Source organism: Perca flavescens, chromosome 20 (assembly GCF_004354835.1).
Source record: "Perca flavescens isolate YP-PL-M2 chromosome 20, PFLA_1.0, whole genome shotgun sequence".
Lineage (NCBI taxonomy): Eukaryota > Metazoa > Chordata > Actinopteri > Perciformes > Percidae > Perca > Perca flavescens.
In genome coordinates this window covers 12,125,992-12,270,170 of record NC_041350.1, presented here as the reverse complement: position 1 = coordinate 12,270,170, position 144,179 = coordinate 12,125,992, and the positions used below count along the sequence as shown (strand labels likewise).

Sequence of the window (144,179 nt, the reverse complement as noted above, 5' to 3'; positions counted from 1 at the left end):
GCAGGTGACTAAGGTTTTATGCAAAATGAATACATCTGGTACAAAAGATGTATTAAATAATAACAAAAACACAGCTCAATTGACACTTACAGTAAGTAAAGTTGGCGTGTGTATGTTTATGAGTTACTATTTTTTTTATTATTTCCCCCTTTGGCAGTCTTGGCTACTATAGGGGTCTCCAAATAGTGAGGTAATGGAGCCAGGGGACCAGGGTCTGCTGTGGAACTAAAGTAACCCTCCCCTGGATAATAAAGCCATTCCCATGTTAGTGCTTTCATCATCAGCTTTAAACACAGTAGTGTTTCTTTGACTAACAGACAATGTTTGGCTGACTACAGAGGGCCCATTAACCAGCCAAAAGCTACACACCGGCCTTTGGGTAAGTTAAACAGTAATTATCTGCATCTGATAATCTACCACCAATGGCATTTGTCATTTCAACCAGCGCTGGCTAAACATGAGCAGCTTGCTGTGTGAATATTTTGTACATTTCTGTTTGCTAATAAAAGGGCAAGGGTGGATAACGTTGTAATAAGAGATTCAATTACATCAAGGTTTGACAAATATTGGTATTTTATGAACGTGGTTTCAAAAACGGAAATGGATGTTGGAATCCAACCCTGTATCAGAATGTAACGATCTTACTGATCAAGAGTAACTTAATACCAGGTTGAAAAACAATGCTTCATTGCCCTCTCTGGTTGAAAGTTTGAATGAAAATCTGTGCTTTTTTGCATCTCTAACCACACTCGACAGTGATGTCACAGTGTAGGGACAGTGCACTTCTACATCACTGCAGCAGCTTGGGAAGTAAAATCACTGGAGGTCAGCAAAAACAAGATTTTCAGGGGATTCAAGTTACAAGACTACTCTTTAAAGTTGGTTTCAAATAAGTTTATCTCTCAAAAGTACCTTTTTCATCACTCAAAATTGCTTACTTATGTGTTTTCTACTACAGTATGCATGTAATATATAAGTATGTACTGTAAATGGATGTGAAACTACATATACAGTACATACAGTACATACATATATGGACATTTAATATGCATGCACATATGTATGCACATGTAATGCATGCGTGCCTTTTAGTGTCTGCAGGTATGTTGCTGTGTACTGTAGTACAGTGCGTGGGTGGACACCACAGAAATAAAATGGGTCTTTTATTTTTATGGTGGACACACCGTGTTCCCACTTTGGGTGTTTGTACATGTGAAGCAACATATCATTTAGCAGTCTGTTTCCCACGTGGGTCCCTGAGCCCCACTCATAACAGCCTGACTGTGACGATAAGAGGCAAAAACCAGACATGGCAGATGGGAGGGATGGATTTGGGTGGACGAAGGTAAAAGAAGAAGAGGAGGAGGTAAAACACCCCATCGTTTTTTTTCCATCAACTCCAAGGGGCCCATGGGTCAGATTAATAGGTGGGTTCTCTTATCTCTTGGAAGGAGAGGGAAGTCAAGAGGAAGAAGGAGATAAATATTTAAGGAGGACTGGATGAATGTATAATTCTGAGACCGTATTTAAGTGATTTGCAGCTTCTTAACTGTGCTGAAGTGTGGATGATAGAAGGAGAAGAGAGGTGGATGTGTGAGAAAAGGAAGGACAAGTGAGGTTGTGCAGATTGAAAAGGATGGAGGGCCAAAAAGAAAGAGAGAGCTGTATAGACAGAAGTAGACTAGAGAGACTTGTGCAGAGAGGATATTGATGGCCTCCTTCACACCCCAGCAGCCCTCTGTCTTACTGGTGCATCTATCAGGAGCGCTCATCCCCGTAGATGGCCGTATTGACACCTGCTGACACACCCCTCACTTCTCCTTCCCCTACATCTGCACATGCTTTTTACTCACTCCATCCTCCCATCTCTCTTTCACTCATCATCATTCCCTCTTAACTCTTTCCCAGTTTAGATGTGACAATCCTTTGCTGCTTCTATGTGTTTACTTTGCAAAGAACGTGGAATAAACAGCAACATGATGCGAGTCAGTTATTTATAGCCGTCCACAGTGCATCCAAGGTCAGCTGATGGCAGATTGTGATGGATGTGTCACAAGTAGGCTTGAGGTCATGTAATTGAAGTAACTTGCAGGATCAAAACAGGTTTAAAGCCTTTCACTTATAATCAGAGAGTTCTTAAATGTGTAAGTCATACTAAACTGAGTGTGACAGTATTGTCATCATTGGGCTGCTGTCAATTCACATTCAATTTAACCCAATAAAAAAACTGCAGTCAGTGTAGTATTGTACCATAAATCTCAGAGAGAGTGTCAGGCATCTACACCCACCTTTCAGTGCATATAACATTGACACTACTGAAGGTAAAACCTTTACACTTTATGACAGAAAATATGGAGATGCCGGCAGTGATAAAGTTTTCTGAGTTTTACAATAACAGACGGTAGAAGAAGGGGGGGAAAAACACTTTTATTGTTTTTAAAGTACTTTAAAGTACTTTTTATAGCTTTATTATATGTTTGAGAGGGTGTGGAATCACTCAAAATTGCAACTGCTAGTGGAATTACTCATATGTTTTCTAATACAGTATGCACGTATGTACTGTAAATGGATGTGAAACTGCATCTACAGTACATATATGGACATTTAATATGCATGCACATTTAATGCATGTGTGCCTTTCAATGTCTGCAGGTATGTTGCTGTGTACTGTAGTACAGTGCGTGGGTGGACACCATAGAAATAAAATGGGTGTTTTATTTTTACGGTTTGTACATGTGAAGCAACATATCGTTTAGCAGTCTGTTTCCCACATGGGTCCCGGAGCCCCACACATAACTGCAGTCCGTGTAGTATTTTACCATAAATCTCAGAGAGAGTGTCAGGCATCTACACCAACCTTTCAGTGCATATAACATTGACACTACTGAAGGTAAAACCTTTACACTTTATGACAGAAAATATGGAGATGCCGGCAGTGCTGAAGTTTTCTGAGTGTTACAATAACAGATGGTAGAAGAAGGGGGGGAAAAAAAGAAAAACACATTTATTGTCTTTCCTAAAGCTAAAAACAAACATTATACAACATATATTGGAATTGGAATTATTAAAACATAAAGTACCATAATTAATTTCACAGTTAAATATTGTTGTAACTACACACCTGTAACTGCAATGCAGTGGGTCAGCATGTACGGTGTTCTCGAATTGGTACAACTATTTTCTACAAAACGGCATCAGAATATAAATATCCAAGAAAGTCAACTTCCTGAATTGGCTCAATTGAAACCAAGCCTACACAGCATCACTGTTTGTTTTTATGTTTCAGTGACTCATTATTTTAAATGCCTCCATTCATGAAGGGCACTCTAGTCTACAAATCCCAGTTCCACAGACAAAAATCATTAAGGCTTGCTTTTACAAATGTAATAAATGGTACAAGGAAATCAGGGGTTGCTGTCTCATACTTGTTATTGCTATGAATCAATAAATGTAATCATTGTCAAGCTCTATTGCAGCTCATTGTTTGCGACATGTGTACATGTGCTCAATAACGGGACGAAAAGGAAGCAATGTACAGAGAGTCTGTCAAGCATAAAAGTTATCAGCAAGGTCAGTGACAGTGGTACTGAGGCTACTGTCTATTATTCTTATTCAATCAGACATTTTTGTTTCCTATACAAAGCAAACAAGGCACACGGAAAGGACAAAGTGGGAGAAGAGGGAAAAACACAGAGGCAGGGATGTGTGATGTGTGTGTGTGTGTTTCTCTGCAGGCATGTCTTTTTTGCCTCTTAAAATGACTGAAAAATATGACTCTATTTATGTCCAATGGAGTTGTCCTTGTTTCAGTAATTTTCAATTAAGGAACCTGGCAAAGTGATGCACATCACACCATTTTCATCAGGAAAATGAGACTTGATTGAAGTAAGTAATGTGGTTTGAATTGGAAACTCATCTCATGGCACAGGCAGAATTTGTCAACTGTTTATAAAAAAAAACATCTGATTTTCAGGCGCAACACTAACGTTGACTCATAAAGATGAACATGAATGAGTCGTCAGCATGCAACATGCTTACTTTAACTATGCTAACATACTGAGTTGAAGCGTTTACCAATTTCACTGTTTAAGTTTAGCATGTTAACATTTGTTAATTAGCATTACATGTCATTTAGCTGACACTTTTATCCAAAGCGAATTGCTATTGCTATATATGTCAGGGATTGTACGCCTTTTGAGGTGGGGTTAAGCATCTTGCTTGACACATTGGTTGATGTATCACGGAATCGAACCCAGGTCTCCCACACCAAAGGCATGTGTCACATCCATTGCGCCATCACCACCCTTAGCATTAACACAAGGTGCAGCTCATTAGTTTAGATATTAAGTCATTAACCAAAGACAATCATTGGACAATTTGAAAATTTGACCTGATGGTGGCAGAAATGTCACAGGTTCACCAAAGTCATTGTAATTCATCCTGAGGGGATTGAGACTGTGTTGGAGGGGGACATGAATCTCTGTAAAAATTTTCACGCCGATCCATCCCATAGTTCTTGAGACATTTCACTAAAAAACATAAATGTCAACATGCTGATTCCACATGGCATTCGGGGACGGGAGGAAAACGTGCTCAGGTTTAATGGCATTTCTTTAAACCAATCAGAATCGTCATGGGCGGTGCTAAACTTCGCACAGAGCCGCTGCAAAATAGTTGTGCGAGAAAGAACTCAGATTGGACAGATAGTCTAGCTAGCTGTCTCAATTTACCCTGCAGAGGTCTGAGGAGCAGTCAACAATAGTCCTCATAAATCCACCGAATTTAAAATTCCAATACAAAGAAAGCAAAAGGAAAATACATGCATCCGGCGGAATTTCCTGCAGCACCGGAACAATTCTGGAAGTGGAACGCAAAGGATATAGACTACCGTGTCACTAGCATCAAGTTAGGCTGGAATTAGACGTCAAGTCAGATTTGTAATGGTGTTAACATATTCTTTGATTAGATAGTTGCTGATTTAAATTAATATTAGTATATATTAATATAAGTTTTTAATTATTCTATTCAGGCAAAGTTCTTCTATAGTTTATTGTGTTTAGACAACATTTAACATTTTGGACATTTGGCTTTATCAGTTAAATAAAAAATAAAAATAGAGATTTGTAGACAAACATGTTTATAGTTCTCCACATAAGGTATTAAAAATACATTGACTTTACGATGGCAGCCACTGTGTCCACAAGTAACAATTGAGGGATAATGGTAAATGTTAAAATTCAGTGTAACAGTAGCAGAATAAATACAAACTGTAAAGTCAGTAAACTGGCTGTTATACAGCAATATTTGCTTAGATTAGCCATCATAAACTACTGGTCTTACCAGACCAAGTAGGGCAGAAAAAAAAACCTTGGTGTGAACTTATAAAAGGATTGCACGGCATTTGCGGCCGCTTAACCTGCACAAAAAATAAACAATGTAGTCCTCAAGGCACCCACAAAGGATGACATGCACCCCTAACTGTTCTGCAAAGCAAATAGCATCTCGGTGCTCCTGTGCTATTAGCACATCTTTAAATTAGGTAATATGCATCGATGTGGCACGTAATTGTCCCCTTTCTATGCAAATGATCCACATTGCAAAAGCCTTCTAATTCACAAAGATCAGCGCTAATAGCCACACGTAGTTTCAGTTAAATTATAGTTATAATATAGAGAGTTGGTGGTAACTGAAGTGTATTTATAAGGTTCAACAACACTGACAGTTTGGGATGTTAAATAACAAACACGGTTTCTCTCTGTCACGTTTAAATTCCTTGTCTGAGGTTTTGAGGAAGGCCTCTGCACCTCGACGGTCAGGACCTGTAACTCGCGGTCTGAAGAATTACATTTTTCTTTTTCTTTCTGCCACTGTTCTACCTACTGTGTTCTTGGCGCAAATGCAACATTTATACTTTACCACATGGAAAATTGCAATCAAACTTAAAAAAGGGCAAATTGCACTCAGCTGCAAAACTTTATGGGTGTGTTTGCGCTGTAATATTGTTTGTGAATGGGACCTTGAGACGGGGAAGATAGCGGTTGCAAGTGATGTGCAATTCATGGTGCTGTCAGCGGCCCCAATCCATTCTGTGTGAATTTGCCCCTGAGTGTATTCAATGGAACAAAGTTGTGTTTAATTGCTTATAAATTCTACTTTTTTATGTGATGGTGTTGCTGGTATGACTCAGGTGATATGAGACATTATACATTAGAGAAAGGAAATCATTATTCACTGTTTACTTCACTTAGCTAGACAGTCTAAGACCATATTACTCTTAGCACATCATAAATATACATTCCTTAAAAGCCAAACCCACCTGTCCTCAACACCACACACACTCATGTGCCAGGACTTGAGAAAGGGGCTGAAGTGTGTGTATATGTATGTATGAATGTGTGTCTGACTCAGACGCAATGGCACAGTGTTACCACACTCATCAATCTACTTGCCCTCCCTAAGGATGATGTCATTGGCACCGAGCATGGCTGGTGGCCCACTGGACTGAGGGGACCAACTCTCATTATCTCCTGTCCAGATTTATAGGGCTGGTGTGCTCATATTTTACACTGAGGGACATGGACGGGACAGAGGCAAGCAGGGAGGCAAGAGAGAGAGAGAGAGAAAGAGAGAGAGAGAGAGAGAGAGAGAGAGAGAGAGAGAGAGAGAGAGAGAGAGAGAGAGATGGAGAGACAGAGAGAGTGGGACTGAGAGCGACTAAGAGTATTAACTGATAAATAACCCCGTCCGGACTATTCACTCTTTAAAGAAAACTCTTCTGGCTATCAGCACTCTCAGCAGCATCAGATATCAAAATATGTGTGTGTGTGTGTGTGTGTGTGTGTGTGTGTGTGTGTGTGTGTGTGTGTGTGTGTGTGTGTGTGGCATTCCTCTTTAGACACCATATGCTGTCACTACAGACAGAAACACAATTCGCTTTGTAAAACTCAGAGACATAGGAGGCAAAGACATGCCATTCGATTTCTGTTTATTTCTCTTTTTCGCACACAACTTACAGAGGGTTGACATCTGTGCAGATGAGCTGCAAATCATCCTTTCATCCTCACTCACTCACTCACTCACTCGCTGTCTAGCCAATTCTATCCTATCATAAGAAACTTTAAGCAGCCAAACTCTCCATGTGTTGGATGCAGATGTAACAGACAATTTGGCACAGCTAGGAAACACCCTCCTTACCCTCTCTCTCCTCTACACTCCCTCTGCCTCTCTCTCCATGTCATCATCATGTCACAACATTGTTCCACGCGATTGGATGTCTGTGTAACGATGAAAGATTGGCACCCGGCATCTCCACACAACAGATTTTAGAAGCTACACACCTGCTGCTTTTGGCGCAGACCACTACGCCTGGGAATGGTACACGGTACAGATGTAGTAGTGCATGTTTGTGTGTTTAGGTGTGTGTGTGCTTTATGAGTACTGTCCAGGGTATTGCATTATGCTCTATCTCCTGGAATGGGCCTAATGGGCTGTGAGGAGAAAGAAGACAAAACAGGCCCAGAGGCAGCGTACGATGTGTCTAACACCTGGTCAGCCATGTCACTGGGCAGCCATATTGGACCTGTGCTGGGTTCGTCTGTCTCTTTGGTAACTAGTAAATGAATCCTAGGGAATAGCCAGCGTGGCTTTGCTTACAGCAAAATCTTAATCCAAACCAAGTGCCTGCAGACAAGCAAACTGTTATGCATGACAAAGTGTATTTAAAAAGTCAGGTTGATAAGTATTACAAAATTAAAAGTATAATTCCAGAGTACCAGAGTGGTAATGGGGTTCAATTTCCAACATTTAACTTTGGTCTTATTTGTTGAGTACTTATTTGTTGCTTGTGTTTCTTTTCTATTTTTTTTCAGCTTTATTTGTCTCTTTTTTGTGTCCTCCTTTGTATCCATTGAGATTGTTTTGAGATATAGGGTTAGAGACAATATCAATATCTGGTAACTTGAGTCACCACAAAATGTGGGGAAATACTTCAAAGTAATGGCCAGTAGCCAAACACATGACTGAACCAAGACACTGTGGTCAAAGCAACATTTGAGAGCGGTGCAGCCCAGCACAACCCAACTGTTTATGCGGAAAAAAAGGGCCCAAAATGGAAAATGTATGCAAAATACTGAAGCATGACATTACGATCTTCAGTTTTTACAGCACCAAATGGACCACAAACAATATATGAAGGCTACACAATTTTGCCAATGACCTTGGGTAGGTAGGGAAGAAGGAAGAAGGAAGCAACTCTGGTAGGCTGGAATCAGGAAGCCTGACACCCACACATAAATAATGCTTGATGGTCCAGATAGAGGTGTTTGCTTTAACCATATTGAATGGTTAAAGATGTGTTTCCACGCACTGATGATGGTGAGTGAATGTAAACACAATCACACTGTTCTCTGGGCTTTCCCTGCAGCATGATGCTAGCTCCAACTGACCTGCTATTCTCACACTGCTTGTAACCACTTACTGTCAGTGGAGCTGGAAACTGTGTCACAGTAGCTTAATGGAAAGACAATATAGCTACTTCCACAGGTTCTACCCATTCGATACTGCAGGTGTGGCTTATAAGGGTAAATGCTTACAGTGCAACAGCCAAAGAGCTACAAGAAAGCTGACACTGGCTTGGCCCCCGTTCATCTGCATCTGCTTCAAAATCAGAGGCAGGTGGGGAATATCGGCTACAGCAGTACAGCATGTCGCTAAAAGGCCATACAATGTGATAATTCATAACGGAGGAATTCTTCAGAGATGTTCCTTGTGCCTCTGTAGCCTAGCAACTACAATACAGCTTCTTCTTTTTTTTTGCTCTGCAGTGTCATTCATTACAGGGAAGGCAATGCTACCACAGCCATGGAAGGAGAAGACAGGAAAAAAAACTGCAGCACGCCTGAGAAATGGGATAAGATGATGACGCAAGAGATAGCGCATACTGTATGTGTCAGGGAAAGCGACGCAAAAGAAGTGAGAGACTGAAAGAGAGAACAAGAAGGAATTAGGGGACTCACAACTGCTGAAGAAATTAAACTGCAGGCAATCCCCAGCCTCATAACACAAATCTTTGGAGACTCTTTGTCACACATCGTAGCTCTTACATATTTGCAGACATCCTGTTGCCATGACAATGGGTAAAGAGGAGGAGGAGGAGGAGGCAAACGAGGTGTTGGATAAGTCTCCTTCCTGTGTGCAAAGTGTTTCCCCTAGCACTCTTTTACTTAGAGCCAAGAGAAAACTAATCCGCCTTCTCCACCAAGACTGATTTAAGGTGGCCCAATTCCATTCTAGATGGAAAACTACACCTGTGGAGGGAGAATGCTAACCCTTTTTGCTCGCTATTCAACCCAAGGCCCTCTCTAGGATCTCTTGATTATGGTCGAAGTCAGGGGTAGAAGCACGGGGAAGGGTTTCTCACTAACAGAAAGATGAATATTACATGATGCGAGGTCATCCTCAATATGCTCATGAGTCATGAAGTCGTAGCTGAACTGCATTTGGAAATGCGATAAATATTACATTGATGGCCTCTTTTATGTCCTCTTTACGACATCATAGCCCTAGCCATCTATCACTTTCTGTTTTTATTCATACTCTGATGGTGCAAGGACTGCGAACTGAGATCAAATCACTGACTCATATATGCAGCCATTTATTTGGTTTAATCTCCTTGACATGAACAAACTGTGGGTTCATCTACAAGAGTGTGGTAGGTGAGTGATAAATGTGGGAATAGCATGCCGATGCATAGTCTGCTAGTCTCTCTAGGAATTCCCACTGTTCCCTCAGATGCTCTTTAAGCATTGATCAGTAGGCCCTGTGGATAGATGAGTAGTGGTGCGCAACCAGGCGTGGATTCTCAGCTGAGCCCTACCCATACAATAACATCAGCACTAACACACTCTGGATACACACATATACTAGTATATATTAGAATGTGTCCACCCACATAGAGTAGATGTACAGTATATGATTGCTACTACACTGGGTACATGTGGATGACACGCCCTCTGCACAAATGTATTCAATGCATACATTTGAATACTGACAGTCAGCTGTGCTGCTCCTTAATAGACTGGGGGTGCTCTAAAATAATGTCAGGAGTATATTAACCCTGACATTGTGTTCAGATTGCCCGGGTTAGCAAGCTCTAACTAGCAGGCTGACAGCAGTCCATCAGAGCTGTCTTTAAGTAGCCATGATAAGTGGTAGCTGGCTCTGGGATGGGGCCAGCTCAGGTTTTAGGGGACTCTGCACTCTCTCTACAGAGGCTGAGAACTGCTGACAACCTGTAGAGAGTAAAGCCCTATATACGTACATGAGTTGGACTCAGAAAGAGGCTGACTGTATTTTGAAATGGAATGTGATGCTCATGTACTGATAAAGTATCATAACACAAAGTGTTGCTCAAGAAAAGTGTTCCTGCCATGCAACAAACAAGTTAAGCTATCTTGCTGCACTTGTCTGTGTGTGCACCAACTGGCTGCTCCAGCTTTTATAGGTGGACAAGCTGGAACCTGCGACCACTTGAGGGTGTGTTCACACCATTCTGCTTTATTTTAAAATGCCACTGCCATGTTTTCACTTTCAAGTCAATAGCAAGCGTCTGCAGGGTGATTGGAGAGAAGCTGGTTTAAAAAAAAGAAATGTGGCTTGTTTCTTTTGTAAGATCATTTTTCGGGGCTTTTCCCCTTTGTTAGACAGTGGATAGATATAAAAGGGGGAGAGAGATGAGGAATGACATGCAGCAAAGAGCAGCAGGTCAGATTCAAACCCACGCCACTGCAGGACTCAGCCAACATGGGGCAAACGCTCTTACTGGGGGAGCTAGAGGCCACCCTGTGCCTTGTTTTTAAAGTAGGGGAGCAGTTCCTGAATTTGAGCAAACTTTTTAGACATTACATATGTAACGGAGTAGAATATACTTGGTTTAATTATGGCAAAAGCGGGGCAACATTGCCATCTATTGGCACGGCGGTAGCTATGACATTGTGGGTTGGTGTTTACGGGACTACAGAGTGATACGGGAAGCGCAGTAGTAGGTCACGTTCTCCCGCATGGTCCAGGATAATTAATAATTTTGTGAGATTCCAAATGTTCATACTTTGTATTTTACCGTGTAATGTATATATATTGACTTTAGCTAACTGTCTTGAGCCCAGACTATAAGCTATCTAGTCTTTAAAATGCTCATAGTTCAGTGAAGCAGCCTGTTGATTAGGTGTGTATGATGTATACCTGTGCTGTGTTTATGCTCATGCTAAATGGTGAATGTGGTTTTTCTATCTTTTCTTATATTATAAAATGGATTACTGGGGGGTGTTTTCACCAGTATAATGTCAGTGCATATGGATATATATTTGATTGTGCAAATGTGAATACAGTGTAGCCTAAGGCATTGTAATGTATTAGAATATATTAGGTAATATCCACTATACAATCACATCAAGTTATGATAATTTCTGTTGTGTTATTATTATTATTTTTGTTATGAAATCACACAGTGATATGGAAGCGCAGTGACTGTTATCCTGAGACCAATGCTGATTAACATACCGCTGCTGTACCGTGTTACAGAGTGATAAGGAAAATACGGTGCAATAAAGAACCCTGTAATCCACCTGGCCGCCTGTGATGTGTAGAAGCGACAGTAGTGTGGAGCTGCATCTCATCACATACAGTTGTGACCCGTCACACATATACAGGAGATAGTTAAATCAATAGTCTTTATTGTCCACTGGGGACATTTGTTTTCACAGTCTGTACAGGGCCTCACCAGTATACGTACATACACATATAGTGCTTTGCGTTTGGTGGCTTTGCTGTTGAGTTCTGATTAGTCTCGCATTGCCAGACCTTCCTCCACAGCGCTGCGGAGGAGGGTTTGGCTAGTCCACACAGCATTCCGGGATGGGAGAAAAACATGCTCTGGTTAATTGGCATTTCTTTAAACCAATCACAATCGTCATGGGCGGCGCTAAGTGTCAGACGAAGCAACGGTGCCTCTGCAAAATAGCCTCGGGAAGGAACTTGTTTTGGTGGAACATGTGTACGTTCACAAGTTGTTTTAGTTGTGCAACAGAAAACTCAGATTCAACAGATAGATTGGATTTAACCTGCAGAGATCAGAGGAGCACTTAACCATAATTCTCATCGACCGGAGCTTAAAATGCCAACACAAAGAAAGCGGAAGGTGACGGACATCAGGCCGAAATGGGGGATATCCGGCGGGATTTCCAGCGGCACCTGAACAATCCCAGAAATGAAACGTAGTTGATATAGACTAAGGTCTGATAGGTTGGGGTTGGAAAGGCCAATTATTTTTGATGCAATCAGAGTGAGTTTGCTTCTGTTGGTAGTAGTTAACATGTTAAAAAAGCAGGGGGAACAGTAGAGGAGAATGGATTGGAGTATACTTCTTATACAGTAGTAGTGTGTGACAGGGGGCAACGAAAAGTGCTTTGAGTTTGCGGATGGCAGAGAGTCTCTGTTGGCAGCGTTTATGGATGTCAGTGGTGTGTTGATCAAAACTCAGTTTATTGTCTAGGATGAGTCCAAGGTATTTGAAGCACTCCACCATTTCAACAGGATTGTTATGTATGCAAATTGGGTTGTGAGAGATGTCCTGTGCTGTTCTATGTGCTCTGGGGGCAGTTGGGGGTTCGGTGCCTTGCTCAAGAGCACCTTGGCAGGGACCAGGAGGTGAACTGGCACCTCTCCAGCTACCAGTCCACCACCATACTATACACAGCTACTGCCAACCCCAAATATATATATTATAGGCTGCATTGTGCACTTGACACTGAAACAGGAACCTGTTCCTAATATAAATCTGCACACATTTTGATGCTAAGCTTCCAGTTTCTTTGACCAAAAAATGGTGATTTTCTTTTCTTTTTTTTAACTGTTGCTCAGAATCTCTTTCTGCCCTTTTAATTGTCGGTCTTGTTGAACCTTTGTACAGCATTTTGTTCTCCATGTTCTCCAAAACATTACTTTCTTTGCAAACTTTCCATACAAAATAACATGTATTTGTAAAAAGGTAAGTGCTATTAAGTCTACAACTTAATAGCATGAAAGACCATTCAAAAATACAGAATGGTCCTCTCAGGCATTTGTGGCAGGTGATTCCAACCTTTTGAATGGCAATGTATGCTTGCCATGGCTGGTAAAAATGTCAGCCAAACAGTTTATTACACTAATTGAAAATGAATCAAAATTGTGAAGGGCAATTTTCCCATTTTTTGTCCATTTATAGATTAAACAACTAATGGGTTAAACAAAAACAACTGACTGATTGATAATGGCAATAATCACTGGCTTAAGCCCCACATCTAAGCCAATGGTACATGCAATATACATACATTCATGTATACAGTATAATTGTGCATTAATGTAAGATTACCAAAAAATTTAAATACTATTTGCAATTTTATCAATTCAAAATGCATAGTGTATCTTCAAATGTTTAATAGTATTAACACATCCTAACCTCATAGCTGCCTCGCTTGATATAAAAGGATAATCCTTACCCAACCTGGTATCAGTGTTTTTTAAACATGAAAGGATATTGATATTAGGGCTGCAACAACGAATCGATAAAATTCGATTACTAAAAAAGTTGGCAAAGAATTTCTCATTTACTCATTATCCAGCTGACTAGCATGACAAGCTAGCTTTAGCTTGTTAATAACAGTAATAAAGCAGGGGTGGTATAGTTTGCAAGACTAAAGACACGGTTTTATTCACTCGCCTTTTTTGGCCCATTAATTTTTCAATCTGTTGTCATGTATATATTATGTGCTTGTCCCATATCAGTTATTGTTGACAAATATATTAGTGTTTGGTGTATAAATGAACTTAACTTGCACTTACTACAATGATGGTAATAATTTAATTAATAAGTGTGTGTGTGTGTGTGTGTGTGTGTGTGTGTGTGTGTGTGTGTGTGTGTGTGTGTGTGTGTGTGTGTGTGTGTGTGTGTGTATGTCTGCGTGTCAGTCTGTGTGTATCTGTATCTGCTATTTGGGTTACTTACCTTTACACAACTATTAACTAAAACAACAAGTATGTATGTATTGAGTTGATGTAAATTAATGCTTTTTTTTTTTTTTTTCGACAGATTAATCGATTATTAAAATAATCGTTAGTTGCAGCCCTAATTGATATGACACTGCAGTAGGTAACCAGAAAAAAACATGTCTGCGATTTATAGTGTTACTTTATTTTTTAAATGAAGATCGTATAAAAGAGAACTGAGGCCAGGTTTTGAGTGATGGTTACTGAGGAGGGCTACATCCGAGTGATGGTGTAAATGATGAGAGGATAAAAAATGAGCACATGAAAGGATAGACACAGATGAAAATGTCAGAAACATTTTCCTCTTCGTGCTTGAAACAAGAGAGAGACAGAAGGGAAAAACAGAGCACCGGTATACAGTAGACTCACATACTTAGTTTCTCTAAAATGATTTAGGACCCTATAACAGATAAAAAATGGATTTGCATCAGCGTTTCACAGATGGTTTTCGCTTTTGGGTTCACGTTTAGTGGCTCAGACATCAATTTCACTGGGAGAAAGAGATAAAAAATGTTGAGTCTCATCTCCATTAGTCAGTTGTCCCTTTGGAGACAGCAGAAAGAGAGATTGATGGCCTGGCGAGAATAAACAGCTGGAACTTATGGGAGCGGTCTGTCTGCGTCAGGATCAGCCTTGAATTCACAAGGATAAAAGTTGAGTCACGACTTGGCTGGTTAAGGCAAAAAACATGCAAAGATACATGAGTCTATCATCTCATTTACAAAGCAACCATGGGATGGAATATTTACTGGCTAGGGCAATGGCAAATAACTAGCTTTGATTTGTAATGGAGTTTAATTACATGACAATAACAGTGGTGTATGAATCCATACATTGATGTGTGAATCTGCATAGGATTAAACCAAAGAGCTGGTCTGAGTTATAACATACAGACATGTGAAGATTGTTCTGTGACTGCAGCACAGAGACATAGAGTCTAAATCACTGTGACAGAGCTTTATGAAATAACTCCATCCAATCAAAGAACACTCAGGGGACAAGTGCACTTCGCTTAGGCAGCATTTGAATTTTTCCCACAATGCTGGTGATTTATGCTGCTTAAATAAAAGCCATCATCCACTGGCGGTCTCTGGCCCAGGGTGGTTTAATTAATGGCAAGCATATCAACTTCCATATGTGGAACATGCCTGGGAGTTTGCTTGTCAATCAGCATCTGCCGCTCCTGCAACAAAATATGATTCTAATCAATGCTGTAATGGCTTAGAGGCCCCGGACCAAATCAGCCTGGCAGGAGCCACAACAGCAAGGCAGGAATGATGGAACAGTGTGTGTGTGTGTGTGTGTAGTTATGGGTATAAACAAATCATGTCTCGGCCAATGTGTTGGACGGGACGGCTCACACGTGAATAATGAAAGTGCCTTTGTTGAGGCGGAGATGATGGTGTGTGTGTTTGCATTTTGGTCTGCTTTTAAATTATTCCCAGGTCACTTATGTTAATGCACGAGACAGTGCAGGACAGGCACACGTATAAAAAATGTAATATATGATGGCCAAGATGGCCCTGAAATAATGCAATGCTTTCTTCAATACTGTCTGGTAATAGCCAGCTACTTAGGCCTAAAGAACAGATCAACATTGTAAAAGGACATCCTGGTGATGGGATCACAACCTCACAGAAGCCCAAATTATTCAGACTGGCACAGCGTAATGAAATTCAATCTTGTCTGGCTTCTATTTATTAAGAAAACCAAGACTGATGCCCAGTGAGAGAGCTACCTATGTAGACACTTGAACTCTCAAAGTCTTCATGGTAATTCTCCAGTCTGTAGTGGTGAACATTATCATCTGAAATTGTTCAATAGGTTCCAAAACAATGCTTGAGTATTATAGATAAGATGTAAAAGGTCATAAATGCCCTAGTTGCCAGCCTGAATGATATCATAAATGAAAGCTTTCTAAAAGCCCGCTGGACACATTGAGAGCTCGCTTCATATGCCTGCTAATGAAAAAAAATACCAATGCCCATCTGTACAGTGCATCTGTTCCCAGAAATCACTCACAGACCGTTCAGAAAGCTGACACGGCGATCACCATTGTTATTCACAGAGCTGGTTTACGCTTGCATTTGGCAGGCAAATCGAGAGTTGTCTTTGTCTCACAACTCTTAGATGACACTAATTCTCTCCCCAGTGGATGCAGATCTAGCTATCTGAGTTCATGTCTGTTCATTGTCTAGTCATCACTGTTTACCTGCCAACTTTAAAACCTGAGTGTCATTAAACGACCCTCTGGGTTTTTCAAAGATCACTGGGTATATATTCAGGAAAATGGATGCTTAGCTCTGGGACTTGCATGCAATTTCAATACATGAGAGCCACAAATTAGGGCTTGTCGAGTGTTTTTCCCCATCACTCACCTAGGTTCACTTTCAAACAGCTAGAAACAGTATTTTCACACCTACAGTAAGAGCTGTGCAGTGCAGGACTCAACTGCAGTATTTTGCTCAATGACAGCAACGAATAGCGTGATTCAAACCAACAATCAGTCACAAGCATGCCTCCCTAACCCTTTAGCTCTTACCAGCCATTTCCATATCTCACTGTAGGGATGCTGCGAACAGTCCTGATTTTATGTTCCTAGAACAATGATTAACGATCAGAGTACACAAATCTATAGTCCTGTCTGTAGGCGTTAATGCCAGACATGTGGTGCTCAGTGGGTATCACAGCGGCACCACCTGGCCTAATGACCCTGCCTCTTACTAGTCAGCAGGTCTTTGGCTGGACCTGCTACAGATCAGCTGTGACACGGATCTGGAAATGAAGGTGTTAGATCACCACCACATCATCGCAAAGGTGTCACATTTCTACACACATGGAGAAGGTGTAAATGTGAAATGAGTGTACACTTGTTGAGGCAGCTATGCTTTTTTCAAGCAAAGTTCTTAAAAGTAGCATAATTGTGTTTCGTGTTTTTCATGTCTGTGGCTGTGGAGGATGGGACCATACTCATGCCACAGTCATTTGATTAACATTTGGCAGTGTGTCATGGTCATGTCACATTGTGGCTATTAAAACGAGCTGTGGGGGAGTGGGTGTAATTGCATTCTCGTGATGACTGACGCGTGAGCAATTTAAATAGATGGCAGCGAAGTGACTCATGTATTCTTTGCTACTGTAGCTCATGGCAGTACATGTGGTGACTTTATATACATAACACAACAACACTCATTCACACTCTCTTGGTTATCTGATCTCAAAAACTTCCTCTGAAGGTCTTTGACGTCTACGAAGAGTGGAGGGGGTCAGTCTGGGAAGTCAGAAGTTATAGTTGAGTCTTCTGGTCGTAATGAGGGTCAACTTCAACAGAGTATCTCCTCAGAAGGTACACACTAGTTAAGCCCAGTGACATAAACTCTGTCTATTTTAAGCCCCGCTCCCATTGCTTTTTCTAACAAAGCTGCCTGCACCTGCTGTACTTTCTGCTGCACCTGCTTCTACCTGCAATCCACTGAAAATGATGCCCCCTTAGCCTGCACCTCTAATCTGTTCCAGTTACCATCACATTTCACCAAATAATTGTAAAAGTCCTGAATGAAAAGCTCCATAAAAGAGAGATAAAGTCTGTTTTGAGTGTGGCAAAGGCATCAGCTATGATTTACCAACTGTAACCAAATAGCAATTTGGTGCGTGTGGTAAGCAACAGAGCACAAACAGGAGTCTATCCAGCCTGCACAGTGACTGTGCATTACAAAGTGACTGCCAGTGCCTTGAGGGAAAAGAAACAGTGCAACAGCCAGGTTTTTGGGACCTACAGTTTGACAAGCTCTGTGCAGACATTTGAGGCAAACGTACCCATTACCAGTGTTGGGCAAGTCACTTAAATATTGCAATCAACTACTCTTTACTCATTACTCAATGAAAACATTCAATGCAGCTCCATCAGAGGTGCGTTTCAACAACTCCAAATCCTCTACAACCATAGGTCTCATCTTCTGGATTTAGCTAAGGTGTAAAAAAATAAAAGGCATTGTGGGTTAATAAGCAGCTAGCCTACAGTTTGGATGTATTTATTCACCATCTACAGACAGCTTAGGCCCGGTGATTTTCCAGAAGTCCCAAACTCACAGTAAAGCTACACACACACACACACACACACACACACACACACACACACACACACACACACACACACACACACACACACACACACACACACACACACACACACACACACACACACACACTATTGAAACAGAGACCATCAACCCTTCACCAAACTTCACTAAACAATGAACAATCCCTCAGTCTTTCTTGTTATCAGCAGTGATGGCACTCCATTATTTGTTTTTGTACTTATGTGACACAATTTTAATGCATGTGTCCCTATCAATACATATACGAGTGTGCATAAGCAACAAGCTTTTTGTTTTTACTTTCATAGCTATAAAAGACTTGTGGGCTCCAGCAAAATGTTGGCAATTAATATTGGCCTTGAACAACACCACAGTATAGGGCAGATCACGTCAACACACTCCCTATTTTTGGAATAGGCTAGTGCATCACATCCCGACTCAGCTGAGTGTTGTGACCGTAGCACCCGTTGTTCTCATTAGCAAGTAATAGGGTAGTCCAAAACAGGGTGCTTCAAACAGTCCTCCGATAGTCTCTAATGCACTGGCTGTGTTTTTAAAGTAGAGTTTGTGAAGGCATGGGTAAAGACTCAGAGACACCAGCAAGACTTGTGAGAGAATACATTAATACCATAGAGGGGATCTGGATGGTTTGTTTGTGTGATTCAGGGATGTCAAAATGGCACACTTTCAGTACATGGACTGCTGAAATCAGACGAGTGAGACGGAGGTGTTCAGAGAGAATTTACAGCAGTATATTCACACTGGATACTTTCAAGATTGTCCAAGGCAAACTTTGTTTGTGCTTAAACTGCAGAAAAAACAACGATTAAACAAGGGAAAAAAGACTGATTCAGGACTGTGGAATGTCTGCATTCCATTGTGGGCATTGGTGGATTAGAGAGAGACAGACAGCACAGAGTGAAGAGAAGAAATAGAAAAGGTCCTCCTGGCCGCCTCATGGTACTGTCCGTATACAGAAGGTCACTGTGCTCATGACAGTATGTGTTAGACAGTTTTTTGGATACCGGCTGTTCCGAAGTTTTAGTCATATTTGGCATATGTGGCTTAAAAATCATGACCTGAATACTCTTGTATCCATGAACCAAACAAGAAATATAGACTTGATATCTGTATCTTTGATTACTTAGCAATTAAAGACAGTTATAACTATCTTAAGAGATGCTGGATATGAACCAGCTGCTTGATTTGGGTTTATCAAAAATTATTCTCTCCATCTGTGTAATTCTCAAAACCTAGCAATGATGACTCCATTTTTCCCATGACTACACAGTCTCATCTACCTCCCCTGAAGGAGCACACTGTGACCACAGCACATTGGAGGTCATGACGATCTGTCACAGATGTCAGCATCTCTGTTCGCCATGACCCTCTGAGTAAGCAATGCATACCTTGCAAAGCAGGAACATGCTCCATAATAAGTCATTTGTCCAAGATATGTTGAAGACTGCTACATTTTTGAAAACCAAGGTCCCAGGGTGATTAATTGAAAATCTCATCCAGGTATTTTGAATAACCCCTGGTCTAACAAAAACCCTCAGACAGGAGTTTGGATGAGGCAAAGGCTAACCCAAATGGTGAACGTCAATGCTACAATTAACTGACAACATAAGTTATAAAAGTTTCAGTTCTCAAGGACACACACACACACGGATGCGACAGTAGAGTCTCTTTTTCCTTTCTCTCAACTTTTCTGCTGTGTGTCGCGCGTACCCGCTCGCGGTGTGAAGCACGTGTCCGCGCTATTCTCGCAACATGTCAGCTGTTTAGAAATTTTTCAGCGTGTGTGCAGAAGATAACAAGTTTGCAATATGCAACACCTGCAAGGAAAAAGTAGGGCGTGGAGGGATGACACCAAAAACCCAAATCACATTTTTTTGGTTGGATATTGGATGTGAAAAGAAGGAAATGGTTCTAACATTGCACTTTAAATGTGTTAATTTCCCACACCAGGAGTAATTTATATAGTTCTATTTTATAGTGATCCATTATCTGTTCAAAAATGTTCTATGTTCTGTTCTATTAAAGAAAAGATAGAAAATAAATATTTGTGTGTGCTGTAAAGTGGTTAGAAAAAATGAAATCGGAATCAGCTAAAATCGGTATCGGCTGGCCTAACTCAATGAAAATTGGAATTGGAATCGGAATCGGCCTAGAAAGTTGTAATCTCTAGTTGAAAGAGTTATGATTCTGAAGCGCTAGACAGAGGCAGGATTACAACACCTAAATATTAGAACATTGAGCAGAAGTCTAGTTATGCTAGTAATGTTTTCAGCACATTTTTGTGGATATCAGTATAGAACATCAATACACCATAAGCAAGAAGACCTATTTTCTATTAGCATGCTGTTGACGAGTGACACAACTACACATCATCTCAAATTAAATAACGCTCCTGTATGTCCTTTTAAAATGTCCATCACTAAACCAGATAAGACAAAGGGACATGTGACTGTTGTGAATATAGAAGTAGGTGGTGAAGACTGATACGACCTGCAGAGAGAAGTGCTCAAATGATAATGGCTGAACATGACTGAAAGGCATGATTTAGTCGGTCGTAACTACATGTTTTTGAGCTTGTGAAACGCAAATCTTCATCATCATCATCACTTACTTGAAATGTTACTCAGTCTATTTAGAGCTATTCTTTCTCAACACATAACCAAAGTGCCCCACCTTGATGCAAACCCCCCAAAAACCTAAAGATCCAATAAGCCATTTTTAATGCATTTACAGTAATTTCATTACAATTAAACATGAAGCGGTGTCCAATTGTGACACCTGCTGACCAAGAGCAACAATACAACCAATGAGAATCACATAGCATTTCACTGTGTTCGCTGAGGTTAAAGCTGTAATATCATTGTACCCTATTTCTAACTACATGCAAACATGTTTATGTATGCTAAATGATGCAAGAAATCCAAATATTAATTAGTAAATTGATTTTATTTCAGTAACGAAAATGAGCAAATATCCAGGGTAGGTTTAAAGGGTAACTACCATTTTTTTCAACCTGGAACCCTATTTTCCTATGATTTTGTGTCTAAGTGACTGATGGGAACAACAATCTTTAACAATAGTCCAGTATTAAGCGAGATCGTTGCAGTCGGCAGCGGCGAAACAAGCTACAATGTAAGTTAATAGGGCAACTGTAAAGGTTGTATTTACCTTCACAAAAGTGCTTGTTTTGCCGCTGACAGGCAGGCTTAGATTAATATTCTAAGTGTCTGACAACATTATGGAAAGGATTTCTAAGGAGGTCGACCTTTCTGTTAAAGAGTAAGATCCTTTTTTTAAACATAAAAACATCTGCGAAATTGCGTTCCCTAAGCCCACCAGACTCCGACTACACAGTAATTTTAATGTAAAATACACTAAATTCGAAGTCGACAGAAACAAAATAAAACTATGAAAAAGCCATTTTGGGTCGTCTTTCCACTTTTCCAACCATCACAACTCTAGTTTTGGTTGAAATAAACACATAGTGTATCGACTTACATGTGAAAATATGTTGGCTTTATACACGCTAAAAGTATTGCTTTTTTTTAAATGGAGTCTGGTGGGTTTAACGCTAGCGACCTCAGAGCTGTTTCTAGTTAAACATAAAGGTCTATCTCTGTAGGGATCCTTTCCATAATATTGTCAGACACTTAGAATAATAATCTGAAAAAACTGGCAAAAACAGCCCTTTCAGTGGCCCAAACTGATGCTGCCCTATAGTGTTACATTGCAGTCCGGTCTGTGGCTGCAGGTTCCAACGTTCACGTTTAATACTGGACCAATTTCAAAGATTGTTGTTCTTATCAGTCACTTACACACAAAAACATAGGAAAATAGGGCCCAGGTTGAAAAAAAAAAACTTAGTTACCCTTTAAGGAAAGAGTATTGTATAACCTGGGGTCAGTAAGTGAATTTTCAATTGATGATTAACTAAATTAGCCCATGTAAATTATATTGCATTGTATTATACTTCAATATGTTTATTCCTCTCAGAAAACCATACACATTACAGGGGATCTAAAAAACATTATCATTATCAAACTCAGTGATAATAATGAGGGTACATCTGGATTTGGCATCATGCTGTGTGAATTGGCTTGAGGTAATGCAGTGAGAAGCCCCAGAGAGACGTTTGCAGGGATCAATCTGAAGGCAAAATAAGCTGCACTGTTGCGGCATCCCTCCACCCACACACTCTCACCCTGCTAACTCACACGTACGTAATCTAGTCATCTCTGCTGGAGGATGTGTGTGTACTGTATACGAGTGTGTGGTCAGCGTGCATCTCTGTGCATATTTGTCGTTGTCTCCATCATTCATTCCTCTCCTTGTCATTCCCCCCCCTCCTGTTTTCATTCATTCTCTCAATCCATCCCACCTTGTTTTGATCTCTTTCTTTTTTTCTCTCCCACTCGCTCTCATGAACATGCACCCATCTATCCACCCACACTTGGAGTTGGCACAGGAGAGTTCCCGATAAGCAGCGCAGTTTGCCGTGGGGTTATGCAAAAAAAAATATATATACAAAAATTGGTGCAGCACCACTGCCTAATGGTGTCTCCATGGCAACTAAGGGAGCAAGGCCCTGCAATGTGGTGTCAAACAAACACAGAATTTTAAACCTGAGCAAATGAATTAGTTTTGTGTAGTGGTGGTATCAATTAAAAAGCAGAAGTAAGCTCTGTGCACATTTTTACTAAATTCAACATGCTTTTGGATATCACATGCATAACACTATAAAGAATGCAGCTTGTGCTACATACAATACCATTTTTAGCAACCCATTTCCCCCTTATGTTTCCCCTTAAGTAGCTTTAATGTAGCTATAAGCATATATATATATATATATATATATATATATATATATATATACAGTATATATTCCGTATCCTCACTTTCCAACTCTTTCTTAAAGCCATATGATGTTCACATGAGATATTTAAACCCAAGAATCATGTGGCTGCACAATTACATCAAATTGAAATATTCTGTATGTTTTGTGCATCATACAAACATCATACAGAACTCCACACAAATACCATACAAACCCCCTAAAAAAATCAACCTGACATATTTTTACGTCTCAGCAATATTTGGGATCTCCTATAGAGAGAATAAATTAAAGTTTGAACAAAAATTTAAAGTATTTTTGTAATGACCAACCCAAAGGTGGTTCAAAGGGCTAAAACAGAACTGACCCTCTGAAATCAAGACCGTTCTCGACAAGAGCAATCGAATTCCCTACAATGACATATGTTTACGTTCAAGGGACAAAGCCTTCTCGCGTTGCAGTAATTAAGACTTGTGTCTGTCAGGAGCTACAGTAAAGAGGAAGCAGAGATGGGAAGTAACGAAGTACAAATACTTTGTTACTGTACTCAAGTAGATTTTTCCGATATTTTTAATTTACTATTTATTTTAGTGGCGACTTTTTACTTTTACTCCTTACATTTTAACAAGAATATCGGTACTTTCTACTCCTTACATTTTAGAAAATTGGCTCGTTACTTTAGTTTTGTACAAAAGGTCGTCTATCAGGAGTGATTGTGAGTGCATGTCGGAAAATAGCACGGACACGCGCCTCACACCGCGAGCGCCACACAGAGAAAAAAGTGAGAGAAAAGAGGATAATCAGTTGAGATCGTGTGTGTGTGCATCCTTGAGAACTGTAAGTCGTATAACTTATGTTGTCAGTTAATTTAAGCCTGTTGTTGTATTGGTCTATATTTCTTGCAAACTTAAAGTAAGTTAGCTAGTGATTTTGTTGTTTGTGTTCTTCACCTGTTAGCTAGGTTGCACGGTGCTTGATCTTATTAAAGCACCAAAAGAGAGAAGTTGTCTCCGTCCGTGTTTTAACAGACACACCTGGGCCGAAGTTGGAGACCAGAATCAGCTTTTAATACAGTCCTAATCTAGTCCTCACTAACAAGTTTCAAATAATTTCACTGGAGTTACCGTTATTATTTTTCGCGTCATCAATACCGAATTCAGTCTAATTGGATCTAATTGGATGGGATTAAACTGTACGTTGCACTTGATGCAACGACTCAACAGATTCGGCGGCATTCATTTGCGGCAAAACATTGTGGCTTGATGGTGGTAACGTTAGCACTAGTAGTATGGATGTTTGTTTGTTGTCTGTTTAGTAATTCATAATGAATCATTTATTTTCATTCCACAAGCCATATTTGAGCACACACATACATGTAGATTCCTTTAAATGTTAAGGGGAAGATTAAAAAAGAGAAACTGGATCTGTGAATTCTATCTTACTACTCAGTCAGAATCTTAATAACCTGGAGTCCCAGTCTCTGTCACAATAATCATATATGTCATGTTTTAGGCCTATTGGCAGACATCCATTTAAAATGTAGGCAATGGCATAAAAAGAGTCCACTGAAATTGCTCAGCTACCACTCTAGTTAGATTTGTGTGGTCCAGGCAGCTTTTCATAAAAAATGTTATTCATTCGCAAGGCTACTTTTACTTTTATACTTTAAGTAAATTTCCAAGCCTGTACTTTGTTACTTTTACTTGAGTAAAGAAGTTAAATCAGTACTTCTACTTTTACCAGAGTATTTTTTAACACAAATATCTGTACTTCTACTTGAGTACGGGAAGTGAGTACTTTTGCCATCTCTGAGAGGAAGTAGGGTGGCGGTGTTGTGAAGCCACAGAGTCTGCATAAGACAGAGGAGGTTGGGGTGGATGGACAGGTCAACAAAACGTCAGTCACTGTTGGTTATTTTACACAACGAGGGTCCCATAACTTTAATGGAATATATATTATAATAAGCAAACCAAAATGTTTTTCTAAACTTAACCAAGCAGTTGCTTCAATCCAAAACACAATCTTTCCCTACACCTGACAAGTTGGTTTTGACCAGCGTAGGATCAGAAGGATTACATTTAAAAAGAAAAAGAAAAGTCACCCTTTGTTGCTTTCTATTTTAGCTCTTTTGTTAAAATGATTAACAATACATGTATTATAATTGGAATTCGCAAACAGTATCTGCTGCCCCGCTCATTTTGTTGTGTGTTGTAAGATCCCCTATATATTCAGAAATTGTGTCTCTACTCTGGGAATTCCTATAAAAACGTACTACGGTGCAGGATAGTTTGTGATTGCCTTGTCATCGTAGCTCTTTTGAAAACAATGCATCTCAAGAGGTTTTGCCTGTAAACAATATTTAACAGGATTAATTATATTAATGCCTTCTAATACCTTTCAAATACAAAAATCTCCACATACTATATATAGACAACCCTATACTGCAGACACACACACACACACACACACACACACACAACAGCACAAGTTGGCGAAGGCGGTGTGCCAGAGCACACAACAGTTTATCATCCTGTGACTTGGTGTATCAGAGGCGTGAAGGTGTGTCAGCAAACTACTGGAAGAGGTAAAGAGAAAATGCAACGCTGCTGGAGCAGCTTATTCAGGTGTAACTTTTAAGAAGCAGGCCGGAGCAGTGCTTTGAAGTACCGAAGAGGTTATTCTGTTTCAGTGCATGAGTCATTTGGCTTTAATGCTTTACCTGTGGCTCAGAGGCTGAGCTCTGGCCCTGGCTCAGGCTGCAGCGCAACCTATTGACAGCCAGTGAGAGAGAGAAAAGAAAAAAAAAAGTGATGAAGCAGAGAGAGAGAGAGAGAGGGAGAGAGAAAATGGCAAGAGAGAGTGTGTTCATGAGAGAGTGGGAGAGGGATGGTTAGGCAAAAGAAAGGGGAGCTTTCTTCTCTTGTATTTCTTTTGGGTTAAGTTCAAGATTACCTACCGGGAGAGAAGCCTGCTCTGAAGAGCCGACTGAGGCATCCCACATGTTTGCGTGTGTGTGTGTGTGTGTGTGTGTGTGTGTGTGTGTGTGTGTGTGTGTGTGTGTGTGTGTGTGTGTGTGTGTGTGTGTGTGTGTATGTGTTTTCCAAAACGAGAGGGGTTGATGGAGTCAGTTGGACACTGATTGGAGTCAAAACCATTATCCCAGCAGACTGATTGTGGACTATTTGTTCACGCCTCACATTCACATGCAAACAAACACACACACACACACATACACATCTGACACCAGGCTGATCATCTCCAGCGAGTGGGTCGCCTCATCCCCCTTTGGAACACCTTACTGACCGATGACAAGCTGCAGGCCACCATCTTTTTGTCCCACAAGAGTTTTGCATTCACCCAGAGCTGTGAAACATTATCCCAGTCAACTATCCAAAATAAATACCCTACCCTGCCACAGCTTCCATCCATGTCAGCTGCTGAAATGATGATCCATGACAAATTAAATGTGCACAAAAGCTGTCAGGTATTTTAAAAACTCATTCTCCAATTTATTCAACATTCCCATGCTGGTAATTGTTCTTGAGGCTGCATCCCAACAGATGTGTATCTCTTTATGTATGTAACCATTTTTTCAGAGACACGTGACTGCTGTTCCAGTAGCTGGTCCCTGTTGGACTGTGACAAAATGCTTCCTTAAGCTGTGCAAAGTAACACGAGTGGCCTGCAAACCATGAAATCGCACTACAAACGTGATTTGTCACCGTAACGATGCGAACAGAACTGAATCAACGCCATCCGCTTCAAAAACCACTTAAATATCTGCAAACGTTCACAGCCCAATAACCTTTTTAAGAACACTGGCCTTCCTTTACTCACTTTAAAATGTGTAACTCCGGGCCTCTTGCACAAATAAAATTATTGTCATACGTATTATGGATTTTTCTATTATACTTGTAATTCATGTGAAATGATGTTAACTAGCATTGCAATAGGCTGATGGCAATATTCCATACATGGTCTCACAGCTACTGTACAGCTACAGCACATTCAAGATGCAGAGGGATGACGGCTGTTTTCATTGTTTGAGATCTTTAGTGTTTGAGCGTCCATGACTGTTACTGTGAAAAGCTGCGAGTCCATTGTCCCAGATATCCATTGTGTGCTGCCAAAAACGCTCAGAATGGTTCTTCTTCATCTGTGCATTATTTAAAGCGCTGACGCCTGTGTGTGTGTGTGTGTGTGTGTGTGTGTGTGTGTGTGTGTGTGTGCATTAATACCAATTTCTTCATTTGTCAGTCATTTGCTTCTTCTGGGAATCGCCTGATTATTTCAAAAGCACATTGGCAGCGTGCATTAGACAGAAATGGAACAAACATGTTGCATGCGATCACAGTTCAGCTTGTACCAAGGCCTCAAACTAAACATGACACACACGGGCCATGTTAATCAACCTGAGGAAAACAGATTATGCAAGCAAGCCTTTTGTGCAATCAAATTCAGCCGCCACTCAAAAGTCATTCATCTTGCTTGAAGGTAAATGTGACAGCATCATTTTCAACGGAACAACAGCTGTATCTGTCTTACTGCTGCTTCATCCTGATTCCCTGTCAGGCTGCTTAGAGAAGGACAAACCCAACACAGCAGGTGTCTGACAAGACAATCTATACTCTATCATCGTCAGCCAGGTTAATATATACTGTATATCTACAGTGCTCAAGGTTGGTGCTTGATTTCAAGTGGTCAGTGCTATGTGAAGTACCACAGCTTAATAGAGGATTGGGGATAACTGGTCATTTTAAGGTTTGCGTGCATACAGTTTGTGCTGGGCTTGAAATTAACATACACCAACCTGCAAAATGTGGCTGGTGCTGGATCTAATTCTGATACTACTGCAAAGACACAATTGCAATTATCAGAGCAAAGTGCTCAGTCATGTGTGCAAAGGAAATGAAAGTGTTGGTAGTTGAATTGGAATTAATAAGGATTTATGCTTTATGAGTGTGGAACATGGGTTGAAATTCACCACTTACCCAGAGCTGTGACACTTAGGGTGGTCCTATGCCTTTAGCCACTTCATTATTTTTCACTAATGGAAAAGCCATGCTTTTCCTATGCATCTGAACATGAAAGCAGCAAAACAAGCACTTGCATTAAGTGGGAAGACGCAGAGCTATGTGATATAGTACCCTTTGAGGTGGTGTTCTGGCTCAATGACACTTCAGCAAGACAGATGATATCTTTCACTGTGACTTGGACCCATCCTTCCCTTTGGCTGCCTTATACATATACAGTACATAGAATCTAGAGTCGTAGGCTAGATGCATGTAGGGGGAGGCCCCATTGAAATTAGGGCCTGTAATTCTAATTAATGTGCATCAATCGGGAAGGACGGACGAGCCACAGGAACCAATGGGGGTTAATTATTGCAAATGCATATGTCCAAAAGTTGTCTGTTGCTGAAAACTGGAGATCCCTCGTTCAATTAGAGCTCTGATTGTTCAGCTTAGTGGCATTAGTGACACAGTTGTTTAAGCACGACAATAATAATGCCAGCCACTGGCTATAACTCCCATCAGATAGGTCTATCTGTACCTGCAAAAACACAGACTGCTGGAAGTTACTTTGGATTACGAGCATCTGTTCAAATACCACAGGCTAATAGATGAAGAGCCTCTCTAACCAAGCCTACGCTGTCTGTTAGCAGCTTTGGTGGGAGAGAGTCTGTCTGCAGTGCAGCAGTGGACATGAACATCCAAAGCATCACCTCTAACTGGCTGCAGTGGCTCCGTGCTTCACCATGCAGGCTGATTTACACCAGGGGGGGAAAGAACCTGGGAACCAAGGTTGTAAATCGTCACCAGGTCACCACCCACAGTCGAACGCCACCCAATACCTGATGAAGAGACGGTACTGTGCTGTTGACGAGTGTTTCACAAAAGTGAGCGTGTGATGCTGATGCCACAACCACAGACGAGGAAGACAAAGACGGTTGATAGTGTTGAAAGGGAAACACACACACACACACATGACAGTGGAAACATGTGTGCACACGCATGTACTTTCTCCTTGAAATTAAAAGCACTTCATTCACAAAACGTACACAGTGCCCACTCAGGTCTCAACCCTACATGAGAGTTTCGACGCATACAGCCGCCCACACACCCGCACGTACATGCTGACACACATACGCAAACACAGTGTAGTATAGTATGCTTCCTCAACAATGCTGTCATAGAATCTCCTTGTTATCATCTCTGCTGCACTGTACTCCACGCACAGTACGTATACAGGGTTTCCCTCAAGAAATAAAAATAATACTGCACTTTTTTATACCCCCAAAAAAAATAATTTGAATTTACACGTTAATAGAAGCTACCACTTCTCCTTCTCATAAATCGGATTATGGATGACAGTGTGTGAAACATGCCAATCATGTACAGTAAAAAAGGGTAAACAAGGCTAATCCTGACTCAATATTTAAAAAGAGAGAAAAAATGATTTCAAGTTGCTGCAGTAGATCAGAATTCATTGCAGAGCTCTTTGGCAAATATGATGGAAGCTGTGAGAGCCCAAGTGTTATAATATAAAACAGAGATTTTTCACACAGACTCACACACACACTATGCCATATGTTGACCATACCCAACTGTACGTTGGACCTGTTTACACACAACTTCTGCCAAAATGTCATCTCCTCCTTAGAACATGTCAAACCCCCCCGTCATAGAGAAACGGGTGAAAGACGCACCTCTGTCACCCACTACACCAAACACAGAACAAAACCATCAAGCCAGAGAAAGAACTTACCTGGCACAGAGTCTAGAAGCAGGTGGTATCTGAGGGCACAAGCTTCTCTGTCACCGGGAGACAGCAGAACATAACACAGTCATATGTGCAGGAGATGTTGGATTAAACACTTCCTGAGCTTTTCCCTTCTCTCTCGTCTATCCTATGACTTTTCCCTCACATTTGTCCAGACCCTCTGACAATAGGTACAGGGTGGGGGCGGAGGGGGGCAAAAGAATGAGGGCTTGAACAAAAAGAAGGGTGGGAAAACGACAGTCAGAGACTCAGATCTCCTCCACTGAGACGAGTTGCGAGCACAGCGTGAGGACCATCCACTGCAGCAGAGCAGAGTAGCGCGCAGCGAGAGAGGGAGAGGAGAGAGGAGAGAGGAGAGGCAGGCAAAACAGGCATTTGCTGCTGCTGGTTCCAACAGCATGGTTGGAGCAAAAATACGGGACTGGAGTCTGGATCCTGGACTTCTCTTTTACTGAGCGTTTACCCAAACAGATGGAGAGTTATGGAGAGAATGGGTGAGCGACAGAGGAGAGCAACAGAGCAAAAGATAGTAAGAGGCTTATTTTTTTTTAGTTGGCACCAAGCAGACTCTTCCACTATCTCAGTGCCATTCCTCTCTAGCATGACAGCTAATACTTTTCCTCGCTTTACTACTGCATGTTCACCCCCGTTCTCCGGCTTCTTCTGTGTCCTTATCTACAGTGTCGCTGTGGATAAACTACAGTATACAGACATCACATAAAGAGCCCTTTCCAAATATGTTGTTTTTTTCCTTCAGAATGACGCCATCATTATCGCTGTCAATGATTGTATGTGCTGTCTCAGTCAACAATAATGTGTGACACCGTGCGTAAAAGAGTCTAAAGTCTAAAGAAGTCTAAAGAATTTTAGGTAAAAGACGTACAAATGAGCTCATGAACGAAGGACTGCACAGTAAATGATGTTACATTGAAGTTACATAACTGGCCAAGTTTTCCACACAGAGTATGATTACCAAACACACCATGTGAAATTTCCAAGAATGCCAAATTTCAAAGGGAATACACTCCAACAATGTGGCACATTTAGATAACTATCAATCTCTCTTATGGGGCAATTGAGCCATTTGGCTGAAGTGACTCTTGCTTACTTGCTGCAACAGGGGAGCAGGCTTTTAGTTGGAGTCCTTCTGCCCCAGCAGGGCTCAAGGTCGCTTGGCAGAGCTTCTTGCCGGCAGTCCAAATCCTTCAATGATTAACAGTGGCAGACAGGACAGAGCAGCTGTCAATCCAGATCTATATTCTCGGCCAAGAGAGCCGGGCCAGCCAACCATCGTGCATTCTAACGGTGCTCAACCAGGTAGTGCGGAGATTTATGAGCCCATTGAAAAAATTCATTCCCCCTTTACCGGAAAGGAGGGTACATGCATAACACTGATATTGTTCCCTGCCACGTTCAAAAAATGAAAGAGAACAGGATGAGACAGAGGAGGGGATGGGCTGTCTGGGTTTGTAATGAGTCTGTGCTTTTGTCAGATGGGTTGATAGGATGATACCTGTTGGATTAATATTTGCACAGCACTATTTTTAATCTTTGCTGTAAATCACTTGTCTATATATATTTTAATTGTGATGTTCAGTTTTTTCACGAATGTAACTCACTGTCTATATTTTTTATTTTCTCTATATAATCTCTTTACACAGAGTATTTCTTAATAAGCACCACAGGAATCAACACATTTTCACTATCAATATTACAATTGGTTGAAATTAAAGCTGATGCAACATACAAGCACACCATATTGAGGCCACAGTTAGTCTTTGAGTCACAAATCCCCAAAATCTCTGAAAGCCTTTCAAGCCATTCATGTGTGCAGGCAGCCAGCAGGAAGTCAGTTTGTTTGTCCAGAGGAAGACTCTAATAATGCCCCTGCGTGCCCAGAAACTGAGAGAAGAAATTGATGATAATCCATCTTAGAAAAACTTCATCACCAAGCAAGACAGGTGTTCTCTGTATTTTTTAAACTGTAAAAAGAAAAGTTATAGGTAAAATGATATCCAATTCTACTTTGAACTATTACTGAGTATATGAATTATCAGGGGTGTAAAGATAAGACACACCTTTATTGATTCCCAGCGGGGAAATTTGATTGTTCCAGCAGTACAATAGAAACAGTGGAAATAAATACAGATACGTTTAGAAAGTAACAGAAATAAATAATAAAAGGTTCAAAAACTAACACAAGAGTCAGAGATTCTGCTACAAAAATTGATACGGCTGCTGCCAAAAGTGATGTGTGTGTGCGGGACCTTTTCTGCCGGCTTGCTACGTTCCCCAATCACACACCTGCTTCAAGCCATGACCTTTCCTACAGTTAAAGAAATGTTTGACTACAGTGTAAAGAACTTTCATTGCATGTCTACAAAATGTGCAGTTGTATTATAAAATATGCAGATCATACCACACACCTCCATAACAGTTTAAAGCTATAGTGCGTAGTTTCTGTCGCCCCCATGAGGAATTCTAATCCACATGATACAAATATTTAATATTATGGCTAAATGCTCAATCAGATCAAAAGGCAAATCTTATGTAAGCCTAATCTGTCAGCTATCCTGCTGTTTGTCACAACAATCTACCTTTTAATCCTGCCTTTCTTCTTCATCTTTCCTCTCTCCCTCCTCCTTCCTTTTTCTCAGGTATTATCAGTCTCTGAGCTCTCCATGTCCTGAACATACAATACCTCTACTCTCCTGTGTCGGGTCTTGCTCGGTCGGCTGGAAAAGCAGGCCTTCCTCTTTGTTATAACAAATCTCATCTCACAAAAATATTCATTTCACGGGTCGCTGTCCAATACAAGCCAATATCAACGCAGGGAAAGGCATTAAGCATTATTCCCTTCTCTATTCAAATTGGAAACAGCGGAGTGGGGGCTGTGCCAAAGATATTAGCCTCCTGCTGTACGCGGTTTGTCCTTGTAATGAGGTTGCAGCCACTGCTAACTATTCATTCTAGTCATTCACCAGACGGCCTTATCAATGCACTCGAATGACTTTGGCTTAACAACGTGCAAAGGAGAGGCGTCTCACTTCTCTTGTTGTGTTGGACTGATGTGCTCTTAACAGTTCATTGTTTAATAATACGCATACCACACCCCATGAGGTCCGCTGACTGCTGAGTGGGTTATGATCGGAGGGACAGAGCTAAATTTGAAAACAGCGAATCTTGTTTCCTCGTTTTTAAAACACTTCAGCATCACAGGAAATACAGTATGTACACCGAGCATCGAAATACTGAAGACATCGTCTCCGTGAGTGATATAGAGTGACCTTCTTGATGTTTGTTAATTAAAATATTGTTTTTTAATTCCTCACCTGTCCTGGTTGACAATGCCAATAAACTGCCAAAAAAATATATTTGTGTTTCATTAACCTAATGACATTTCACAAACTAATGTAATACACAAAAACTATTAAGTCTGAAACAAAAAAAGAGCATAAAACTTCAAAGTTATAATCCGTAAGATTTTTTATGAAATCAAACCTTGTTTGTGATACTATTCATTTCCATTCTGTAATTACCTCTCTAAACACTGTAATAGTTTTCATTGGTAGTGGCGCTCACAGCGTGAAATCAGATCGCTGCTGTTGACGGCATGATAGAAACAGGGCCAATTACTGACTTTTATTGACTGATTATTGTTGATTCTTTATCAAAGCAAAGTAGTTTGGTTTTCGCTGCACTGTAAACAGAATACATCTGTTGCTCGTCTGTTGTATATCTGACAAAGTAGCTTCTCAAGGTACACAGTTATAAAAGCGTACTTCAGGAATTTAGTATCTCCCTTCCATAATGTCAGGGGACTTGGAAGTGACAAATCCAAAAAAAAAATATTGGTCAAAATTAATTCAGCGCATGCCCAGATTTCCCAAAATGGTCTTACACTTCACTTTATGCAACTAAAAAGCATATTTCATTAGAACCTCCTTGCCTGGTAAATGCATGCCCCCCTAATATGCTGTTAAAAAAATTGGGGTCTCCAAGCATAAGCTAAGATACTTGGGTGATGTCACTTGTATTATTTATTCAAACTTGACAAAACTATGCCAGACCCAAAGGCTGTAGTACTCCCAGGGGCTAGTATATTGACACTGACATGTAAAATCATCGGAGGGTTTTGCGTGAATTCACCTAATGTGTATTTTTTCACAAAGACAGTCCCTAATGTTTCTTCCATTGAGTGTCTTGTCTTTACATCTTAACTTTGACCTGTTTACCTGCCAGACGGCACAAACGCCCACACACATGCATTACTTTGACACACTGTACTGTATTAGTGGTGGTAGTGTGCTTTGCCTGCACAATGTCAAAACTGCTAAACTACTGTGACATTAAATGTATCCAAGAGGAAATATCTAAGTCTATCAGACAAATCAAATCCAGAGTTAATGTAATACTGTGTCTGTATTCCTGGCATATCTGGCTCTGCTTGCAGCTGGGATAATGGCTCCCCTAGTTTATCTGCTTTCTCTGATCTCATTTGCTGTTAGGTTTTGTTTGTGGTTTGTGTAAACGGTGCATGTTTGTGCGTTATGTAACCAGCATATCCATTGCTAAACACTACTGTAGTTGTTCAAGGTGATATCGCCCACAGTATTCAAGGATTTCTCACACCCTCACAACCCGCTAATACATCTACATTACAGTGCGGTGCATCGATCCATATTTCAGCCACAGTCGTACCACACTGGGGAATAAAGCAGCTACAGAGCGTTTGAATCATTTATAGCCATCTTAAAAGATACAGGAGCCTGTCAGGGGACTGACTGTGTCTGCGGGGTCAAGAGTGAACCGCAAAAGGTAGTGCATAACCCACATGTATTTTTCAAGTTGTTCCCTCATTCATATCTCCAGCCGGCTGTGCATTGACTGGGTCAACACATGGCTTGATGAATGCCGATTGGTTAGGCCCTAAGAAAAACAATGTGCTGAGTATGCTACGGCGTTCTGTTTGCAGTTTAGGAAAGAACAAGAAATGACTCTGAGCGGGTGATTACTTGGCTGAATTAAGCAGTGTGATGGATTTTCCCGAAGGTAATAACACACCCAACAAAGACAAATGTGTGAGCGCAAGCTCTCCGACTGCAAGTGCATAATAAAGAGGTAAAGTACACATGCAAACACACACACAGACGTACAGGTCTAATGTTACAAGGAAACCTTGTGGTGGGAACTCATGGCTGAGTGATTTGATAAAGCCGTTTTCATATTTCTTTCATGTTGCTTATGCCTCTCAGTCGCTCCTCTCTCCATAACAAGTTTACTGATTGTTACAATTGTAGCGTTTGCTTCAGTCTTTTCAGATTGTGTCAACTTGGTGCTATTTTTTCCACTTCTGACAACTGACAGTTGAGATTGTGTTTGGTCTTGTACTGTAAAAACAGAAATGCTTGACATTTCCAATTACATTTCTCCACCTGTGGGCTCTTAGCTCCTAAAAGCTACTACTTGATTTGACATAAACTGAACAGAAGCAGAAATAAGACCACATTGTGTTCCTCTATTTGACCGTAACAATGATAAGCACCTCCAATTTAATTATTCAAAATTTAAACTTTCCACTGTGGGCTGTTGCAGAACATTTTATTTTAACAAAATGTAGGGAATCCTTATGAATAGAGTCTATCCCAAAACTAGCAGCATACGGTCCACCTCACTCCGGACTGCTTAATCAGAGCCGAGCATTCGTCCTTTGAGGACTGCGTCTTGTGCAGTTTGTGATGAGCTTCGTAAATGATGTGTTTGTCTATTCCGAGTCCTGACTCAGCAGGCTGCTTTGTGGCAGTGGCCCAGTAGAAAGGAGACCTTCAGCACTTTGTCTCTGATTCATCTAAATCATTAGTTCTTTAAAACACTGTGGTGGAGGGTGGAGGGTGAATGTTTACGGCCAGGAGACATTAAAGGTGTAAATCAGGGGTTGGTGCCGGCCCCTCCCCTGTGGCATCATCAAAAATATGATAAGCGGTCAGCACATTCGGCAGCCATTTTACCGCTGAGGTCACACCAGTTAATCTTCTGTGTATAAAAGATGACAGGAAATGAAACAATAACTGCAAGCATGCAAGGACGTATTCCACTGTTGATGTGTAGTTACAGCTGCATTAGCTGTGTTTCCGTCTTTTTCAACTTTATGGTTCAATGAATAAAAATGCTCCCTTCAACTCAGATATGCACAGCCTGAAGAATGACCACCTGGGATGCCCTATTGCCCTCCAGGCTGCAGCTTGAGACACTAATGGCAATTCCCCATAGGCTGAAATACACGTCATTCTGGGTTCTGAAACAAAAATTTCAAGAGGTAGTAGGGTAAGGCTGCTGTTTAAATTGAATTACTTATATATGAGCCATATACATGCTATGTTATACAGTCCTATGGCTCTAACCTTCTAATAGAAGCTAATGTTTACATGCAAATGAAAGTAATGAAGTAAAAAATAAATACATTTTCCAGACGGTGAAAACATCTGAGCCATGATACTGAGAAACGGCATACTGCACACATACAGCCATGACAAGGGCATTTGCAGCTTCTTTAAACTCTCAGAAGGCCACTTTGTCATCTGCAAGTCTGGAAGCCCAAAGTGTGCATTTCTCAATGATGCTGTGTCACCAATTACTTCTCCCTAATCTGACACAAACCTTGGGAAAGGACATTGCTAATGGTGACAAAAATTCTGTCAGGAGGTGTCATTCCATTCCCGCAAAGGGCGACAGAGACAAATAATTTCACATGGCACAAAGTGGAAAAAGAAAAAAAGGGAAATGAGATGCATTCTAGAATGAGCAATGGCAATTATTGCACTGCCCGAGATCTGGTAGTGTTCATTTAACCAAACCTGGACTTAATGAAAAGAGGGCACCGAATGAAGAAGTACAGTGCTTACACTGAAATTCAATATTGTTTTATGTTCACAAACTGGGCTTCTGAAGCACTGCATATATTGTAATGATTGTGAACTATCTCTTTCAGATGGGAAGAGTGAGCTTCATAAAGAGTAAATCAGAGAGATTATGCACACAGGGTCTTGTTATTATAGGTCTGAATACTGTAATTCCAACACCGGTCTCAAGTCTATAATACCAAATATCCCAGATGAAATGAACTGAATGAGAAAGGACAGTGATTTGCAATGCCTGGGTCATCATGGACACAACATTTGAATGTATTCGCATGTAGAAACGATGTGCATAGGACTGTAGTAAGAGCGGGAGTTTGGATGATGAAATCTGCTTGGGACAGTTGTTATTTCAGCCAACAAAACTGATGGTTGCTGGCTAGTAATGAGAGCCCGTCTTTTCGTCTACCTCTGAGGGAAAAAATGGACCCACTGTTTCGGAAATTACAACACATTTCGATTGACAATCTGCCCGTTGACATTATAAACTGTATATGTACTGTCTGAGAATGGAAAACCTGAAAGGTACAGCAACAGTAACTAACTAGTTAAGTAAGTTAAATGAAGTTAATTCAAGTTATCATGTAACAAGGGCATTGCAATGGCATGAACTATAAGGTAGAGTTAAAATGCTGCAAGAGCATACACAACTATATTAAAAATCAACATATGATAAGAACAACGGTGGTACAAAAACCACTACATGTTTCACATGGAAAAATGGAAACCTTTTTGCATTTTGGGATTTGCTCTCACTTCTCTTCATCCAATATGAGTCATTCCTATCAAAGCAGCAATTAGCATGTGACTATGTCTCATTTCACAGGCCCTCTTGCAGAAAATGCTGCCTCCACATGTTCAACCCTGCATCTGGTGCTGCGACACAAAGACAGATTAGGGGTCATCTGTTGATGTTTACTGAGGCAAATTAAAACAAAGTGGGTTTTCGTTAAATTAGCTTGGCCTATTGTGGCAGAACCGTGCACATATGAGGCTCCTATACGGTCGGCTTCCCCATGACGCGATTTGAAAGACAAAATCACAGAAGCAATATGCCAGCTGGCCCGACAGCTACAGAGGGGATAGACACACAAACACACGTGTTCTCCCATGAGCTGGATTATCATTAATATGATGTGTATCTGTGTGTTTGTGTTGTTTGTAGAATTAAACTTCCTATTAGCTTCTGACAATAAAAATTAATTTAACGGAGTGGAAAAACGACATTATAACACACAAGATCACAAGATCAATTTATTTATATATATGAATATCACCTTCCTCCCTGCTGAGCAAAGCATATTTAAGTAGAAACAAGGATCTCTATTATAGCTTTGGTCACTGTTGGTAGCCATTTTACAGGCAGTGTTTTTTTTTTGTGATCAAATTTTTATTTTATTTTAAAGAGACAGTATATACAGGTATGTATACGCTTCAGAAATAGAGCACAAGACATATATTCACATACCTACCTATATATAGAAACATATGAATTGGAACTAAGATGAAGAAAAGAATGAATAACAAAAAAAAAAAATAATAAATAAAAAATTAAAAAAAAAAAAAAAAAAAAAAAAAAAATAGAATAACTAGATAAAACCCCAGACATAACCCACCCACCCCCTGGATCCAGAACTCCAACTCTCGGTGACATATTAAACCTGAAGCCCGCGGAGGGTAGTTAAAAGTGAAAGCCAAGCCTCTATTGCTGACTCTTTTGCTCCGTGAACTCTAGCTGTCGACAAATCTAAGTAAACAATATCCAAATATGTTAAAACCCAAGCTCGAAAAGAAAGTGAATGTGGAGGTTTCCAACGTGTGGCAACAAGTTTTTTTGCAGCCGTAAGTCCAGCCAGCAATGCCTTTCTCTCATTCAGAGTCAAACCCTGCCTCGACAGATCATTCAAAATAAGCGTAGCAGGCGAGCAGGGCAGTCTAATCTTAAACAACCTAGAGAGATTGAAGGCAACCATCTTCCAAAAGTCGGCCACTGGGGTACAGTCCCAAAACATGTGAAAATAACTGCCTATCACTTTGGAGGAACAGAAAGTACACGTAGGATCATCAATAACCTTCATCAGATGAAGCTTCCTAGGAGTTAAATATACCCTGTGTATATAATTGTAATGTATTTGCTGATGATCAGGGTTTCTGGATGCTAAGCCCACACTGATCCACACTTCATCCCAGTCAAATGTAGGCTCCAAGTCTGGAACATCTCTCCTCCACACTGTGTCCAACGCCAGGGGTCTGTAAGCATACCGCAGCAAGATCCAGTATAGTCTCGACACAAAACCCCTTGTTCTCCCAGCAGAGTGAAACAATTTTCGAAGAGGGTGTGGTGTAAGAGGGGCGTGTAAAGGGGCACCATTGCTTTTTAAAGTTGATCTCAGCTGCAAATAAAAGAAAAAGGAGGTACGTGGGATATTTTACAGGCAGTGTTTAAAAGATCCCACACATCCCTTGTATTTGAGCCTGAGCTACATAATCCTGTGCTCTAACATGCATACAACATCCCTCCTCCTATCGCCATGGTAAATCTTGTGTATATTTGCCTACTTATTGGATATTACCAGCAGCACAGCACATACTGACACAAGGATCATGCTGGTTAACATGAAACAGCAGGATATCTGATCTCAATCATTGTGAAAGCTTAGGCCCTACAAATACACAGAGATACTGTAAAGATGCAGCTTACTTTTTTATAGCAAGCGCAGTCAAATTGTGGTCGTGCATAACACTCAAATAATGTGGTGACTAATTAAAATAAAATGATATCTTGCTTTGTTAAGTAAAAGGAATAAACAAAGGTAAAATCAAAACAAACAAACAAAAAATAATTTAACTAGAAGGGCACTTTGAGAGCACAGGTCTCCACCATTTTTCTGATCATTCCGACACCACATGAATGCAGCACAAAGGCCCTATCTTGCAATGTTAACTAAAATAATTTGTGTATTTGGTAGCCTGGTCCTACCAGACTCTCGTACATTTCATTTGTACAGAGATTCTGGCCACTCTCCATTGACAAGTGTTAACTTCCTTGAAGGCGGGTACTCTATTGAAGTTTAAAACTATTGGATCTGCCCAGAGCCACTCTGGATCTGCCACAACCAATCGCTAACGTTTGGTTGTGACGTATGTCATGTGCATGTGCAACAAGAGAGGAGACCGACAACTATCGGCTTATATTTAGCATTAGCATTGCTAGCCTTAGCCTTAGCCTTAGCCAACTCCTTCACCACTAACAGAGCGAGCTGGAAAATCTAACTTTTCCTGAACCCCGTGGGGAGGAGGGCCACAACATCATGGCCACCAACAAAACTCAGCAAATATTGTTCTTGCTCGGACTTTAACTTCTGGATATTCGGCAGCGTTGCCACAACGGACCGAATGGCTTCGCTCGCATCTTTCTAGCGCACATCCTCAACGTCATCATTCTCAGCCCCTCCTTCTGTTCGCTGATTGGACCGCCAAATATTTGCCCGGAGAAAACCCAAGAATATACCGCAAACCCAGACGGAGTACTGAAGGGAAATGAAAATTGAGCAGAAGTACGTAGGAGGGCGGAGCCAGGCTAGTGATTCAGATCCGCTCCAAAATATAATGAGTTCTTCAATGGAAACATGCTACACCCTTACACCAAGTTTCATGAAAATTAGGCCAGTAGTTTTTCCGTAATCCTGCTGACAGACAAACAAACCGAGTGGAAAACAACAGACGTGTACTGCATATAAATGGGTTTTTAATATTGCCTGAGCTCAGTGGTGAATTAATTTTCTTCATTGGAAACATTTTCTTCATTTCAAGTATTTGATGGGAGGATGAAAATCAGCATCAGAATACAAACTCAAATTCCAGCATACTTTTGCGCAGCTCTTGCTTATCCTCTCCGAAACAAACAAGTCTATTTTAGAGGAACAACATACTACCGGTATATTCTTACAACTTTGAAAATAACTTTAGGGGATTTCCTGAAAAGTTTTGATTGTAATATCTGCGGATTCTTAAGGTCTTTAGGCAAGACAAAAAGTAAGTCATGGTTCATCAAGCTGCACCTAGTAGACGACTTTGTATTAGGAGTATATACTATAACACAGCCATCATAGCCAACGGGGCCTTATTTACTGGGATTATGGGTATGACAGTGATGGAGTATTATGCTTCTACTTTAAAATACAATTACCAGTACATGTGCATAGAGCCAAAAGTTAAATAGAGGAAAAAAGGAAAGTTTTTACTCTACTGCTCTGCTATTTTGGGTAAAGCATGCCATAACATGCTTTAGTTATTTTATAGAGGCAAACAAAGATACATGAAAAAATGAAAAAGACAGAATTATGTTGAACAATTATTTTATTATAACATTATAGGTGCTTATGTGTTGTTGTGGTAAAAGGAGTTGACAGTGATAGATGTCCCTGCCGCCCTTACTTTTAGGAATTAGCTTGCTGGTTGGAATTGACACCTTGTTTCCCAGGCCAAACTACAAGTTTGATAAGACCATACAAGCTTGCTAGCCTCGTGAGACCGTCCTGATCTTGCGAGCTCCAGTTTTCCACTCGCAGATCAGTCTGGCATCTTGAGATAGAGAAAATTTGGAGCCGTTCGCCAAATGACCGGGCCAATCAGCGTTGGTTTTGAGGTGGGTTAGGTGGTGATAGACAGATCGTTTATCCAATCAGCTAACCAGTATTTTCAGACAGCGGTAGCCCTAATTCTGTTAGCCGCTCGCTAATGCTTTTTGTCTCTTGGATCCTTCTTTTGGAATATGGTCCGGGAACCTGAAATGGTGTCTTTTATTCCTAAATTGTCGTTACACAAACGGCAAATATCCTTTACCGAAATGTTGCTTGCTTGCTGAGCTAACGAGCTATGCTTTGCCTGCAGCAGCAGGGGCTTGTGGTTGTATTTTCATACGCTTCGTAGATCTGATTGGTTGATTTGGCCCATCTATCACCAACATAGGTGATAGACAGATCGTTCATCCAATCAGCTAACCAGTATTTCCGCCCCTTCCCAAAAGTTCTCCAACGGAAAGTTCCAGATGGATATGCCGAGCAAATGCGAAGCAATCCATCTGGCGGAGTCAGGTTACAAGCTTGCATGATTTAAAAAAAAATAATTTCCCAAATTTGGTTACACGAGAACAAGCTGTCTGGTTAAGAATAACCAAAAACTGTCGGCAGGAGCTGGACAGAGGCTCACCAGGATGACTTAAAGGGTCTCACGGAGAGTCTGAATTATGCATAAGGAGAAAACAAAAGATAGAAACTTTGTTGGGTGGGTAGTAAGGTTTCATGCATGTGTCAGGCACTGCTGGATAAAAAAAAACGTCAGAATGCTAACATGCTTATGCTAAGCAGGTATGATGTTTACCGTGTTTACCATCTTAGTTTAGCGTGTTAGCATTCTAACAATTGCTAATTAGCCCTAAACACAAAGTACAGCCAAGGTTGATGGGAATGGCATTAGTTTTGCAGGTATTTGGTCACAAAGCAAAACCATAAAGTGTTGGACAAATGACTATTTTTACATGAAGACGGCGCTAGAATTTTACATAAATGATTGTACCAAATATTCTCTTTAACAGTTATCAAAACGTTTTATAAAAAAACTCATTATGGTGCTACAGTAAAAGTCAGGGGATCACCAAAGTCAAAGATTCATCCTCTGGGGACTATGAGTGTCCGTAACAAATTTCATGGCACATCAGTCCAATAGCTGTACAATAGTAGTTATATTCCAACAATGGTGGACCATTACAAAAACTGACATTGCCATCCATAGAACATGTTGCACACATGGCTAAAAACAAGGCACAGGGAGTTTTCTGGGGGGGGGGGGAGTAATGAGGTCCAAACTTGTTTTCAAGGAATGAGTTTTTCATGTATTATCCTCTATCCTCCGTATAGGCAACCAATGCACAGTAACTCCTGTTTGTTGGTAATAGCCTACAATCTCCAGAGAAAAGATCAGAAACTGAATATCAATAGGCCACTGTTCATCCATTATTCAACGGCAATCTGACATAGTTTCTGACTACTCGTCTTTGAAATGTAACTTATTTTTCAAAGTGTATAGTACCTTTAATATTCCCTTTCTCCACCACAAGAATGTAAAATAAAGGACTGATGGATGCTGTCATTGCGATACGCTACAGATAAACAAGTGTGCAAGCAGGGTAGGTTAAGAAACAAAGAAAAGAAAAATAAGGACATTCTCACAACAGTGTTGCTGTTTTATACACACAAAAAAACAATACTCTGTGCAGATTGTATGATTCTGATGTTGGACAGCATGAACCTCCTTCATGCTCCCACCAGATATAAATGCGTAACCTCTAGCCTCTCTCAAGGCGTACTTTTCTCACAGTTGACTAAACTGTGACAAAAGTCAGCTTTGGGAATTGGGGAAGCCCTGTGAGTTTTATCAATAATGCAGAGCTTCATGGGGGTGAATAAGGACAGAGCGAAAGAGAGCAGACTGTCATCAAACTTCCCCTGCTGCTAATTCCCTCTACCACTATGTGCACTATGATGAGGAGGGAAACAGGTCTACAGCTTCACTCCACCACTGCGGCTTCCGAGTGAACATGGAAGACATTTTCCAACATGATACGCACAGTAGATCACAAACATATGAGCTGAGGCAGAAGTCATGATATGCATGCTACTCAAGAGCGTCTTCAATGGCCTGAATATTCTGTCTTTGATGCTGAAATAAAGCCGTTATTTCTCTTTTATGTCTAATGACATTTTTATTATTTCACTTATGAATAATCCAGGTTAAACTGCTTTAACTACAGCCTGACCCAAGGGCGTAATTTTGGGGGTGGGGGGATATGAGATCTCCACTTTTGAGAAAAATTGAATTTTCTGCATTCTGGTGAATTGTTCTGCAACAATTTGTGCCTTTTCTGCATCCATTTATGGTGCACATGTCTTTATTTATGTAAAGGCCAGTTTTGATTATTAAGGGGGGTAACACCCCCATCTCCCCTGTAAATTACGCCTATGCCCTGACCGATACATCAGCTGGCCTGATACTATTGGCCAATTTTAGCTTTTCACAGTATGTGATTGTATTTGTTGGCTAAGTAACAAAAATATAACAGATATGCTTTGAAAATGCATTTTTTATTGACTTTACTTTGTTGACATAAATAATGAATGGTAAAAGCTTTCCTGTAGCTTGTATCACAGCGATGGAAACAAAAGAGCACCAGTAAATGACAGATAAATGAATTTATAAAGATGTAGTTGTCAGTGGTAACAGGATAACTCATTTAATGTTCATAACACAAGGTTGCGCACACCACGCACTACGTCTTTTAATGTGTACATCCATCCACTAGCCATAACCGCTTGTTCTTTCAACCCGTTCTCACTCCGAACTCGTAAAATATGGACGTTTGGACAGTGTCTGTCAGCGTGTTTGTAGAACGTAACGGGGAGAGCAGCAGCTACACAGGGTTTAGCGAGGCATATGGGGGAAATTCTGCGTAGGGAGGTTGGTCTTTCACCCAGGAGACTGGGGTTCGTGTCCCGCGTGTGTCTTTAACTGTCCCATTATTGCCGCGTGTCACGGAAGCCGCTTTTTTCCTTAACCGGCCCGTTATTCCCGCGTGTCACAGAGTCACGGAAACGTAAGCCCATCCACGAGCTTTTTCCTAAACTCAACCGTCCCGTTCTTCTCACGAGTCACGGAAACTTAAGCCCACCCACGAGCTTTTCCTTAACCTAATTGCGTCAAAAGGGATACCAATAGTCCCGACCAAGCGCGTTTAGTTAAAGCACGTTATATGACGCTAAAGCAGACTTTTAGCGTCAATAACAACGACAAAGGCCTGACCTGACCAAGCGTCTGGATTTTACGAGATGGGAGTGAGAATGTGTTGGGTCTTTAGAGGTTTGGGTGGTGGTGGTGGGGGGTTCAGGGTTCATTATCAACAAAGTTGGTTTATGTTATGTGTGTATGTAAAAACAAACAACAAAACATGATACAGTATATCATTACTGAATTCTTTAAACTCTCAAATTGCAATTCTGGTCCTCCCTGTCCTCCCATAAAATACCATATCATAATTGTATTTGTAATTTAATTTGTTCATGTATTTTAAATGCTGATTAACACTCCAAAGTCTGTGATTATACATATTCCTATGTAAAGTATCAAATGTGTCTCTGCATTCCTACTGAGTCTCTGTATCAGCCTGTTCTCCTAGCTCCCATCCAACGCACTGGGCTGTGCCTGAGAGACCTGCCTTCCTCCACACAGCCTGTCTTTCTTTCGCTCTACTCTTCCCTGCAAACTCTCTCCGTCTCTCTTTCTCTCTCTCTCTCTCTCTGTCTCTCCCCCCTCCTGTGTTCTCATGCCGATCCGCCTGTTCATCTCACAGCCCAAATGGCAACAGGCAAACCAGACAGCATGGCTCCGACAATATTACGACACAACTGACCATTTTTGTCAGAGATCTGGCCAAGTCTGGATTTAAGTGATAGGATTAATCTTTCAGAAGGTCTTGGGGAACTGAGGGCAAGGGGTTGAGATGTGATCTTTACAGAGGAATATAAAGCATGAGGTGGTTTACAAGTGTGGGTGTACACATGCTGTTTGTCAAAAAACTCAAAAAAACTGTAACACCAGTGATTTCTATCACAAAAAGCCTTTACCTTTGCAGCTGAGACACGTTATCTTTGGCCTAGCCAAAGTCAGAGGGATGCTGAAATCCATGAAATAGCTGTGGAGAAGACAACCACTCTGCTAGGATTTAGTATAATCCTTCAATTTCACATTTTAGGAGGGTGTGATAACAGGGCCACTCTATCTGCCACACACTGCTTGCACTGTCAAAAAAACAAAGACAGGCGGTGAAAAGAGCACTCTCTTGCAATTAAGATTTTCCTTCAGGGGTCAAATGTAATATATGTGAGTAATGATTGAGTGTGTGCTGGGTCTCATGCTGTAAGGCACCAGTATAGTAGAATTTTATTCTAACGTGGCTTGGAATAAGAGATCACAGCTCCCCCATGAGGATAGAAGTTGGCATAAAATGACAAGAAATTAAAAGAGAGTTTAAGAAGGAGGCTCATACGTACATCTGGAGGCCTCACCATGCATTATGGATGACTTTGACAAACATTGTCAAAAGTCTGACAAGATCTGGGATCAATTTCAGATGTCTTTGCACCGAGCCCCATTCAGCGCGTGTATATCGAAACACAGCAGAACTATCTAAATGGGAAAAGGGACAGTTGAGTGGCAGTATGTGTAAATCATTCAGGGGAGAGAAAAAATAGAAGGGGCTGAGGGGAAAGAAGTGGTAGATAAGATGAAAAGCAGAATTGGTCCTGGAAAAAAGCAACGATTTGGAAATGGGTTTAGGGCCTGCACATTACTGAGGTGAATCACACTGTGAAAGGTGTTTTTTTTTATCATTTCTCCCAGAAGAAATAGATCTACGACAGCTAGCCAAACAGTTCTTCTTTGTTTCCCTCCCAAAAAACAATGCAGCAAAGCCAGTCCTTTTCATTGCGTACCCTTTTCTCTCTGGGCCTGTGGCCAGCATAGATGAATGGCAGCTACAGTCCTCTCTAGCATCCTCATGTTTCCCCTGCATGGAGGCTTGTTCCATTACAAAAACTAGCTGGAGATGATGTGTGAGCGTGTGTCTACAAACTATTTTTCCAAGAATAACTCTTCACACCTCAGCAATTTCACAAATTCCTACACCAGGGGCAGACACAACACAACACCTGATTGGTATAGCGAGTTAAGCCTGCAGGATTAAATCAGGGGAAAAAAACTGTGTTTCTCTTATCAGTGAGAAAACAAAATGTATTTTTTGCCTCGGGTAAATCTGAGGAAAGAAATCTGTAAAGGCTGGATGTGTCCCCTAATTACCCAGGGCTCCTATACACTGTTACACTCTGGCCTCTTCATTCTTTTTAGTGAGGAAATCCCCAGCTACAGAGCTTAAGTGTAAGACGCCTTTGAATAAATAAAAAGACTTTCATCGATATGCTGACTCAGGTCACTTCTTGGCACAGCTTGATGGTAATAAAGGGTGTCCATACAATGATTAATTGCAACAATTTTGCAAGTGGTCCAGGTACATTTATATCGAAATTCTTATTTGTGGTCAAAACACTACGAATAATTAATAGTGTGACAGTGAATATTATGAAGGAACACTGATCATTACACTATATGATTTACACTATATAAACACTATTGTTGTTTTGGACCCCAGGAAGACTAGCTGGTCGTCTAGGCGTCAGCTAATGGGGATCCTTATAATAAATTAAAAAAATACAAAATACTATATATAAGTACTGTGGGCCGATATAAGTCTTCATATAGGGCCTCTGAGAAAAGATTATGACCTGTTGAAGACTGATCTAAGAACATACAAAAAAAAAAACCTGCCCACTTGTCACCCCTCCTACCTTCTCTCAATCATTCACACTGAAATGGCAGCCTGTTTAAATTCTGTCTCCTACTCCGCTAGTGTTGACCTTGCAGTGTTTAGGCAGGCTGCTGAAAGCTCTCCAAGTACTTGTCTGCGTGTGTGCAGGCTGGTAGCAGGAATGAGGTATTGAGCTGATGCGTTGTGATGGCACACAGATTGAAAGCTTCACGGGTCTCTGGTCTGTGCCACGCTAGCCCATATCCCAGTGCAGTTTCCTACCGCTGCTCCGTGCCGTGAGAAAGTGACGTAAATCTATTGCAAAGGCCTGTTCGCTGCAGCCAGAGATTCACCCTCTCAGTCGTGCAGACTAAAGATAAGCTGAATCACTGTGCACGGTAGGTGAATGCTAAGCAGTATGGGTGAATCTCCTTATGGGGCTGAAGAGGAAAGAAGTGGGTAAAAAGAGTTTTTTGTTTTTTTAAAGCTGCAGCTCCCTACAACCTTGTAGAATCCTTCACCTGCAGCAACGGCATCTCCAGCTTCATCAGATGTACAAAAAGCGGTAAAATCAAAGAGTTCAGAGTATTACTGAACATGAGTTGGTGATCAGTGATATGTGTTACTTGCAACATGTGTTATAGCATGATTTTTTTTTTCTAAAGAAAAGATCCCAATTTAGGCACATAGCACCATCTCATGGTCTCACTCAGAAATTCATGTCTTATCTGTGAGAACACAGGGGAGTGGTGCAAAAAGCACTCCTATAGATGCATTATTTTTTTATTATCGCCACTGTTCATCATATCCCCAACTGGCCCGTCAGACACCGCCTACCAAGAGCCTGGGTCTGTCCGAGGTTTCTTCCCAAGAGGGAGTTTTTCCTCGCCACTGTCGCACTGCTTGCTCTTGAGGGAATTACTGTAATTGTTGGAATTGTTGGGGCTTTGTAAATTATAGAGTGTGGTCTAGACCTACTCTATCTGTAAAGTGTCTCAAGATAACTCTTGTTATGATTTGATACTATAAATAAAATTGAATTGAATTGAAATTCTTACAGAGACAAACTGTTTCAAACAGTATGCTCTGCTACACTGCACATAACTTAGCTGAATCTGAACTGGCATTACTTTTACAGTACTGTCAATAACTTTGCCTTAATCTAATGTAAATCTAGAGCAAAATCCAGTAAATGCTGGCTCTTTCAAGACCAAAACCAAGAGGTGAAATGTCCCACACCTTTTCAAGTGCCTTTTTGGTATTTGTATCTGTACAATTCACAGAGTTATTGTGTATAAATAGCTTTCACACACACCCCTCTAGAGAGCCATGTGTACCTCCTGAGGCACTCTAAGTCATTTGTTAATTCAATGGCACTGGAGGTGCCATGAGCTGCAGTACATCCACCCCTCTTTAATCTGAATTGTAGAACAGCTGAGCCGAATTTCACATTTCGATTCAAACACTGGAACTGGGCAACATCTTCAGACAAGCACATCAATATTTAACGTACTGTTATATATTCCACTACCATCCTAAATGCTTTGAAGCACTATCAAAGCTGACTGTGCCATGCGCAAGCGGGAGACAGATCCAGCCCCAGATATATACAGTAAACACACAAGCTACACAACTAGATTAATTATTAATTGTTCTCACTGCTGCTTGACGTGAGGCTGCAAAGTCATTTAACAACAGCAGGTTCAAACCATCATCTGAAAATAGAGGCCCGGATAAGATGTCACCCTCTGACGAAAGTATAGGCTCAAGCTGAACTTGTAATAGTGTAATAATGTATGGGTTGGTGGTGCAGAAAATTGAAATGAAAACGAATATTTGTAAAAAAAAAAAAAAAACTAATTATGAAAGTAGCTCTACACCAGCTCTAGGTGATTATTTTGTTGCACAGTGAGCTGTAGAGTTTGTCTATGTCAATGTTGAGTGAACGCTCAACGTGTAATCTACATTCATCCCTCAATTCTCAATCACCTCCATCTCTCACACCTTAACTTTTGATTATGACGACAACCATATGCCAGGCTGTCTGTTGTCTACACAGTCCAAACACAGAGCCATCAATCAACCCCAGGTTGGATTTAATACCTGTCGAATCTAAACACAGGCGGCTTTCCATACAGTATGATGCATGAGCCACTTAACTGCTACCATTAACAGGGAAGTTGTATTAGCATCCTTTATGCAGATGCTTCCTCAAGATGTCACCACACCATTTGGTTCCAAAGTGGCACACTGATGTATACTATACGCTTCATCTGTCGATAATCTTAAACATATGGCAGTGTATGTAGCCAACGAGTGTAATACACTGATTAGCTATGATGCAGCGCAGCGGGCAAACAAAAGCTGTGGATCAACACTAATGGACTGTCTCTCCCTATCCTCTCTCTCTCTCTCTCAAACCCACACTATATTTTGCTGAGGCAGGTGTGTGATGGTGAAACACCATTATTGCTGTCTTAATAAGAGCCCTGTGTGTCTTTCCCCCTGCGGTGGTCCCCAGCAGGGCCTTATCTGGGACTGCGCCGTCGGGCATGCTAGATGGGCTAGATAACCTCCATCTGTCTTCATGACTGTCTGGTCTTTATTGCTTTAGGAGAATTGCTGTTTTCACAAGCTCTGCTCGGCCAGGAAAACAAATATTTGTTTCTACGTTTAGGCCAGCGTGATTTGTAACAGGGTGGCTTTACATTTCTGGTCCTTGCAAGGTAAACATAATGTGCTAATCTTGATGAAGGATACAAGAACGCATGCGTCTAACAATGGGTTCCTCTCAGCTCATCATATATAACTCCCAAACTCGCAAATTAAAACAAATCTCGCGAAACCTCGAAAGTAAGTGGCGTTCCACCAAAGTGGAAGAATCCCGTTTGGATTGGCAAGAAAGTCTAAAAACCTATAGGAAGGCCCTATGAAAAGCCAGATCAGACTATTACTCTTCACTAATAGAAGAAAATAAGAACAACCCAAGGTTTCTTTTCAGCACTGTAGCCAGGCTGACAGATAGCCACAGCTCTACTGAGCCATCTATTCCTCTAGCATTGAGTAGTGATGACTTCACGAGCTTCTTTAATGATAAAATTATAACAATTAGAGATAAAATTCATCACCTTTTGCCCTCAACTTCTAACAGTTCACCTTTAAATGGAGGACCGCTAGAAAGAACGACTAGTGCCGACATATACTTAGACTGCTTTTATCCTATAGACCTTCAACAATTAAAGTTAAAGATATCCTCAGCTAAGCCATCTACCTGTCTCTTAGACCCCATCCCAACGAGACTACTCAAAGAAGCGTTACCCCTGGTAAACACTTCATTACTAGATATGATCAATATGTCCTTATTAACAGGTTATGTACCGCAGTCATTTAAAATAGCTGTGATAAAACCTCTTCTGAAAAAACCCACCCTCGATCCTGAGGTCTTAGCAAACTATAGACCTATATCTAACCTTCCCTTTCTATCCAAGATCCTTGAGAAGGTGGTTGCTAATCAGTTATGTGATTTTCTACATAGCAATAGTTTATTTGATGATTTTCAATCAGGATTTAGAAAGAATCATAGCACAGAAATGGCACTGGTGAAAATTACTAACGACCTTATAACTGCTGCAGACAAAGGATTTGTCTCCATCCTTGTTTTACTAGATCTTAGTGCTGCATTTGACACTATTGACCATACCATCCTGTTACAGAGACTGGAACACTTAGTTGGCATTAAAGGAATCGCACTAAGCTGGTTTAAGTCCTACTTCGCTGAGCGATCCCAATTTGTTAACATTAACGATAAACCCTCCAAGCACGCTAAAGTTAGCCATGGCGTTCCTCAAGGCTTAGTGCTTGGACCAATTCTATTTTCCTTATATATGCTTCCTTTAGGTAATATTATTAGGAAACACTCAATTAACTTTCACTGTTACGCAGACGATACCCAATTATATCTGTCAATTAAGCCAGACGAAAGTGGTCAGTTAGCTAAACTTCAAGCGTGTATTAAAGATATAAAATCCTGGATGACCCACAATTTCCTGATGTTAAACTCAGACAAAACCGAAGTTATTGTGATGGGACCAACGCACTGTGCTACTGTCAGAAATTTAGGAGTTATTTTTGATCAGGATATATCCTTCAATGCCCACTTAAAACAAACCTCAAGAACAGCCTTTTTCCATCTTCGTAACATTGCCAAAATTAGGAATATCCTGTATCAAAACGATGCTGAAAAACTAGTCCATGCATTCGTTACTTCTAGACTAGACTACTGCAATTCCTTATTATCAGGTTGCTCAAATAAGTCCCTTAAGACTCTCCAGCTGATCCAGAATGCTGCAGCGCGTGTTCTCACAAGAACTAAGAAAAGAGATCATATTTCTCCTGTATTAGCTTCTCTGCATTGGCTTCCTGTAAAATACAGGATTGATTTTAAAATCCTTCTCCTGACCTACAAAGCTCTAAATGGTCAAGCACCATCATATCTAGAAGGGCTCCTAATACCTTATTGTCCCACTAGAGCACTGCGCTCCCAGAATGCAGAGTTACTTGTGGTACCTAGAGTCTCTAAAAGTAGAATGGGAGCAAGAGCCTTCAGTTATCAGGCTCCTCTCCCATGGAACCAGCTCCCAATTTGGGTTCGGGGGGGCAGAAACTGTCACCTCATTCAAGAATGAACTTAAAACTCTCCTATTTGATCCCATCCCAGAAATGCTTGTTATTAATCCTAGCTTCTGGGGAGTTTACTCCCCGGAGTCCTTATGTTTTTTCCCCCAGCGTATTTCCTTGGAGAACGTTGGCACCAAGATCCTGGTTGCAGCTGTCGCCGTGGTACTGCTGCACTCCCTGCTGAGCTCAGCGGTGCCCTGCAATGTCATGCTGCGTCCTGCTGAACCCTGCTGCTTCGAAGTCACTGTTCCATTATTAATTTGACTATTATCGCCACTGTTCATCATATCCCCAACCGGCCCGTCAGACACCGCCTACCAAGAGCCTGGGTCTGTCCGAGGTTTCTTCCCAAGAGGGAGTTTTTCCTCGCCACTGTCGCACTGCTTGCTCTTGAGGGAATTACTGTAATTGTTGGAATTGTTGGGGCTTTGTAAATTATAGAGTGTGGTCTAGACCTACTCTATCTGTAAAGTGTCTCGAGATAACTCTTGTTGTGATTTGATACTATAAATAAAATTGAATTGAAAAATAGAATTGAATTACTACTTTATGTCCATCACTGGGAGTCAGCCTTCTGCCATGTCTGAGGATTTAATTCATAATTTAATTTCTAATCTCCTCAAGTAAACAATGCCATTGACAACCCACTCCACCTGCAACCTTGATAGGGGGATTTGCAGAAGTTTTCAGAAACGTATCAAAAATGACAATTTGTGTGTGGCAATGTGAAAAAAGAAGAGAAAACAGAGAGTAGATGAGTCCAGAAATAATGATTCCCCTTGACAAAAAGATGTAACTGATGACACATCAAGAAAAATCTGAGAATTTCTTTGAAATAGACTCAGTATAATAAAAACCTGAGTCAGTCAAAACTTCAAAGAGAGCTACAGCTCATGTCACACTTTCTGTGTCCTTGAAAGGATGGCAAAGATTCTGCCGATGCATGTTTCTTATTACTGAACTATCACCATCAGCCAAAGGAATGCTAATAAACAGTGTGAGGGCAGATTTCCATGCTGTTTTTGTGATTATTATTTTTGAAGGATGAGCAGTGGAGGAATCGCCTTGATCTGTCGGCCCCTGTAGGCTTGAACAAATTCAATTAAAAATTCAACAAATGGTGTTTGGCTGGACGTGAGGGTTGTAAAGGCATGTGGTTCGGCTGCCTGGTGGAGACGGATGCCATGATGCACAAACCCAAGAAAAAACCTTATGGATCAGAGGGATCAGGAAGGCAAAAGAAGCAGTGGAGAGTGGCGAGTACAGATGGCAGCATCGAGAGCAGAATATGGTACAGACCAGTCTGAAATGTCAATGACAGATAGGAGTCAAACAAGATAAAGTTTATTAGGCATCAGTGACAAACACCACAGTGTATTTAACCTATGAATACAGCAATACAGTGCATCTATCTCCCTATCTGAATAGAAATATTTTTACCCACAAGACTGAGCCTGATACTTAAATTGAGGGGAGGGGGAGGTCACAATATTTGTTAAATTCAAAATATGTGTCAAACCATTTTCAATGAAGTACTGTGCTGCTGGAGAGACTTCCCGGCATACAAATCTAATTCTACAGACTTTGTTTGGTACACATAACTCGGAAAAATCACACCATAATCATTTCTTTAATTTTATTAATTTTCAATGAGAATGATGTCATATCGCAATATCAGTCAAAATAATCGCAATTAGATATTTTGCACAATATCGTGCAGCCCTAGTAACAGCAGCTTCACACACTGCTCAATCGTGTGAATACATCTATGCTCTCTTCAATACAAAATGTAAGTTCAAATCTCTGATAGGAGAAGCACTTGATTTTTACTTGCTGAGGTGGGTGCAGTGACGGGAAAGACAAACAAAGCAGTGTTTCCATGTGAGTTTGCATTCATTTATCATAAAACAATATAAAGCATTTTGAGTGTTTGATTTGTGTGATGTGTTGAGGGGATTTGTGACCTTCTTGAAATGCATTCACAAATAAAAGGAATGCCCCTACCAGTAGAATTTGTATTTCATTTTAAAAACTATATTTATCTATATTTATGTTTTGGTTACCAATTTTTATTAAGGACTCTCCACCCTCAAGGGTTTAAGTTGTAACTACAGAAATGTTATTCACTAAAGATGTATACTATAGATCAGTTACAAGCTGCTGATAAGCAAACAACTTTGAAGTTGCCTTTGAGGGGTTGGACTAGCCTAGAAATCTAGACGAACCCTAGTGGCAGCAAATTTATTTTGCAGCCAGTGGGGTCTAGGCACTCTCCGTTGGCTTGCGAGCTGGAAAAAACAAATTTTGGTCAGGCCAATCACATCGTGTATAGAGTCAGTGGGTGGCTGCTGGGAACAGCGGTCTTGTGGAAGACTTGGAGTTAAGCTTTTCTTTGAGAAAAGAACAAAGCACGGCACAGAAATCATTCTTAAAAAAGGAAGATGTGTTCTTAGTTTTGCCGACCGGATACGGCAAAAGTTGAATCTATCAACTAGCTCTGCTACCTTCTTCGTTGCTCTGCCTAGTTGTAGCGTTATCCTATTACGTGCAGAGGGAATTTGTAAGACAACCGTTTATCCCGCCCCTCGGATTGAGTTCCGTCAATGGTTAGTTCCCAAACCCAAAATCTTGATGTGGGTCTGGCTTGTCAGGCTAGGGTTGGACCACTTACTTGTAGAATCCTATTGTACTTACGTTATTAACATTACCACTAAAGACTTGATGATTAAAAATCCCCATATTATTGATTTATTAACATTGAACTTTGCTTTGCAACGTACATAACATGTATGACTACAGTAAGAGCTTCATTGTCAACGATCTACACCATAACATGAACATTAGAGCTAAAACAGAAATAGGCATCTATTTTGATAATTGTATATGAATATATGAATATTTGCTGTTTTATTTTCTTTTTTATATTATTGTACTGTTGAACGGTTGTTTCAAATCAAGACATTTCAGGCTGTCACATTGGCCTCTAGATAATTGTGATGGGCATTTTTTTGTATTTTCTGAAATTTTAATAGACAAATAAAAATGGCCAGATAGGAACGTTCATGAAGAAAATACTGTAATTGTTTGTTGCAGCCCTAACTTTTTCAGGTCTTTAACGAGAGATAATCAGTCATAATAAAGCTGGTTGTTGCATTTGACTTCCTGACTTGTATTTGTTGTGGCTGTGATCCTGGCTAATCAAATCACAGCTAGCCTCTCCAGACAGCCAGTCGCTGGCCCGCCGGCTACACCCCCTCCACAGATAATGTCACTTCCTCTGAAAAAAAACCTGATCTTGTTACCAGACATTGTATTAACAATTGGTCATTGTTATCTCTCACTGCAATAGCACAACAAAATGGAACTGTGGTAAATACTAATATACTAACAGACAACAATGCTGGCTGACAGGCAGAGAAAATGTTTTGTTCAGTAAGAAGTGAGTACCTGAACATCTGACAGAGCAGTAAGAACAGTAAGACAAATGTTTGTACTGAGATTGGTCTCTGTAGGTTTTTTTATTCACTTATTCTTACACAGTGATGACAGTATACACATCTGTGTGTGTGTGTGTGTGTGTGTGTGTGTGTGTGTGTGTGTGTGTGTGTGTGTGTGTGTGTGTGTGTGTGCATCAGCAAAAAGAGACACACAATGACAAATGTGAAGAGACAAGACAAATAAAAAGCCCTGTCTGTGGATAAAAGAGAGAAAGACATACAACTGTTAGCCTGCAACAGGTGGAGCTCAGGTGTTGGAGAACTCCGGGATTCCAAATAGGTACCGTCTATTCAGCATTAGTCTCGCTTTGCCAGAACCCTCCTCCAAAGCGCGTTGAGGGAGGGTCTGTAGGATTGTAGGAAATATACCATTCATACGATAAATACACCTTGACTGAAACCTGTACTCATCCTCAAGCGACATCACAACCTAAAACATACCAGTAATTAAAAATGAAGAGAACTATCGAGAAAAAATGCTGCAATGAACAAGCATTGTCTTAAATTGCCGCCATTGCTGGTGGCGTTCATACTCGGCGCAGACGCTCCTGGTGGAATTTGCCTGCTACACCTGTCCCTGGCCCTAAAATTCCCAGCACAGACCCATCATCATTGGCGGAGGTAACCGCTCCACCACCTTTCTCCCCTGTCCCCGGTAAAATGCATAATCCTGACCCAACATCTTTGGCGGAGATTACCTCATTTGAGCCAAAGCCTACCACAAAATGCAGTGTATGCCTTTCGCAAAGAAAGGTTTGTCCGATTTGCATGGCACAGATATGATAAAATGGGCAACATTATGCATTGCATTCCTTGCAAAGACTGCAGCCAAATCATTGCTGGAAATCATGCTGGTTTTGCTGTTGGAGCATTGCATTCTAAATTGAAACGTTAAAAAGAGTACAATGTCTCCAAGCAACACGTCATGTGCCGTGACAGGTGCGTGGCCGGCAGTGCAGGTCAGTGCAGGTCATGTCCCCGCAGCGTTATGCCAGGCAGCGGCAAACTGAAGCAGTGAAGAGAACATTTTTGGGTGTACCTAAATCATATGCTGGTGCACCTAAATGAAAAAGTTAGGTGCACCAGTGCACCCAATGTAAAAACCTAGTCCGGTGGCCTGATGCATATACAGGGTGTGTGTGTGTGTGTGTGTGTGTGTGTGTGTGTGTGTGTGTGTGTGTGTGTGTGTGTGTGTGTGTGTGTGTGTGTGTGTTGTGAGAAGTAAGCCCAAGACTCAATGACAGGACATTTTTTTTAAATACATTTTTTTTTTTTAGACTCAAGCTTCTTCATTTTGAAAGAAACCATTTCTGACACGTATAATACTTTTGGATGACACTATCCACTGACAAACTGTGAAACAAAGTCTGCGGTGAGTTTCAACAGAAAGTCTTGTCACTGGGTGCCTGGTTAGCTCACCTGGTAGAGCGGGCGCCCATGTGGAGGGGTTTGCTCCTCGGCGCGGCGGACGCGGGTTCAACTCCGACCTGCGGCCCTTTGCTGCATGTCGTTCCCCCCTCTCTCTCCCCTTTTAACTCTAAAATGTCCTGTCCAAATAAAGGCCTAAAATGCCCAAAAACATAATCTTATAAAGAAAAAAATAAAGTCTCGACACTTGGGGGGGGTTTGTTGAACGTCAAAAAGTACGGGCTTATCTGCTAATGTTAGCTACCGACTGTTACTTTGAAATCATCCAGCAAATCGTAAAAACAAAAAACCGTGGGGTGATTTAACGTCATGGCTCATTTTACATACAGTTTAACAACAAAACGCTGAGTGAACATTACTAGCTACGTTTTTCAATGTTGATTTTGCGCGGTATGCACCCCCACTAACCTGGAAAACGGTTTTAAAACAGTAACGTTAATACAGCGTGTCGGAGGAATACAGCATCTCCCGCAGCGGGGAGACAAAGTCAGAGGGGCCGCAGCGTTCGCTAACGTTAGCTTCTTGTCTCATCTGGGGCACTAATTCATAATTCATCAAATTCATGGTCCACAATGCTATTTTCCAATAAACTGTAGCAACCTGTCATATTTCACGGGACCCGCGTGAGTGCGGATTTCATGTCGCGGCTTTTGTCGCTGTTTGTCACTTTGCCTAAGATTGAGTGAGATGTAGTACTCGCCCTGTTGTTTATTTGGTTGCCATGACTTGCCATGAGTGATGACGCCCTGTCACATTCCAGTTGCTCACCCTAAAGGCGAGAGAGAGCGGATGACAGTTCGCTTGAGTTCAGTAGAGCACACGGCTCTGCAAAGTCCTTTAATGACTTTTCATAAACAGCTGGAGGAGCGGCGGTGTGAGGTGTACATAGCGGAAACCCTGTTGTGCGTCTGCCCTATTTCTGATACCATGGCGGCAGAAATTTTACCGTGGCGGGTCGCCGCGGTAATATCAACATAGAAGAAACACTGCACTTGAGAGCATCAGAGCATAGCAGACAGGTCGCTATCTCTCACAATCACCTTCACGCACACACTTACAGATGCACACACACACACAAGCACAAATACTGCCCGACTTTGTTTGGACAATCTCGCTGGTCAACCACTCTACAGATTTCAGATGAGCTTTTACAATCACCCTTCTCTTTCACCTTGCAACCCCAATTTTATCTAGCCATTCCGTGGCGGGACCTAGAATTAAAATGCAAGTAGTAGGCTGCAGCTTTCCCCTCACTTTTCTCAAGGAAAAAAAATGTATACCTATGCCTCTCTCTTTCACACTTAATTGAGACAGTTATGAAAACCAAACAAGACCATGATATATTGGTTTGGCAGCGTATGCCTAAACACTGCTTTTTTGCAGTATGTGCCCAAACTACAACAGTTTTTATATGTAATCTGCTGGACCCGTACGAAAGAAGTAGAATACATGTTGTTGTTCCTGCAAAATTGGAGCTAAACTATCAGGGGCATCTCATGTTTTGCAAAAGATACTGTCAATTGAAAGAGAAAAGTTTCACCAAAGAAGCAAGGAAGACCAAAACAAGTACAACCATCCTATCTGCAAAAACAAGCTGCAGGGTTTTCAGGAACTTCCCATAAAGTCCATTCAGTGGCTGTTCTGAAGCTTTCGATTGCATCACAACAGATGAAGTTTGTCCATGTTGGCTTAGTTGAGATTGGTAGTTTTTTTTTTAAGATAATTTTTTTGGGGCTTTTCCCTTCATTTTGAAAGTGGATAGAGATGAAAAGGGGAGAGAGACCGGGTTGGAATGACACGCAGCAAAGGGCAGCAGGTCGGAGAGATTGGTAGTTCATTCTTAACCTTGGAAACAGCAGTTGACATCTGCTGAGGTAGACTGTGGGATTCAATAATTTCCTGTATCAAATATATAAGATATCAATAATAGACACACATCTATCAAATGTATGACACCAAAAAGAGTTGAAACAAGGTTTCTAATTTGAAATTTCGGAAAGCAGTGTTTTACTGCCCTCTCTGCTTCAAAGTTTCAAACCTGTTTTACCTCAAACCACACCCAACAGTGATGTCACAGTGTCCTGGAGTACACCTGTACTTCACTGCAGCAAGGTGAAAAGTTAAACTGCTGGAGCTCAGCAAAGACAAGACTTTCAGGGGGTGTTAAGTTACTTAAGTCTTGTCCAACAACCTGCATGCACTGCCGAATCACACACTGTAGCCTAGCTCCTAATCAGTAAAGCAGCCGCCCAAATGATCTCTTGTTCAATAGTTGATTCAGCCACTTGACTGCTGCCCTACAGTTAATAAGAGCAATCTTGCATCCAGTAGCGTTATGTCTCTGTCAGCAATATTATTCAACGCGCTGTGCATGTAACGTTAACGTTAATTTCCCTCGGCTATCTTTCGTGCTGCTATAAGAAGGAATTAGTAAGTTCCAGGATTAATGTTGACGGTCAACCACTGAAATGTTCCTATAGATGTTAACAAAATATCACTAAAGAGAATTAAAGGTTTGCCAACATAGCAACAAAAACGGGTCCGCCTCCCATTTCTTTCACTTCCTGCCACCGTCTGCGACCCATTAATGAGTAGCTTGGAACGGAGTGACTCAGCGTTAAATCAAAGCTTACTCCCAGCTTGCTCATTATGTTTGGGACAAGCTGAGACAGTAGGTCCACAGAGACCAACTGTCCTCCAGTCAGACACTGTGTAGTTCACTGACAGGAGTCCCTACAGAGAGATAAAACACACTTACTGTACAAATACGTTAAAGGGCAACTATTATATAGCATTTTCAGGATTATACTTGCATGTTGTGTTTGTAATAGAACATGTTTACATGCTTTAATGTTAAAAAAAAAACACTTTATTTTTCTCATACTGCCCATGGCTGCTGAACCTGTATTCACCCGCTGTATGAGACGCTCTGTATGAGACGCTCTGTAGGAGCGCCTGTCTCTTTAATCCCTCCTTCCGAAAAAGCCCAGTCTGCTCTGATGGGCCAGCGCGCTTCCTGGAATGTTTCACTAGCTAGTTGAATCTACTGCAACAGAGTATTTAGCAGGACTCTGTACCGTGAAAAATACCAAGGTCAAGGGTACAGACTAACAGTAGAAAGTAGGGAAGGCTGAGGAGGAGAGATAGTGCAGGATTTGTCGAGAGTTTAGCAGACATGAGGAGACCTCCTAAGGGCCTTTGGCACACACACACACACACACACACACACACACACACACACACACACACACACACACACACACACACACACACACACACACACACACACACACACACACACACACACACACACACAGCAACTCTTTCCCCTCTCTTTACTCAGTCAGCTCTTACTCATTCTCCCATCTTTCTCGCTTGTTTTTCAGATTCACTCATCTTTTTTTATACTCTTTTGCTCATGCAGTCCATACATCTTTTTTGGAGAGCGGGTATGAAGAGCATACAGAGTTGGCATCAAGGCCTCTGAGCGCTATCAGAAGGAGACAGGCTCTCCCTGGTTGTCTCGCTTTGCTACAGATTGATATCAAGTCTGCTGGAGGACACATAATGCATGTGTGCACTGACTGACTATGTGTGTGTTCATAAAAAATGTGTCTATGTATGTGTGTGTGTGTGTGTGTGTGTGTGTGTGTGTGTGTGTGTGTGTGTGTGCAATTACAGTGGTGAACAATTAGCATGAGGGCCGCCATCTGTGGCCTCTTTTAATGGATGGACGTTCCAGGTGCCATTGTGATGGCCTGAGTGAGAGTTATCTGTCATGTACCAGCTCAAGAGGAACTCTTCAGAACTATGATGCACCAGTATACACCAGCAGATTACACTGAACACTGTAACAAACAGGTCTGTGTGTGTGTGTGTGTGTGTGTGTTTGTGTGTGTGTGTGTGTGTGTGTGTATGTGTTTGTGTGTGTGTGTGTGTGTGTGTGTGTGTGTGTGTGTGTGTGTGTGTGTGTATTTACAAAAGCAGGCTGGACACAAGAGGGAAAGCGACAGCTCAACCATTAATTACTCAAGCTAATAGAGCAGCTGCTGGTTCACTCCTGTTTCACTCCTGTTTCAGTCTGATTCACAGCGGGACGGTGAGGACATGTGAAGCATTAAGATGGACGTGCTGTGACTCCAGGCAAAGGCTAAGTAAGGTAAAGACAAAAGCCATTAGACTGATGTAGTTCAGGTACTGGCATACACCGGCAGTATTGAGTGTGATCTTCGGATTAACTTTACACAAAATGTTAGGAGGTTCTTAAGAGGACTTTAAAGCACGATTACCCAATATTTTGTTATGATTTTCATCTCCTAGAAACTTCTCCTGCTTTCTAACTAACGTCTTCTTCATATCCTTGGAGTCCTCATGGCCAACTTGTTTCTATGGCAACATGTCCTCAGACAAACCCTTCCACTTTGAGATGACAAAATACGCAGCAGTAGTGGTAAGTTAGCTAAATAAAGACAACATTTCAGTGAGTGTAACCCAACCCAACCCAACTGCTGTACTAGCACTTGAGCTAACAAGATACATTTTAAAGACGGAACATTATGACTGCATTGTACAGTAAGGCAGGTAGCTGTTGACATTTATGAAATATATTTAGCAAATGTAGTATTTATTATTGAGCTTTATGATATTCAAATGTCACTATGACATGATGCCAACGCTTTAAAATTCTGAAAAGTGCTAACCTTAATATTACAGTTTTTGTACATTTAAACATTTTGCGGTTCCATTATGTCCTTTACAGGTTTTTCATACTGACAAAACTCAAATCAGGCTGATGATACTTTATCCTACTTTTTTTTTTTTAAATACATCTTACTCCTGAACTGTCATTATATTTGTTTGATCTGGATGAAAAATAAGCTGTATTAATTGTAAAACTGTGGATGATAATGCTGCTGTGCATTGGTGTCAGCCAACATTTAAATATTCCCTTTAACAAACAGACAGGTACAAATACAAGACAAACAATAACAGTAGGTGCAGTTACCTGCAGGATTTAACACGTAGGAATTGTAAATGGAGGCAATGAGTAACGTTTGTGTGTACTTGTTTGTGTGTACGTGTGTAAAGGTGGGTTGTAAGACTCAAGGGAGACAAAATCAATAAGAATATGAGGCCATGAATGCAAAACAGCAGGGTTCAAATACCGCAAAGGATGATGGAAGGGCCTCCCAGAATATCTTTTCACAGCACCTTTGCATTCATGGTATAATTGTGGCATAAGCAATGTGAAACACTATAAATCTAAACTGTTCTGTAACAAAACTACCCCGCTGCTCATTTAGTGGATATGAACGTGTTCTCAGTATCAGTATACAAATCTTCCAAAAGTCAGATTTCAGGTTCCAGTGAATTACATAAATGGAAATTACTAGTTGCATTTTTCCCAAAATGCTAAAGCAGGAAAATGGCTCCATATCAGTTGATGGAAGAGATGTTAAAAGGATGCCAGAAATTCAGCATGGACATTAAAAATGGCAACAGAATGGTGAAATATTCACACATCAATGAATGTCTATAAATAGGAATAGTGTGTGAATTTGTGGCATACAAATGCTGAATTCTCATCAGCAGAAAGGGTTCTGCTTACGGGGTACATTAAGAGCAGAGGGACGCACTGATAACAGAGAGAGTGGAAGGTTACGATAAACCTCATCCCTCCAGTTTCTATGCACAAGATTTTGAATCTGAGAAACAGAAGCGGGGAGCAGCTGAAGTGTTTCGGAGGAGGAGATGGATTTGTGCGAGCTGGGAAACTGCCCAGGAGAGGGCACCCCTCGCTCGATGGAGTAGTAAAGCAGAGCACATGAACACAGATGTGGACTAGAGCTGGGCGATATGGAGAAAATCGAATATCACTATATTTTTGACCAAATACATCAATGTCGATATTGAGGTACGTCCAGAAAATTACATAACTTCACTGTAATGCAGCTTTTAAAACCAGGAAAAGACAACACGTGTGTCATATCACAATATTAGGATATCCAAAATGTAAGACAATATTCTAGCCTCATATATCGATGTCAATATAATATCGATGTATTGCCCAGCCCTAATGTGGACACAGACACATACGTACAATGCAGCATCTTATTCACCAACAGCCATTATTTTCAAAGTCTCTTCTAATCTTACTTGCTCTTCATCATTTTCCAGATATTCCACCCCTCTTACTCTACCCTCTCCTTCCTCACGCCCTACACAAAATCTTTCAACTCATGTCTCTCCTCAGGCAGACCCAGGCCTGACTCAACACTTCTGTACTCACTAATGAGCATCCTCATCCAGTGCCAGTGTTAATGTATGCCATCTGTTTAGCATATGCAAATATAACAGCCCTACATCATCCAATCAGTAGAGTGAAGTAACGCTTAATAAAAATGGACACAATGCAGTCTTTGCATCTACTGACACCGCATGCTGTGTTGCCATGGGAACAGGATGCCAAGGTAGACATTATAAATACAGTATAGTCTCACATTGCTAGAACTATCTCAACAGCACTGTGTAGTAAAGGTCTGGCTACACCACCCGTACATTCTGGGATAGGGGGAAAAAAACACTCTGGGTTGCAACGGCAACACACAGAGAGCAGAAGGTGAGGGACATCCGGCATGTCAGGCAATTATCCTGTACTTCCGTTGATCCAGACTATAAATACAAAAACTGCTGGGGGCACTGAGGTTGGTCACATCGGTGCCATTGTGTTTAAGTGTGCTGAAGTCATTCAGCAAAGGCTCTGACTGTATTTGAGATGGAACTGGAGGACGAATGATGATGTATGAACTTTGGTGGAAGTATTTTGAGGTTTGTTGATGCACCGCTGCTGAGTATTCAAGAGATGTGCCATGTGCTGTGTCTTCTTGACAGCGCAATCTATCAGAATGAGGACATTTTCAGGGAGAAGCAACATTTTGTAAAAAAAAGAAATGGAATATGTAAGCAAGTGCAGTCAAGTCTATATTCAAATGAAAACAATGTAGCCTGTACACTACACACACACACACACACACACACACACACACACACACACACAAACATCATGAACTAAGACTACAACTAGCTCTCTATCCTGGACCAGTGTCTGCTCAAATATCCTTGGAAACATTTCAGAGCTTCACACATCCATATTCATAAGGTTATTATAAGGTTATTTTAATAAGTGTCCACTCTGCCAGAACACCTTGTTCTAAGACCAGTCAAGAGGTGCACCCTTGGGTTTTCCATATTCATGCAGCAATTGCCCGACACCTCAACTAAACACACAGCAGGTCGTCCTGCTGAGAAAGTTGAGTCACAAAATCTTGAGCTAACATTTGTTAATCTCTTCATACACTTTTCTGTAATTGATTAAATTGGCGTGGCACAAAAAGAAGATTGTTCCATAACTGCAAGCCCCACCCATCTGGCACCCTTTAAATAGAGCGACGAATAGAGTGCACTGGATTAAAATTTGGCCCAGGTCTGGTTTACAGAACTTTTATGCTCAAAATAACAATAAAACTGATGATTTACCAGTTCCTTATCTGCTTAAGTGCACATGATCTTGCCTACAGTATATGCCCCATCAAACAATAATTTCACGCTGCAAGATGCCCTAAAGTTATCAGTTGCAACTCAAAGTTCTAAGCTCCAACACCTGAAACTCATAACTTTTTTCCGAGTCTCTCTCTATCGCCAAGGTTGCTGTGCCTTTGATTTTACTTTTCAGCATGTGTCTCACACCTGAGATGGGTATGCAGTTAGTTTTCTAATCATGCATGTGAGAAATACAAAATTCAAAAGAAAGACATCGGTCTTGTACTGTTTGCAGCATCAAAATGCAAAACAGAGGACCAAGTTCACTGCAGTCGGCAGTTATTACGAAGATGACAAAAAGGCCATGAGACTGACAAATGAGCAAACTACTACATAGCCATTAAGCGTTGGAGCATCATTCGTGAGGATTTGTTAGTGGGATGGATGGCGTGCAAGCCCGTGAGCATGCAATGTCATTGCAGTCCAGAGGAGAGGTTAAGTCGCCCCAAAAGTAAACGCACAGAAAATAGTAGAAGTAGAAGAAGTCATTATTTTGAGGACTATGGCCAGGTACCTGAGTATATCCCCCTGCTCTTCAATTTCATCAGCAACCTCTTCAAACCTGCAATGATGTGAAGAAGCCTGTCGTCATCACATGTTCACAAAAACTGCCCCCAAATCTTTCCCTCACTCTGACATTAAGTGGAGAAAATTACGCCACACAGAGAACCCCATGTGATCTTAAATGTCAATTTTGCTAGCGGTAACATTAAGAATCGCAATGATAAAGGGATCAGTTTGTGGCCAAATTGTAAAACACGGGATGTTTCACTACATAAAAAACTATATGAAAATCATTAGTAAGTAAGAGTGCATATAGCCAGCAGACAAGGTACAGTATAAGCCGTATAAGTCTACAGATGTACACACAAAAACAGGTAGACCCATCCACTGAGCATCCATCCCCCGGCATCACCACCCACTCATTATCCCCACTGACTGGCTCTCTCCTTCTGTCTCGGTACTGTGTGTGACTGGTATGTTTACTGGAGAGGGGACATCTGTTTGGCCCTTACCTGTGTTCCTGTCTGGTACGATACAGCAGTGCTTCTTCAGTATGCCTGGCAACACCTTCCAAGAAACAACAAAGGAGGGGGGAGAGAGAGAGGGAGAAAGAGGGAGGAAGAGAGTGAAAGATGTTAATATCACCGCAGCTCAAAGCAGATAACCAAGGTGGAGCTTAGAGGAAAAGCACTGAGCCATGCTGCAATCCACAATTACAGAGTAGCAAGATACACCCCATTTCTCACACCATTTGCATCAAAAGGAGCTGCTCCCATATTTATCTAGGACCTTCCGCACCATGATCTGAGCAATGGAGCACTAAATGATGGTCCCGGTGTGGATATGTGTGCTGAAGGTTCATTTTCAACTGTGTATCTCTGATTGATTCACACAGAAAAAAAAAAGTCAAAGGTGGGTTGAATGGACTGTGAAGGAGAATATGATACACTTAGACTCCATTGGGACGGAACAGCACAGCGATGTGAAAAACAACAACACCGGATTGAGATGGGAGAAAGGTTGGCAATGTTATCAGTCAATCTGGTGTGGTCACATCAATGGGCCAATTTAAGAAGCTTTCTCTGCTCTATCAGCAGCTTCACATGCCAGGAAGTTGTAGCAGCAAATACAACAGCCAATTATTGCACCTTTCACAAGTACAAGGTGGTCATACACAATAATGAATGCTTACAATCTTCTCTGTGAGGAGTTGACTAAAAATGTAATCAATCCTAAATTGTATATTAGCTGCTGATATTTTGCTACCATGTCTTCTGTAAGTGAAGGTTTTGAATAGTATCCTTTTTTCATTTCTTTGTATGATGACAGTTTTGTGACAGCATTGCTGTGACGCTGAATACCATTATTGGTGTTCTCAAGGCACAAATATGCAGAATTTCCCGGGAACCAAAACAAAGAAGGAGATGCGGAGGTGGCTCGGCAGGTGCTAACACCGCTCGTCCTTGTCTCTGACTGGCAGGCACATTATTGTGCAAAATGACTTTTGTAATATAGACGGTTGTCCTCTTCTTTTTCTCCCCTTTGTTCCTCGTGATAGTGTTAAAATTCCTTTGCATTTGCATATGGTGGTTATGTCAGGCTCTTCTGTCTCTCAATGATTTTATTCCTCTCTGAGAATGAACAAGACCAATCAGATAAGTGTCACATAAAAGTTACCTCTTGAAAAGAGAGAGAAGAAAAATATATATTAACTCTAATGGTTTCTTTCTGGGGGATATTCAAAGAGATACCAACCAACTACATCATTCATTCAGGAGGAGGGCCTCAAGTAGACTCCTGTCATACAGTCTCATATTCTACTTTATCATCAGCATATCAAGAGGAGGGGTAATCCTGCATTAATATAAACACTGCATCTGTCCTTATAATCTAGTCAACTCAGCTCACGTTGGACTTTTAAACTCAGGACCCCTACTTCTGTTTCAAACACCTTGTTATGGTGCCATTCCATGGTAGATTTGTTTGATTGCTCACAGTCACTGGGCCACATGCAAGAATATTATTGTATCCTAAATCCCTCTTACTTTTTTTCTGTGAGGTTTTAAAGTGATGGTTCAGTAACCCTATGAGCCAACGAGGAAGAGGTGAAGTTACCCTGCCCGGAGGAAGCCCGGGGCCCCCGTCTGGAGCCAGGCCCAGATGGCGGGCTCGTCAGCGAGCGCCTGGTGGCCGGGTTTGCCACGGAGCCCGGTTGGGCACAGCCCGAAGAAGCAACGTAGCAACTCCCTCTCCATCCCATGGGCCCACCACCTGTGGGAGGACCACCGCTGGGGTCGGGTGCGCTGCCACACGGGTGGCAGTGAAGGTCAGGGGCCTCGACAGACCAGACCCGGGCAGCAGACGCTGGCTCTGGGGACGTGGAATGTCACCTCTCTGTGGGGGAAGGAGCCGGAGCTTGTGCGGGAGGTGGAGCGCTACCGGTTGGATCTGGTGGGGCTTACCTCGACGCACAGTCTCGGTTCTGGAACCATACTCCTGGATAGGGGTTGGACTCTTTTCTTCTCCGGAGTTGCCCAGGGTGTGAGGCGCCGGGCGGGAATGGGGATACTCACAAGCCCCCGGCTGAGCGCCGCTATGTTGGAGTTTACCCCGGTGGACGAGAGGGTCGCCTCCCTACACCTGCGGGTTGTGGGGGGGAAAACTCTGACTGTTGTTTGTGCATATGCGCCAAACAAGAGTTCGGAGTATTCAGCCTTCTTGGAGACCTTGCGTGGAGTCCTGTATGGGCCTCCAGTGGGGGACTCAATAGTTCTGCTGGGGGACTTCAACGCATACGTGGGCAATGATGGAGACACATGGAGAGGCGTGATTGGGAGGAACGGCCTCCCTGATCTAAACCAGAGTGGTTGTTTGTTGTTGGACTTCTGTGCTAGTCATGGATTGTCTATAACGAACACCATGTTCGAACATAGGGATGCTCATAAGTGTACTTGGTACCAGAGCACCCTAGGCCAAAGGTCAATGATCGATTTTATAATCGTTTCATCTGATCTGAGGCCGTGTGTTTTGGACTTTCAACTCACAACTCCGGCGGAGCTTTTCGTGCATCCCTGTGGAAGCTGGGGGCATTGAACCCGAGTGGAAAATGTTCAAAGTTTCTATTGATGAAGCCGCGGCTAGGAGCTGTGGTCTTAGGGTCTTAGGTGCCTCAAGGGGCGGTAACCATGGTGGACACCGGTGGTCAGGGAAGCTGTCCGACTGAAGAAGGAGTCTTTTCGGGATATGTTATCCCAGAGGACTCCGGAGGCAGTTGCAAGGTACCGAGGGGCCCGAAGGGCTGCAGCCTCTGCCGTGAAAGAGGCAAAGCAGCGGGTGTGGGAGAAGTTAGGAGAAGACATGGAGAAGGACTTTCGGTCGGCACCAAGGTGCTTCTGGAAAACCGTTCGCCACCTCAGGAGGGGGAAGCGGGGAACCATCCAAGATGTGTACAGTAAGGATGGGACGCTGTTGACCTCAACTGAGGAGGTAATAGGGCGGTGGAAGGAGCACTTTGAGGAACTCCTAAATCCAACTAATAGGCCCTCTAAGGTAGAGGCAGAGCTGGAGGATGGTGGGGGAATGTCGTCAATTTCCCTGGTGGAAGTTGCTGAGGTAGTTAAACAACTCCACAGTGGCAAAGCCCCAGGGATTGATGAGATCCGTCCAGAAATGCTTAAGGCTCTGGGTGTGGAGGGGTTGTCTTGGTTGACACGCCTCTTCAACATTGCGTGGAAGTCTGGGACGGTGCCTAAGGAGTGGCAGACCGGGGTGGTGGTTCCCCTTTTCAAAAAGGGGGACCAGAAGGTGTGTGCCAATTACAGGGGTATCACACTTCTCAGCCTCCCCGGTAAAGTCTACTCCAGGGTGCTGGAAAGGAGGGTTTGGTCGATAGTCGAACCTCGGGTTGAGGAGGAACAATGCAGATTCCGTCCTGGTCGTGGAACAACGGACCAGATCTTTACTCTCGCAAGGATCCTGGAGGGAGCCTGGGAGTATGCCCAACCAGTCTACATGTGTTTTGTGGATCTGGAGAAGGCGTATGACCGGGTCCCCCGGGAGATACTGTGGGAGGTGCTGCGGGAGTATGGGGTGAGGGGGTCCCTTCTCAGGGCCATCCAATCTCTGTACAACCAAAGCGAGAGCTGTGTCCGGGTTCTCGGCAGTAAGTCGGACTCGTTTCAGGTGAGGGTTGGCCTCCGCCACGGCTGCACTTTGTCACCAATCCTGTTTGTAGTATTTATGGACAGGATATCGAGGCGTAGTCAGGTGGAGAGGGGTTGCAGTTCGGTGGGCAGGGGATCTCATCGCTGCTTTTTGCAGATGATGTGGTCCTGATGGCATCATCGGCCTGTGACCTTCAGCACTCACTGGATCGGTTCGCAGCCGAGTGTGAAGCGGTTGGGATGAGGATCAACACCTCTAAATCGGAGGCCATGGTTCTCAGCAGGAAACCGATGGAGTGCCTTCTCCAGGTAGGGAATGAGTCCTTACCCCAAGTGAAGGAGTTTAAGTACCTTGGTGTCTTGTTCGCGAGTGAGGGGACAATGGAGCGGGAGATTGGTCGGAGAATCGGCGCAGCGGGTGCGGTATTACATTCAATTTATTGCACCGTTGTGACGAAAAGAGAGCTGAGCCAGAAGGCAAAGCTCTCAATCTACCAGTCAGTTTTTGTTCCTACCCTCACCTATGGTCATGAAGGCTGGGTCATGACCGAAAGAATGAGATCCAGGGTGCAAGCGGCCGAAATGGGTTTCCTCAGGAGGGTGGCTGGCGTCTCCCTTAGAGATAGGGTGAGAAGCTCAGTCATCCGTGAGGAGCTCGGAGTAGAGCCGCTGCTCCTTTGCGTCGAAAGGAGCCAGTTGAGGTGGTTCGGGCATCTGGTAAGGATGCCCCCTGGGCGCCTCCCTAGGGAGGTGTTTCAGGCACGTCCAGCTGGGAGGAGCCCTCGGGGAAGACCCAGGACTAGGTGGAGGGATTATATCTCCAACCTGGCCTGGGAACGCCTCGGGATCCCCCAGTCGGAGCTGGTTAATGTGGCTCGGGAAAGGGAAGTTTGGGGTCCCCTGCTGGAGCTGCTACCGCCACGACCCGACGGATAAGCGGACAAAGATGGATGGATGGATGGTTCAGAGTAATTTCACCCTAGGGTCCTTTGCACCATAACCTCGAGCCAAACACCCCCCCAGAAGCTTTTTTCACCTGGGTCGAACATTGTGAGAGTTAGCGTAGAGTAGCGTTATCAGCTGAATAGCTTAGCGCAGGGGCTAATGGACCCATGTTTGTATCTCGTAAGTTACCCCACTAATAATGCCCGAAATGATACCAAACATCTACAGTAGTAAAAATAGGTTATGCACTCATAAAACAGTACACCAGAAGTTTATGTAAATAACACTTGCCTGCTGGCTTCTGCTCTCTGCTATTGTTGTTGCTGCTGTAAGACGAGTGCTTAGGGACGTCTACAAAAACACCGAAAAGAGATGCAACAAAAATATTTTTTAATTTAACTTTTTTTTTTAAGTAAGTGCTGTAGTATAACTAGCAGGAGACAAGTAATAATTGAGGTAAGTTTGGAGACATTACCTTATTTAATCATTAAATTAATAAATATTTTTGTTGTATCTCTTTTTGGTGTTGTAATTTGTAGACAACCCTAAGCACTAACTGCAGGTAGCAGCAGCAGCAGCAGCTAGCAGAAGAGAGCAGGCAAGTGTTCATAAACTTCTGGTGTACTTACAAACTTTCCAATCCATCGTTTTATGAGTGCATAACCTATTTGTACTACTGTAGACGTTTGGTATCATTTCGGGCATTATTAGTGGGGTAACTTACGAGATACAAACGTGGGTCCATTAGCCCCTGCACTAAGCTATTCAGCTGATAACGCTACTCTACGCTAACTCTCCCAATGTTCGACCCAGGTGAAAAAAACTTCTGGGGGGGTGTTTGGCTCGAGGTCATGGTGCAAAGCACCCTAGGGTGAAATTACTCCGAACCATCACTTTAAGACTACTCCAAATCAGAGTCACAAACTCTCTTAGTTGGATAATGTAAATCACTTGTTTCAATGCCCTTCAAACTGCCATATATAGCTGTGTGTTCTGCTATGTGAGTGGACAAGTTTCATTCACAAAAATAATACTAAAGAGTGAAAACAAGATAGATAATCAGATAATAACGTTTTGCAGTGCCAGCAGTGGTAGAAGACCTAAAACAATTACATGGAATATATCAATAGAACAGATGTCAGCACAGTGTCATTAAAGCAGATCTGTACTCTAACAGACTTACAGACTCAAAGAGGGAATGTTTTGACTTTTTTCTAAGGCAAAGCGGTTCATGAGTTATATGGGATGCGGTCAAGGGAGAGTGACAATCACAGAGATATAGGCATCATTATAGCCTACAGTATGTGATGTTAAACTGTAGGTGCAACATAGGATGATAGTGAACAGAGACCTGCATGTAGATTCTGAAGCAGCCGTTGGAGTGACAGCTATACTGAAATGTTGCCGATATATCAATGCCACAAATGTTCTTAAATCACACGTACGTGACAAATCTGTTCGTACGGTCTCTGCAGAGACCAGAGATGCAATGATTGGTTTGTAATGACTCACACAGCTGCATGATGTAGTTATAATTGATGCTGACTATCTGGCTGGCTGGCAGACTTGTACTGGAGGAGTGTGGAAAACGAACTGTCAGGGACACTCTTTAGTGTTTCAGACACACAGAGCTGTCAGTTGCCTCTCATTTAGGCTTTAAAAGGATTGGAGTCTGGAGGCAAGGCTTCTAATTTCACATGAGAAAATGCGTTGGGCATCCATTTGTTTGTCTTTTTAAGCTTATCTTGGGATGAGCACAAGAGAGGATTTATGTTACCCTGTTTTCACTAGATTTACAAGACACACCAGGACAATGCCATGGACACACAACTGGGAAACCAGAAAAAACTAAAACATTGTATTGTTTGGGTATTTGCACAGATGGTTTATCGAACATTATTCATAGATTTGGATAGTTGGTTTCATTCAAATCACAGTTTATGGCCAGCCTAATTTTATTTTATTTTTTTAGACCAGCCATACATGAAAAATATAACCTTGATTATATTAAAAATCTAATAAATTTCCATCACCCAATAAATCTGTTAATTTAACAGTTTTGCAGTTTTTGTCATAATCAATGGATATTCATCAAAATAAAAAAATAAATCCTCAAAGACAATCCAAATCAGTGTCCTGAGGACTAGAGACCCAATCTTGTCAATGAGTCTTTAAACCCCATTAAGTCAGCGAGTTAATATAAGGTTCCATTTGGCAACGTTGCAGCAATTTACCATCATACTCTTCTATGATGGTAAATAGGATTGTTATAGGACTGGTTGCCATTCTCTTGTAGCCTGAGGCTGTGGGGGAAAAGGATTCAGTGGAGACATAGCGGATCATTAAACACCCCTAAAGTAGATGTTTCCAGTAACTTTCCATATTATCAACCTGTTACATTTCTCTTGGAAATGTAAAAGATAATAGCATAGAGTAAAAGACAGTATTTTGGTCATCAAGCACGCTATAAAATTAAGCAAATGCTGATTAAGGAATATTTACTTTTTCATTTCTGTATTTTAAGCATATTTGTTCAAGAATGCTACAGGACTGGATTCACAGATTTCCAAGATATGATATAAAAGCTATCAACATAATTTATATATATATACCTTATGTCTACGATAGCATCAACGTCCGCCACTTCTAGAACGACTCCTCAAATAAAAATTAGATAAAAAGTAAAGTAGCGAGTAACACATGGAAATTCACTACTACTGCATCCATTTAAGTTATTCTATACTATGATGCTTTTTTTCTGAGAATAATCTGAAAAGGGATTTTAGACATAAAGTTAGGGCCTACTTATGGAATAAAATAGATAATTAGGGGAAATAAAATCTAGATTGGGGACAGAGAAATTTATTGTTTGGTAGGTCATGGTGATTTAGCTGGTTTTTTGATGTGTAGTTTTATTTTTTTTATTTATTGTTTTAATCTTAGGACTGTATGTGTTTGCATGTGTTGTATGTCCTGTTCTCTTACATCAGGGACCATGTTGGAAAAAAGTGTTTTTCACTTTTACATGTTATCCCTTGGATCCCCTTGTTGTCTTTCTATATCCATAAAAATAAAAACCAAACCAAACCAAACCAAAAACAAGGCTAATGCAGGGTTTTTTTCTACAACTTTTCGATTGTTGGTTCCAATACAGTTACATGTCTTGGACAAAGCAGGCATTTAGTTACATGGCTCTATTCACAGAGACATACTTTAAAGTATAAGAGCACTCAACAGACAAACACAAAGACTGTTGAGACAGAAGCCAAAGAAGAGAGGAACAACCAAATGCATGCTCATTAACTGAGATGAACAATCAAATGGGCCGACTCAGGTGAATCACACACCATTTGAGTCCATGAGAAAACTTTTCTCTCTGATAGCTCTCTGAAAATGACCCCAGATACAAGAGTACATATTACTTTTCCCCCCCGACTAGTCCATTTATCTGGGAGATTGTTTTTATCTACTGTTTGATAGAGCCTGCCTCATCAGACTGGAGAGTGAGGATCAGAAAGAGCCTCTCTGATTGAACTTATGCACAACCTGATGCTCATAAAAGCAAAATTACGACATTAAAAGGTTCAAGTAAAGTAGTAGTTTAAAAAGTAAAGTAGTTTCTTTAAGTAGGTTCTTCTTATTCTTCTCCCAGTGGTGACCGTGGTGATGTGTGTGAACCCTGTCAACCTGGTTGTACTAGACTTTGGTGTAAATGCCTCAAAACAAGTCAGGCTCCAATGCACCAGGTTTATTTAAGGCACTGGATAAAGCAGCCTAGTTTGACCATGGCTGAGAGCGGTCAACAGGAACCGCTCTTGTCCTAGTGCTGTTTCAGGATGCTCACAAAGCAAATACCTGTCTACATACTGGCCACAATAACACACACACACACACACACACACACACACACACACACACACGCACAGACATCCAGGCTCACTATCTATCTCCCGACACTATTACTGCTGGCTACAGGCAATTATCACAAGTGGAAGTGTATAATAGGATATCGTGGCGCCTGCCGCTGAAAGCCAGAGTGCAACTCCTGGTGAGCTAATGGAGATCTGAGAGGACGGACGGGAAGTAGAGTCACTCCACTGTTAGCCTTAAGCTCTGCCTTCTCCCATCTTATCCAGCCAAGCTATCAAAAGTAGTGGGTTGCCGATGGAGCAGAAGATAAGGTTTGCACTGTAACCACTCACCCCAGCAAAAGCTAAAGAGACACAACACACAGAAGTCGACAAAATATTAGAAGCACCTTTCAATATAATGCAGTCAAAACTGACACCTCTCTAACCTTGTCAGTAACAAATCACAACTGTAAGTTCTACAAAGCTTTGCGTGCAAATTAATCTCTCTAAAATGTGTAGCCTTCATTACATCCAGCATTCAATACCCTCCATCGTCATAGGAACAACATCAATATGAAATGGGAACTTTATGGCACTCTCAGTCTCAGAGATACCACTTTACTACGCATTTGGTACATTTTAGTAAACATCTGTACTAAAACATGTTGACCTTCACTTCACTTATTTAGAATATGCACCACCAGAGACATGGGTAGGCATGTAGATGAAAGGGAAAATGGGAAGCTGAGATCTCCTCCAGATGTTCATGCATGGAGACAAGTGGTGCATCTGGAAAATGCAGGGACTTGTTTGCAAAGTTGGACCATATGGTGCGTTCCAGTTGAACTGGGATCTTGGAAATTCCAACTTGCTACGGTGTTTGTACAAGCAAAATACCGCATAATGCGTTGTTATCAACTGATATTGCTAGCAATGGCTAACATGGATAGAGTCCTCCCGCCACATTAAATATAATAGTTTTCTGACTCATTACTGGAACGCAGTCAACGGTGTGACATCATTCCCCGTTCCAACCTCCAACTTCTGAGGTAAATGAAACGCAGCAATAGAATGTATATGACAGTATTACGGCTCCCCAAAAGTGAAGCCAAAACATCTTGATCGCCCCCTGGTGGCTGGCTGAAGTATAGGCCATAAACCCTGCACCCTCTATGTAAGCAGATGGGACATCAAAATCAAAACACACTTCAAATCAATTTTTCCTAAAGATGGTTTCTGTCATTTTAGATAGTTCTTATCACAGTGATGTATGTTCAAGTGTTCATTTTTGGTTTAAATTAGTTATTTGATTCTATAAAAACTGGGTGTAACATCATCATTGTAAGCTGTGATTGACTCGCGATTGAGTCTGGCAGGTGTATGGGCGGGACCTCAATACTGCTGCTCCAACCCCAGTCCCTACTGCGCAAACTCAAATGACAAGCAGCCAACATGATGACCAGCGCAACATGGCAGCGCCTGTATCCGGGATATTTTGGCTTCCATCTTTATATATTTCTATGGGTTGGACAGAGGTCAAAGCTTTTACCTAGAATGCTAGCATGACGCATTAAGAGATAATCTACATGAATTCCGATTAATAATGTCATAAGTGCATATGCCAAAGGTTGGAGGGGGACAGTGGAAATGACCAATGGTAAGCTCCCCAAAATGTGAAACGCGCGTAGGTGCACAGTAATCATAGCAACAGCAGCATACATCCATGTCTGCTGATTTCTGTATTCAGTCATTGAACAAAAGCAACAAGGGAATTGTAGAAGAAAAACTGCCATTTATGTTAAACAACTTGACTGAATTGAAGCGATTAAAGCACTAAGTAATTCTCTGGAGCTTAATCAAATCTCTTAGACCTGTCCCAATCAAGAAATCTGCTGCCTTGATGTCCTTCGCTATATTGGGCTGCCAATATATTCAAGTTCATGCTTGGTTTAAAGGATCTGGTACAGACTTGGTTGTAAAAGAGCTGGGCTTTTCGCCTCTACAAGGCAGACCTCAAGTACACTTGGAGTGTACGGGGTCTCTCGCTTGCATTAGTATCAAATTTCACATTTTGACAGTGGGCCTAAAGGGGCACTTTTATAATTCCTTTAAGACCATGAAATGATTTACTTTTGTTTCCAGTCAAAGAGTTTCAAAGGCATACAGCTGACAAGAGACAGTCCTTTCTCTGCTGTGCCAACTATCAAAGACAGCTGCTGTTATGATGAAAATGTACTCATCTGGCTGACAAAGGCAGTCTGGTAAAATCATTATAAATGATGATATTACGAACTGGGATTAAAGTGTCTGTATTTAAGACAATTAGAAAAGAGAGGAAAGGTTACAGATAGTATACCAGCTTGCTAATGGACCTTGTAATGAGTCCCATCTGACTTAAGGCTATGTGGCAGCTATTGCAGTAACAATAACACTGGGGGAATGTGCAATGACACCCACGTGCCTGGACGATCTGTGTCCATCCCAGCATAAAGGTAATTAACTGTGTAGTATTGGTGCACGGGTATACACAGATACGCACACAAAAAAATCACATACTGTACAGTACACATTTGGCTCTCGTGCATTATTAGATTTATAAATCTCGGTCCCATCCATCCCCTACATTCCCTCAGCATCCCTCTCCGGAAGCCAAACTATTACAGATGTGAGGGGGGGAGGGGCATTCATCAGGGAATGAATGGAGACATAAAACAGAGACAGAAGAAATAAGGTGAATAAGATGCATGTGCAGGTAAGAGAAAGTATCAAAATGAGAGAGAAGGATAAAAAGAATGGGACATGAAGTGAGAAAGCGGAAACACATCGGTCACGTTGAGCGGATGAATAAGAAAAGAGCCTGCTGAATGTTTGAACATGTACTTTTAGTCGGACGTGTCTACATTCACCGCTGCTGCTCTCCCCCATAGACCAAAATGACATCACCACACACATAAATGTAGCATTTCAAGTTTTCTATGCATCTTCAAACAGATTATGAGAGCCTTATCATGTCACTGCCAAGTAGGCAGAGTTCACACAAGCTTCCCATTGACAACTCTGTGAGTGTGTGTGTGTGTGTGTGTGTGTGTGTGTGTGTGTGTGTGTGTGTGTGTGTGTGTGTGTGTGTGTGTGTGTGTGGGTGGGCATGTATGTTTGAATGCAAGCAATTTGACAGCAGCGTTGGAAACATCCTGAAACGAGCTGCCTTCAATTCCAAAGTGCTTCTGAGGGGAAATGGTGTCCAATTAGTTTATTTTGACTTTTATTCTTTGTACGCTCTCTTCTTTTTAAGTTAAGATATTGCCTGGTAGAATGAGTAAAGATTTCTTGTATGAATCATCAGGCTTTCATTAAAAGTCTGGTTTAAAGCAGAGGGAGTGATGTGGATGAGGTGAAAGGTGGAGCCCCCCTAAAGCTGTTAAGTGAAAAGTAATTTATTTTTCAGTCACATAAGGACTTAGAGAGGTGACATGCATTTCTCACCTGCCACCTGTTCATCCACAGGTTCCCTCTCTCTTCGGTATAGCCACATATGCATATTACACAGGCACACCAAGGCAATACACACAAATCCTCACACACAAAGATACTGTCAATTACCCTCCTTATTGATTAAACGTAATTATGTTTGCTACTGAGTGCTTGCTGCCACTACCACTGCTCTATAACACTTCTTGCCACTTGCATAATAAATGAACATTGGAAACTTTTCTCGGACCCGAAATAAAACATGCTTGTTACTATGCCAGAAAATGCAGTTTCCGTGTATGAATGAACTGCTGTGCAGTGCACCCTGTTTTTATGTTATGTCATTGAGTATCTTGTCTTGTCCTGATGTGTGTTGAGGACCACAATGGAAATAAGTCTTGGACTTTATTGTGTTTTTATCCTCGATTGTATTTGATGTCCTTTTATCATGTGTAAGGCACTCTCTTACAATTAAATAAATCAAATCAAATCAAATCACCCTTAGTTTCAGAGACTGGGGTGAGTGAAAAAAAGTCCATCACTTGCACATCAATGTTTCACCCAAGCAGCTGTGTGTCATTGAAGAAAGGCTTGCTGACCACTACTTTCTAAAAATAAAGACTTTTTGTATTATTGAGCAGGGTAGGAGTGTAACATCCAGGAGCATCTTGGTAAAACTTCTAGCTGCGAGGGCAAACAGCAATAACTCCATTGAACTTTTAAAGCATAGCAATGAATATGGTCTCCTATTTTTAGCACTTCTGTGATTATAATGTCTGACTATGTGAGCACTGGCAGCCAGCACTTTGTCACTCACAGTGCGTGCTGAGTACTGTGGATTTGCGGTGGATTCGGCAGCAGTGCTGAAGCAGGCATTCTATACAACTTCCTTTCTTTTTGTGTCGCTCAATCAAGGGAATCGATTGGAGCTGAGACATCAATACTTGCAACTGCAATGAATCTTAAACAACACAATGTGTCAATGTACAACTGACAGTGATGACAAGCTTTTTACACAAACAGGCGGCTAACTTTTTCTAATCTTGCAATATCCCCAACAACAGAAGAGGCTTGATTCCTATTCCAGTAATCGCCCATTCCCAGGAGTACAAGTCGCACTACTTGATAAATCAGAAGGCTGGTGGGAATTGTGCATATGCTGTTCAATGTCTTGTTTACTGCAAGGCATTATGTAACATGTTTACACAGGTCTGTGTAGTTCCTTGATTCTTACAAAACCTACGGCTCATCCAATGCCTTCTTTCTTTAAGCTGTATGGAGCCCCACTCTCATTGAAGATTACCAGTGCTGGGTTTGGGCTCTGTCAGATATATATTCAGTGAAGCTCATACACCCACATAGACTACAGTCGACATGGTATACAGTTCAACGTCAGAAACTGACATAACATCCATTTGAGAAGTTAGCCTTGTACTAAGAGGGCTGTTTTCTGCCTGAAATGCTCCTCATCCAAGCCTCCTCCTCGGGGATAAACGTAAGTGCAGGAATGACATTCGTGAGGCAGATCAGAGGAGTGGTGAACAAAATTCATGTGCATGCAAAAGTGATGTGAAAAAAATCATCATATTTTGTTTATTGTGATGTCTGGCATTATACATTTGATTTCTTTTTTTGGTATTAATATAGTTTAAATAACTATGGAAGGGTATTACAATTTTATAAATAAAAAAAAAGCCAAAAGTCCAAAAGTCTGATTACCATGCCCAATTAAGACAATTGTGCAACCAAACTGCTTAAACACACCCAATTTTCACAATTGCATGCATCTTCTCATTTACTGTGAAATTATTAAATACAATGTTTGAATCTTGCATATTTTATATTCTTGGAGTTAAATATGTTATCAATGATTAATTAGAGAGAGGGGGGCTTTACCTTCTTCAGAGCTGACATCCTAGGTGGATCCTCCTCCTGCAAAGCCCGTTCACATGCTGAGGTCCCAAGCCAAGTTTGGAGGGTGCGCAAATCCTAACTCAGCCCGGCGCTGATGCTGAGCCATGAGGCGCCTACTTGGTATTCTCATCTCGCTTCCACCCCGTCCTACAGCTGGCTCAGTGTGCGCACGCCCCAAACCGCTGTTATTACAGGATTCAAACACATGGGGAGCTCTAGTCTGATGCGTCGCACTCATCACAATTCAGGAAAGAAAGTTGGCAATATTTAAACTGTCTATATGAACCTAAACAAATTGGATTTGATTTTTTTGGCAGGGAGACAAGATCATTTTCGAAGTACACTGAGTCACATTTTATTCGCCTTTCATTTAATATCACAGAAGCAATTTGCCTCAGTAAAACGTATCGCTAATGTTAGACTTACTATGTGTTTTTCTTCAAATACTAAGTGGACGAGCAGTTCCAAAGAATGCTATGATATTCTGTATATAAACCGAACAAGGCTGCTTTATATGCCGATTTGAAGAATGGATTCTACAGATTAAAACAATATATTGATGGATTATGTACAGGGTACTTATCCTTTCTGACAACTAAGGTTACAATAAATTGGCATTAGTTTGAATGGGAATCGGCGCGACTAGACCAAGCGAGGTTACTATGCAGTCAGTACCAGGCAGTCTTGTGGGGAGAATGCAGCTAGAGGAGTCCGAGCATTATTGCACTTTGATGAGCGTACTTGCTTTTTAGTATTGTTTAAGTATAGTTAGTTAGCTCTAGCTATTCCTTAAGCTATTTTTTAACACGGAATGTTACATAGCTCAATCATTTCACTGATGTGTTAAACCTCTGTTATGAAGTGAGCTAATTTTAAAAGCTAGCTAGCAGGCTGGTTAGCTAACTCCGCTAGCTTGCTAGCATATTAGCTATAGCCACATGTTAAACTAAAGTCTCCGTCCTCTTCGCCTCTACGCAGATTTATATGTCGATATGGCACGTAGGAAAGAAGGTGAGCATTACCAGCTGCGTCGACAACAATAACTGTTGTATGCATCTAAAGTTAGCTAGCTGACGTAGCTAGCAGCATTTAGTCTCGCGTTCTGTGGGTTGTAGCTATATTGTAAACAAATGCACGTGTTCCACTGTCGGATTATAGCTAATGTTACAGTCAGTTTTCACACTGCGCTCCGATACCGATGTATTTGTAATGTGTCAACAGCAGATTATGCTAAATTTATACGAGAATCTTTCAATTTCGCGTTCAGATTAAACTTGGTTTCTGGTTATATCTGACAGCTTGATGTTGCTAGATTTTAACCAATATGTATTAGGTAACGCTTTTTAAACGTGGTGCCTTACGACGTATATTATCACCATATTATTATTATTATTATTATTATTAGTAGTAGTAGTAGTAGTAGTAGTAGTAGTAGTAGTATAGCATTAACTATGCACATGGCCTATCAAGCAGCAGCAATTTTAAGGTTGTGCTCAAGCTGGTTGTCCTTTTGACTTCATTTGTACTAAATCAAAAATACGTTTGATCACAAGTATGTTACTCCACACTATTTTTGATTTGCATTGTTAAAATGTTAGATTTTGGCATGAGGTTTAAGATTAATAGTATAATATTTGACAATATTTACAATGTATCAGATTAACAGGTTGTGGTATCTCTGTTTTTGTCCTTTTTCTTGTGTCACTAAGTATTTCAATCAAAAGTACTCCAGAGGCTTTACCCTGCAGCTCTCAAACTGGAGAAGGAACCCTGCCCACCAAGCATTGTAGATGCCTTATCCAAAAAAAAACTATGTGAAAAGACAAGACTCTCAACAGGACACTGTCATTGGTGAGATCATATTCAGTACAACAGTTTAACTCGGTGCTTACAAAAGTACTTTTATAATACACACATTCACATACCAAGACACCAAACACGCAGAATTGCTACCACCCTCCTGCTGACCATTGGAGTTTATAACTTTCTTTTTTGTCTGTCTCAGGAGATGCAGGGACGACACAGAGCGCAACCAATCAGGGCAGGCGGATGTACACGGTCCTACCTCCTCCTGCAGACTACAAGACAGATTCAGAGAAACCTGTCACACTCCCCCAGTTAGAAAGCATAAATACTGCTGAGGACCCAGCTGGTAAGACGACCATAATCTTACATTTATGGACTTGCACAGTGCACCATTAAGCTAGGAGAGATTTAGTGCATGGGGTTAATCCAGGTTGGCCCTGTCATGTATTACAGTCACTATTCTTGATTGCCTTTGCCACTCAAGGGAACCAAATAGTGGTAATCAAGTGTGTTTCTGAACTGAGGAAAACTTGAATGCAGCACAGATGGTGTTTGAGCCTGGGTGTTTTTCACTTTGATCTGTCTATTAAAGTAAACGTATACAACTTATTCACGCTGCAGTTGATAAGCAACATTCAAAGTTTATTTTGTCTGCGCCCCATCTGCACTTCTCTTGTCATGAACCGGTGGAATGAGCAGACTGTAATAAGAGTCCTGGCTCATTACACATGTCTCTGTACTCATCATCTTCCTTAATGCGGACCTCAATCCACCTGACAGGCTTCTGCTGTACCTCAATGAAATAGAAGAGATTTGTTGGCTGAGGCAGCGCAGCCCACTATAAATGAGGGTTAACTTTGATTAACTGCACTCGTCTGCCAAACAGCGCCTTAATTGAACTCGTTTTTGATTTAGCGGGCTCTGAGCCCTGATGGGAATTGCAATCCAAAGTCCTGTTTAAGGTCAGCTTGGGTCCATCAATATAATAAAATAGGAACACTACAACAATAACTACTTGATGTGATATAGTAATGATGATTAATGTATTAAGAGTGAATAAGACAACCTCTATGGTCGTTTTAAGTTACCAGATATACACACCCGAACCCTCCACCTTGCCCCCCCTCTCTCCTCCTCAATAGCTACAGACAGAAATGGCACATCCTAAGGAAAGCTCATTGTGGGACTGGCTCTAGTGGCTGTAATTCTGCACCATGGCTGAATTTCGGGAAAGAGACTTCAGATACAGTATTAGGGGACCAGTAATGTCTATATAAAAGCATCCAAAAAGCACCATGTCATGGGACCTTTACATTTATGATTTAAGTACTAAGACATACCAGACAGAAGAGAGATTTGACACTGATACCATTTTTTTTTAACCTGGAAACCAACTGAAAAAAAATGACAGCGAAAGAAATCTAACAGCAAAACTGAAATAGAACTGCAGGAGCTCTAATTATGATGTCCATAAAGTAGGCGGAATGTGTGCAAAGACAACCTCAGCATTGGCCCTGTTTTTATTTCAATTTTCTTCAGAGGTTCTGGATTTAAAATAAGGGAAATTGTTAAAAGCAGAATGGGAGATGTATATGCAGTGTACATAATCATTACAGAAACAATTAAAAAAGACTGAATAGATGATTTTGTCTGCTATTCTGTCGCCAGACACCACATCTTCATCATCTGTACTTATATTAACCACCTTTAGTCTTAAGTTTGTTCCATGTGAGGCCAAGATCCCGCAGGTTTTCTTTTCAATCAGTAACCACACCAGCTGATTGTGCTGATTAGAATGCAATCAGCTAAAAGTATCTAATTAGTGGAATCAGCTGGTGCAGTGATTGGCTGGAGGGAAACCTGCTCTCTCTTAGCCCTTAGTTTTATACAGCCTATGCTTAGCCCTCAGTTCTTCTTTTTTAACCTTTATTCAACCAGGGAAAAAAAATCTCTTTTTCAAGAATGTCCTGGCCAAGACTAGAACCAATCACAAACTGGCTTATCCACCTGGCGCGCTATTGGCGGGTTTAACATGATGACGATAGAGAAGCAACCAAGCAGCTTCTTGTTTACATTCAACACGCCGGCCACCGAAGCGCAGCACTCCATGGCAGCAACCCGTTGATGCCGCTGACGCTGCTACGTCACCCGCATTGTTGGTCTGATTGGTTGACGGACTATCCAATTGCGTACAGAGTTATTTGAACTATGGCCGTTGATCACGCCTCTTGTGCAGAGAAAATACAGAGCAGACTCCCCAGACTAATGTTCAATCTTAAAGGTTCCATGACATGGTGCTCTTTGGATGCTTTTATATAGACCTTAGTGGTCCCTTCATACTGTATCTGAAGTCTCTTTCCCAAAATTCAGCCATGGTGCAGAATTACAGCCACTAGAGCCAGTCCCACAATGAGCTTTCCTTAGGATGTGCCATTTCTGTGTCTGTAGCTATTGAGGAGGAGAGAGGGGGGGCAAGGTGGAGGGTGGGGGTGTGGCCTTGACCAACTGCCACTTTGCTCGTTTGAAAGCCATGATGTCTCTCTCTCATGGGTGGGCCATATTATCTGTGTGGGCAAAGAGAGAAAGGGGAGGTAACTGCTAGAGGCCAAACGGTCTCCTAAGCCCCTCCCCCCACAAGGGAAAATTAATGTGTGTGCATGAGCAGTGATTGACACACAGTTAGACCCCCCTTCCCCCCTTGGCCCTGATTGGTATAAATGAACAGGGAGCTTTGGATTTTTGCAAATCGCACAGGCTGGAGGTGGTGCCAGAGGAGCTGGATTTTTTGTTTTTTTTAATTAACTGCTTTATGTAGTTCTACTGGAACATAGGGTCAGTTTCAGCAAATATGACAGAAAGTTAGTTGTATAAGTCTTACCTACTGCATCTTTAAACGTCTTTTTCCCCAGTTCAGTTCTAACCTTTGAAACAGACCGAAGGAAAACATCCTGGGAACGAAAATTGTAAGTCCCAGTACTATTTACACTGATATAGGTCAGAAGGTAGGATGGAAGTAGACTTAAAATAGCCTTGTATATGAGGATATGCGAATGTTTCAGTCTACATGTTGACAGAGAAGGCCACCCAACACGTTCATACAGTTCACAATGGTGAGTGGGGGCTTTAAAACCAGTGATGAACCTCAAAGCTCCATGGTAAACGGTGTACAGTGCATGTAAACTTTATTTTCACTGCCACATTATTAGACATATCCCCACCCACCTCCAATATGTGACACAGAATCTGTTTTTATGAACACAAGAGTCTAATATGTATAGTTCTGATTTTGCTAGTAGAGGTGCATACTATACACCTATACTCTTAATATGCAGAATAATGCATTAATTAAGTTTAGCAATGTTTTTAAACTAATCAAGAGTTTATGATCTTGTTGCCCACAGAGGAGAACATCCATGATAGCAACGAAGAACTAGACCAAGATAAAGAGGAAGTAGAACATAAAAGAAAAAGGAGGAGAAGGAAAAGGAAACTAACCCTCCATCAAGACTCTGGGAAAGATGGAGCAGCTTCAGTGATTGAGCGCAACACCGTGGATGAGGGAGGAGAGCGCATTAACAGGAACAAGAAGAGGAACCTGAAGAAGAAACGGCACAAAGAGAAGCTGCTCTCCATGGGTCTGATGCCCCAGGCCGCTGCCCTGGAGTTCACATACCGAAAGGATGGGGGGGAGGAGGAGGAGGAGGAGGAGGAGGATAATGAGAGGAGAGCTGTTGAGGTGTCAGACTTCCTCAGGACAACAATGGAAATCTATATGTCAGATTGTAAGTATTGAGCGGAGCGGTGCTTGCCTCTTTGGATCAGCTAGTTTCTTACGTTCTCTGTGCTAAATCCTGTTGCCATTGCTACAGCTTGTGCTCCTTAAATGTGAATATTTGGAAATGTAACACCCTGCCAAGGAATAGTTTGATTTCTGATTAATTTGGGTATTTGGTGCACACATCTGATGGCTTTCGCAGATTTAGTTTACAAACCCATAATTACATTTTGCAAAATGCTGAATGTGTTAATAAAAAAAAGTTTTTTGACAGAATTCATTGCACTTCTGCCACAGCACATCTGTGCTTTTTTGAGATGTGATGTGACAGTGACCTAAACAGAATAGTCAAAAACATAGCATCAGTAATTGGATTGAATTGTAAAAGCTAAAATTGCAGTGGTGGAAAGGAGGGTTCGGCCGATAGTCGAACCTCGGGTTGAAGAGGAACAATGCGGATTCCGTCCTGGTCGTGGAACAACGGACCAGCTCTTCACTCAAAGGATCCTGGAGGGAGCCTGGGAGTATGCCCAACCGGTCTAGATGTGTTTTGTGGATCTGGAAAAGGCGTATGACCGGGTCCCCCGGGAGGTGCTGCGGGAGTATGGGGTGAGGGGGTCTCTTTTCAGGGCCATCCAATCTCTGTACGACCAAAGTGAGAGCTGTGTCCGGGTTCTCGGCAGTAAGTCGGAATCATTTCAGGTGAGGGTTGGCCTCCGCCAGGGCTGCGCTTTGTCACCGATTCTGTTTGTAGTATTTATGGACAGGATATCGAGGCATAGTCGGGGTGGGGAGGGGTTGCAGTTCGGTGGGCTGGGGATCTCATCGTTGCTCTTTGCAGATGATGTGGTCCTGATGGCATCATCGGCCTGTGACCTTCAGCACTCACTGGATCGGTTCGCAGCCGAGAGTGAAGCAGTTGGGATGAGGATCAGCACCTCTAAATCTGAGGCCATGGTTCTCAGCAGGAAACCGATGGAGTGCCTACTCCAGGTAGGGAATGAGTCCTTACCCCAAGTGAAGGAGTTCAAGTACCTTGGGGTTTTGTTCGCGAGTGAGGGGACAATGGAGCGGGAGATTGGTCGGAGAATCGGCGCAGCGGGTGCGGTATTACATTCAATCTATCGCACCGTAGTTTAAAAAAGAGCTGAGCCAGAAGGCAAAGCTCTCGATCTACCAGTCAGTTTTCGTTCCTACCCTCACCTATGGTCATGAAGGCTGGGTCATGACCGAAAGAACGATATCCAGGGTACAAGTGGCTGAAATGGGTTTCCTCAGGAGGGTGGCTGGCGTCTCCCTTAGAGATAGGGTGAGAAGCTCAGTCATCCGTGAGGAGCTCGGAGTAGAGCCGCTGCTCCTTCGCGTCGAAAGGAACCAGTTGAGGTGGTTCGGGCATCTGGTAAGGATGCCCCCTGGGCGCCTCCCTAGGGAGGTGTTCCAGGCACGTCCAGCTGGGAGGAGGCCTCGGGGAAGACCCAGGACTAGGTGGAGGGATTATATCTCCAACCTGGCCTGGGAACGCCTCGGGATCCCCCAGTCGGAGCTGGTTAATGTTGCTCGGGAAAGGGAAGTTTGGGGTCCCCTGCTGGAGCTGCTCCCCCCACGACCCGATACCGGATCAGCGGACGAAGATGGATGGATGGAAAATTGCAGTGTCATTAGAATAAACTAGATAGAGAAACCCAAGTGTGTGAGCATTTTTTTAGTTGCCAGACGCACTGAGCTCTAACTATTAATAATTGTCAACAGCTTTGATTTCTTTAACATTTATTTTAAATTAAACCAAGCCAAGATAGCCCACTATTACAAATGTTACAATGTTTCAGCTATTATAAAAGTTACAATTAAATCATGTTTAAAGGACATTTGCCAACTTTTTTGTGGATGTAAATGTAGTCATTTGAAGCAATACATTTCTCAGTTTGTGCCAAACTGACTGAGAAAGCTTAGTTCTCCTGCTCCCGGAGATGTGCCGGCACAGCCTACATATCAAGAACGCATTACGCACAAGCTACTGATGGCCACCCAAAACATAGTGTAGCGAGTTAGGAGTTTTGCCTATACTTATGCAGATTATAAAATTAAAAAATAGAGGCTCCGTAGGCCGAACCAGTGTGAACCAAGACGGCAACAACTCTTTATTATTTTCATATTGGCAGCGGATTGTTTCTTCACTACTTCCATTTTTACATTTCAAAATAAAAGCCAAACTTAAATTCACTCGGCATTTTGTTAATTTGCAACTCCACAAATTAGCTTACGATAGCATTACGTGACAAAAATAATAAGATACTCACTCGTCATCTGCCCTCTTGGCCCTGCTGGTCTTGGTTGTCTTTTCCAGTTTATCTTCAGGATTCTAAAAGAGCTCTCCAGCACACCTCTGTCCAAGTGAAGAGTACTTTCATGCATAGTAACGCACACACAGGCCGTATATTAGGGCTGAATATCCGAGTCAGCCGAAATACTGTAAAATGTGTCCTCTGCACTTATGTTTTGGGATGTCATTTTTGCTGTTGCAATACAAGCGAAGAAAACGAGGCGAAATCCAAGCAGAAATAGTCTGTAGTTCTTCCTTGGTTCTGTAGTTCTTCCTTGGCTCCAACTGTCACGTCACTGGATGCAGGAAGAGCAACAGATTTTGCAGCTCGGTCAATATAGCACGCACTGAGGAATTTATTGCTTCAATCGACTATATTTACCATCACACTTTAAATGACATGGAGGCAGGCACTTCTGGCTGTAAATGTTTTTGACTGATTGATCTGTTTGATCCCTGATGTAGATAACTTCTGACAAACATTGATAAATATTTTGATATTTTATGATTTATAATGTATTTTTATTGAATTGTTATATGTTTTATGTCTTAAATGCTGTTAATTGTGTTGCCGCCTGTCTTGGCCAGGACACTCTTGTAATCTCAATTACTCTATTCCTGGTTAAATAAAGGTTAAATAAAAAAAAAATTGCAGCAGACTAATGATACAAAATTCAGCCAACCTGGTATATTGAAGATTAGGCCATGAAAACTCCTTGAACCTTGGTACGTGGTAGAGCAGCCTTGTAAATGAGGAAGACTAATAATAAATGGCAAGACTGTACAGACATGAGATTTACCCAGAATGGCTTTGTAAACAGTTGCGATGACACGGAGTCTAGCCAGTTAAGTGCAACCAAGGCAACGGTTATACAAGTAAAGATATGAAATAATTAAACAACTGCTGCTGTATATTGGGTGCATTTTTTTAAAGGTACATGTCTGGTTTTGTGAGCTCCAGTTGGATTATACTACTCTAATGTTAGATCAAATACTCAATTATGTTGTTAATGCCTTTTAATTAACCGAGCACCTCTCACTTCTGCTGTGCTCCTCCAGCCTCGTTACGTGTAGACAAGCTTCCCCTCCTGTCTGGGACAGTGAATGACCTTCTGAGCAGCATAACCCGCGGATGCCATCCCACCTCTGTCCTGAAGCAGCTGTACCGTCTCAAGGCCTTTGTTCAGCAGCAGGAGACAGACAAACTGGGAAAGGCACTGGAGGAGCTCCGCAACACTTCTCCTATGTCTGCAGGTCAGTGACGCATCCATCAGTTAAAATTGAGTGAGTTAGTTATTAAAAGTCATGAAAGGTTACATCACGTGAAAATGTTGGGATCTTTGTGCTTAGTGCTGCTCCATGCTTTTTACATGCATTTGTCCCTGTCCATACTGGCCTCTTCTTGCTGGGATCTGCCCCAGGCACTTAATTGACCTGTCCCTGCAGGTTAATACATGCCTCGGTCTGTCTGTGCTTGCCTTCTATTCGTTGCGCCCCTTCCATTGATATTTATTGTTTGCCTGAGTATGCCTGCCCTTACTTGCCTTCATCAGCCTTTACTTGTATGTACATGTCCTTAATTTGCAAAACTAGAGCAGACCTTGTCCATCCTCCACCTCACACACAGGTGACCTCCACTATGAGTTAACTAACATGTTTCAGCTTGCTCATCTTGCCTTTTACTCTTTTAAAAGCCAAAACAACTCATGAGTCCCACGACATGTTTTCACCTGTGCATGTGTTTGTGCGTTTGCATGGTTGGCTAGCTGGCTGGCTGTGTAATAGGATCAGCAGGGACTTTGCTGCTGTCGCACACACAAGTGTATATATGTTTGAGAAATAGAGGGAGAGGGAGAGCGAGAGAGGCCAGCCAGGAGATTTAGGCCACTGCCGTATCGGTGGCCTGAAAGCTCTGCTTGCCTCCGCCTGTCTCTGTTGCCAACACAACACCATGTAGAAAAAAAGTTGTTGTTTCACGAGCAGGAGCCCACAGTATAGCCTGCCTTAGTTATGCCTATCCTCTCCATGCACCTGCTCCACAGCTGCCTAAAAGCTTTTCTAACCCCCCATTGCCTCACATTGTATGAGTCATGCTTCGATTTACTATTTTTAAATGCTGCTGTTTTTACAGAAAAAGAAAGAAAATAAAAAGTCCTGCATTTTAGAGGGATGAATATCAAAATCTTTCCTGATCTAACAGCAGAAGTGTCATAAAGAATAAAACATGGTCTGATTCATCCTGCGACACTGACTATAACATTTAGTGGAGACACAAAATACTCCAAGATCAGAAATCCGGAGACCTCAACTACAATCAAATGATTAAACCGACGCTGTCTGGTAATTAAGTAGGCTATTGATGAGACTTTGCATCAAGAATAAGTGCATTACATGCAGGTATGATGAATGGAACTGAATTGAAAATTGCCTGACATACATCTCGAGGAGTTTGGAATTAGAATATGGACATAAACTTGAGGACATAATATATTGTATAATTAATTCTATAGCCTATATATTATGTTGATCTATCTATTATTGAATGGCTAAACAAAATTCAGGAATTCGAGGCAAACAATTTATGTTAATTAAATATGATTACAGTGGAAATCTAAAATGCAGCTGTGTCGTTTCACTAAGGGCTGTTGATTTTTGCCTAAGTTGTTAGCATTATAAATATGTCAGATAAGATATTTTGCAGGAACTTAAGGAAATGGAATTCAAGAGGAGCTCAGCTGACTTATTATTGCAACCTTGACAATTAGAGTGGCAATACAAATTTGTATGTTTGAATTTATGTGTATGAATGTATATATGTGTTTTAATTTAGTTATTTTTTGTAAATTGTTTTGCTCCGACATAGAATCTAAAAGTATGAGTCCAAAGAAAGATATTGATCTTTGGTATGTTACATAAACTACCAAAGAAAGGTCTTAAAATTGCCCATATTAATATATGCAGTCTCAGGAATAAATTGATTGATTTAACAGATATACTGCAGCTAAATAACTTGCACATATTGGCAGTCTGAAACTCATTTAGACTGTACATTTGATGATGCAACTTTAATGATAGATGGATATAACATTTTTAGAAATGATAGGAATGCATATGGAGGAGGAGTTGCTATCTATATTCAACATCATATACCTGTTAAAGTGATAACAGTATTAATGTATTCTAGTATTGAAGTACTTTGGTTAAAAGTTAGTCTGAAACATCTTAAGCCAATATTTATAGGATGCTGTTATGGACCTCCAAATGCTAATAGTGAGTACTTGGATAAAATATGCGATATGCTAGATCATGCCAGTAGTATGAATCTTGAAACCTACTTAATGGATGACTTCAATATAGATTGGAATTATTCTGACTGTCCTAGGAAAATCAAATTAATGAGCACAGCAACGGCATGTGGACTATTACAGGTAATTAATAAACCAACTAGAATATGTATAAAAAGGGATGGTACTCAATCCGCTTCCTGTATTGATCACATGTTTATAAATAGACCAGAACTTTGCACAAATTGCTTATCTGTGCCAATTGGTTGTACTGACCATAATCTTATTGCAATTGTAAGGAAAACTAAAGTTCCTAAATCAGGTCCAAAAGTAATAATGAAAAGGTCATTTAGAAGATTTAATCTATTACAGTATGAAGATGATGTCAGAAATGCAGATTGGTCAGAGGTATTTTTACAGAAGGATCCAGAGAAAGCATTTCAGCTTTTATCAAACCTAAATGACATTGGTAGAAAATCATGCACCAATAAAAAAGTTTACTGTTCGAAATGTCAACACCCCCTGGTTAGATCAAGATTTAAAAGATCTTATGAAAGAGAGAGATCTAGCTAAACAAGCAGCAATCATATCTAAGCTCAAATCGGACTGGCAAATATATTGTAAATTTAGAAATTTTGTAACTAAGTTAAATAAGAAGAAAAAGAAATTGTATTATAATAAGAAAATTATAGAAATAAAACATGATAGTAAACAATTATGGAATACATTGAATAATATATTAAAAAGAAATAATAAATCAATTCCAGTTTATTTAGAAAATTAAGGTGAATTTCTTACTAAACCTAGTGATATAGCGAATCATCTTAACGATTATTTCATAAATAAAATAATTAATCTTAAAAATACTACACAGATACACAAAACCGATTTATCAAATACATTGATAAATAATATAATGGAAGGTAAAACATGTAGCTTTAAATTCAAGAATGTTAGTAGTTCTAGAGTGAAATTACTTCTGATGAATTGTAAAAACAAACCACCTGGTATTGACTATCTTGAATATAAGTTTCTTAAGCCAATAGTTTCAATCATTGCTCCTATTGTTGCTCATATAATTAATATGTATTTTATGGATAATATATCTTTGCAAGCATGGAAAATATGTAAAGTTGTGCCAATACCCAAAAATAAGAAAATGGCTTTTTCTGGATCAAACAGTAGACCAATAAGTTTATTACCTATTCTTGGTAAAATAATGGAATGAATTGTTTATGAATAGATTCAGTCTTATTTTTTAAATAATGATTTAATTACACATTTTCAGCATGCATATATAGAGGAAAACATTCAACAGCCACTGCCCTGACTCAGATGGTTGATGACTGGTTCAAGGATATGGAGGAGAGGAAAATAATAGGTGTTGTAATGCTTGATTTTACTGCAGCATTTGATATAATTGACCACAACTTAATGTTAAAAAAATTGGAATATTACGGTTTTTCACAAACTGCATTATTATGGATGGAAAGTTACTTGACAGACAGAAAACAACTAGTTTATTTTAATGGAAGTTTTTCAAAGGTAAGGGTGGTAGAACATGGCGTGCCTCAAGGAAGTTGTCTTGGGCCACTCCTCTACACAATCTTTACCAATGATCTTCCATCTGTTTTAGATAAAGCAAGCATTTCAATGTTTGCTGATGATTCCACTATATATTTAGCAGGATCTGATATTGGTGATTTAAATATAAAACTACAGAGAGAGCTACAGTTAGTTGTGGACTGGATAAGGAGTAACAAATTAATTCTTAATGTATCTAAAACTATGTGTTGAGTGGTTTTGAAAATTTTGTGGAGCAAAGAGAAGAGGTTAAACTTGTGGGAGTGATGATTGATAACAGATTGTGTTGGGATAGACATGTTCACAAACTGGTAACTAAAATGGGCAACACTTTGTCTGTTATTAAAAGGTGCGCAAAACACTTTACACCACAGACCGTTAAACAAGTACTTTATGCTTTATTTTTTTCACACCTTGATTACTGTTCTGTGGTTTGGTCCAGCACTTAAGCAATTAATATAAAGAAACTACAAGTGATTCAGAATAAAGCGGCACGTGTGGCTCTCTCATGTGGGTTTAAATTTAATGTTGATAAAATGCATGAAAACCTCTCTTGGTTTAAAGTTAAAAATAGATTGGTGTATTCACTAATGTTTTTTTTAAATAATGTTACAACAAATAAAACGCCTTTTATTTTATATACAAAATTATCTTTTAGTATCGATGCACATTATTATCCAACAAGGCATGCAGTAGGAGGTAGTTTTATTTTACCTAAAGTGAAAACCAAATCAATTCAACGTTCAGTTGGGTATAGATCAATGTGTGAATGGAACTCTTTCCCAACAAAACAACAAAACACTCAGTATGGTTTTAAAAAAACACTTAAGATATATTACCTTCAAAGAGAATTCAATATTTAATATCAATTTAAAAAAGATTTCAATATAGCGCTTTTCCGTTACATATTATTTTTGAAATGGATCTATTCGGAGTAGTGTAATTTTCATTTAATTTCTTTATTTATTTATGTTTGTGTGATTACTGTGTTAACTGTAAAATATGATTTGTATTTTCAAATGTTGTGAAATGTGAAGTAATGTCTTGTGTGTACGGTGTGTAATATAATATTATAAATTGTATTGTCACATGATAGATTGTAGGACCCCAGGAAGAATAGCTTTTTAGCTGATGCTGAAGCTAATGGGGATCCAAATAAAACAAACAAACAAACAAAACAAAAACAGTAAATGCAAGTCCACCAGCAGATTGAATCAGAGCAGAACTCCTTGTGAATGAATCTTTCTAGGTTGTAAAGATTTTCCTTCACTTTACTGACCTTTGCTATGTTAGCATTTTAGGCGAAGACCCTGGCATTCTTGCTGTATTTGACATTTATGAATCGCTGCAGCGCGATAATTTGAAATTATTTGACATTTTTGATTAACACCAAACCTTGTTAAAGCAGCATTCTGTATTCTAATGTAACCCACTGGCATGCTGGAGCTAATCCATGTGCTTGTAGAGAGGTGTGCCTCAAGTGAGTTCACTAACACTCTCCTCGCTCTATCTCCTCTTGCAGTGGCAATCAGTTGACTGCAGGTCTAAAGCAGATTTCCTTTGAGCATATTTTACTGCACCCTCAAGTTCCTCTCATGAATGACATTGGCTTGACTGCTCCCCTTTTTTATACTGTTCATTTTATAGATTCACTGAATTTAATTCTAACTTCTCAAGAATAAGTAAAAGAAAGATTCCATATTGAGTGGGAGACAGATGGGTTGAATGTCTACATGCAGAGATGTAGGGAGTACATTTGAACACTGGCTGGGGATTTTGATTTATTACGCTGAAAATAGAACAGCAACTAAGTTTCTTTGGTGAAAACACTGCCTGCTCCTCTGGTATTGTGTTGTCAGCTGTAACTGAAATGTTGCTCTCGGTCTCTTTGTGTTTTTAGAGGAAACCACTGCGGTCGTTTCACTGTTCCAATACTGGATCACAGACATTCTTCCCATGCAGGGAGACAAGAAGACAGGGCTTTCTACGACGCACCCATGACAGTGAGTCACACTGAAACAGAGACTCTACTGAAAGATCATTTCTGCTGTGCTCCATCACTTTAGAATGTTCTAATTATATACCACATTTCATGAGGTTAGACTTTACATGATGCTGCATAAAATATTTGTATTATTAAATATGTTTTTTTCTGTTTGATTTATGCCTTTGTCAAAATCCATTTCATGCCTTATTTTGTACAAGAACAAAACAAAGCCAGTTAATCCTGAGCTGGGCAAATCTGTCTGCCCACCTTGAGTATTGTAAGCTTGAAGTTGTCATTATCGACCAAGCTGTTAATTACCTCCCTGTTTGTTAAAGTTGTAAATTAATCTAACATTTAACAGGTATTAACATAGCGTCCGTCCTCCTCACCTAACCTTCTAATTGCCAGAGAAGCAAATGTCAGCTCTGCCGGAGCTCAAAAATGTCTTTGCAGATGTTATGACATTTAAACCCAGCCAGTTAACCTAATAGCTCCTCAATTATACACAGTACACTCACCACAAATCAATTTCCAACCAAGTTGCTATTCCACATGCCTTTTTTAAAATGAGCTGTTTCACCTAACTGCACTGGGTTACTTAATAGTATTCAGGGAGGCAATACTGATGATACCATTACTTGATCCTCGCACCCACTTTGTTGCCCTTATCTAACTACAGTGAGGAAAATAAGTATTTGAACACCCTGCTATTTTGCAAGTTCTCCCACTTAGAAATCATGGAGGGGTCTGAAATTGTAATCGTAGGTGCATGTCCACTGTGAGAGACATAAAAAAAAAAAAAAAAATCCAGAAATCACAATATGATTTTTTAACTATTTATTTGTATGATACAGCTGCAAATAAGTATTTGAACACCTGAGAAAATCAATGTTAATATTTGGTACAGTAGCCTTTGTTTGCAAGTACAGAGGTCAAACGTTTCCTGTAGTTTTTCACCAGGTTTGCACACACTGCAGGAGGGATTTTGGCCCACTCCTCCACACAGATCTTCTCTAGATCAGTCCGGTTTCTGGGCTGTCGCTGAGAAACACGGAGTTTGAGCTCCCTCCAAAGATTCTCTATTGGGTTTAGGTCTGGAGACTGGCTAGGCCACGCCAGAACCTTGATATGCTTCTTACAGAGCTACTCCTTGGTTATCCTGGCTGTGTGCTTCGGGTCATTGTCATGTTGGAAGACCCAGCCTCGACCCATCTTCAATGCTCTAACTGAGGGAAGGAGGTTGTTCCCCAAAATCTCGCAATACATGGCCCCGGTCATCCTCTCCTTAATACAGTGCAGTCGCTCTGTCCCATGTGCAGAAAAACACCCCCAAAGCATGATGCTACCACCCCCATGCTTCACAGTAGGGACGGTGTTCTTGGGATGGTACTCATTCTTCTTCCTCCAAACACGGTTAGTGGAATTATGACCAAAAAGTTCTATTTTGGTCTCATCTGACCACATGACTTTCTCCCATGACTCCTCTGGATCATCCAAATGGTCAATGGCAAACTTAAGACGGGCCTTGACATGTGCTGGTTTAAGCAGGGGAACCTTCCGTGCCATGCATGATTTCAAACCATGACGTCTTAGTGTATTACCAACAGTAACCTTGGAAACGGTGGTCCCAGCTCTTTTCAGGTCATTGACCAGCTCCTCCCATATAGTTCTGGGCTGATTTCACCTTTCTTAGGATCATTGAGACCCCACGAGGTGAGATCTTGCATGGAGCCCCAGTCCGAGGGAGATTGACAGTCATGTTTAGCTTCTTCCATTTTCTAATGATTGCTCCAACAGTGGACCTTTTTTCACCAAGCTGCTTGGCAATTTCCCCGTAGCCCTTTCCAGCCTTGTGGAGGTGTACAATTTTGTCTCTAGTGTCTTTGGACCGCTCTTTGGTCTTGGCCATGTTAGTAGTGGGATTCTTACCGATTGTATGGGGTGGACAGGTGTCTTTATGCAGCTAACGACCTCAAACAGGTGCATCTAATTTAGGATAATAAATGGAGTGGAGGTGAACATTTTAAAGGCAGACTAACAGGTCTTTGAGGGTCAGAATTCTAGCTGATAGACAGGTGTTCAAATACTTATTTGCAGCTTTATCATACAAATAAATAGTTAAAAAAATCATATTGTGATTTCTGGATTTTTTTTTTTGGATCATGTCTCTCACAGTGGACATGCACCTACGATGACAATTTCAGACCCCTCCATGATTTCTAAGTGGGAGAACTTGCAAAATAGCAGGGTGTTCAAAAACTTATTTTCCTCACTGTATATGCTCAATATAGTAACACAATATGTTGTTGATGGACCTTGGGAGCCAGTACCACCCGGGGAGTCAGTAGCTTAACCTTCTGCATCACCATCGCTGTCTACATCTCAGATAATCTATTTTAATATGTGTGCTCATGACTCAATGCCAGGGCATGAGTTCAGGGAAAGGGCAGAGAATTATCTCAGCTGGACAGTGCCACTGTGATGACCTGAGTGACAGTTGTCTGTCGAGTACCAGCTCGAGAGGAACTGTCCAGAACTGGGATGCCCCAGTAGACACCAGCAGGTTACACTGTAACACACAGCTGTGTGTGAGTGTGAGTGTGGGTGTGGAGGTGTGTGGTTTGTGCTGTGCGATGTGTGGTGTGTGTAATTACAGTGGTGAACAATTAGCATGAGGGCCGCCATCTGTGGCCTCTTTTCATGGATGGACGCTCCAGGTGCTGTCTGATGGGAGCTTAGGTGCTTATTCTGCAAACATTAGCCAGTCAAGACAATAAGGGCAAAGAGCACATTGCCTGATATGCTTATATAACATAAATATAAAGGTGACCATTAGTGGTTTTAATGCACTTTTTGTTTTAGCCATGCAAGCGGTTAGGCTCTCTCTGGGATGTCGGTCTGTCTGTTGTTTGATCCACCACTTAGGTCCAGACTGAAATATCTCAACTATTCACAACTAACAGCTATTTGATGATTGCCATGCACATCGCAATCACTTTTAGGAATTATCCTACAGGGAATTGTCACCTGAATCTGCAGTTCTGCTCAGCTATATTGAGCTGTATAGTGAGCTCCTTGTTTAGCTGTCTGGCCCGCAACTTTTTGTTGTGGTTCGCTCCTACCACTTTCGCAATTAGCAAGTGTTAGCATGCTAACACACCAAACCAAGACGGTAAACATGGTAAATAGCATACCTGCTAAACATCATCATGTTAAACGTGTCATTGTGAGCATGGAGTTTAGGTCAAATCATCCCTGTGCCTAAGTACAGCCTGACAGTGCAGCTAGCATGTAGATTCTTGGTCTTGTTAATATTTTTGCTCTACCTTGCCTGTTTTATATTTTCTAGCATTGAAGTTGTTGTAGTTTTTCCTCCTATAACACTTTAAATGCTATATGGCTCTTTGTGCTTAAAAGGCAGTCAGCATCACAAGTTTCAGTTGCATCATGACTTTGCAGTATTAATGCCAGAGTTTGAGTGTATTCATTGATGCATGCGCTGGGAGGCAGAATTTGGTCCTATTAGAGATGAGAATAAGGTCATTGTTGGCTGCCCTCACTGGAGAGAATTCCTCTCGTCCAGCGAGAGACTTTATCAGGACAGCTACCTCATTATAAGACCTCACTCTGAGTCGAGGACCCCCAGGCCAGGAAGGATATTAAAGCTTAAAGAAATTTGCTGACTTGGCGGGAGAAGCCATTCTCGACATCAACAGAAAAACATCCAAATCTTGGCAGATTCAAAAGGGTTCCAGTGGCTCTGACTTCAAATGACTTGGGCCTTCTGTATAAAGCTATTAAAGGAACTGCTGAAGTCAAAAATCAGTAACTCTTGATAGAATGCACTGCACCTGAATTAGTTGACACCTCATTCATTGTTTTTCACTTTGTTTTGATGTCAAACGCCCTTCAAACAGACATAAAGAAATGACGTTATTATTAAGATGATTTTATTTATTGATATTCCTCTCAATGTGGCAAATGTATGCATTAGACAAAACCTTGCATACATGTAAACCAAAATACAACCTAATAACTTTTTAGTTTTCATTTACAGTTCCCTTGGAGTCATTCATTTCAATATGACTCAACTATAAGTTGGTATATACTGTGATATTTGAGTATCACCCAGCCCTTCACTCCATTCAACCTTCCTTCTGTTTACACAGACGACTTTATCTCTGTGTGCCAGTTCCTGTAATCCCCTTAGACACACCACCTGCAGACTGCCTGTTATGTAAAGACCGGAAGGAGACAATATAAGGACTGAGCAGGCTGTCCTGCATCAGATAGCTGAGCACAGGTTGAAGTGTCCAAACACACTCAGACAGACCCTCTGTCAGTGGGTTTCCCGTCCTGGGAGTCCAGGAAAAAGGAGTTTGAGAAAAAGAGATAGCCAAGTGTTATCTGCCCGTATACTCATTCCTGATTTAACAGGTAGACCATCACGGAACGCGCCAAAATGTTTTTCAGGGTCACAAGACTGACTCCGGGCTACATCAGGCTGCTGCAGGTGAGTGTGAGCAGTGTGGCAGTTTTTTTGAGGAGTTCAATTGTTTTATTCATAAAATAAAGTGACACTGGTTTGGATCCTTCGATGCTACTTTGTTATAAAGGTGAACAAGATTTGGTAACACTTCACTTGAAGGTATCTACATAAGAGTTATCTACATAAGAGACACAGTCATGACACATGAACCCTAACCCTAACCATAACCATATCTTGTCATGACAAAAACCGAATGACGCTTACTAAAAGAAGCGTTATGTCATACATGTTTATGACTTGTTTATAATGTTTATGACACGGTCATGACAGTGTCATGTCACTCTTATGTAGATACCTTCAAGTAAAGTGTAACCCAAGATGTAGAGTCAAACTGGCTGGAACCACCGACAGAATATTTTGATGTGCTGGTATTTTTACTCTTAGATGCGTAGTGACACTAAGGCTGTCTATCCCGCCGGATAGCAGGAACATAAAGTGCTGAGTCATAGGAAGTTGCTTGCCAATGATCTTAGAAGCAGAAGTGGATTGCACTTTATTGCAATTTTTCTGCATCATGCAACTTCTTTTGATTTAAGACCTTCAAAACAAAAAGGCAGAAAGCCCTCTCAATGTCTTGGATTTGAAGTCTAGATTACACGGTGCTTGGCATGCTCTGTCTCTCCTGGTCCTTAAGGAGTAGAAGAAAGCGGTGGATGAAATAACTTTTGACAGTTCTGAGAGCAGCCATTGATCTAACGTAGTGTTTGCAAGGTGCCAGTTTTATGGGTACGTATAGACGTTCATAGTGCACACATTGAGTTGGTTTCACTAAGTGTTATCCAGCTGTCTACTGTCTCAACAGATCTTTGTGACAAGATGATGAAATATAGTACTATTATGTCATATCCACACCATCCACAAATATGAGGTTGTTCCAGGCTTCTGTTCCAGTATGCCTTTTGTTTTAGCTCACAAAACACAATCACCTTTTCGGTGCTGTTTATCACAAACAATGGAGAAATCCAAGCCTGTGACAGTCCATTGTAAATGGAAATAGGAACCAGTTGAGTGAGCTCCATGGATGGCTTCTTAACTGTCTGTGACACAGCTCCATTTGAAACTCTAATGTTTCTATTATTTGTTCCACTATGCTCTTTATAATTGTCGAGGGCCTACTGAGGAAATTGCCCATGTCACAAACTAGATGAGTCTTTTGTTTGTCAAAAAGACAGCGATTTGGTAAATGAGAAAAGATGAGTTTTTAATCTCTGTGGGATTGTTGGGAGGGCTAGATGAGGCGGGATCTTAGGTGAGCACATTGTAGTTCAGTTATTTAATGTGAACAAATGTTTGGAAAAAGGGGCTGCCGTGCTGTATAGGCCTAAAATTGCTCGCACCCATGCATAAACTTAGCACTTTAAAAAAATCTCTTTGGTCATTGTTTGCCAGGAAGTTTTATTATTTTTGAACTTCTTTAATCTTGTCCTTAATACTCACACAATTCCAAGGGAATCCAACATTCCTCTGATTACATTTCACCCTCACTTTTCTCCCCTTTCAGACCCAGGCCTACCACAATGTGGCTGTGACGCCTCCAGCTGAGAGGACCATGCCCGGCATGGCTATGCTGCTGGGGGCTGTGGGGATCGGGTTGTGTGGCTACAGCTCCAGGCAGTTGGCCCTCTACCACCGGCCCTCCGCCCGTGTGCTGCAGTGGATTGGCACACACACTGATGCCAGCATGGTGTGCACAGTGGCCAATAGGACCCCCTTCCTGGATGTTAATCGCCAGGCTGTTGCTTGCCAGGAGATCCCACCTCCCTCCTATGTGGGCCAGAAAGTCCCTGTGAAATAATACCCTTTGATGCTAGGTTGGGTATAGATTGGCCATCACATAGGTTGAGCTCCAGTAACTACACTTATGCACAACTAAGATTGTAGCTATGCTGGCCCCCAGTGTGGCCCATGTGCTCTCTGATGATGTGCAAGTGTGGATATTTGACAGACCTCAACCTTTGTGTTCGCAGGGAGTTAGAGGTCTTATAGTAATAATGAATTCTGTAACTAGTGCAACACATATAAAAGTAGCTGAAATTATTAGTGTGGAATGCTATTGGATTGTATCAATTACTCACAAATAGAGTATGTCATGCACTGAGAGGGCACAAAGCAATATGAATGATTGGATGACTACGTAATGATGCTGGAACTTCCCATATGCTTTTGAATGTAGCTTGAAGGAGCTAACGTATTTAATTTGGAGACATTGTGTGTCTTTTTGAGGCCTGGCGTAAAGGGACCGACGCTTGGCAGTGTCCCTCTGTACACAGATGGTTGGCAACTCTCTCTCTGTCCCCTCCCCTTCCCTCCCCAGGCAGACAGCCATGTGTAAGTGCTTGAGCACCCCATCCCTGCCTATGACTTCAATTGATTGCCTCTGAGGAGTTGCAGGTGCCATCAATCAACAAGCTTTGGCGTTTGCTGGCGCCGCCTGGTCACTGGCTGTCAATCAAGAAACGATGGAGAAAGACACAGGTTGGCTTTGTGGCTGAAACAGTGACTGGTGCTTCCTGGGCTCAGAAAAGTAAAATTCTCCAAGGGTTTGGTCAAGGTGGTGAAAGAATAGCTGAGTGGCAGGGCGTTTTTTTTCTGGATTGAAACCTCTTCTTTAAATAGAATAGAAGAAAGTTAAGTACAATTGATATCACTACCCGAGTCGCACAAACAACACAAATATACCTTGCTGGATTATGAATCCTAATTTCCCTTGACCGAGCCACTGCGGGTGGCAGGCGGGCAAGGTAGAATGGTGATTACTCCTGGAAAAGCCTGTGTCCTTTGTGCGGCTTAACCCAGGTGGAAAAATCATTCCTGGCAACATACGACTTCCCCTAATCTGGTATTAGAGACAAGGACCCGTGAGAGGCAGGCAGTCCCTGTGCATTCCAACTTTGTACCGTTCCCCCTGCAGTGTCCACCATTTGTCCCACTGCCATACATGGATTTATTCATTATAGGATTGGTGTTTCCTTTTGTGTTGACACCAAAAATGCAGCAGTGAAAAGGGACTTGAAATTTGGCGAGACACTGAGCGTGGTTGAGAATGCGTGCTGTGCCTTACTATGGATAGCACAGGGTCACACTGTCTTTATCTTTACTGCCTCTGATTTATTTTATTTTATTGAAAATCTACTGAATATATAATATTTATATAATAATTATATTAACAATAATAATTTTGTGTTTCACATATTGTGGTGTGAAGGTACCAACCCATAAAAATGCACAGTTGTATTTCTCCACAACCATGGGGACAGGAGGACGAGGAAGTTCCTTAGTACTCTGGAAAGTTGTGAAGAATGAGGATGGTGAGAAAATTGAGTTTTTCATCACTTAGAGGTCAGCCAGACCTTGTAATCAATTTTCTCATTGTTTAAGAGCCACCCTTGTCCGTCTGCCAAATTGGACCAGCAGCTAGTTGAGCCCAATAGTGCGCCCTCCAGAACACTAGCGCAGTAGGTCACCAACGAAATGTTTGTAATCCACTCAGCAGAGGGGGCCAATGGCTCCAACTGGCATCAGACACTGAACAAAGAATTGGTTGCCTTGCTCTGGATAGAGACTGACACCCATAATCAATTTCATAATTGGATTGTGATGGTCTCAACAACAGGATACTCTGTATTACCATATAATCCTAAAGGAAGATTAGAGAGAGTAAATTGGAACTTTTAAATGTGAAGATTCAGATACACGTATAACTTCACCTGTTCTGAAATCTAAGTGTGAAATGATCTGTCACGCTGGCGCGACCTGCATTTTATAGTCATTTTCAGGCATTGCACTTCCATGAGTGTGAAACCAATGAGAGTGGGGCTGGAGGTTTTGTAATGCACCTGGCTGCTTTTGATGGATTCTCTGTATACTGCAGTGGTGCACAGTGAGCACAGAGCACTGTGGAAACCTATTGATCTCAATCAGAGAGTGAGGGAGAGCTTGTCTCCTCACTGCAGCATTGTGCAGTTCATGAAGGAGAACTGCCAAGACACTGCACTCACAAAAATGAATATCTGGAAACATGTTTGTTGTTGGAATAAAAATACAGGAAATGTTTGAAAGCACAGTATTCATCTGTTAGCTTGTTGTGCATCAGTGCTCATTCATTTCATTCTGTAAAGCTCCACAAACTCCACTTCAGCTGTGCCCATTAAAGGAGAGATTTCTTCTGTTAGCAATATAATTAATAATTCATGAAAAGATGTTGGAAGACATTGATGAAATAAAAGTATTTGGCAAACATGCTGCTCTACTGTTGCACTTAGTCCCACCTGTGGGTCAGATTGTTTTTGTACAGTGTTGTTTGATGAAGTTGTGCTTTTTGTACCAAGAAATAAATATGTTTTAGTCAATGTGCAATTCATGCTGTTTTGCTGTAATTAGGCTTAGAAAGATCAGACGCTGGTTTTTCAACTCAAGAATCATTTCAGTCGTTTAGAATTCAGATACCCACACTTCCACTATACTGTAGGTCACAGGTTACCCATGATGGGCCATGATCCATTGTACTTGGAGAATTAACAATCCTAATGACCTTATTGTGAACTAAATTATCTAAAACTTTAGAATCTCCAATATGGAAGATATGGTAAGTTAATAAATTGGGAAGGGTTGAACATGTCTTGAGTTTCACATTATTCCCTAAAGACGATTTTTTATCCAAAGTGCAGTTGCGGAAACTGATATTGATGCTTTAAACTGCATAAAGTAGACAATGTAGAAATTTGTTTATTCATCTATTTTATTTGTGTCAAACATGAAACTTGCTCCAACCAGATTTCTTAATGTCACCTACAATGGAGTCACAATTAAAGGCTACACATTAGTGAACAGCAAATAGGCCCGCTTACAAGATTGTACAAAATAAGATGATATGTTACATTTTTGATTACAAGTAAAGAGCTCATTTAAGCAGACTGTTAACAAATGTTTCAGCTTACTAAACACCAGCATTGATACAGTATGACGTGTAATCAAATTTTGTCCAAATTCATAGATATGGTTCTTTGGATCTAAATCTAAATGATTTGGCCCCACACATTTCATGATACTCTAATCTATTAGTCTTAAAAACATGTAAAAACATTTTTAAATGGAAATTGAGAAAAGAGAGTTGGGTGAATGTACTATTTGTATAATGAATAATATCTAATGAAATGTGCAAGTGTTGACTTTCACTTAACTCTGTAATTTAACAGGAACAGCAGGTCAGGGCTTATATGGACAACCTTTAGTGTTTTTTTTATTAGTTATGCTTCAGATTTATGCAAATCCAATAGTTGCACTGATGCACTAATAAATAGTAATCATTTATGAGCATACCGCCTTAGTTTAAATCACTTACATGCATGCAGATGTTGCATTAAAACTATTATCAGCACCTTTAAATTCACATAATCTGTTTGCTGTAGACACCAAACACTTGGGACACTGGGGAAGTTTGAATACATTTAACGCTGCTATTAGAAAAGGTCCAATAGAAACGTTCAGCCTGGAGCTGTCTGGTACAGTAGGTCAGTGGGCCATTAGCCTGTGAGAGCCAGCTTCATACTGTATAAGTCAAGAGGTAAGTGAGGAAGGGCCACCACATCCCAGCGGCAACAGGTCCTCATAACGCGTTCTAACAGTGCCCTCCAGTGGACACATCGAGGGGTTATCGGCGCCGTCGGTCATCGATGTCCACAGTTGAATTTTTCGCTCTTTGGTTCGATGTTCGCATTTAAATCGCGTTTTGTTCTCTTATTAAGATGTTTCCAGCAGCAAAATGCTGCTGAGAGGATTACACTTTATTCTAAGGATTCTGCAGTCTATTTGCCATTCCTTCTCCTCCGCGAGGAGCCGAGGACACACCAGGGCAGTGTGCTTGGTTGAGTTGTGCTAAAAGAAGCAACGCGTGGAGAAGAAGTTTACTGGACCCCGAACAAAAGGATTTGAGAGTTATTTGTCCGCTTACAAGGGTTTGTATCCACTTTATATTGCTCTCCAAATGAAATGTATCGCCTTCAATGTAGTGGGCGAAAAGTTAGGTTACTTAATATTAAGTGAACCCGTTTTCAAACTATTGGAGGCACACTTGATTCGAGTTTCTATGTAAAAGCTTTGATGGCGCGTTTAAGTCAATGGCGTTAGAACAAAATGATGTTAACGTTTTTATCACATTTGTTTTGGACCAACCGTTAGTTGTATTGTTCCGTCAGTATGTGATGGTTTTGACGCATTTCTCGTGTACAGTTTAATACTCTATATTCAGATGTATTTACAGCTATGTGTGTAACGTGGACATAAATGTGACCTCCACCTGTCTTATTTTAAACTTGATTTTAAAAATGAAAGTTGGTTCTGTTCAGAGCTGCAGTCACCGAATTATTTCTCAGCTGGATAACATTACATAACTGCATGACTTCATTCATCATCTGTGCGTTTGGGTGTGTGTGGGTGTGTGTCACCTCTACAGTGCCACTTTAGTCAGGGCTGAGTGAAGGAGCAACAAGCACCTGCAGGGCCCTATCAGTGGCCCAAACCCCATTACTGCAGTATGGGTAACTTTTCCAGCAAGGACGGCCATGGACCCTCAGGTAGGTCAACATACAAAAACACACACATTCACACACTAATGAGCTTGAACTGTATGTAGTAGAAGGAGGATGGTACAGTGGAGGGAAAAAAAAGAGAAATACAGGAAGAGTGAGGAGACTATGAAAGAGGGGTGGAATCTTGGCAGCCCTCCTGTGTGTTGCACAGTGAGTGGTCATTCTCCTCGCGTCCCTATTCGTTCTGGCCCTGCTGGGCCAGCTGTGATGAATCGGCAGAATTCCCCGGCTTAGCACAAGGGCAGCGGATTAATCATAGGAAGCCTAATGGTATCTGACACACACACACACACCTTAATGGACACACACTCACACTCTCATTCAGTAAATCTGCCATCCGTGCGCATGGTTGGACGAGCATATTAAAGCTTGGAATGAAGAAGTAAAAAGCAGGAGTGGCATGAGAAAGTTGTTAAACAATCCTGTCATTCTTTCCCAATGATTTGGCCTTACAGCAGGTGGTGTCTAACTATGTAAATGTTCGACTCCTGCTCTTACATCATTTGCTCACAGTGAGGCTTTTCTCCAAACAAGGAAAAGGAGAAAAGGAGACATGATGCCCAGTGGTTCCCATAGCTTCTAAAGTTATTATTGGTGGCATGTGTTAAGGAGCGCTGAGTCAAGGAAGTAAAAATCACTTATGTTATTGCTATTGTGTAGAGTTAACAAATGTGTGTGCGCCTGACTGCTGCAAATTGGTCTATGTATAGGAAACATTTGGTCCTGAATTTGGAGAATGAGTGTCACACAACATTGTGGATGAGCAGCTCAAGAGGAATGTCTGTATTAAAGCATTCATCTTCAGGGGCATGGCCTGGATGTTTTCTGGTCTGGTCACCTCCCTCAATGGTATTTTTTTTTTTTTTTTTTTTTTAGTGTCAACATGCTAGACTAGTGACCACTAAACTGTTTCCTTCATTCTGTCCATGATTCGGTTTCTTGGTCAGTTCTTTAAATCTGTCTCTCACAATTATTCATAACTTTAAAGCTAAGCTAACTTGGAAGCCAATCACAGTCCAGTATGCCACTTACATTTTAAGTGTGTTGTGGAAAGGTATCACGTCCGGTCCACATGCATTTTGAGTGGACATCAGTGAAGTACGAGGGAGAAAGAGTAGGTGTAATTTTACTGAGGCAATTGCACTTTTTTTCTAGAAAAACATACAATATATATATATTAGTTATTTTATTTGTTATTGTTATTGAACTCAATTGTTGCTCTTCTTTAGGGGCCCATGGGGATAGTTTCCACACTCCTCCTGCTTCTCCACAGAGTGATGGGCCTCCTTTAATACCCGATGTCCCCCAACTCTTACCCCCTACCATACCTCAACCTTCCCCTGCAGCCCCAGTTTCATCTCCACCTCCAGTTCCAGTCCTAACATCCAGTGGGAAGAAAGTACAGTCCAGCACTACCCCTTCCAGTCCCCCTTCTGAATGGAAGCCTCATCCACCAGTCAGTTCAAATAGCTCCACCATTGGCTCTGGAGTTAGCCCCGTGCACAACAAGCCACGAAGTATTGTGGGTAAAGAGCAAGCCGCTTTTGGGAGGAATGGGTGTCCCCCTACCTCCACCCCTCGGCCTCTGGTTTCCCAGCAGCAGGCTGTGGCCATCAGCCCTACAAAGAGCCCCTCTTCTTCGTGGAGTGCCTCACCTGTGGTGGTGGGGGGCAGCTCTTCTGGGCAGAACTGGAGGGAAAGGGACAGTGGTCTGAGTCGGTCTTTACTGCCCGCTCACGAGGCTGGGGGCAGCCTGGGTGAGGAGCTGCAGAAGCTGCTGGAGGAGTCTAGTACAACACTGGGTATCAATGCCGGTCTGGATGGGGCCACGAACACAGCAGGTAAGATGTAAACAAAATACTTCATATACTGCCGATAAATAATATTCAGGTCTGCAGAATTTTTATTTGAGCACAAAAGCTTGCCATTTCATTGTGGGACTAACATTTCTCTGTTTTAAGATGGGCAAAATACATTTCCTTGTCATTTTTGATGTTGTCTTCTGACATTTCTGTATCCTTCCCTCAGAGATACTGAGGCATCTACTGACAGAAGTGAAGAATTTGAAGAGTACTTTACAGGTGAGATGCTGATGTTGTTTTTTTAAATATTCTAGCCAGTTTCTTCTTCTCCAATTTTTGGCTGTGTTTTCAGCGTGATACTAATGGGAATTGACCAATCTCTAATCCCCCTCCCCAAACAGCGATTGTCCAATCTCTTAGCTTAGCAATTGTATGTAGGCCCGCTATGCTTGTCCAGTTTTGGATGTCTCTACCTTGAAGCAGTGTGCGTGGAGCTGTATTAAGATCTAAACTTTATATATAAACACTTTGGAATGTGGTGTCTTCTTTTCCAGCCATTCCAAAGCTAAAACTACAAGAGAAAAAGTGTAAGGCATGGATTAAACCGCAAAGGTTAGCGTGTCGGCTAGGTAGCTTACTACCACTACTACTATAATGTATGTAGCCACCAAGTGCTTATTTAAGACATCTTTTACAGGGTTCTCATTTTAAAACCAGTCAGCTGAAAACACTAAAGGGGTTTATATTATTACTATAATTTTCGAAGATGGTGTCTTGACAGACATAATAATGGTAACTAAGAGGAGCAGGGCTTTGTGAATAGTCAGTTAGGGACAATATTGACAGAGAAAATACCTCAGTCTTCTAGTGGATGTAGTTTTGATGTAGTAAGCTTGTCTTACATTTCCCACTAAAATGTACCTTCGGCTATCTTCTGTTTTCCAAACATGAAGAACACTTTTTTGCCAACACACTTGAAAGAGAACAGTGGATAAGTATAGAAATGTAAACAGGAAGTCACTCACTCCAATTATACATAAGTCAGAATAGTGCTTATGACCTTTCATCCAGGAGATAACACCAAACCCCCCCCCCCCCCCCCCTCCACACACACACACACACACACACTATCACAATAGGCCTTGGACTGGGCCCCGCTGGGAGCTGCAGCTTTGCTAATGGAGGTCTTCCTGTCCTCTGCTTCTCTTCAGAGGCCCAAAAGAGGAATATCTTTGAGATCTTCTTCTGCCAAAGTTTTTTTGTAGCTCATACTTGTAGATTTGATCAGAGATAGTTGCATATAGTTGTGGCTCCTTTTGAAATAAGAACATAAATCTTCAATTTTGGAGGACAGCTTTTGCCTGCATGGTTACATTTTATTTTTAATGAATAAGTAAAGCGTCCATCAAACACATTTATTTCTCTTCTTCAGACCGCAGCAGAAGATGCTTGTCCAGTAGGCCGGTTGACCAGCGGTTTTGGATTGACTAAACTATTAGGTTCCAAACCCAAAGTTAAAGATAAACCATGCACAATAAAAATGTAAATTCTGCAAACATTCTTCAGTCCTATTGCTTGGGTGTTCCATGCTCTTATGAGGATGGTGATATGCTGCGGTAATTTCCTGTCGTTCATTCCAATTCCTGACCCTCCCTTTATGAGGATTGTAGCTGGAGGCTCCCAGCTTCCTCTGGATCTGCCACAAATTATAACAACTGGAATATGGCCTACAGCATGCCTCCCTCAAACTCCATCTCTTTTCTCCTCTTTTCTTCCCCTTGTGACTGTCCTCACTTCTATTTTTTTGTTTTTAAATTTAGCCATGTATTAGAATCAGAATTATTTAAATTATTAAATTGCAACCAAGTGCTTATCTGACACACATGGCAATCATGTAGTATTCTACTCCACACATCCTTGTCACCTCTTTCTCTACTTGATATTCAATCCCTGCTCTCTCCTGTCGTTTCTTCCTCTCTCCTCCACCTTCCCACATCCCTGTAAAGGACCTGGACATGTAAGCCTTGCACAGGCCAGACAAACCTCAGAGAGTCTGTGGTATACCACTGAGAGGTAGCCATGTATTAGAAATTGGGGCAATTCAACACTGTGTTTACATGGGCCCTCACTAGGGCAATATAAGCCTGCAAAGCTCGACTCCATGAACCCTCTCAGTCTGTTCTGCTGTCCTGGGAGCCTTTTTTGTGGCAAAGCAGAGACCGGGAGTGTAGTGCGGAGGAGGGGGTTCACATTCGGCTGTTCAGGAGACAAAACTTGTTTGTCTTGTGCTGTGTGTGTGGGGGGGGGGCTGCAGCAGCTTGCAGATACTGACTGGCCATGTGTTTTTGTGTGTGTGCTCCACGTGAGACCGAAGACTCATGTACAGATGCATTGAAAGTCTTGGCTCGTGCAATTGGTTTTTTAGCTTTGTATGGAAGCCTCCCTCCTCCTTCCTTTGCTGTGCCTCTTTGCCTTTTGTTCCTTTCCTCATTCTTTCTCCATCAGAGAGCTGACCGCTCCTCCCTGAGCACAAGAACTCAAAACAATTACTCCCAACTTTTGCTGCATTGCTCCTCTCTATCTCATCCCTTACTTCCTCTCTCTCTGTCTTCTCCCCACCCTTGCTCTGCTCTATCTGGCTACCTCGCCTCCTAGTCTGCTCCTTCACTTCCACCCATCTTTTCCTCTGACCCCAAAGTTGCTAAAGCCTTTTTTCTTTAGTTCTGACCTCCTCGTTTTTAAAAAACCCTTTTTCCATGTAATTTAAGTAGCCATTATTCTTCCAGTCACATTCTGTCAGCTAAGCCTCTCCTCCACACTTTTTCATCTGTCTTCATCCCTGCACTCCGAAATGCTCCTATCTTTCTCTGTCTGTCCGCAGTCATAATGTATTTCCAACATACTGTAGTTAAGCTGAATTCTGAAACACATGATTACCCAATGTGCAGCAAACTAAGGTGTGTGTGTGTGTGTGTGTGTGTGTGTGTGTGTGTGTGTGTGTGTGTGTGTGTGTGTGTGTGTGTGTGTGTGTGTGTGTGTGTGTGTGTGTGTGTGTGTGTGTGTGTGTGTGTGTGTGTGTGTGTGTGTGTGTGTGTGTGTGTGTGTGTGTGTGTGTGTGTGTGTGATTTAGTCAATCTCAAAGCATTGCTTTGGAATCAGTTCCAGGTGAACGCTGCTGGAGATTTCCAGGAATGATCTCCAGGTTCCCTCTGCTCTCTTCTCATCGCTAGGCTGCTTCAGCAACCCAGACTGAAAAAAGCCCTTTATCTGGAGGTTCACGGAGGCTGTACACGTAGAATGAAGATTTAGTGTGTTTGGTATGAATGGAGGAGGGGGCCTGTGTGCATGTGGTGTTGAATTTGCAGGGCCGAGTAAATTGCAGTGACTTAAGACCCTTTTCTTTGATGTCTGTGGACATTTAAATATGCAACTTGTAGGCACTTCCAAGCTATTTTCAAGTGTCAGTTGGGGGGATTTTTCTCATTTTGTGTGTGTGTGTGACTGCTGTAGAGGGGATGAAATGACCCTTAATAGTAATGGTGTATTCAACCACTTCATTTGAATACACACCACAGGCTGTGGAGAGAGGAGCCATTACAGAGTTGGCATGTTTCCCCAAGTATGTATTCGAAAGACTGGGTGTGGAGGTGAATTAGGGACAGATGGTTGGAACACACACACACACACACACACACACACTGACAACAAAACAATCTCCAAGTGTGCTGGACCCTTTCCAGGAATTGTCAGGAAAGGGTATAGACAAGTGGGTGTGCGCTGGATTCCACATCTGGTCTTTCAGTAGGGCATTATGTCAGCTCTTGAGGGAATACGAGTGTGGGTCGTAAGACTGACAAGCCACACACTTATCTCAGTGTAAACTTAAGGAGGGCCCCTTCCGGTTTCCTTAAACAGACATGCTCCAGTTGGAGTGTCCACGTCCTGATAACAAATGCTCTGTAAAGACGAGATCAAGTCCAAGCGGGTGTTTTAGTATTACTAAATATAGAACTTCTCCAAACACAGACCACTATCCTACTTTTCATTTGACACATTTCCAGGGTGAATGTGCTCTAAAATACCCCTGAATGTGTAGATGTGTGAGAAAACTATGTGGTAAGGTAAAATAATAGGTGAGGTGTGTGTGTGTGCGAAAGATTTCAATATGTGTGTGTGTGTGTGTGCATTCAGTGTAATCGGGTCCAGCTGTGGTCTTGAGTCCCTGGTCAGATGAGAGAGAGATTTGGCTCAGATATTGCCTCCTCCTCCACATCTCCATTCATTCATCTAATTACTAACCTTCCCAAACCCCTCCACTCCTCAGCACTCCCTCACATCTTACTGGCTTGCATTGTTCTACAGTCAGTATTACATCTCCGCATGATTTTAACCTCTCTTATTTTCCTTCCTCTCTACTTTACCTTCTTTCTCATTCCCCCTCTCTCCTTTTTATGATGATGGTTGCATAACGTTTTTTAATGTCCCGTTATCATTTACCGTCTGGCTTCATTGGTTCTGGGGGCGTCTTTTGATGTCTGGGGCATAAAGAAAAGAAAATTGGAAACTTTTTCTACATCACTCATCCTCAAAGATGTGAAACTGATGCTGTGTATACATCTAACCATTATTAGCAACCTTGGCCTTGCTCCCAAAAATATTGCTTAGATCTGTTTTTTGTCCAAACTTGTAAAGGGTCCTATTTTCTAAAGATGTTTTTTTATATATATATATATATATATATATATATATATATATATATATATATATATATATATATATATATATATATATATATGAATGAATGAATGAATGAATGAATGAATGAGCGAGCAAAACCTTTTGGCTCACAATTCAGTTATGCCTCATTAGAGTTGACTTGCCAGCTCCAGTCCTCTCTGCTTGCTGATGCTTGCCACTCAGTTCAGTTTAACCTGTAGTCTCCTAATGAGGGCCAAATGGGTATTTGAGTGTTAATTTTTTGATTATAGTCATTTTCTGATGAGGGTCATTCCATTCTGGGTTTTAAAACACCAATTTTAATCCTTTTGTATTCAATTATTGTAAAAAATGTTCAGAACAATAATACTTGTCTGAGTGTAGCAGTGTGATTTGCCTGTTTGTACTGCGATGAAAACACAAGCTGCAGGTTTTATTGATATGGAACCAGACGTAAATTTAAATGAGAAAAGATGTCCAACAGAGCGTTTGTAATGGTTAATTTCTTTTCAGGCAGCCTTGTTGAAATGAAAGACAAAACAATCGGAAGACCATATGAGTTTATGTGTTAAGGCTAATTGTGTGCTTCCATCTACCTTATCTTTTAAAAACCACGAATACTAGTCTGTGGTCATACAAAGTGTTGTCAATCAGTTGGAATAACACTGTTCTTTACATCCACACCCATCCAGACGGAGCGTGGGGAATGGCTGCAGTTCCAGGCTGACCTACAGGTGGCGGTGTCAGTGGCGGACCGTTTGAGAGCCGAAGCAGAAGAAGAGCTGACTGTGCTCCGAACGGCGCACAAGGATGTGGAGAGGGAGCTGGCTGCTTCCCAGCAAAGTCAGAAGGAGACTGATATGCAACTGGAAACCCTGAGAGGGGAGTTAAAGGAGAGCAGGCAGAGACTGGCAACTCTCACCCAAGCTCCATGTCAGGAACCAGAGCGGTCCAATGGAGAACCAGCCAACAGCTCCGAAAGCAAAGAAGGGACCCACAGAGGCAGGGAGAGAGGGGTGTACAAGTTGGGGCGAGAAGGGCTGGAGAGTAGGAGTCAGAATGAATTGAGGAAGAATGTTGTCAGCGAGGAGGCCAAACTAGACTGTAAAGGCGTGGCTAAGCGTTACCTGAGAAATGTGACCAATGAGGATAGGAGTGGAGAGGAGGTGCGATCCAGCGAAACACGAAGGACAGTCACCACAGAGAGGTCAAGGTGAGAAACTGTTTCGCTTGTGTTCTTTGGGAATGGAGAACAACTAATAGTATTTCTGCAACTCATTACTAAAGCATAATTTTGTGTAGGGGGCACTTTAATGTGTTCAGACAGTCAGATATTTCAAAACCAAGCCAAAATCCTTTTTTGTCTTCCACATTCTTTGTCTCTGACATAGCAGTCACAAATGGATAACAATCACCAAATTTGGTCAGGATTGTGCTTTCTTTTCAATGTGTTGCCCTCAACCCACAGGCCTTCACATGGCCACTTGAAGACAGTTTCAACATCTTAATTTACAGCTGGAACCTTGCAGAACAGCTGTCCTGTAAAAATGCCACCCAAAGCGGTTGGTTTGGTGTATCAGGTTAACCTGACTCCGCCAGATGGATTGCTTTGCATTTGTTTGGCATATCCATTTGGGAACTTTCCGTTGGAGAACTTTTGGGAAGGGGTGAAAATACTGGTTAGCCGATTGAATAAACAAAACGGGGCCAAATCAACCAATCAGATCAAACTCTTGCCGAAACCAGTCGGGAGAAGAGCAAAAACATCTTTTCCCCCGAGAAAAGCCTCCAGTGCCGTTTTTCGCTCTTCTTTCAATGAAAGAAGCTGCCATGTTGTTTAGACTAACAGTCGCTTCGCGTTGCGTCACACCTAAACCCGCCTCAAAACCAACGCTGATTGGTCGGTCGTTTGGCGAACGGCTCCAAATTTTCTGTATCTCAAGATGCCAGACTGATCTGCGAGTGGAACACTGTAGCTCGCGAGAACAGGACGGTCTCACGAGGCTAGTATCAGGTATGTTCTCCTAACTATTGTTATTATCACTAATATTGCAGAAGCTTGTCCAGATTACCTGCTTCCTCAGGCTCCCTCACCATGCAGAATGGAACTTCCCAGCCCAATACTGCCTCAACAGTTGGACCTACAAACAAGGTGAGATACTTAATCTTTAGGAAAATCCTTCATTAGACCTTGGTTGTTTACCAGGAAATGCACACACACTTAATTCACAGTCCACTGTTCATGTAAGGATTCTGACTGAACTTTAATAATTAATCTTGTCTGTTTTTAAAGAATGTGGGGCAACTAAAAGGCCGAAGAAGTCTGGATTGGCAAGACAGCAGGTCAAGCACTGACAAAGGTGTGTGTGTCATAGTGTGTGTCATAGTGTGTTTGTGGTAAAGCTGTTTTTTCATTTAACCAATTTTATCCTAATATTGTTGAAGGTACCCTGTGGAGTTTTTTGTTCACTAGCAGCGCTATGGAGCAATGTTTTTACTAGTTGGTTGTTTGTATTGTACTGTACATGTGCATGAAGGCGCAAAAGAATGATAATTGATGGCACAACAGTGTGTAGCTATGTGCCAACAAAGGCAGTGAAGAAGAAGACTGCTAGCAAGTAAACATGAATGTAAACCATAAAGGATTTAATATATTAAAGAAACCAGCTTTACAATTTTTTTTTTTTTTTATGAGGAAGGAAATGCATTAATTCAACTCCAAGTGAATGCTAATGTTGTTGGCCATGTGTAAATGAGAAATTGTTTGCTACTTTGTACAGTGAATGTCAACGTAACGGCTTGTTCTGCTGCCACCTAGTGGAAAAAAGTCAATGGATGTTACTTTCAACATGTAAAAGTTAATGTTAGCATGTCAAGAGTGGTGTAGCTAAACCTTTCTTTCCAGCACTGCTTGGAGTGTTCATAATGACAGCGGGCTGCCGGGTAATGAATTATGGTTGCTTATCTTTACAGGAAAACGTGAGGAGTCTCTAAACAAGTACAACTCTGCTCTCACTGAGGTGCCTCTTTCCAAGTGAGTCTACACACACACACACACACACACACACACACACACTGACAAACCAGCCAAATTGCTACATCCTGTGTAAATCTAATTACTTGTTTTGACCCTGGTACATTTTTCTAAAGCTCGATATTTGGGCCAAAGCACCTTTTCTTACTCGTCTCACTGTGTTAATTAGGTTTTCCTTTCAATAACCAAGTCAACTATGTTACAAGATTTTTTTTTTTTATGATGCCCAACTGATAATTCCCGCAGTGTTCAAACCAAAAAATCTGAATCCTTGTATCTTGTTGTTGTCAGGTCCCAGGATGGTTTCAACCTGCTGCTGCGTCGCCATGGAGGCTCCAAGAGAAACTCTCTGCTGCGTTGGTGTCAGAGCCAAACACAAGGCTACGAGGTGATCCTGGGCATGATTTATTTGTACATTTACATGTTTTGTTTGCTTTTTCACAGCAACACGATCATTGTGTCCCAGAGGTTGTGGCAAATTCTGCTTGTTTAAAGTGAATAAGTGATGGCCGGATAGGAACTAAACCTAAAAGAAATAGCAAAATTTCAACTCTGACTGTCTGTTATGGTTACTTGTTCTAAGCTTCATTTTGTACAGTTTATTTTGAGGATTTTATACACATATGTGATTGTATGTAGGTAGGCGTTCATTCATAGCGATCAAAGCTGATTCTGAGAACCACTGAAAAAGTTGCCGGACTTTCCTACTGACTTGAAGAGATGCGTCATTGCTTTAATATTCATACTAAGTCAGAATTCCAGTTTTCCAACATCTCTTGAATGCATCATGATTTCTAAGGCAGACTTTTTTCACTGCGGACATATTTTGTCATGATAGGAAAAGAACAGGGGTCCGTTTCAGGAAGGAGGTTTAATAACCCTGATGTCTGAGTTGATTTACCCTGAGATGGGAAACTCTGAGTTTTCGGTTCCAAAACAGCTAATTCGAGTTGGTTCAATCGCCTTTAGAGTAGGTTCACTCACAGTTAAGCGTGTGCATCACCACTATAAAAAGGCAGCATGAATGGAGCCATGATACTACGATTCTCCATGGCAACAACCACAAACGAACTGGTCGGCGGAAATACTCATGCGCACATACAGCGAGTCTGAACATATATTTCGTTAAAAAAAGCAACACAGCGGCTGCTGTGAAAGAGAGAAAATTGCTGCTCAAGTCAATGTGTAAGCTCTAATATAGTGTATTAATTTCATATTTAATCACAGGTTACCTATAATATTACTGGTGAAAACTGGAATGGTAGTAGGCTACACCTGTAATTTCATTTATGTGCAATCCTGCGGGCAAAAAAAGTGAACTACTACTAATCCCATTCTGAGGTTGCAGCACCATCATTAACAGAATCAACACAATTATTTATTCCTTTTTAATGTCACTTACTGGTTTGTGTCCAGGGAACTCTACACAAACCTTTTAAAAGATGTTTCCGAGCAAGGCACACTTTTCTGGCGGCGCTTTGCTATACAGTGGCTTTACTAAAATGCTCCGCATCACCAATGTTGTAAAGAAAACTGCCGTTTGCAAAAAAAAACGTAATGCGACACAAAGAATCTGCTGGGATGTAAGAGCATGTCCACGATGGGTAATATAATGATATGAGGACGGATAAGGTTATGTAGGCTACATAACTGATAGACTGGGAAGAAAAATTATACCGCTCAAATAGGTAGGTATCTAGAAATCAAAATGCATCTATAGTCGGGGCCTCAATACCATCTGCCGACATATGTTTAACTCCCTGCGAAGTAATACAGCTTCATCAACTGGATCGTCGACTCAAGGAAATACCATGTTCGGAACAAAAACGTTTTATAGTCTGCCTAAGATAGTTAATAAACCAACCTTGTTTTTTTTTTATTCCTGGAGAAAACAAACTGAACTAAAATGCGCCTGATACAGATTGAATGAATGAATGAATGAATGAATGAATGAATGAGGAAATGAAAGAGCGCTCTGTCAGAGGGAGGAGACTGAGAGAAACTCAAGGTTTATTGAAGAAAACCTGCTCCCGACCAGGTAAGGTTCACAGACTCACTTACCATAGTAACTGACTCTGAAGTTAAGTTCCCTCTCTTTCTGAAACAGGCTGGAGTTACCCCCCTCTCTCTCTCCGGTTTAAATAACCTCCTTTTCTGAAACGGAAAACCCAGTTTCCCTCATCTCAGGGTTAACAAACTCAGTTTTCACCAAAGCTGCTTTCTCAAACGGACCCCTGGTGTTACTAATAATAATAATAGTAAGCTGTGACAGTGAGCAATATCAGGACCCTAAAACTGAAGCAGCTAAATGGAATTCAGCCATCATTAATTTTATTATTTACACCTGTGCTTTCCCTATTGTGACATGTCAAAATTTCTTCTGTGAAATAAGCCTGCTTCAAATAGTTACTTGCCACTGGAGTTTCAATTTAACTATTGCAGGTTAGCCCATTGGTTCTCTTGTGGTACCATAATCTTTCCTGTCTTTTGTTTCCCTACAGAATATCGACATCACCAACTTCAGCAGCAGTTGGGCCGACGGTCTCGCCTTCTGTGCTGTCTACCACACCTACCTCCCCTCACACATCCCTTACACCTCTCTCACTCCAGAGAACAAGGTGGGAACTGCTCCTCTGTACCTAATGGATGGGACCACGTTATTTAACAAGCTACCCAGGGATGTACAAAGAATTTCAGCCTTTGGCTGACAATAAAGTTGTATCGTATTTATGGTGTCCAACTTATCAATTCATTCTTTTCTTTGTAGCGGGAGAATCTGAATCTGGCATTCAAAACAGGAGAGACTGTTGGGATCGCTCAAACCCTGGTAAGCCTTGGTGTCTTTTATAAATAAAACAAATAATTTTACACACAAGTCTCATCTGACTTAGTCTCGCTTTGCCAGACCTTCCTTCACCAGCGCTGCGGAGGAGGGTCTGGCTAGTCCCAACAGCATTCAGGGATGGGAGAAAAACGTGCTCTGGTTTATTGGCATTTCTTTAAACCAATCACATTTGTCATGGGCGGCACTAAGCGCTGCACGGGGCCCCGGTGCAGCTGCAAAATAGCCTCGGGAAGGAACTTATTTAGGTGGAACGTGTACGTTCAAAAGTTAAGTTGTCCAACAGAAAACTCAAATTGGACAGATAGTCTAGCTAGCTGTCTGGATTTACCCTGCAGAGATCTAAGGAGCAGTTAACCATAGTCTTCATGAATCCAGAGTTTAGAATTCCAACACTAAGGAAGCGTTAGGTAACGGAAATCTGTCCGAAAATAAGGACATACGGCGGATTTTCCGGCGCTAACTGGGCAATCCCGAATTGGAAGGTCGAGGATATAGACTACATCTGACTTAATTGTGACAGACGCAAGGTTGATTTTTAACTTATGAACGTATTTGAACATCTTTGCTCCACAGACAGTAGAGGAGATGCTGAGAGCAGGAGGTCCTGACTGGCAAAGGGTCCTGAGCTACGTGGAGAGCATTTACCGTCACTTTGAGATGTGACGGCTGGAGGTACTGACAGACAATCCCAACATAGTGGATCCTAAAGGACACTTTAAAGAAAACAATATGAGTTGTGATGGATCCCTGAATACTATACTTTGCTTTTGCTGTGTGTCTGGAAAATGGATAAACTTCTGTTAGCAAAATTAAAGACATTCAAAGCTACAATTTTTTGACATCAAAATAAATTAAAAAGACTTAATGTCAACAATTTGCTCCTGTGGGTTTAAGTTCCTCCGCTTGGTTTTCTGTCATACGCTTCAGAAAATGTGCTCTGACCAGGTAGAGGCTACGGAAGTGACAAGGCGCAACGTATTACGTTTTTATTGGTTTGTTACCACTGTTGTATGCATTCTTATATTTCTCATATACTTATTCAGCTGACATTTGACATACACCAGTATGTGGTGTGAATAATTCAGACCTAGTGAAAGTAGATATCTTATCATCATAATCTGACCAAATGAGTAGGACAGGAAGAATAAACTAAACTACCGTTTGAATACATTTTTTACATATTAGAGCGTTTTAAAATACAGACTATTGTTGACCACCGTAGAAATAAAGAATAGCTAGATCTTTTTTTATAGCCTCCTTATTAAGGAAGGTAGAATTGCTGTAAATGTCTCCACACTGGTACTTCACTGGCTGAAACTCTATCACATCATGTACCTTCATCAAATCTGTAAGCAGGCCTTAAACTACACACGTTGTATATGCCAATCTGCCTATGTGTTTAGCCTTTTAACCTCGTCTGTGATGCTCTGCAAAGATTCTATTTTTTTCTGGACCTTTAAGCACTCTGTAAATATGCACTTTTGTCAGCACCTTTTTGCTGAATGAATGTAATAAGGTACAGTACAGATGTTGCACAACTGCTGCAGTCTTTATGTTTGTGTTTTCTCACAGAAAATGGTGACTGTGTGGTAATGATCAAAATCTATGAAGTGCCTCGTTATCCATGTTATCACAAGTGAGCCAGTGCTGTTTAGGCGCTCAGGGGTGTGCATTACAGGAGTGACTTGAAGCAAAAGCAAATACAAGCCCACACAGGCTTGCACATCCAGTTGCAACATCATCTCACTCTGTCAAACCTGCATCCTCATGGATGCAACACACACCCTCGTACTACACCAGTGCTGAGAAACTAAACAACTGTTTTTTGTTTCGACAAGTTTAAAGCTGAGTTTGTTGCCAAAGTCCGTATGTGCCAAATATTAGAAAATTACTCCTTGGTTGTGAAAATGGACCATTGTAATACATGTTTATATGTAACTAGTGTGGAAGAAAAAATGATACCAAAGAAATAAAATGTTAATATGGATCAACTAATATTGTGTGGGTATTATTATGTAACCCAGTGACCTCCCCAGTGAAGTACATTCTACATATGCTACATATGAAAAGGCTGAACACAGAGCAACTATTTATGGGCCTTCAGCCAAGTAAAGTATTCTCATCTCTTCCGGGTTCATCAACGTTCTCATTTGGGTTGAAAGAAGCTCAGCTTGAGTTAGCCTTGACTTTACTACCTCCTGCTGGTACAGACAAGTTAATACAGCCTTTCATTGTGCCTGTGTGCCTGAAATTTTAATTTACGGCTTGGAGGTTAAAACATGATCCCAAAATGTCATGTCATCTCCTCCGTGCTGCTATTTCTACTGCAAACTCTGTATGAAACCTCTTTTTGTGCCTCACCTGCATAACCGCAAAACAATCAATGATACAAACATGACTTCTCCTTTTTCACTTTACAACTAAGACCAGTAGTAGAAGCTGATATAGATAGGGACTGATTACCATTTTCTCCCAAGACAAAGTCTTAATAACACCCCACTGTTCTGTAACCACAAAGTAATTGAAATACACCTGTTTACCACAGCTGGACTGCGATAATATGGGTTTGTTTTCCAAGGATGCCATATAAAGTAGAAGAATGTTTACAAAAACAATGTAGATTCAAATAGCAGCCTCTTATTTTCAGATAACATACCAGGTATCAAACTCTCAGGTGGTTTTGTGTCACATATTACATGCAGGGTTGTGTTATTAATAACTGTGTTATTAAGGAAGGATTTTGTTCTCCGCATGGATACAGTAACACAAACGCCTCTCTCTCTCTCTCTGTGTGCTTTGGACAGGACTGTGTGGCGTGTGAACACCCCTCACACTCTACTTCTTCCTTTGTGTGTGACAAAGAACGTGTGATAATATGTGTATGCATCCTGGTGTGTGTGACTGTGTGTATGAGCATGTGAGTACGGCCCAAGTGGGCGTTGGTGGACGGACAGGAGGTATGGTTTTGTAACACGCAGGTCTAGGTCACCACGAAGCCGTCGCTGCCAGTTTGGTTTTCTGAGCCAGAGGTTGAACGTTTGGCAAAGCATGGGTGGGATCTGGACTCTGGTTGTGTGTGTGGGAGTTGTGTGTTCTGCTGTGCCTGGTTTGACTCAGGACTCCTCCAGGTAAGAGACGTGGTTTGTTAATAAAATATTACATGTCATTTAGCTGACGCTTTTATCCAAAGCGACTTACAATTAGTTTACATTAGTTAACACAGTTACATATCAGAGGTCACACACCTCTGGAGCAACTAGGGGTTAAGTGTCTTGCTCAGGGACACATTGGTTGATGTATCGCAGTGGAAATCGAACCCGGGTCTGCCACCCCAAAGACAAGTGAAATATGCACTGCGCCAATCAATAACAAGCCATTTTTTCACTTTCTACTAGGACATTGTTTCTGATCTCAGGTCCAGAGGTATTGCATGCTGGGACACCCACTCTGCTGGCTGTCACCGTCCTTGCTGACTTCCCTGGCAGGGTAATGGCTGAGGTGGCATATGGCAAAACCAAAATAGCCCAAACAGAGGACTTCCAAGGAGGTGACACTGCAGTTGTTTAGGGTTGATTTGCATAGTTATGTTTTTACTTTTTAGAGGGCTAAAGTATAATTCTGTTTTTAAGGTTTGACCAAGGTCCTCACACTCTCTCCTGTGAGTATGAATTTGGTTTATTTCTCACCGTGAAAAAATAATACTTCAAAATGATTAAATATCCAGACTGATAACACATGTACTCTATATGTTTCTGAAAATGCTAATACTATCGCTCCAGATTCTTGAACATACAACCCAGAATTCCCACTTAAACTTGACAGTGAGGGGCTACAGAGAAGACAGTCTCATTTTCACCAACACCACTACACTCAGCTTCAGCCCCAGGAATGTCTCCATCTTCATTCAAACCGACAGGTCACGCTACCAACCAGGCAACACCGTCAAAGCCAGAATTGTGTCTGTACAGTTAGATAACCATCCATACAAAGGCAGCGTGGATATCTCTGTACAGGTAGGTCTCTGTCTCCTGTGTGAAAGAACAAAGCCAGAAGAGTTGAATGGATTTTAGCCAGGTATTGTGTGGTATTGTGTGGTGGTGGGAAGTTTGACTGACATTCTTTTTGTCACGCACAGGATCCCAGTGGGAACGTTGTCCACAGGTGGGAGTCCACAGGGAATCTGGGGATTGTGTTGCAGGAATTCACTTTATCCCAGACGCCTCCTCTTGGACAGTGGGCCATCACAACTACAGTGAATGTAGGGTTGAAATGTAGAAATGTCTTAACCTTTTGTGTAGCATGCTGTTATAAAGACTGCTGTTTTAATTGAATAAAACATTTTACCTCCCATCCTCTTCCCTACAGGGTGTGATTGATGAGAGAGCATTCATTGTTGAGCATTACGGTAATAGGTCTATCAAGTTCTTTGCAATGATATTTTTTAGCCATCAGTTTAACATTCTTATTTGTTCAATACTTTGGTCTATAACCAAATACCTGCACAACTAAAGACATTCCCATCAGCATTAGCTGTACTTTGTTTTGTGCTAATCAGCAAATACCATGCTACCACGATAAGCTAAGATGATGAAACACTGGAAACATCCTCTAAACACCAACATGTTAGCATAGTCATTGTGAGCATGTTAGCATGCAGATGTTGGCATTTAGCTTAAAAACACTGCTGTTCCTAAGTACAACCCATAGGTACATATTCAGAGAGCCGCTAGCATGGCTGTAAACTCTTAGTCTTGTTTGTATGTAAATTTACTTACATGCCTAATTTACATCCCATCATTTTGCTGACTGCTGTTGCAGACCATCCTCACTTTGAAGTGCTGTTCAAGACACCTTCACAGATCCTCGTTGGAGAGGACATCTCAGGATCAGTGATAGCTCTGTGAGTTTGGAGATTTTCTCATGCAAATCAATAAAATCACATTTACGTATATGTTGAGCAAGTATACATTGGTATACTTTTGTCACCTCCTCCATCTAGTTACCCTAGTGGAAAACCTGTACAGGGAACACTAGCTGTCACTGTGGCGTTTGTTAGGCACAATACATCGTCCCGATTCATGCTAACGCAAACTAAAGAGGTGAGTTTTTTTTGCCCCTGTAGTTTTATGAAAGAATTAACACTACAAGTAGACTATCTGTGCTTATAGCCAGCATTTTTAGTTAAAGTACCTACATACTTCACACCATTGGTTGACTTTTGACCACTGCTTTCAGATCTATGGGTCAACACAGTTTTTCTTCAGCCTAGATCAGCTTCAAGGCAATAGCAGCCTTGTGCACATTACTGCCCGTGTTACTGACAACTCCACAGGTGGGATATATTGTGGAACTATGTTTATTTCAGCATCTCAGTTGCATCTTCAAGCCATTCTGTTACATCATTTCTTGTCTTCCAAGGATTTAGAGTGAACAAAACAGTTGAAGTCCACCTCATGACGAACACATTCCAGCTCACTTTCCATGATTTTCCATCCACACTAAAGCCATCTTTACACTTCTCTACAAAAGTGAGTGAATTATTACTATTCTGTTTATTCCACATCTATTTTAAACCTTTATTTCCATGAGCTGACTACCGTCTTTGCTTCTACTCCACAGCTAAGGATCTCTAGATATGACAGAAAGCCGCTCGGCTCACAGGATCAAATGCACTCTGCTGTGATTGAAGTCACTCAGAGATCATCCACGACAAATTCTGAAACTACAACTATGACACTTCCTGTGCCTCAGGACGGGAACATCCACATTCAATTTGAATTACAGGATCAAGTAGGGCTGCTTTTTATTCGGGTGAGTATTTTGATTTGCAGTAGGCTACCTGGAATGTTGGTCCTCCGGGAGAAGCAGTGTTCAGCGGTTTTGTTGTATGTAAGATGAGGAGTTTCCGTACAGAAGGATTACACATGTTAGAAAGTGACCCCTGGACCTGTAAACTTAGGTAGAGTGTAAGATTCTAAAACAGATTTAGTTACTATTTTTCAGAGAAATAAATGTAGCTCAAATGATTATTTTTGTTCATATTTTCTGTATCTTGTGTTTATATTCAGGCAAGATTCCAATCAAGTGAGGAGACTCTGACTGTCTTCAACAACCATTCCTCTCCTAGTGGCTCATATATTCAGATTTCCCCAGTCGACACCTTACCTGCAAAGGTATCTCTAAACATATATTTAGTACTTTGCGGTATATTAAAAAAAAAGGAATAATACAGCAAACATGCTAAATTGATGTGGTTTATTATGCAACCAAGACGTAATTCACATAACATGATTAACTTTTTAGATTGGATTGCCTCTTCAGCTAGAAGTGCAGAGCACCTTTCAACCAACTACGCTTCACTTTGTGGTATGTTTGGTCAAATATATCAAATGATGCATTTCAACTTGCCATTTTTTTTCTATTCTGCAATAATAACATGAACAGTGCAGAACTTGTATAACTTAGTGTGCTCATTGATTGCAGTGAAGGTGATCCATTTCTCCCATTTTCTAGGAAAGGTCTCCTCCTTATTCCTCAGGAAAACATCAGTTTGTCTATCCCATACTGTATATATCTCTTACTAGCTCCATCCATTTTATACCGGTTTTTAATTATTGTTGTGTTGTGGGCAACCACTAGAATTTTACAGAGATACAGGGGGTTTCTCAATACTACTTCCTAGGGCTGGGTATCTCTTACAATTACGATATCAATACCCTTAAAGTGATACCCCACCAATGGAGAACTTCATTTGATACCTTTTTTTTTCTCCTACTTCATTCGATACCCATCATGTGAATGGAAGCATCTTGGCACACTGAACTGCCAATTCCGTCAAAACACACCGCACACGACTTTACCACACCACAAACTGTATGGGTTATAGTTACTGTGGTAGTGAGCCAATCGCACTTCATTAAATCTAAGAATACTTACGGTGAATGGCTGTGAGAAAGACCATACAAATAGTCTTTTTTTCTAGATCTGGTTACAAAAGGGTCGAATGCAGGTATTGTTTGACTAGAGAAGTTTTGATACAACTGGGGCACGTTCCATCTCACAACGGTGCGCACCATTTTGCTATGGTTTCCGTTTTGGAACGACATGTTTCCTCGGAATTGTGTGAAACGCTGTGCAACGGCATTGAGATACGTTTTCTCTCGTTTGGTGGGTGTGTCTTTTGTTTATTGGCTGTGTCACAGGTGATACCCAATCAGCAGAGACATGTATGTAAAAAATTTAATAAATAAAAAGGCACAGTGCTTGCACAAAAGGGTGTTCAACGCACTCCCGTTTCAGTTTAAAAAAAATATGTTGCTACATTTTAAAGGGGCTGAACGTGGCCCAGGGTTATTCAGGTTGATACCTTAAAAGGTATTGGGTACCGATACCACGCCCTATTTCCTGTTTTATCAATCCAAGACAAAACATCCTTTATCCTGTCTTGAGGAGTCAAGTAATCTAAAATGTGTCATAAGGTTAAACATACTGTGTATTGTCTAAATATATGTTCATATTCTCACAAGATGTGGGAAAGATTAGCATGTATGTGCCCACACAACCACCAACACTGCTGTTGAGTATGGATTATTTGTGATGTGATGAAAAAGCAAATTCCATTCTTCCAACCAAATTCACTCATTTCCCTGGAATTTGTACAGTAGATGTGTGTTGTGTTCTATATACCCTGACACAGTTTGGACTTTGTCTTTTTATTTGCCCCAACCAGTACATCAATCACTGTGGAGCCAGCAAAATTGTCCAATGTTTGGAGATGATGTTTTCATTTGGTATTACTATGCTAAAATATGCTACACAGAATGTAAAGATCATTATAAAAACACTTGGAGCGTCCTGTGCTTAGTTCTTTAAATGAAATGGTTGAAGAGGTGTGTGATTAAATTCAACCAACAAATACTTTTATTGTTGTACTTCCAGGTGAGTTCTAGAGGTCAAGTGGTGGCCGCTGGGACAAAGACTTCCTCCTCTTTTTCTCTGACTCCAACAGTGTCCTGGTCCCCTGAGGCCTGTGTCACTGTCTACTGCATCCTCCCTGATGGAGAAGTCACCAGCGACACAGCGCATATACCCATTAACCAACACGACTATGTACTTTTTTTTTCAATGCATTCTATCTTATAATTCTAATAAGTGCTTGATTCTTCCGGACATGCCTGTGATTGTTTGTGTGTGTGTTTGCTTTCCTCAGGTATCTCTAAGATGGAGCACTGACAAAGCCCAGCCAGGTGAGCAGGGATCGCTCACTGTGACTGCTCTTGATCCGAGATCCCAGGTAGGAATCGTGGTAATGGGGGTGCATGATGACGCTCCGCTGGCTGACCTCGACCTAAAAGCAGAGCAGGTATGACAACCCTTTTGCCAAAGCCTGAAGGTATAAAAGTGTATTTCTTTAGACAAAACAGCAACATATCCTCTCTGAAATTTAAACTCTTATGAACCTCCTTCAGAATGTCATCTGTTTGGATACTGTCAGATTTGCCTCATTTCTCTTTTGTCCATTTCATAGTTTAGTTACAAAGCACCAGTCTTCCCAGTCTCCTAATCTGTCGTAAAAACCTCCTGGACACACTTACCCCACTTATATACCGTATGGGCATTCAACCAGTTAGTCTGGATGTAACCCATCCGTCTGCTTTGTGAGGAGATGACTCCGCCGTTTCTAAGAGCTGGTAACTCTAGTGCGTTGGCCGCATGACCGGAGGGTTATTGATGCATGCAAGATGGAGGAAACAAAGCTTCACCACAGTGGGCTGTCTTAAGATGACCTTCTCTCATCTCAGAAGCACTGGCACCGTGTATTATGTCTGATAGAATAAACCGTCTCTGGCTCAGGTTTTTACATCACCTGTAGAGAGCTGACCTATATTTCACTGGCTGTTACACTATATGGCATGATCTGACAGTGGACCTCTCATGCTGGTTTACATCCCAAATAATGTTTATAGCTGTAATTTTATTATCATCTTCTTTGTGTCTCTCACACCACAGGAATGTAATATTTGGATGCTGACCAATGCCAGACTATATAAGCAACCTGATGGACCTAAATATGGTATGATAATAAATGACTCACTGAATCAATGTGAACCTTTTTTAATATAGTATCGTCTTTCTATTTTGAGCCCCCTCTTGTGGCCATTTAGCATATTGGATTGGTCCCAAGATCTCAATGCTACTGGATTTAATCTTCATTCTTCAGATATTTGCACACTCTGAGCTTCCTCTGATCTCTTCACTCTCTTCTTTTGGGTTTTCAGAAGGAGATGTCCTAATGGTTGAGAAGTACTGGAGCCAGTGGATGGATGCCACTGAATCCCTGCTGTGGTTAGACACTAATGTTAGGTCAGTGCTGAAATGTGCTAGAATGGGCAGGTGATTTAAATGAGTGATGAGTTTTGTCAAATATATAGGCACACTTCACTGCATACCCATATTTAGGACGAAACCTTGCAAAATGAATTCAGTGTTATACTTTTTCCATTGTTTCCATCAGTGATCCAACATGGACAAGTGAGAATATAACCGTGCCAGATGGCATTATGTCTTTGATAGCTGTTGCACTGGTGATGTCAGACAACCTGGGTTTGGGCTTCACTCTTGTGCCACAAAAGGTAACTAAATATTATCTACGTGCCTCTATGCTGTATATCAGTGATGCTTCTCAAATTTAGGGGTTATCTTTCCCGCAGCTTTTCTTATTTCCTCTTGCAAATAAAAGGTTGTGCTCCTTTGTCTGTACAGAAAATGAGACATGGGGAGTGATTTTTTACATTTGAGTTAAATTTTTCCCCTTGGTGTCCCACAGAAACACTGAAGCTTGAAGTGTTTTTGCCCACTTTCTATACGGTCTTGTAAACAAACAAACCAAAAACGTGGTGCCATTAAGAATTATAGCTTAATCCTGCTCCATAACTTTTAATATCCACTGCCAACAATGTTGGCCAATGTTGCTTTTGAATTGATTTAGGTTCTCTTATTCACAGTTGACTGTGTCCAAAGATTTTTCCTTGTCTCTGGATGTCCCATCATACCTCATCAGAGGGGAGGAAATAGTGCTGGAAGTGAACATCATCAACCATTTAGAGCATGACCTAGAGGTATGAAGGACTACATTTGTGGATTATTTCAGCTAAAATAGGACTGGTAAATCATCTGACATGTAAAGGATCACTTTTCTCTTTAGATACACCTCCAACAAACTCCCCTACTGATGATTTATTAGAATCTTTCAATAATCTGTCACTGTGTCATTTATGGCACACAGAAAATGTTAAATTCTTTGTTTTAAAGGATGTTTCTCTCCACAGGTCATTGTGCTGCTAGCACACAGTGAGGCCTTTGAGTTTGTTTTGGCAGACAAAGAGGATGTCTTGGTGGTAAATGCCCAAAAACTCACCTTAGGGAGTCATGTGTCTGCTTCCGCGCTCTTCCCTATAAGGCCTGTGGCTCTGGGCGAGATGGAAATATCTGTGGACGCTGTATCTGCGGAGGCCTCAGACAGCCTTGTTTGGAGAGTGCTTGGGAAGGTATGGTATGATGGAAACACTGGATAATATTATCCGTATGCATGTGATGTCCCAGGGAAGAAAAATTGTAGAAATGCTACGTGGCATATGGTTAATCCTATGATAACAGTGAATTACTTCCATGTTCCTGAAGCCTGAGGGAGTTCAACAGTCCTTCTCAGAGACTCTGTTCCTGGAGATGGCACCAGTGATACAGAACAGTTCCAGATCCGTCTCTTTCTCCTTTCCACCAGATGTGGTACCAGGCAGCCAGAGTGCCCATGTGGCATTGGTTGGTACGTACGTCAATAAATTTGTCCTCCCCGTTGTGCCAGAGGCAGTTCCATCTTAGTGCCCTTTATGCTTTTAGTCAATTAGGCATGTGTAATATGTGCCCGCATTTTCCTTTGTGTTATGATTATGAGCTTGGGTATATGTCCTGAAAACATTTAGGTACTGAATTTTGAAAAATGGAAACGATGGACATCAAACAGGAATGTTTATGGCTCGCAGATTCTGAACGGCTGTTTGGCTTGGCTCCATTCAGGTTGAGGGATGTTGGGCATTTGTCATGGTAGAAAGGCAAGCCTAAGTATTTTCCTCAGTTGGAGCCCAATTTGTGGTTTTTTACTTGTTGTGATAGTGAGCTTTATTAAACAACAAGCACATTTTTGTTTAATTTAGAGTTTTTGTCTCCAGTGTGGTTTTCGGCCCGTGATGGTGTTCTGTAGTTTCTTCTCCATTCTTCCATACAGTGTTACTTTAAGATACCTAATAGTAGTATGGGAAAGGTGGCAAAAGTTATAAATATTCACAGTTGTATACACTTTCCTTCCCCCTTTAGGTCTGTACAGTCTGAAACCTATTCAAGAACATGACGTGCAACAGTTAGATCCCTCATCCTACTCTTCTGTGTTGCTTTACACAGGTGATATCTTGGCAATGTCCATCAGCAACTTGGATTCTCTGGTTCAGATGCCTCTTGGATGTGGGGAGCAGAACATGATCCACTTTGCTCCGAGTATTTATGTTCTCCAGTACCTGGACAAGTCGATCCAGGACAATACGGAGATCAGGAACAGGGCTCTGGGCAAAATAATGGAAGGTAAGCATCCTTTACATGTGTCACTGACTTACAGTAAATGTGTGGAGAAGGTTATTTCATGTGAGCACATGAAATAATAACCTCCATGTAGATGTAATAGTTTTTTTTTTCTTTTAAAGATGCTTTATTGGATTAAGTAGCAAACTTGCTCTATTTTCTGCTTTAAGGATATCAGAGACAACTGTCCTACCAACAAGATGATGGATCATTCAGTGCTTTTGGAGCCGGCGACCCCTCTGGTAGCACGTGGTAGGTCACCAGTGTAATGGTAATGGTACACTTGTTGCAGGCATTTTTGCAAAGAGTCAGTAGTGTTACATAAATTGAGTACATTTATTAATTTAGAGGGTTAAAAGTAGGGGTCGACTGATACTGGTTTTTCAAGGCTGATACCAATTATTAGTAGTTAATGAAAATCTTTAAGTCAAAATTAAGATTTTGGAATGTTACAAACTCCAACACAAAACTTTGTTTAAATGCTTTAGCAATTACTTAATAAAAATTAGAAACTTTCAACATAATACACAGATACAAAGAGTCAGATAGTGTTGCAGGTGGGACATTAAGTCAGACTCAGTGGGGAGTGAAACCGAAGCAGAGGGACAGACACTTAACTTTATCGGTTATCGGGCAAATAAAACGCAGATACTGATAATCTGCAAACTGCCAAAAATGGCCCGATAATCGTCCAGAGCCAATAATTGGTCTTTCCCTAGTTAGAAGTGCTTTCATTTCTCTTCCTCTTATGCTTTTTCTCCTTTCTGTGGTCCCAGGTTGACAGCCTTCGTGCTGAGGTGCTTCCTCCAGGCTCAGCACTACATACAGGTAGACCAGAGTGTCCTGACCAGGGCCATGATTTGGCTCTTGAAACACCAGGGGCCCCAGGGAGAGTTCAGTGAGGTGGGCCCTTTGATCCACACAGAGATGCAGGGAGGACTGGATAATGGTCCAGTGGCACTCACTGCCTATGTACTGATAGCACTGATGGAGGACCAGAGCCACATGGTGAGTTAGGGGAACTTGTGTAAGTTTATGAGGGAAAAAAAGTCAGTTGACAATCATGATCTTTTGCTTGGTTCCTCTGTGTGAAGAATATGTACCTAGGGAATGTGTCCCTGGCCCAGAAGTACCTGGAGAACAAAGTGACCAGTGGAGTGGTCAGTAACTACAGCCTGTGTCTGGTGGCCTATGCTTTAGCTCTGGTCAATAGTCCTGTGGCTGTCACTGCCCTGACTGAGCTCAGCAGGAGAGCTGACTACAGAGGTAATTTAGTAAAGTTTGTTTTATCTTCAGGAATGTAAAAAAGTCACATATACTTTAATGCCTTCTTTGTCTTGTTGTTTATGGTTGATACCACAAACAGGTGCATTACGTCCTATAAAACTGCCTCTCTATGTAAATATCCTGGACGTATTTTGTTCCATTTTGACTTATCAGATGTTGGACTAAGAAAACTATTTTGGAGTTATAAATATGTGATGTTAAATGGTGAAAAAAACTTTGGATTAAACTGATATACATATATACAGTATATACTGTGTGTGTATATATATCTATATATATATATATATATTATATTATATTATATGCCACAACTCAATATTGATTGTTCCTTTTGATAACCAATGTAAATGGATGCTGCATGCCACATTTGGGATGACTAGAAGTCAGAGAGGAGTTTGCAAATGTTGAACACCACCAATGATTAAAGAACTACAGGACTTAATGTAAAACATGTTGCTGAAGCTACCCCTGGCTGCATTCAGACTGCAGGCAAAAGTGGCCTGTTATGGAGATGTATTACGTCTCAACACTTTGGTGTGTTTCGAGGCACTTTTTTGACCAGACTTTTTTTGGGAGACTGATCAGTCCAATTGCCTTTTTTGCCTTTACGGTCGCTATTGGGCAAGTGTGCGGAGTCAAACGTTTAGCTCCACCCACGTTGAGCCACTCCTCGATCTGTGTACTGCAGTGAGGGCTTACTCAACTTTTTTGCTTGTGTAGTAGGTGGGATTTCAACCCTATTATATCTACAAAATCTGAGAATTTAAAGTTCCTAAGATCAGATTTTTCCAGAAGAGAGCAAGAGCAGCAACAAGAAACAACAATGTTTCAGCATTTTGTGTGTGAATATAGGTTTTTAATTGTGCACCAAATTAACAGTATGTGTACACGCTTATATTGATTACACTGTCTGTCATTTTGTTCCAAAGATGAAGTCATGATGTGGACATCCTCAACTGGCCTGGAGTCACATGACGGGCAGCCGCGCTCGGCGCAGATCGAAATGGCCTCCTACGTGCTGCTGGCTTTTTATACGCATGGCAGCTTGGTGGAGGGCATTGTTCTCTTAAAATGGTTAAGCAAGCAGAGAAACCATCTAGGAGGCTTTGGAACGACACAGGTGCACCTGCTTTTGTTGCTCCAGAAACTAATATTTAACTATGCACCTGGAATAGGGCTGGGTACCGAATTTAATACTTTTTAGGCACCGACCGAATTGCCTCCTTAGTATTGAGCATCGAAAAATGCCTCGTCATTCAGTACCAAACTTCAATACCTAAGGAGTAAATCTCATCAGCGTCAGTGAGCCAATCAGCACACAGCATGCTTCTAACAACAACAAGAATTGTTTTTGTGATTGGCTGTCTAACGTTACACGTTGTAGAGACACGCAGGAAAATCTCTACATTACACAGAGACGGCTCACGTAGTAGGAGCTGAAACATAAATACAAATATTTGTGCCGTAATGTTGAAATGTCTTTTTGTTAAATTGGATTTTATAAAATTAGTATCAAAAAAAGTATCGTTCAGGAACCGGTATCAAAGTCACGGTATTGGTACCGGTTCTAGTATCGAACATTTTTGAATGATACCCAGCCCTAAGCTGGAAGTACAATAAGACCTGTTTGTTCAAAGTACATTTAAAACAAGCGCAAAATTGATTGTGAAAAAAAGCCACAAAAATATCCCACAATTCTGTGATCCAGATGTAGGTTTTGACCTGTTACCCTGTTTCTTCCTCAGGACACAGTAGTGGCCCTCCAGGCTCTGGCTTGTTTCTCTGCCATCAGTGGTTCCAATGCCATCAACCTCATGATCAACATATCTGCCCCAGGGTCTTCGTTTGTGTCACTATTTAACATTGACTCCACCACCTATCTGACGTATCAGAGCCAAAAGGTAATAGACCTGGGTGTAATCCCATGCTTGTCGCATGCCTGATATATTGGGGTATGTGTAGAGACCACGTGTCTCTACTGAGTATTTTCATCCTGGACTTTCTTTGTTTTCCTACTTTTACTTTATTTCTTAGATTAATGCTGACAAAGATCTAAACCTAAATATATACATGGAAGGAAGAGGATTTGCATTATTCCAGGTACAGTGTTACAATGTTCCTGTTTTTTGTGTGTCTGTGCTGTACTACTGTGCATTAATTCCATTACATGTATTAACTGTAAACTACAGATTATATTACAGTTTGCAGCTTTCACATGAATTCTGCTAAACCTATCCATGTTTAAGGAAAATGTGACACCCCGACTCCAGACATCCTCCCACGAAGCAGAAAGGCTTTCATACCTCCAACATATTTAAGTCAACATAAAAATGGTTTAACAACTGGAGCATGACCAGAATAAATTGATTGCAGCAGCTGTGCACGATAGCTTCACCCAGCACAATATACTGCATTGTAAATGCTAAACCAAACAGCGAAATGGAAATGTAGCATGATAATGGACTCCCAATTAACATCTGGAACACATACTGCAGATTGAAGTCCTGTCTGCGTTTGGTGTCTCCAGATAATATCACTCAGAGGAGGACTTTGGTGAAAGGTTAATCTTTTCACTACGTTCAATATTACAACCTGTTGTCTTCTTTTCCAGACCCCCCTCCTTCACATATCCTGTTTGTAATCTTCCGTGATTCAATACTTTAATGTTGAAGCAAAGACAGAGATTCAATCGTTATTTTATTTTTGCTTTATCGAATGGAGAGATTTCTGTAACAGATACTGCTTGTGTGACCTTGATGCATTTGCATTTATTCATCTACATTACAGTCTCGTATAAATCTCTTGCTGTGCTATCAGGCAGTACAGTACAACTTTAGCTCTTCACCACTTAATCAAAGTTTTTACTGCATGAATCCATCCAGATGAATGTCTTTTACAACCTGGAGAGCAAAGCCTTTTCACAGAACCTCCAGCAAGACAAGGAGGCTTTTTACTTAGATGTAAATGTTACTGAGGAAAGAGACAACAATCACATGCTGTTATCCATATGCACGGGGTAAGTACAACATATAAACCTATATGTCAAGTTAATTAAGTTTTCCTCCCTCGATTAAGTTGTCATGCATGTTAGGTAGCCTGCGAAACAGGGGACTAAAAACATATTTATCTTTGCTTTTGCCCTTTCTAGATTAAAGAATAATCAGATGGTGTCTCATACGGGCATGGTTATATTGGATGTCGGCATGCTCAGTGGTTTTAGTCTCTCTCCTGGAGCTGCTGCCCTAACAGATCTTATCAGGAAGGTGGAGATACTTCCCGAGAAAGTCATCCTCTACCTAGATTCGGTAAGTGTTTTCATCGTATCGTCATTTCATGTTCAGGCATGAGAAGTTTTATTTTGTCAAACCAGAACTAGAACAATCTTATTTGGTGGAGTCCAAGAAACAGGGCTGAAGACATTTTGACGAGCCCAAATCTGATTTTTTTTAAACTTTATATTTATGCTTTGTTTTTCTTCTCTCATACATTCTATTTCCCAACATGATGGTTTAAATGATGTCTGCCAAGAATATAATTCTTAATTACTAAATACATTTTATTTACTTTAATTGTATTCATCCATCGCATGAAAGCTGTTTAAATGTAATCTAGAAGTATCAGAATTAGCCATCAAAACCCATTATGTGTCATTTTTCGAATGCAAACTCCTCCTCGGGTCATTAAAACCCTCACACTCCTGGAAAACAAATACTGAGAACATGACCTCTGTGTCCACAGTGGTGGTAGCTGCCGTAAGAGTCCACAAAGAGTTTTCTTGTTAAGTACAATTTAAGGTGTATTAGAGGCGGAAAATAACATGAGGGCGATTGTAGTACCCTAGTACCCTTGTTGCTAACTGACAAGGGCAGTCTAGCTACAGGATATCTGTATCAGTATGTGATGTCATCACAGTGGCTATCTTATACCGTAGGTTGAGCTAGGCCAAGCTGACAAACCAAAGTATACAATATTTGCTTTTGTGAGGTTTTTTCTTATTTTTTGCACTTCTTACTGACTTCTCTCCTCCCACCACAAGCTTCTTAAATTAAAAGAACTTCTACATATTCACAAGATATGAAAGAATAAGATAAGCAAATGCTATAGCAAAGTGCCACATTCACTTTTCTGGTCCCATTTGCAGCTTAACAAATCCGAGGTTTGCATCAGACTTCCAGTCATCAGAGCCTACAAATTGGCCCGTGTACAGGATTCTGTCGTGCTGGTTTACGACTACTATGAACCCAGTGAGTACAGTTTCAGTGAGTCAGAGTCTGCTTTGCCAAGACCACTAAACATACTGGCCAGTATGATTTAACAGTGATATACACACAGTGTCATATACTGATTACCATAATACCATATGATTATTTCCCCTATCTCACAGCGAGAAAAGCAACAAGAACGTACAACTCAGATGCTCTGCATAACATGACCTCCTGCTTTTTCTGTGGTGAAAATTGTGATCGCTGTAGGCCAGGAATCACTATCACGGTGTCCTCCCCGCTGTTATCTCACTCTATAAGCAGCGCCACCTACAGCTTAATTTGCCTATTTCTTGGAGTCACAGATTTTTTTTTTCTTGTAGTCTAATTAGATTAAATTAGAGCTAAGATATAATTAATACGTAATGATATATGTTTAGCACGTACACACTTTATATGCACTGGGTGCCATTTCAAATGTTTTGTTATTTCTTGACTAGTGATTGTAATATTTAGACCCTGTTTGCATGCTGCTCTTTTGCTCTGTGCACGCACCTTTTACTATGTGATTCCTTTTGTATTATTTTTGGACAGAATGCGAATGAGAAAATACTGTCTTTGGAAACTAGAAAACAAATAAAAAAAATTCTCTACTTAGGTCATACAAACCTGCCATTCTCCATATCATTCCATGTGTTGACTGGAATAAAAAGAACTCCTGCACAGTTGGCAGCAAAACAAATGAAAATGATTTATTTCTCAGTACCACGTATCCTGTACTCGTGTTGGTATATAACTGTTCTGCTTGAGTGAACCAGACCTAACTGATTGGGTCAGTCACCTGTTTGGGTGTAAATATGGCACCAAGGAGGAAAATGCCCTGTCAGGTCATTTGAAGTGAGATGGAGTCTGCCGTCCCCCTCTGCCACGTCACGAAACTCTGAGCCAAAGGAATGCAGACTGACCCGCGGAGAGAACTCGCACATGTAAGTCATCACCGGAGAGTAATCAGGTTTGACGTTGCTGACGTATCATGAAATATGAATGCTATATGTGTAAGATTTCAGCCTACTGTGTTCAGTCCATGGCTTATTTCATTTTTGTACAACATAAACATTTCACACCATGTTCACCTGACCGTGATCAACAATCAATTATTTCACATTGACAGCATTTTACTTTGGAGGTAACAACAATATTGAAGTTTAGTCTCATGCGGCAATGGGAGGTTTGTTCTGTAGCCGAACATGACCTTTGACCTTGTTGGAGATAAGCTTCATTCTACCCATGTGCCTTTTTTTTTATTTAATTTTTTTTAAATGTGCTGTCTTGATGTGTTTTAATGGCAATGCATGTCTGGTTTTTATGTGTAAGGTGTTTTATAAGGCTCACGGAGCAAACAATTTCCCTCAAGGGGCAATAAAGCTCTTTGCTCATGAGAAAATGCAGACATGGAATGAGGTTGAGAATATGAGTTGTTACACAAAAAGCAAATACGTACTTAAGACAAACATACACATTAAAACCCTTCACTTTTGGCTTCATTTGAATGTAATAAATAGTTATAACTTGTGAGAAAATCTCCCAAAATTGCTTCCTTGCCTTATTCCCTACTTTAAAATAAAGTGAATGCTTCAGTAAAGTTAATTGACCAAAGTACTGTGACATGAAAAGGCTACACAATTAAAGAAACTTCACCTTTGGTAGATACTGTACAGTGATGTTACTGTGAATATTTTGGGATATCCCAAATTTTGACCAAATGTGACCACACTGTCTTGTGCTTATTCTCCCTGCTAGTCCCCACGGTGCTCGCATGTGTTGCTGTTACAAGACATTACCGTAAATTAGCATCTTGCTCTAACCGTTACTACACACCAGAATAAGGGGATAATGAATAGTCTTATACAAAAAACATTATGGATATATATATATATATATATATATATATATATATATATAGCACCTACACTGCCACAGTTACCCCAAAGAAGAAATTTAACAATTCCATACAGTTTCCATAGAGATGTACACTGTTTTTGAATGTATCTTGGCAATTTCCTCGTGCTTTTCTTCACAAAAACCTGAGAAGTTGCTGTACCTGACTCACTAACACTAGATGGCAGTATTGTTATCATAATGGTGACAGTTTCAAAGTTCGTTAGTTAGACCCCAAGCCCTTTATAAAGTGATACTATCAGAAACCGGAAATACTTTTGGCCTCTCTGATTTAATGATAACTTTGCTGTTACTACTATCATACAATAAGTGGGTGTGATGTCAATAAGTGGGTGTGATGTCTGAGAATATGCACTCCTCAAAGAGTCCAGCAAAACTTTGATGTATTTTAGCAGAGTTTGTGTGATGCACGGCATAATTAAGAAAGGTCATTTGTGTACTGTATGCTGTTTGATGACTTTATTGCCTGTAAATAATAGTGGTGGTTAATGGTTAACTGTGCTGTGGCTCCGGTGTAAATATGTATGTGGGATAACACCACACACATGAAGGTCATGACAAATGACCCTTACTAACCAGGTTTTTCTTGTGGGTCAGGCTGCAAAAACAGACATCAATCACTGCAAACACTGGTCGTGATGTCATGCATTTACTATGTCAGACGGTTGACAACTGCCTTAGGTGGTGGCCTTAACTGACTTAGTGAAAGTATTTTGAGTCGAAGATCCGTTGAAGGAAGCCTCTCTTAGCGAAAAGGTGTATGGGAAAAAGAAAAAGAGATTTACGTCTTTACAGAGCTTCTATCTTTCACCACTTCATCATCTAGTTGTGAAGAGCAACATGAGATTAAAAATAACTAAATGCAGTATCTCCCAAAGTGATTTAAGAAGATTTTGCAGAAATCGCTTCTCTAGTTCTCATAAATAAGCTCCATTCATTCTGATGACATTTATTAATATAGCTCAAGCCAATGTGGCTGTGAGAGCCATAAAGTGGGCAACACACCTATCGTCGAGGAGATGCAGACGGGATAAACAAAGTGAGGGAGATTTATGAGCTTTATCTCCTGGTGGGAGCCATTAGAGAAACATGCAATATTGTTGTTGGACTCACTGTGACAGAAGGCAAGATGGAGTGTGAGCGTTTTGTCCAAATATGCAGTTCACAACAGCAGGAGTTGCAGATGAATCTTCAAAAGTGGATGCATTGCATAACAGAGAGATCTGTCTTGTGTCAAATAGATTTGATCAAACACACTCATCAAACAGGAAAATATGTCAGCCCTGCTTATATTTAAGTGTAGTACCCTTGTTGCTTTACTACGACTACTCGGCAATGAAACTGATATGATGTATTATAATGATGAATTGCATAATCAAGACTCAATAGTTTACATTTCTAACTGCAGTTATTTAGTGTAAGATAATGTGGTTAGGAAGTGCTTCTGGCAAGTTTAAAGCTTTATTTCAGTGCAACATTTATTCCAAAAACAGAGATACTAAATTGCTCCCTGTGGCCCTGCTCTAGATGACATCAGTAGGAAAGAATCACCATCACAACAAACAAACACATCATATGGAAAGCCAATGCTGATGGTGTCGTGACATAAATCGGCGGGTTGCAGCCACAACAAAGATGAATCGAAGGGAAAACTCCCAACTCCTTGGCGATGCTACCTAAACAATCGGGAAGGAGGATGATGCATTTGTTTGGCAAGGCACGCTCCATTCACCGGTGCGAGTCATGGAAAATCCCTTTGAGCTCCCATCCCACCCAGAGTGAGTGTGTATTTACACAACCCTCTGGCGACCCTGCACAGGCCGGCCCAGACAGACAAATCCATCCCAGACAAGAGGGGACTCCAGAGGAACAAAGCAGAGCTGAAGGTCCACTCAGTCATCCTGCTCGAGGGAAGCCATCCCTGATCGTATCGCTATGGTGTGATCCTCTCAGGTAGAGATACCACCTCAAGGAGTCTGGTTCATTCTTCGTCACCACCAAGAAAGATTATGTTTGGGTAAATAGTGTCTGTGTGCATGTACTGGTAAATGTCGGTGTGAGTATGTGAGTCACTGTCTTTTGGTGTATCAGCATTACTTCACCGTCATGTGTTTGTGTCTGTATTACTGTTATTTGTACAAGTAAGAGCTGCTACAAGCCCAGTGATACATAATACCACACAAACAAGATCCAGAATTATATACTATGCATCATGGTCCTGCATGATTTTGGTGATCCTCTGACTTTCCCTCTAAGTTTCTGACTTTCCCTCTCTAGCGTGACCATGAGGTTGTGATTTTGCAGTAAATGTCTAAACCCCTATTGATTGCCATTCGTCTCATCCTCACACGTTTTACAGCTATACTTCCATAGCCTACCCAGTATGTTTCCTTATGTGTGACTGAATGACCACTTCAACTCATGTCCAGCCCCATTGCTGTTCAGTACAACCGAATGAATCAATGTTTTCATTGTGGTGAAAGGGCATTATTGGGAAAGGCTTCGACGGTACCAGCTCTTGGAGTGTGATTGATTGATTCTGTCTGGGTCAAGATGATTTCTTCACTCACCGCCTCTGTGCTCCATTTATCCAGCTTCACACTAGGCATCACTTGGTGAGTCAGTCAGGGTCTGCGGTTGTGTAAAATATGTGTGTGTGTGTGTGTGTGTGTGTGTGTGTGTGTGTGTGTGTGTGTGTGTGTGTGTGTGTGTGTGTGTGTGTGTGTGTGTGTGTGTGTGTGTGTGTGTGTGTGTGTGTGTGTGTGTGTGTGTGTGTGTGTGTGTGTGTGTGTTATAGAGAGAGTGAGAGAATGAATGATTCACACTAGAAGGCAGACTAAACTTAACTGGTCTTACACACACACACAAAGGGAGCAAACCCTGACTCCTAATACCGGTATGACTTCTCTCTCACTTAGGTGCTCTCCTAGTTTTCCACTCATTTTTCACCAGGGTCAGTTTTGCTACCCCAGATTCAGCGGTCACACATTTCCTCAACCCTCACTGGCCAATTAGAGTAATCAGAAACAGGTGGAAATAGGTTCACACCACTGCTCCTGTATGTGCAAGTGTGTTTGTACTGTATGCAGACATAAGACAGAGTCGGACAGACAAAAAACGAAGAAGATTGTTTATGTGTGTGGAAGGCAGAGCGAGGCTTATGAAAGCAACACGTGTATTTGCACAGACATATCTGACTGACATGGGATTATTATGTGACATTATGGGTCTAAATCACAGAAAGAGCGGGAGTTCCTGCAGTCTGATTAGGAACCAAACACTGTCATAAGCGTCTGGATCAACCGCTTTGATTACTCCACATGGAGGAAACACACAGGACGTGCAGTTTAACACATGTGACGTGAGGGATCATGCAGTAGCAGGGATAAACGGGATTGATGAATGAAGGAGAGCTGAGAAAATAAACGCTCCTGCTCTGTTATTCCACTGACGTATGACTCGATGATAATGAACACTTAAATGGTGGACCTGAACACTGTTGGAAATACTTGAGTCACAGTTGAGATGGAGTGTTCTGCATAAGATATGAGCTTTTGTGTCTCGTCGTCTGACATCAGTTCATTAATCACATTTTATAAAACGATGCAACCCTACTTTTACGTTGCTACTTTTAGTACATACTCCAGCTGCCCTTACAAAATATGAACTGTTGCATGCAGTGTGCATACAATTGGGAAATACTACTTTGTCATAACATTGTGCCTTGAACTATGACCCTCTTGGTCATATATATGTCGCAGTATGTAGCGCGAAATTTAAATGAGCTGTCAACGAGCTGTTTTCAGGCTGCCATCTGTCTGTGCTCTCTCAGCAGCTCAGTCGATGTGATGCATCTTCTGCTGCACAGAGGATTGTGAATAGCCAGAAAAGCATGCTGGCTTGCAGACTGCAAAATGCGACTGGATGTGACATCCTGGTATTTTTGGCATAGTGCATTTGACATACTTTGTATTAGGACATACTAAATCTTTTTCTGGCATACTAAATAATACGGTAGTATGGGTATTGGAATACACCCCAAGTGTCTATCAGCTTCGGGGGTGCTCTTGACCCTAACCCCTGACCTCTCTGGAGAATTATAAATAGGCTACATTTACTATTTCTATTCTATACATATCAATCACATGTCATATTATAACTACAGCTAGAATGAAAATTTTGTTTTTTTTTTTAAATTGAAAAAGAAATCATTTTGATTTTACAAGATGCCACAAAACTTTGTGAAATTATCTTTCAAACTATGCAACTGATTATTCTAGTGGAAAATGGACCATAAATCAGAAGAAAATAGGGAGGTACTCTACACATCAAGTCAAACAAGTTGTATAATGTCCTCTGAAGTTACAGGGGAGCTTTCCAAAGCCTACTTTACAAACTGGGATATGGAGTGTGAAACCAAACCAACCAAACAAAAACATGACACTGGTTGCATCATGAGAAATGTAGGATCCAGGATATCTGGACATTTTGCTGCACCGACTTTCGACCATTCTTTTTCAAATCTGTTTCTTGCATGTCACGCGACATTACGGAAGTGCAATACTAAATCGCTGGAGTCCTCTTTTGAGATCACAAAGCCCAGTGTTGGTGCCTCTACATATTCTTTGAGACAGGAAACATGAGAGGCCTGCAATAATTGAAAGGACAACGTTCTGATAATGTCTATTAAATAGGTTTATTTTGAAATAAACCATGTTTTTGCAGAGGGAGCTGGCCAATACAGTTTCATAATGGGACAGTTCACATACTACTGTGCAATAGTCTGTTTCTCTTTCTTTTTCTCTGCCTGGTCCCATCTGTCCTGTGATTTCAACAGACCTGATCTTGTTGTCTAAATATTTCTTGTCACAGTTTAAGGAGTTTTGCAGGAGGGCAGATGGTATAAAACTCAGAGGCATCATATTTCCATTTTGCTACTGAGCTGCGTGCAACTTTGGGCCCACTACCATATAGTGAGTGAGAGAGTTATAGGAAAGCCCCCTCGGTATCAGGCAAGACAATCAAAGCTAACTCTTCCAGGTGTAAAATGTTGCCCCTCCATTGCCATTAATGAGCGTGGATGTATTTGTATGTGCGTATGTAATTGGGTATGCACTTGGCAGTGACATTTAGATATGTGATATTTTATCATCAGGTCATAAATCCTGATCATAAAAAGCACACAGCCTTTAAAAGTACCCTTTACCAATATGTTTGTTCAGATGTAACATTTGTATTATCAGATTGCTTGAAATTAATTCAATTTATACAATCTCCTCAAGCTGATATTCAAGTTGTTCACATTCACAGTCAATTCAATTCAATTTTATTTTATTTATAGTATCAAATCATAACAAGAGTTATCTTGAGACCCTTTACAGATAGAGTAGGTCTAGAACACACTCTATAATTTATAAAGCCAAGTGGACATCCAGAAGCAACAGAAAGAAAAGAAGACAGAAAACAGACTTTCATGTGTCAGCCTTTGGCATTGTGAACTAGAGTGTGCATCCACTTGTCTCTTTACAACCTTAATGGAGCCTGTAATGATTTCCATTATCCTTATACTCTCATCTCTGCCTTACTGCCCCATTAAAATGTATTTTATTAGCAGCATAAACAATTGATTTGTTGAAGATTCTGACTGATCTTAAGTGCCAAACATGCTGCCATTATGCCCTATAGCTTTTGTGAGGATAATGTGTTTCCCATATTCCTTCTGGTAAAGTAATGTGAGAAATTGTTTGGGATTTTTGCAGGATAAATACTGTACGGTGCTGTTTGGCAATGGCTGCATGTGGTGTGTAGCCCCAGATGTGCAAATACAAACACACACCCATAAAGTCATAAAGAAATTCCAAATCTGAGTCAATAATTATTTTTAAGGTGTGCTGCTTCCTTGTGATCTATTTCTTTACTTTAGCTCCAGACAGCATCTGTATGTACATGTACTGTATGAATGAGTGTAAAGCACTCCACCCATATGGAAGCTGCTGGCACATGAAACACCTCAGGGAAACATATGCAACCCCCCATCCCACTATTGCTATTTTGAGATGACTGAGCTTTAGCTGCGGCAGACAGACAGAACAGGAATGTCTGTCAGGACGACATATGTGACTAGCTGGAAGGAAACCACACACGGGATAATGGGCCGCTGTAAGCTGCAGAGCAAAACCAAGACGCTCTGAATCTCTGTTTTGTCAGTACTGCTGCACCACACACCTCTGTCCAGTTACCTACTGGAAACACAGTATGCATGGTAACATGATTTGTGAGCTGTATGTCATTGTTTACTTCACAAACAGACTGTTGCACGTTAGTGACAGTTAAAAAGAAGTACATATGACCTACGGCTATTGAAATCCAAGTAGTTTGCCCTTTTTTTTTTTTTTTGCTGATTATTTTTGAATGCATGTGCTAAGGTTTGTTGTCTGTGTTTTCGTACTTTTCCAGGCAGCCATTGGTTTCCATTCATGTAAAATGAATTAGTAGGCTCTTGTTCTACATTAAGTCTACATTAATTGTATTACAGTGGGGAAAAAATGGATTTTCTAAAACACAGCAGCATTGTTTTGAAAATGAATTGTAAAATTGTAAACATGATTTCTATCAAATGGGCTAAAACATGCACAACTACTAGTATGGTCGTTTAAAAGACTTCTTTATTTTTGGAAATACTGTACACTTCTTCACTTTCTTTCCGGGAATGGTTACCATAGTTTAAAGCCTAGAAGTGGAAAATGCTTTGTTTTATGGGGGGTTATTTGCTAAACTCTTTCTTGTCAGGGGGCGACTTCCTGGAGTCCTATTGCCACCGTGAGATTGCACCTCTCCACCTTCAGAGCACAAAAGAAAAATAAATAAAGTATGATTTGGAGTGCTTATCATACTGTAGCTGTAGACATCACCTTAGCACCATCATGTAATCAGACTCTCAATCTCAATCCCTTTTGTGTTGACAGACAGACTCTGCACTTAAATTAAGACAATCTATCTCTCTGTTCCCAGGATGGATGGTCCCAGGTTTACAATAGAACTGTAACCTCTCTGTGCCCCCATCATCCATATCTGAAGTGACCTGTCTGCTGAAGTCTTTACTTCCACAACTGTCAGCCATACCATACCATACCATACACTGTCAAGCTGCTGCAGTGTCTGCTGCTGTTGAATTATTGTTTTTACTCTGTGGAATTTTCAGTGTGTTGCAGACATCTGAGGTCCACATGAGGCCCGTCGCTCATCTGCTGCTATGGATGTTCTCCAGCACTGGTTTTGTGTAGCTGCCTATGTACCTGGCAACACGTTCAGTCCAGCACACCCATTTGATTCACTGCACACTGTATATAAATACATGCACACTTGAGAACACATTGAAAGGATATTTCACTTGGAATAAGTACGATGGAAATCATTACAGTCCAATGCATGGGCACAAGGTATCCATGACTGTATTCTTGTATTGTGACAAATTACGGTAAGTGATGATTTGTTATGTGACGCATTGTATACTTGGCTGTAAGTGTCTCATCAAATCTAGCCTGACGTCGTCATACTCAGATTATAGTTAGAATATGAGTCTGGTTACTGCTCCATTGGGCTGTGATTATCATAGACAGTAAAATAAAT

General features: G+C 41.2%; 3 protein-coding genes and 1 long non-coding RNA gene across 9 annotated transcripts; 3 read left to right on the top strand and 1 right to left on the bottom strand.

Annotated features, from left to right (window-relative positions):
- Positions 1-64,847: 64,847 nt before the first annotated feature.
- On the bottom strand, positions 64,848-80,463 carry LOC114546469 (uncharacterized). The gene is made up of 3 exons (XR_003691058.1): positions 79,168-80,463; positions 65,357-65,411; positions 64,848-64,902 (listed from the first exon to the last, which is right to left on the bottom strand). It is a non-coding gene; the product is annotated as an uncharacterized LOC114546469 (long non-coding RNA).
- erich1 (glutamate rich 1) lies at positions 79,423-102,729 on the top strand. Of its 6 annotated transcripts, none has more exons than XM_028565244.1 (7): positions 79,423-79,441; positions 80,164-80,196; positions 80,895-81,036; positions 81,191-81,337; positions 84,393-84,773; positions 88,146-88,340; positions 93,855-94,111. In XM_028565244.1, exons 3-7 carry the CDS (start codon positions 80,976-80,978, stop codon positions 93,953-93,955), a joined length of 885 nt encoding a protein of 294 aa, XP_028421045.1. In that variant the 5' UTR covers positions 79,423-79,441; positions 80,164-80,196; positions 80,895-80,975; the 3' UTR covers positions 93,956-94,111. The 6 variants fall into 6 exon arrangements, with proteins under 6 accessions (XP_028421045.1, XP_028421047.1, XP_028421044.1 ...); XM_028565243.1 differs by lacking the exon at positions 79,423-79,441 and adding an exon at positions 79,530-79,760; XM_028565242.1 differs by lacking the exon at positions 79,423-79,441 and adding an exon at positions 99,992-102,729 and having other exon boundaries at positions 79,800-80,196; positions 93,855-93,957.
- A 1,311-nt stretch (positions 102,730-104,040) lies between these two features.
- On the top strand, positions 104,041-119,469 carry si:ch211-195o20.7 (cytospin-A). Its single transcript, XM_028566447.1, has 12 exons — positions 104,041-104,444; positions 104,942-105,062; positions 106,307-106,918; positions 107,106-107,158; positions 112,288-112,808; positions 113,651-113,747; positions 113,889-113,955; positions 114,569-114,629; positions 114,921-115,017; positions 117,131-117,247; positions 117,397-117,456; positions 118,048-119,469. The coding sequence occupies exons 2-12, from the start codon at positions 105,023-105,025 to the stop codon at positions 118,135-118,137; spliced, it is 1,815 nt and encodes a 604-aa protein (XP_028422248.1). The 5' UTR covers positions 104,041-104,444; positions 104,942-105,022; the 3' UTR covers positions 118,138-119,469.
- Positions 119,470-122,249: 2,780 nt separating this feature from the next.
- Positions 122,250-135,261, top strand: LOC114547100 (CD109 antigen). The gene is made up of 26 exons (XM_028566332.1): positions 122,250-122,374; positions 122,474-122,573; positions 122,710-122,806; positions 122,893-123,002; positions 123,094-123,285; positions 123,543-123,647; positions 123,778-123,840; positions 125,413-125,583; positions 125,684-125,836; positions 126,484-126,547; positions 126,753-126,837; positions 126,989-127,106; positions 127,479-127,592; positions 127,803-128,021; positions 128,155-128,296; positions 128,929-129,105; positions 129,273-129,354; positions 129,879-130,110; positions 130,197-130,368; positions 131,319-131,509; positions 132,135-132,290; positions 132,424-132,489; positions 133,272-133,405; positions 133,538-133,694; positions 134,531-134,633; positions 134,774-135,261. The coding sequence occupies exons 1-26, from the start codon at positions 122,250-122,252 to the stop codon at positions 134,977-134,979; spliced, it is 3,534 nt and encodes a 1,177-aa protein (XP_028422133.1). The 3' UTR covers positions 134,980-135,261.
- The last annotated feature ends 8,918 nt before the right edge of the window (positions 135,262-144,179 follow it).

Excerpts from the sequence above, each read along its gene's own strand:
- erich1 (XM_028565242.1), top strand. The coding sequence starts at position 80,976 with ATGCCTTATCCAAAAAAAAACTATGTGAAAAGACAAGACTCTCAACAG. Across the intron at positions 81,037-81,190 it reads TCAACAGGACACTGTCATTG|GAGATGCAGGGACGACACAG; the intron begins GTGAGATCATAT and ends TGTCTGTCTCAG. Across the intron at positions 84,774-88,145 it reads GGAAATCTATATGTCAGATT|CCTCGTTACGTGTAGACAAG; the intron begins GTAAGTATTGAG and ends GTGCTCCTCCAG.
- LOC114547100 (XM_028566332.1), top strand. The coding sequence starts at position 122,250 with ATGCCTAATTTACATCCCATCATTTTGCTGACTGCTGTTGCAGACCAT. Across the intron at positions 126,838-126,988 it reads TGGTTAGACACTAATGTTAG|TGATCCAACATGGACAAGTG; the intron begins GTCAGTGCTGAA and ends TGTTTCCATCAG. Across the intron at positions 133,406-133,537 it reads CTGTTATCCATATGCACGGG|ATTAAAGAATAATCAGATGG; the intron begins GTAAGTACAACA and ends TGCCCTTTCTAG.
- si:ch211-195o20.7 (XM_028566447.1), top strand. The coding sequence starts at position 105,023 with ATGGGTAACTTTTCCAGCAAGGACGGCCATGGACCCTCAG. Across the intron at positions 107,159-112,287 it reads ATTTGAAGAGTACTTTACAG|ACGGAGCGTGGGGAATGGCT; the intron begins GTGAGATGCTGA and ends ACACCCATCCAG. Across the intron at positions 113,956-114,568 it reads CAGGTCAAGCACTGACAAAG|GAAAACGTGAGGAGTCTCTA; the intron begins GTGTGTGTGTCA and ends TTATCTTTACAG.